Source organism: Enoplosus armatus, chromosome 18, assembly GCF_043641665.1.
Source record: "Enoplosus armatus isolate fEnoArm2 chromosome 18, fEnoArm2.hap1, whole genome shotgun sequence".
NCBI classification, from domain to species: Eukaryota; Metazoa; Chordata; class Actinopteri; order Centrarchiformes; family Enoplosidae; genus Enoplosus; species Enoplosus armatus.
Genome location: NC_092197.1, coordinates 2,673,798 through 2,816,383, shown reverse-complemented (window position 1 = coordinate 2,816,383; position 142,586 = coordinate 2,673,798). Strand labels below are relative to the sequence as shown.

The 142,586-nt window shown below is 42.7% G+C and overlaps 8 protein-coding genes across 10 annotated transcripts; 4 read left to right on the top strand and 4 right to left on the bottom strand.

The window, feature by feature from the left end:
• Positions 1-12,153: 12,153 nt before the first annotated feature.
• mzt2b (mitotic spindle organizing protein 2B) lies at positions 12,154-17,008 on the bottom strand. 2 transcript variants are annotated; one of them, XM_070924939.1, is made up of 5 exons: positions 16,939-17,008; positions 16,551-16,739; positions 16,026-16,192; positions 14,600-14,737; positions 12,154-13,384 (listed from the first exon to the last, which is right to left on the bottom strand). In XM_070924939.1, the coding sequence occupies exons 2-5, from the start codon at positions 16,724-16,726 to the stop codon at positions 13,239-13,241; spliced, it is 627 nt and encodes a 208-aa protein (XP_070781040.1). In that variant the 5' UTR covers positions 16,727-16,739; positions 16,939-17,008; the 3' UTR covers positions 12,154-13,238. The 2 variants fall into 2 exon arrangements, with proteins under 2 accessions (XP_070781040.1, XP_070781041.1); XM_070924940.1 differs by lacking the exon at positions 14,600-14,737.
• Positions 17,009-17,769: 761 nt separating this feature from the next.
• Positions 17,770-22,348, top strand: trim23 (tripartite motif containing 23). The gene is made up of 11 exons (XM_070924104.1): positions 17,770-17,868; positions 18,443-18,605; positions 19,273-19,394; positions 19,483-19,761; positions 19,843-20,025; positions 20,108-20,323; positions 20,405-20,539; positions 20,648-20,777; positions 20,901-21,011; positions 21,622-21,746; positions 21,859-22,348. Exons 1-11 carry the CDS (start codon positions 17,770-17,772, stop codon positions 22,036-22,038), a joined length of 1,743 nt encoding a protein of 580 aa, XP_070780205.1. The 3' UTR covers positions 22,039-22,348.
• A 1,402-nt stretch (positions 22,349-23,750) lies between these two features.
• Positions 23,751-28,018, bottom strand: ppwd1 (peptidylprolyl isomerase domain and WD repeat containing 1). Its single transcript, XM_070924464.1, has 11 exons — positions 27,880-28,018; positions 27,656-27,758; positions 27,077-27,180; positions 26,859-26,979; positions 26,318-26,765; positions 26,044-26,234; positions 25,223-25,412; positions 24,954-25,135; positions 24,783-24,864; positions 24,511-24,693; positions 23,751-23,973 (listed from the first exon to the last, which is right to left on the bottom strand). Exons 1-11 carry the CDS (start codon positions 28,016-28,018, stop codon positions 23,830-23,832), a joined length of 1,887 nt encoding a protein of 628 aa, XP_070780565.1. The 3' UTR covers positions 23,751-23,829.
• A 753-nt stretch (positions 28,019-28,771) lies between these two features.
• On the top strand, positions 28,772-54,732 carry cwc27 (CWC27 spliceosome associated cyclophilin). 2 transcript variants are annotated; one of them, XM_070924451.1, is made up of 14 exons: positions 28,772-28,862; positions 29,072-29,168; positions 29,989-30,101; positions 30,250-30,393; positions 30,557-30,655; positions 30,756-30,859; positions 31,290-31,359; positions 31,914-31,993; positions 32,082-32,118; positions 32,202-32,377; positions 41,338-41,441; positions 48,336-48,448; positions 48,575-48,678; positions 53,852-54,732. In XM_070924451.1, exons 1-14 carry the CDS (start codon positions 28,821-28,823, stop codon positions 54,012-54,014), a joined length of 1,446 nt encoding a protein of 481 aa, XP_070780552.1. In that variant the 5' UTR covers positions 28,772-28,820; the 3' UTR covers positions 54,015-54,732. The 2 variants fall into 2 exon arrangements, with proteins under 2 accessions (XP_070780552.1, XP_070780553.1); XM_070924452.1 differs by lacking the exon at positions 32,082-32,118 and adding an exon at positions 32,139-32,159 and having other exon boundaries at positions 31,914-31,997; positions 32,214-32,377.
• Positions 54,733-67,948: 13,216 nt separating this feature from the next.
• adamts6 (ADAM metallopeptidase with thrombospondin type 1 motif, 6) lies at positions 67,949-116,724 on the bottom strand. Its single transcript, XM_070924686.1, has 24 exons — positions 116,625-116,724; positions 116,130-116,518; positions 114,052-114,226; positions 113,230-113,453; positions 112,949-113,032; positions 111,662-111,807; positions 108,755-108,798; positions 105,800-105,905; positions 103,906-104,052; positions 99,100-99,241; positions 94,808-94,915; positions 91,904-92,049; positions 90,559-90,622; positions 87,511-87,613; positions 86,262-86,395; positions 82,961-83,084; positions 82,061-82,141; positions 80,123-80,286; positions 79,003-79,141; positions 76,616-76,745; positions 74,093-74,297; positions 73,833-74,009; positions 69,725-69,881; positions 67,949-68,058 (listed from the first exon to the last, which is right to left on the bottom strand). Exons 1-24 carry the CDS (start codon positions 116,722-116,724, stop codon positions 67,949-67,951), a joined length of 3,399 nt encoding a protein of 1,132 aa, XP_070780787.1.
• A 6,184-nt stretch (positions 116,725-122,908) lies between these two features.
• On the top strand, positions 122,909-124,583 carry plac8.2 (placenta associated 8, tandem duplicate 2). Its single transcript, XM_070925200.1, has 3 exons — positions 122,909-123,011; positions 123,130-123,254; positions 124,479-124,583. Exons 1-3 carry the CDS (start codon positions 122,927-122,929, stop codon positions 124,581-124,583), a joined length of 315 nt encoding a protein of 104 aa, XP_070781301.1. The 5' UTR covers positions 122,909-122,926.
• Positions 124,584-125,928: 1,345 nt separating this feature from the next.
• Positions 125,929-129,997, bottom strand: cops4 (COP9 constitutive photomorphogenic homolog subunit 4 (Arabidopsis)). The gene is made up of 10 exons (XM_070924511.1): positions 129,924-129,997; positions 129,177-129,256; positions 128,928-129,079; positions 128,702-128,805; positions 128,455-128,608; positions 128,139-128,289; positions 127,874-128,044; positions 127,308-127,423; positions 127,092-127,176; positions 125,929-126,589 (listed from the first exon to the last, which is right to left on the bottom strand). Exons 1-10 carry the CDS (start codon positions 129,995-129,997, stop codon positions 126,456-126,458), a joined length of 1,221 nt encoding a protein of 406 aa, XP_070780612.1. The 3' UTR covers positions 125,929-126,455.
• A 3,027-nt stretch (positions 129,998-133,024) lies between these two features.
• Positions 133,025-141,530, top strand: lin54 (lin-54 DREAM MuvB core complex component). Its single transcript, XM_070925065.1, has 12 exons — positions 133,025-133,780; positions 135,320-135,431; positions 135,595-135,725; positions 137,507-137,711; positions 137,821-137,894; positions 137,994-138,188; positions 138,279-138,370; positions 138,611-138,682; positions 138,840-138,942; positions 139,030-139,167; positions 139,270-139,472; positions 140,473-141,530. The coding sequence occupies exons 1-12, from the start codon at positions 133,025-133,027 to the stop codon at positions 140,672-140,674; spliced, it is 2,283 nt and encodes a 760-aa protein (XP_070781166.1). The 3' UTR covers positions 140,675-141,530.
• Positions 141,531-142,586: the final 1,056 nt, after the last annotated feature.

Here is a 142,586-nt window from a genome sequence, read left to right as displayed (position 1 = left end):
GAGATCTTCATCGTAATCCTGCGTAATTCATGGGGGAAGTTATTTGCTGTGAGTTTATTACAGTAAGATGGTTTCTTCAGCTGCACCCCCGCCCCCCCCCCCCCCCCCAAAAAAAAAAATCTTAACTTAAACGTAAATGTAGACTACTGAATATCCCACACAAACAATGTGATCAAAGGTACACTATTAAACATACAGAGGCTTACTGACTGTAAGTCGCTCCTTGCTGGCCTTTTGTAAACCAACTTTTTTCCCAGTGTGGGGGTCGACTCGAGGGTCTAAGGATAGAGGGTGTCGTGTGCTCTACAGGTTGTGAGGCCTCTCGAGGAAAATATGTGATATTGGGCTAAATAAATAAAATGGACTTGACCTGACTTACTCATCCTGAATGTTGCAGATCTCCAGCTTCCCTGAATTCTCCCATGTAGCCCCTGAACTCCCAGCAGCTGCTCACATCCAATTTAAAACACTCAGGACACGGCACCCCTACAACCCCTGACAGCTCCGGTCCTGTGTTGTTGGTCCACTGTCCCGTCCTTTCATGTGAGAACTCACCTCCACCTCCAGCCACCAACAAAGAAAAGAGGTCTAATTATTTAGTTTCTAATTTTAATTTTTGGGTAAATCTGCTGTAATACTTAAAGCTGCAATAACTGATTTTTTTTTGGCCACTTGGGGGCAGCAGAAACAAGCTGTGAAAACAACTCGGACTTTTAAGGCCTGACCTCGTGGCTACGTAGCATATAACGCCACACGCTAGCTTCTGTGGGGGAGTGGCAGCACATAGCCGTAGCCACGCTGATTATCGCTTATCGTTTAACATTGCTGTTCAACGGCCCTAAATATCTTAATCTCTGAATATAGCACAGTCATCTGCAGGCCCATGTGTTGTGTTTAATGCCACTGCAGAGAAATAAATCTTCATATACGACATCGTTTTTTTCCCCCTGGCACTTTTCGTAACGTAACTAGCAGTGAGAGGCACAAACTGGGGCTACGATCAGCTAGCGTTATGCCATTTGTACTTGGCGCAGAAGCGTATCATATCATATGCCAACAAAAATCATTACATATACATAAATCATGCACATAAATGCTATCCATCTCCATCTTACTCCTATTCCTCTCTGGTGCTTAAAATGTTGACAATTTCAAACGGATGAATAAATAGGTTCAAGGCAGAGAAAATACCATAAATGTCGGTATGAGCCAAAGTAGCGCAAAGCATTGTTGTTTAAGTATCACCAAACGTAATGAACAGGCGCTCCCCGGGTGGGTGCTTGAACGTGGTGAGGTGCTTCCACAAAGTGAGCACCGGTTCATAAAACAGTTATGTAAAGTGGAGTGTTTTTGAAGGTCTTAAGTGAACATTACCTGTGATCTCATTCTCATTAGAAACTGAGAACACTGTGAAGTGTTGATAGTCCCCGCGGTCTGAAGATGTGTGTGAATACGTGAGAACGCGTCTGATGTCAGAGAGAAGAAACCCGTCCCTCGGCTTGATGTCGGCTCCAAACATCAGGCGAAGGGAGGCGGGAACAGAGGAACGCTGGCTTTATGTCGGATGTGTGAACACCTGAAGCCACAAGTGAGAACACGCAGGAGATGTTTGTTGGATACCACACGGCGACACATCTATCAGCTATATTTACACATTCACAACTGGCTGAGTGATCTTTGTACTGTTCAGTATTCATCAGCTGACTCGCAGGTAAGAGTCTGAAGCTTCCAAAACTCGACATGTTTTCACCGGCCTTTGGTTGCTCCTCTGTTGTACGCTCGTGCACATGTCTCGTCGCTGCCTTGTGTTCTTCATTAGCATTTATTGTAGTCATTTAATTGCATTATTTACTTGCTATCGTTGTGCCGCTCACTTCATTTTGCACAGCACTTTGTTGCAACTCTGGCTGTTTGTAAACGTGCTTTATGAATAAACTTTCATTTGATTCGATTAAATATATCAGTGGAAGACTTGTATGGTTACTGAACAGCACAGAGAGAAATTAAAGACACGACTCTGCACTTCACATCATTCCTGGTAACTTATTCTCTTTGGGGGAAAGTGACTGAGTACATTTACTCAAGTACTTCCATTTTATGCTGCCTAGTACTTCTACTATACTACATTTCAGTGTCATTTATGGATAAAAAAATGAATTAAAAAGGAGGCACTCCACCAATTTTCCACTTAAAAGTCTGTTTATTTGTTACTGAGAGTACGACTTACCCTGTAAAAACAGTTAATATATATAAATGATTAAACAAATATTTTCTGTTGCCCTGACAGACGGCTTTACAAATGATGACGTCATAGTGATGTAATGAGCTCGGGCTCGGAGACTTCAAATTAATAACTTTAATTAAGACTGTGATACAAACTGGAGGTGTGGAGCTTGACAGATGTGGGCAGAAAAGGTCCGACACAAACATGCTGCATTATGGGAAACGTAGGATCCAGCGTTTTTCGGAGCTACAGCCAAACTGAGGAGTAAAAGTCAGGATGCCACGGCTTCTGCTGCTTCGATTCTGACCGTTGTTTTTTTGTTTTTTTCATCTGTCTCTTGTGAGTTCCCCAACTTTATGAAAACACAATATCAATATCCAGCCTCTAAAATGTTAGAATTGATTACTTTTCTCTGTCTTTCTGTTTCAACTGTTTGAACAATTTGAAGATGTCACTTTGCGCTCAGGAAGCTGGACGAGCCACTTATACACCAAACACTTAACAGTGGATCGGAAAAATAATCAACACACTAACCGACGACATAAATAATGCATTGGTTGCAGCCATAGTTACTATAGTTACTTTGCAATTAAGACTTTATAAGACATATGATCCTTGTATAAAATATGATGCATTATAGACTTAACTACCCAACTCCACATTAAGTATTTAAATAAGCTCCACCTCAACCAGCGGCATCAGTAAAAAAAAATCAGTAATCCAATAATATATATAGAATAATATAACTATTCTGCATAATGAGTACTTTCAATTAAATTATATAATTTGCTGATAATAATTCTGCATTTAAGTCAATTTTGAATGCAGGACTTTTAGTATTTTTACATTGTGGTATTGCTACTTTTACTTCCTGTAAGTAAAGGATCGGAGTACCTCTGAGACTAACCTGCTCCTGACACACACACTAAGTACCTGCTGCACCTTGAGGTAAACGTTGGGTAGGGATATCTGGGTTGGTACCACAGTAACGTCTCGATGTGAACTCTGTATTTCCTCTACGAGCTCAGCTCTGTTGCCCCGTTCAGGCCATCCAGCCTCCGGCGCAGGGCTGAGTCGTCCGGAGCCTCCCAGGACCAGGAAGGTTAATATTTGAAGGAAGGATGGCCCATAAATATGAGCAAAGGGACTTTTAATTAAATAAGCACTTCTTAAATATTCTCCTGGGCCTGCTGCTTTTGTTTAAAGATGATTGATTGACTACTACCTCTCCAGGCAGGACCATTAGTTTCGCCACTCCCTGCCATACTCCATCCCTCCCCATCTTCCCTCTATTTCTCCAGCTCTGCCAACATCTCTCCTCCCTTTCTCTCTCAATTACCCTCCTTCTCTAACCTCCTCCCTTCTTTTCTCTCATTCACCCGACCTCCTCCCTCCCATTTTTTTTTCTGTGTGTGTGTGTTCTCCATGCGTCTGCTGTCAGCTCCCCTTCCCTTTTCTCTTTTCATCAGTCCACGTCCCTGAGCCTCTCTCAGGAGGCCCATATTTCTCCAAACTCATGACAAGGTAATGAGGCCATGCTAAATCCTACCACGCCCTGGAGCAACATCAGAAGGTGGAGGGGCAGGTCGGCCCCTGCCTGGCCTGGCTGCCTCCACGTCTGTTCCAGCCACACTGTGAGGCATCTGTCGTCGCCTGTAGTCTAAATAAAACTTTCTGATGTGCAGAACTATGCAACCAAAGACAAACACTCAAAATGAATTCTGCCTCTTCGACCATCCTCCTCTCTTTCTATTTGTCTTCACCTCCTTCAGCTCTTTCTGTCACTCCCTTCCCTCCGTCCTCTGGAGCTGTGCTGTAGCAGCAGTCTGCCATGCTCTGCTGATTTCTAGCTGGAAGATGGGGATCGGCAGGGGAGCTCAGTCTGGCTGTGGGCAGCTGAGCCATGGACGACAACACACACACACACACACACAAAGAAACAGGTAGAAACTCTATGTGAGGCCCAGGTATGAGAGGAATTGTGAGTGTTAGGGGTCTGTGGACATTTGAACTTTGTCAAACTGCAATTATAGAACATCAGACCATTGAATGTTTAAATGTCTTTGAAATGTTATGTGTAATTATTATTTTTTTATTCTAGTTTTTCCAACACCTTGTTTTTCCTGCACTTTTTCTTTTCAATAGAGATGTCATGCGGCCCTTAAATTCGTCACCTTGAAGTGAAAGAATGGCTCGCTTTGGTTTTCTGTGTATTTTAATGCAACAGAATTTCACATTGATTATAAAGTTTTTATGAAAAGCAAATACAATCATTAGAAGTTAACACGCCCAAACAGAAACTGAACATTGAACTGAAACGAATTAGTATGAAATACAGTACTTTTTTTTTTTTTTTTCATTTCTTCCTACAGTTGCTTTTCCAAAGAAAGCAGAACATCAGAGAAACAAACAATGAACTCCAATTCACAAAATAACAAGCACAAGCAACTCGATGTAATGATAGAAATAAAATATGACAATTATGAGATGGAAACATGTCAGACAGGAAGGTGAAATCTTCCTGTAACAGCTCATGAACCACGGTGCGTTCATTAGCGCGTATCGATCATGTGAACTGAACAACATGTTTACCAAACACTTTAATGATACGACTGAAAACTGAAATGCAAACAAGAGAGATTGACGTGGATTGGTCCGTGTGTGGGATGGAGTGACACTCCACAGAGGAGGAGGAGGAGGAGGAGGAGGAGAGGTGATGGTGTGATAATGGAGGCGGTGGAGAGAAAACACTCGGAGGGTGCACGGGAGGATATAGAGACGATGGTTGCACTCCAAGTATTGGACAGAGAAGCAGGTAAAGTAGGCTGCAGGTGAATGGAAGAGGGGTGTAGAGTGTGTGTGTGTGTGTGTGAGAAGGAGAGATGGGGGGGGGGGTAGGCAGGCATATTAAAAATGCAGCAGTGGGGAGCAGGCCGGGGATTCACAGTAATTAGATGACAAAACGGCGGCGGGCTGGAGATGAGAGAGAGGGGTCACACACAATGCCACTGCCGCCGGGTAATTTGTAAGTGTCAATCACTAGCCTGCCAGGGGAAAAGCGAGAGGGAGAGAGGGAGTGGGAGGGTGAGGAGAGGAGAAGAGGGGAGGGGGGGGGGGGGGGGGTTAGTGTATAGAGGGAGGGAGGAGGGGGGGGGCAGAGATAGAGGCAGAGGGAGTGAGACAGAATATGAGGGTGCTAGCGGGCTGCAAGAGACAGGAGGTTTAAAAAAAAAAAAAAAAAGGAAAGTCAGAGGAGACAGGAAGAGAAAGCGAAAATTTAAAGATAGAGAGAACAGCGTGAGAGCCGCCGAGACGAAGAGGAGAGGTGACATCCGGTTGTTAATATCTGAGATTTGTTAATTCTGTCATTAGAAAATCAGATATACACTGATATACACGATCTAACCACGTATATATACACACTTTAAAAAAGGTGTCAGTTCACCAAAATTATAGAAAGAATACATAGTGCCATGCCAGTTTTCAAGGTTTCTGCCTCCACCCCAGCACAATGGAGGAGAATGGGATTGAATTTGCGGCCAGAAACATACAACAGATAATCCACCATCAACAATGCTCATATCAGGACTAGTCTTTTGGAAACTGTTGACTTTGAGGTGTGTGGATTATTTCTCACTCCTTCGACCAGCAAAAACAAAATTCCTTTCACGTCCGTTGTGCTGGAGTAGAAGCAGAAATCTCCAAACGTGGGCATCAGTTTAATGTTTTGACGAGGAGCCTGCAGAGACGAGAGGATGACTTGCATCAAAAAAGGTCCCAGGCCAGATTCGAAACCATAACACTGCAGTTACGTTGTTCATCCCTCAGCCTGCAGAGACGCCGGGATGTTCCTACCTTCATTAATAAACTGTCAAGTCTCAAATTAATTGCAAACTTCTAAATTCAGGTGCAACCGCATGGACACATTCAGATCAGTGAGGCACAAAAGGAAGTGAATGAAAACGGCATTAACCTTAACAGGATCAGCAGTGTATGTAAATATTCATCATGTTATAGGGTAATTGTATGGCTTTTGCCATGTGGTTTGACAGACAGGTGAATGTGTGTGTGTGTGTGTGTGGGAGACAGCGCTCTTTCTTTCTTTTCAGAGTGGGTACAATGGGGAGTAGTTGTTGGCATTATTCCAGCGAGCCAGTATGTAAGGAGCCAACACAATGGGCAAGCAGCACAGCAGTCTGTTGGGGTGCATGGCCAACACATGCACAGGACACTCGACAGTATAATCCTGTTCCTGTGCACGCACACATGCACGCACACATGCACACACACATGCACGCACACATGCACGCACACATGCACGCACAGACAAACCAGAGGAAAGCATGTGGAAAATACATCATTTGCCTTTACACATGCAAAACACTCATGCTGGTATCGTGTCAGCGAGTCGGGGGAGTGACATGACAGGACGCGACGCCACTGACATACTGTACAATGGAGTCCTCGGGGAGGGGGGGGGGGCGCTGTCCTGCGTGACCACTGGTGTCTTTAACTGCAGCCACGCACACACCTGGAGAGACATACACATGCATCCACTCAAGCTCCATCAGATAAATACATGGAGGTCAAATCTTTCAGAGACGGTTCTCAGTCAGCAAACAATGACATAAAAGAGAGCTACTATATAAAAAAAGAAAACGTATACATGGCTCTTAATTGCTGTTTGTTCTTCTTCTTCTTCTGAATCCCACAAGCAAACAAATGTACCACAAATAAAGTGAGGAAAAAAAAAAGAAAAGAAAGTGAGAAAACGATTCAAACTCAACAGGTTTAAAAGTCCCTAAACTGTAAACCAAAGGTGTATTAATTAAATACGCATAATTAAAGGCAATTAAAATCTTCACAGTTTAAATACACAGAATAGAAAATTCATGAAATACAACTGAGACAAAGATAGACTAGTAACCTTTGTCTCTACCCTAATTAAAAGGAATTTGGAGCAGTGTAACACACACATGCACACAAAAACACCTTTGGAAGTGTCTTAATTTGGAAATGATTAAATTCCTCTGTTCTTCCCTGTTTATTCTTTAGTCAACAATTAGCAGCTCGCAATCCATGCTTATCCTGCTTTTAACAGACACTTATTGTTCCCGGAGCAACATTACACTTCAAAAGGACTCACTCAAGTATGTCGAAAAACTCCTAAACAGCATGAGAAATCAAATGTTTACATATAATAATAATAATAATATTGTTTTTGTGTACGTGACCTCAATGTACGTGTTCAGGACGTGTCCTCGATGCTGGCTACGCCTACAAGTAATGTGACAATTACTTTTTCAATTAATTAATTGTTTAGTCTAGAAAATGACGTCGAGGTGTGAAGGAAGTATTCAGATCCTTCACTTGAGTACACTCTAACAATCCTGCATCAGTATGTTACATAAGCAAAAGTAATTAAGTTTATTAGCATTTAAGTATCAAGTAGTAGTAGTAGTAGTAGTAGTAGTGGTAGTAGTAGTAGTAGTAGTAGTAGTGAGGGCCAGCAGAGATCATACGACTTGTTAGGTGCCCATTCGGTGCTGGAATGGCCAAAAAAAGGCTCCCCAGCGGAGCCACTCAAGGTATCGTCAACATAAATGACTGAAACAAAGTCTGACAGTGGATGTTAAACAGCTGTGTCACACATTTCTACAGTAAGACTGAACTACAGCGATTTAAGAAAACAATTAAAAGACACAACTCGCAGGCGGCTGTGCGGAGCCACTTTTATATAAGAGTGTTTATGTGTGTGTGTGTGTGTGTGTGTGTAACCTGACAGCCTGCCACACAACGGGGGTCCAAGTGAGTGTTAACTCTATTCGTTCCCACAGCTGCCATTAACAGACGGAACGAACAGCCTCTCGCTAATAAAGTGAATAAATAAATAACGCTTAAGAGGCCATGTTTACCTCCTCTGTCTCTGTCGATAAGTGCTCCTTCACAAAAAGCAGGAAGAAGCTTTCGGTTTCTGGTTCTATACGTATGTGTGGATGAACTCAGTACAGTTAGTGTTGATACAGTCACTCTGACAGTCTGCTGTCTAGTGGATTGGAGACAGTTCTGGTTTATCTTTTACTAACTACTTCACTCCTCAACAGCACACAAAAAAACCCAACAAAATCTAAATAGTTTAGCTGGAGACTCGACTCAAACATGAGCAAATAGTGCGTTTGTTGGACTATTTTCAGCGGCGGATTAATACATATTGGTGAGTATTTACAGCAGCGGGTCGGTGTGTGTGTGTGTGTGTGTGTGTTCACGGTGATGAAGGTTCATTGATGTGTTTTTAATAGACAACAGTGGAGCTTTATGGCTCAGGGGAATAAGATATTAATACACACACAAATACAGAATATCATCAAACTTGACTTCAAGCTGTAGTTAGAAGTGATGTTAAGCAAATATCTTAGTAAGCGTCAGTCAGGTGATTGTAAGACGACCGCTTGGAGGCCATTTTGCTTAAACGATGTTACGTGGTCGCTTTTTTAAGGCTTTTTTAAAGCATGTTTATTGTTTGAAACCTCCTTTGTAACTGTGATTTAATCCCTTTCTGGATTTCTGTCCACCACTTTAAAGAGACAGTTGTGCACGAGAGTCCTTAAAAAGGACACTTCAGCCAAATTACAAAAATAACACTTATCACTTACGGTGGTTTCCATGCAGATCATTTTGTATTTGAGATGTCCATCACTGAGATTCCTCCCCCCACTGCAAAACAACAGAGGTGAATTTGTTTGTGGTGCACTGAGGTCACGTCCGCTGTATTATTTCTGGGATTTTATTTTATTTTTTTTACACTTTTCTTCCTTTGAAACAGCATTCAGGCTTCTATGCTGGGAAGTAAAACAGTAACACTTTGTGTGATAAAGCGTGATAGCTGATCATTTCCAGGAGAGTAGTATGTAATCTACTAATTAGACTAATTACAGTGAAAGCAGAGACGAAGCTATTCCTTATTTGAGTTAGAGTTAGCTTGGTTGTGTTGAGTTTACAGGAAGCTGAGGATTTTCTTGAAACACCTGCTTCATTTAAATAAAACCTGCAGGAAATATAACTGAACACCTCACTGAATAAATAAAACTATGAAAAAGACAAGTAGTTAAAACATTTTAGAGACTTTCTTTGTGGAGATTTTATTTCTAAAATGCCGGCGTCGGCCCCGCTCACGGCATTAAAAGCGTAGAACTTGAAAATTAAATGTTGCCAACAGTTTTAATAGGGACTATTTCTTCCAATTTAAAAGTGTTTACAGCGAGCTCCGTGGATTATCCAGAGTAACAGAGACAATTGTTGCAGGTGAAGTTTTCATTCGTCGAACAACAATGCAATTCAATTCACCTCCGTTAGTTCTGACTTGGCAGCAGAAATTTCAAACCTCAGAACATAAAAACCAAAAATATCTGCGTGGCTTGATGCCACGAACGGAAAGTCTGTTTGTAATTTGTTGTGAACTGACCCTTCGAGAATGTTAGCTCCATTACGGCTTACGGAAAGAAATAACAAATAAGAAATGAAGTGACGTTTACGGTGTTCAAGATGCTGATGCAGCTCGGAGAGGAAGAATGATGGAAGAGGAGGATCAGCGTGGAAGTGTTGTTGAAAGACTATAGCGCGTAGCAGAGAGTATAGAGAGCGAATGGGGATTGAGACAGAGGATGGAGGGAGGCGGGGATGGAGGGAGGCGGGGAGGCAACAAGATGGAGAGAGACTGCCTGCACATACTGTCAAGGCAGTTAATATAAGGTGTGGAGATAAGGCCCCACAGACAAACATTGACCAAATCAGGCATTTCAGCAGCGCAGCCCGAACTGTCAGTCAGCCTGAGAGACAGACCAACAATCAGCACTCTACCTCTGATAAGGGCTCTACTGGGCGCGTGCAGGAAATAGCCAATCTGCAGCCAGCCTGGCAAGGAGGGTGATGGGAGGAGAAGGGGAGGAGGGAGGGGGCGGCGTGATGATGGAGAGTGAAGGGGTTAGAGGAGGGAGTGAATGTAGAGAGACAACAAGTGAGGGAAAGCAGGCCTATAAATTTAGAGAGAAATGTGGACCAGGAGTTCACAGCAGAGGATAATACCCGAGAGAAAGAGGAAAGACGGAGGGAAGGGAAAGAAAACAGGATGATATTCCTGCACACCCCACCCAAGTGCTCTCACAGAGGAAGAGATTCAGGAGGGAATATAAGTGACGGGGATAAAAAATAAAATAAAAAGAGAGAGAGAGAGGTGTGATATCGGCTCCTAAAATAGTGTCTCTCCCCTGTTTTTTGTCACCTGGGAACAGCTTGCACAGAGACAGTGTGAGAACCAGGTTTAGACCAACACCTTACATTAATGATTTGCCAACAGCTTTGACTAGCTCATTATTCAATGTGCCGTTCGCCCTGCCTCACACACAATGGCATCATTTCATCGTCTCTATTGATTAATGGTGCATATAGTGTGTACACGCGCGCGCACACACTCGCATGCTTGAGTGTGTGCGGCGCACCCCCGAGTGAATGATAACACTCCCTATTTAATGGAGGAGTCTGCGCTGGCTTTGAAATTCCCTCATAACAAAATAAACACATCCAAAATGTTGGAGTGGATGCCTATGGAAATCCAAGGTAGCAGACGAGGCCTCGCCGGAAGCCTGGATCCACACTGGCCCCTAGAGGTCACGACGGGAACTACAGCCTGGCAGCAAGTTTGAGGAAATAAATTCCCAGCCGTTTACCTTTGTCAAACACATTTAGGTTCCTCCAAGCAAAACAGAGGAGAGCGCCAACAGCTGGCGAGTGTTTATTTTCAGAAGTGGAGTCAGAGGGGTGTCTGAGCATCCTTGATCATGAACCAAACCGCCATTACCAAGACTACTGATAACAGTAGGAATCATAAAACAAGCTAATAACAGAGGGCCTATTTGTATTCTCATGTGTGTTTGCATGCACTGGTGTGCGGGGGAGGGGGGGGGGGGGCAAGGACTAGGAAAACAGGCGAGGGTGGCGGTGGAGAACGGGGAGGGACACGGATGGAGGGTGGGTTTGTGTGCGAAAGGGTTAAGTTCCCTCCCTGGTTGCATGCTGCTTTCCCTTGCTCTGTCAAGCCCCATTAAACCTGCTACACCACAGCAATAAGGTGCCATCAATTACAGGCCCGCTGCCATCAATGCAGAGCACAGAGGAGCGGAGAGGAGAGGCAGGAACACATAAACAGGACAAACGGCCACATAAAAGACCTACGGCCACATAAAAGACCTGCAGCCACGTGAAGCCCTGCAGCCTGCCTCGTAGACAGCAACACACAGCGCATCACCTCGGAGGTGCACCATCAGTCCGTCTGTGTGTGTGTGAACGAGAGGACGCTTCAAATACACACGAAATGCATACGTTTCAGATTCACTTTCATTAATGATTTATAAAAAGGAGATCCGGGCGCGCTGGGCGACGACGGTAACGGCAGTGTGCTTCTACTGCCCCCATGTGACAGCAGAGAGACAATTCACAACAGCACAGGCATCAGCAACAAATTACAAACTCACAATCGTGGGACAGAAAAGAAAATAATTTGAGTTTGAGACGTGCAAGAGCAGGACTTTGTGACATCACAACTCTTTTAAAAGCCAATCATGGTTCAATATGCGTCATACAAGACGGGGAAACATGAAGCCTCCAGTGCACAGACGCTGAGAATGGAAGTAGGAGACATCATATTCATAGATTCTGGAGTTTTTTTAATGAGGGCTAGATGTTTAAAAATATCTAACTAGGTCTAATTTACCCTTTTTTTTTGGTGGTAAAGGAGAAGAGGTCTTAAACCACGAGTGGAGATCTTTAGAAGAGAGTACAGGTATCAGGAATTTGACGTGAGGTATCAGAGTTGGAATCAGGATATATTAAAGATTAATCATTTTATTTTTTTTTTTTTAAAAGTTGCACATTGAATACAGACAATTTCACTATTCGGTAGAAAAATATTTCAATTATTATTCATATTTCAGTCTTTTCTTTTCTGTCATTCTCATAAAAGTGACATGGCGACCAGACAAAGGGCTTTCCTCACTTACAGTAACACAATTCTTACATTATGTTTGAACCTTAAAAGGGTTGGTTTTCCCAAAATACAAAGAAAAGAAATAAAAAGGAAACACATATTTTCTCACTTAGCATCAGTGGTAGCTATGTAGTCATGCAGGTAGCTTATTAATTATTATTATTATTATTATTATTATTGTCCGTCTATCATACTCGACCTCTCTGTGAACAGTTTTCTTTGGAATTACTGTTTGGTGACAGACAGAAATAGTCCCTGTGACAACTGTTCCCAGTGAGGTCTGTGGATTACCCAGAGGGTAAGTTCTTAATAGGACGGGGGGGCGAATGGGGGGCGCAGGGAGACGGTGAAACAAAGGCACAGCATAAGGTGAAAGCGCATGATTACCACGATCTACGTCAACGCAACTTATACGTTCTTAGATAAAAGGTCCACGTCCATGTGCTTTGAAATCACACAAAAAAAGACGCTCCTTATAACTCCTGAACTTGCTTGAGAATCATCACGTTTTTATGTTTTCTTCAGTATCAAAGTATTCCAGTGACAGTAGTCTGAACATCCATGTGTACACTGCAAACAGGAACTGCTAATAGCTCATTCGGCACACTTTTAATCAGCAATTTTCCTAAATGTAAACAAGTGTAGGCTTTAAAAAAAAATAACAGGGCTCAAGCTGTACCACAGCATAACTCACTGACTCCATGGCAACATTATATCTCCTGTTTACATCTCCCAAAGCATTGTGGGGGGGCACGGTTGTCTCATTTTTGTCTGAAGAGGGGCTCCCAGTGTTAGACTTGTTATCTGGACATTGTTTCTAGAAAGACTGTTTTTTTAAGAACAAATACAACTGAACAAATAAAACCGAAACTCCAATAGTTTGCTTTTTTGTAAATTAGGTGAACCAACCCCAACAAGATAAATAAATGTAAAGGAAACAACATATTTACAAATGCTCTCATGTTGACCTGAGTCTTACGCTGAGTTTATCTGTGAGGAGGAACTGCTGCTGCCGGAGCTCTTAGTCTTCTGCCCTCTAGTGGCACTGGGCTGCCGCTGCACCCGCTGGCTGGACGCCTCTCGGCTCTTCTCACTGTGGCCCGCTGCAGCTTTACCGCGCACTGCTGACACAAAGTCAGAAAAAACACAGCGAGTCAAAGGAGCAGACGAGGGTTCAGTTATTATGATTGTTGCTTCACAAGATGGCACTTTGAAAAATGGAAAGGGGCGATGACAAGGACATGCTACAAATGAAACACTGCATTTCAAAAAAGGAAATGGTTCCAATTTCTAACCTCCTTTTAATTATGACGCGTAGCACTGCACATCAACACTGCACACAGCAAGAACAATAATAAGAATAAAGTGACTAGAAAGCGCTTTCAGCGACTATGAACTGTGATAATTCAGTGCGTCTCAAGAGACTTAAGACCAGATGTTACATCTGAAAGAAGAAGAAAAACATAAAACACCCAGATCAATACTCTGAGGAGTTTGCTTCTACAGCCTGACTCCATCTTCTATGACAGCTATGTAGCTTGTGGTGGCTAACGTTAGCTAACGTTCACAAACCTTAAATAGATACTAGATCAGCCAGTTTGCTGACTTGATGTTAAATTATGTTTCAAAGTTTCGCTCAGGAAATGACTTTGACCGGTTAGTTTAACTGCCAGTTATGTTTCATATGGCAGAAGACTAAAAACTAATGTTATAATACTGAGTAATAAAAGTTAAGTGTGCGGCGCCCTGCAGTAAGATCCTGATAATAATACCCCAACAGAAGCCATGTCAAGGGCCTTTTTCCCCAGGACATTTTAAGTACTACTATTAAGTAGTAATATTACTACTATTATATACTTTACAGCTACACATGACTGCGCTGCAGTTCTGTTGGCTCTGCATATTTGTCGAGGAGGAACCGAAACGCACAAGAAATAATTTTTTTAATCTGCGAATCGATTCAGAATCATAGAAAATGAAAATGTAATTTATTTCTTTACACGTATTCATGAAGCAAACTGCTACTGAATCAGACAAGTTCAAACACAACTTTAGGAGGAGGTTATAACTTTCCAGCCATTTTAAATGTGCAGTGAATATGTCCACTTAATGAACAACCAGGTGACAGGTTCTACTTTAGTCCACACACACATGCATGTAAACACACACACACATGCATACACACATTATTTCCACTCTGCATAACCATGAAATGAGGAAAGCACAGCATGTAGTTTTTGGCACGATCCTGGTCCATGTAGTAAACAGACAGAACACTTATAATGTCAGAAAGGCAAGCAGGCGGACAGACGGAGGTGTGGGACACCAGAGGGGACCTTGAGAGTGAGGAGAGCTAGCGTCTTGGGGGCCATAGACCACAATCTTAGTGTTGACCCTTGTGGCTCTGGGGCCAGATGCCGAGGGGGCAGCTGCAGGAGGCTTAGGGCTCTTTCCAGAGACCAAAGAGTCCTCTTCTTCAGGAAACAAGAGGCACAGGAGGGGTAAAAAAAAAAAGAAATCAGAAAGCACAGAGACATGCACACAGTGAAGATCAGCTTCTATTTTATGACTTATTGTGTATCCTTGGTCAGAGGGAAGTTAGTTAGTGAGGGGGGGCTAGGCAGCGCAGAGTGAAGGACCTCGAATACAGTATGTACAGTACTCGAGAGGAGGAATGTGAATATTTCACATGCTTGAAAAGGGAAGGAAGAAGCAAAGAGCACAGGAAGAATAACCAGAGCAAACTGAAAAGTAAAGAAAAAAAAAACATTTTAACATTCTGAAAGTTGTGGGCTTTTCTGTATTTTGTTATGAAAAGCCGGGGAGACCTTGAGCTCTTCACACTTTCACTTTGTAGAGAGGGATCCACACACACACACACACACACACACACACTCTGTGGTGTTTCAGCCGATTTGGCACCTCGTCAGACAAAGACCTTCAATAAACAGAGTGCTTCCGTTTGCCAGAGTTTGTCTTTTTCTAACCAAAACTTTTGGAGACAACAGGGATGATTTGACGGGTGTCTGACGGTGAGGGCTGATCAGCTTCTCTACGTGAAGGTGTTAGATGTCACGTCCCTAATATGATACAAGACTAGCAACCGCGACTAATGCCATTAATGATGGCTCCATTCCATTTAGGTGTACAAGTGATCAAGCAGGAACTCAACGTTATTAATTAACCTGTGTAATTAAGTCAAAATGTCTGGCTTCCTCATTCACTCGATCACAAGTCCAAATATAAACAGTTCACTCTGTATGAGCAGCAAATTGGGATGTTGGACACTTATGAATCATCATCATCATCATCATCATCATTTTGTGCCTTCACATATAGGTGTAGTGCCGAACAGGTGAGATTTTCACATCTATAAAATGGAACGCATTGCATTGTGGGATTGTTATCAGAATGTAGTGCATAGTACTCATGTGTCCCAGTTCCATACTACATACTAACTCTAACCAGCATGTAGTATATACTAATCTTAACACTGAGCCGTTTTGACCACCATCCACTGCTCGGCTCTGAGCAGCTCCTCCATTTCATTGTTAAAGTGTAAAGAAAAGTGTCGTTCAACAGCAGCACACGCAGGATTTCATCAGGATGCAGACTGACTTCTTTGCTTGTAAAGGCCTGTCAGACCGAACTGTGTGGGCACAAACGGAGCACCTCCCTCGCTGTCGTGTTGCATCATTTCTCTACGGAGGACCCTTAAAGCCACCTGCGATCATTGTCCTTGTTGACGCAGCTGACACTAACCTCTGGCCTCTGTGGGCGCCGTGGTGATGCTCGTGGCGTGGGAGGCTGTCGAAGACTCCCATGCGCCGCCGCAGCTCTCTGCGACCCTCTGGCCTGCACACATTGCCTTCAGAGTCTGGAAGACTGCTTGAGGAGCCACATTCATCTTTAGCAGGTCCACTATGATCCTGGGACGGCAAGAAGAGGAAGCGGAAGAAATCAGGGTCTCCTCCTGTTTATTACTTTATATAAAGTAAATGTACCAATACAACAATGTAAAGAAGTACTCCACTACAGGTGAAAGCCCTGCACTCAAGTAACTATTAGCTAAATGCTAATAATAATTACATACAACCTTTTTGAGGTAAACCATCTGAGACATCTCATGGTCATTAAACTCCTGCTTTAATCTTTCACAATTTATTGTATTTTAATGTCTATCATGTGTTTTTTATGAGAAAGGAAAACTCAAGCAAAGTATAAGTACCCCCAAAATTTGTACTTATGTACTTTGTTATTGCGTCTCTGTTGGTTATGGTGTCTTACTTGAAGACCTCCTGGTCCACAGTGACCCCTGCAGCCTGGGTCAGTTCAAACAGCTCCGTCTCTTCAGCACTCAGGACTTTCTTCTTCTTCATCGCATATTTCTGCACGTTACTGGTGACCACGAGCGCGGGGGAGTCCGGGGCCGAGGGCGCCGTTTGTTGCGGTTGTTGAGACATCAGTGGCGGGGACCTGAGTGGACGTGGACGGGAAGGATTCATGAGAATAAACAAGATCAATTAAATCGATGGATCAGCATCCGCACGGCTACACAGACTCAAACATGGAGCAACTTGTTTCGACCTCCTCTCCAAATGTTAGCAAACACGTGACCAACAAATAATAATAACACACCAAACGAATATTTCATCCAAATGAAAAAAATACCTGCCGTTAAATTATCTGTGAGGAACGTTTAGAGGGATCGTTAACCGCAACGGCCGCTCGAGCTTGAGCCAGGCGAGGCGCGTCAAAAACACGTCATCACCATAAGACAAACTTTACATATAAAGTATACATATATGTCTATGTTTGCTTATCTTTTTTTTAAACAATTAACAAAATATACCCATGTAATGACTTCCTGAATCTAACATCTGCATATTTTGTAAACCTTACCTTTTTATAGCTGATGTTTCATAGTCATTAGGAATCTATATGCAGGACAAAATAGTTGGATAGCTTCTAAACAATACAGTGTTGCTCGCAAAATATTATTTTCACAAATGTGGATATTATAGGTTACCTCCTTTTTACTTTTTTACTATCTTTATGAAATCTTTCAGATATTAGCAGTATGAAACGTATGCGATTCCTCAGAAATGTTTTTTTTTTAAGATTATTTAAATATATTTATTGGATAATTTGTCTTTTCGTGTAGATTTTCTGTCTGAATCTGTCTGGTGTCTATTTGATTTTGTAAATTTGATTTCGCTAAAAAGAAAAAAAAAAGACTTTTTGGCACTACGCATGCGCTTCAAAGTAGGAAGTAGATTACGTCGCAGTGTTTTCTCGCTATCTGCGGGAGGTGGAATGTATGTTAGACTGTCAGTGTGGTATCAAAACATGATAATAATGTTAAATGTATTTTTTACGGGAAAAAACACAGCACAAAAGACCAAAGTACGGCATTGTATCCTAACAGGGCTTAGCGAGCAAAACCGGAAGTACTGTGGGGATTGTCTTCTCGCACCTGCTCAGTCCTCTGCGCTGTCGTCCAAGAATGGCCGCTGCTGCAGCAGGAATAAACAAGCAGGGCGCCGTAGCGACGATGGAGCCCTGTATCCGACACGGGAGGGGAGCTCACGGAGGCACGGTCAAGGTTGTTATGTTGTCACTAAAATCCGCAGATAGATTAAATTCGCAGCGATCGTGCTGTTGGGTGAGTTTGCGCGAAGGACCGACAGCGGTCCTTTTCCGTCGTAGCTTCTGATTTTCGGTGAACGCTGCTGCGTTGGCGTCGGTGGCATCGGATGGCAAGCGGTCATCTAGATTCGATAAGCTAAGCTAGCTACGTGCGAAGTCGAGTTGCATCAGAAGAAGGTTACTGCGAACTTATATCATAACTAACTTAGCGAGATGAATGCTAAACCCGTGTGCCTGCAGCATGCTAACGGTGCTGGGTGCTTCACCGTCGCTCGGCGGCGTCTCCGCAGCTGCTCTGTGCGGTAGCGTAGCTCAGTAACGTGATCGGTTTTGCACAGCCTGCGTGTAAGTTAGTACCAGCTTCTCTTAATGTGGCGTTTAACAGATGTCAACAGAGCGTTTATATAAAGATCCCAGTTAGACAGAAGGAGGGTCAAGGTGGCTGCACCTCATTGACTCTCCTGAACTGTGGAGTCACTGCCAGCTACTCAGCTTTCTGGACGCTCACCAGGTTGTATATTCATTTACAGGTGCTGGAGTGTGGTGTGTGCGAGGACGTCTTCTCTCTCCAGGGGGACAAGGTCCCCCGTCTTTTGCTGTGCGGTCACACAGTGTGCCATGACTGTCTGACCCGGTTGCCCCTCCATGGTAGAGCTGTTCGCTGCCCCTTCGACAGACAGGTCACTGAGCTGGGTGAGTGAGAGGATTGCTCTTTCTTTCATTTTGAATTCATCTTGGCCAGTTGTTTCAATGCTTCGGTTAAAGGTCAACGTCGCTCGTTATAAATCAAACAAGCCAGGAGGCACAGAGGTGTGACAGGCGCATCTTACCACGAAGAAAAGGACTGAAGTCTGACACGAGTCTGTCCACCTGGAGAAAGGCTGGACATCTGTAGCGCATCTTCCCTTGACTTGTCCTCCGATCAGATGCAAGGCACAGAAATCCCAGAACCAACAGAGAACTTTACAACAACAACAACTTTGGACCTTGGAATCTTTTTCTTGCTTTGAATTCAAGGCAGAAAATGCAGTTATTTATAAAACATGAACCAAAGTTGATTAAAAAGCCCCGATTTGTACTGGAAAGATGTATCTAGATGTGGGGGGGGGGGAAAGGTAAATGCAGGCCTGGTTATTCCTGTTAAAAGTCACACTTCACAGTTAAGGCTTTATACCAGAAGTGAGTCGTGCTGATTCCAGTACAGTTTAGAACAAAAGTTTACCATCACTGTAGCACACAGTGAAGTGCTAATGTTGAATTCTTACAGTAAACAGATTTACTGCTACAGAAGTCTGTGTATCTGGTTTTCTCTGTATCATTTTGTCTTCAGGTGTTTCCTTATTTTTCCACCTCTCTTTAGGGGACTCTGGAGTTTGGGGTCTGAAGAAGAACTTTGCTCTGCTCGAACTCTTGGAGCGACTCCAGAATGGAGCGACTAACCAGTCGGGGATGGCGGAGGATGCTCTGAAAGGCATGGGAGAAGTAAGAAAACTGTGATTTTACTGTTTCTGCAAAGTCACCCTCTCACCTACTGCACCCTTTTTCATTCACAATACTTCTTTTTGACTAGTGTATAATTCGCTGCGACGAGGACGAGAGCCACACGGCCTCTATGTACTGCACCGTGTGTGCCACCCACCTGTGTGCCGAGTGCTCCCAGCTCACCCACTCCACCCGCACGCTGGCCAAACACCGTCGGGTGCCGCTTGCTGACAAGCCACACGAGAAGACCCTGTGCCCGCAGCATCAGGTCCACGCCATCGAGTTTGTCTGCCTGGAGGAGGCCTGCCAGTCTGGGCCCCTCATGTGCTGTGTGTGTAAGGAGTACGGCAAGCACCAGGGACATAAGGTAGCTCAAAACAAGTTACAGTCTCATGCTCCTCATCCAATGACACGTGCTCATCATGTTTCCCCTCTGCTTTCTTTTCAGCATGCTGTTCTTGAGACTGAAGCGAATCAGATCCGTGCGTCCATTCTGGACATGGCCCACTGCATCCGCACCTTCACAGACGAAGTGTCGGAGTACTCGAGGAAGCTGGTGGGCATCGTGCAGCAAATAGAAGGTGGAGAGCAGATAGTAGAGGACGGAGTCGGCATGGCACACACCGAACATGTAAGATGGGACTCTTTTCATCTAAAATGTGATCGACTGCTCTTGTCTTCTGGCATTAACGTCTCCTCCGTGTCCTCGTCAGGTCCCCGGCACGGCAGAGAGCGCTCGCTCCTGTGTCCGGGCTTACTTCGCAGACCTCCACGAGACCCTGTGTCGGCAGGAGGAGATGGCGCTGAGCGTGGTGGACGCCCACGTCAGGGAGAGGCTGATCTGGCTGAGGCAGCAGCAGGAGGACATGACCATCCTGCTGTCTCAGGTCTCCACCGCCTGCCTGCACTGTGAGAAAACGCTTCAGCAGGTAGGAGACACGACAAGTTCCGCGAATATACTGATGTTTTTAAAGGTGCGTCTGATGTACGTTGCTTCTCTCCTGCCGCAGGATGACTGCAGAGTTGTGCTGTCAAAGCAGGAGATCAACTGCTTGCTGGAGACTCTTCAGAAGCAGCAGCACCAGTTCACCGAGCTGGCAGATCACATTCAGCTGGATGCTGGCATCCCTGTCACCTTCACTAAGGTACACACTGTCCCCTCTCTCAGCTGTTCCTGGATCTGCATGGATCAGCCAAGAATGTCGTCACTAATAGTAAGCAGTCCAATATGTAACAATACGTTACGGTTTCAGGACAACCGGGTCCACATTGGTCCAAAGATGGAGATCCGTGTGGTAACTCTCGGGCTCGACGGAGCTGGAAAAACCACCATCCTCTTCAAGCTGAAACAAGACGAGTTCATGCAACCGATCCCGACCATCGGTAAATGCCTTTACAGTGTAATCAGCTGACTTATCCGGTGCTGACTCGCGATTTCATCCACAAGAATACAAATCTCTTTAGTTTTGTTCGAAATAACACTTGTTTCAATCTGTTTTTTTAAAGGTTTCAATGTGGAGACGGTTGAATACAAGAACCTGAAATTCACCATCTGGGACGTGGGTGGAAAACACAAGCTCAGACCCCTCTGGAAACACTATTATCTGAACACTCAAGGTATTATCTGTGCTCACATACTCTATAATATCCAGTTTTATATTGTCTAACTGTCACACTGACACGTTCAGCGTACTGAGCTGTGTTTTTGTGGACTATAAAATCCTCCATTCATTTAAACTTTTTGTGAGCTCGACACATTTTTACGTGGTGTTGTTTTAGCACATTGAACAAAACATGTCTGCACGCCTCACAGCAGCAGCTCTGGTCAGAGAGAAACATGTACTATTTATTATGGCAACGTATCAATTACACAACAATATAGAAATGCAATGAGTTATTATATTAACAGGTTTGTTCGGACGCATTTTCTGACCAATCAGGGAAACGCAGGTTCTGTATTCTGTGATTTTGTCGCTGCAGCTTCAAACTCAACCTTCACTGTCACGATGTAAATACAGCAGAGTTCCTGTAGGCAGATGTTTGACTCTGCGTTCATAGTGACAGAGTGATGGTGACACTGCACCACCTCAAGCTGTTTTCTGAGTATTTGTGTTTCTCTTTGGTTCTTGATGATTTTGCAGCATCATATTTGAAAGTGCTGAGTCTAACCTTCAAACGCTGATTGCATGTGACAAACAAGTTAAAGCTGCACCTCTCTTCCCTGAAGCGGTGGTGTTCGTGATTGACAGCTGCCACAGGGACAGACTGATGGAGGCTCACAGTGAGCTGGCCAAACTACTGACGGAGAAGGAGCTGAGAGACGCCTTGTTGCTCATCTTTGCAAACAAACAGGTACTGAAATGTAGACGGACACACGCTGTATTATCAGGCACGGTGAATTTCTGTAAATCATAAATCATCTTAAAGCTCCGACGCAGCGGATCATCAGTGTGCGTGTTTGCAGGACGTTCCTGGCGTTGTGTCTGTGGAGGAGATGACGGAGCTGCTGAGCCTTCACAAGCTGTGCTGCGGGAGGAGCTGGCACATTCAGGGCTGCGACGCCCGCAGCGGGATGGGTCTCCACGAGGGTCTGGATTGGCTCTCCAGACAGCTGGTGGCTGCTGGTGTCCTGGACGTAGCCTAAATGTCACCGCTCTCTCTACATCGCTACTCTCTCCGAACAGCTGAACCCAAACCCTGGCCTCTGAGCCCTGTTCCTCCACCCTGTTCCTCCGCCCTCCCACCACTTCCAAACATCCAACTTTCAACACGAGACTGCGGCTTTAAGCCCGCACTCCCCATCGTTCCTTCTTTGAGCGCCATTGTGGGCAAAGAAAACAAAGATGTAAATACTTTCTCTAGAGTCACTGAATCAGAACATGGAAACTACAAATCCATCTTAAAGTCAGTCCTGACCCCTCACCGGCCCTGAGATAAGACTACACACTCCCATCCTGCTCCGTTCCCAAGGCAGCTTACACAGTCTAACACGTCGCTGACTTTTAGTTTTTCTTTGTTCTAACCTTTTTTCAAGAGACGAGCTGTTTATCTGGCGTCTATAGCTAGTTGTCTTAGGTTCAGTAAATTGTTTAAAATGCTCCTCGTTCCCTGCCGAAGTGGACTCTACCTGTATTTTCTGTCTCATGCTATTCATCATAACCTCCACTATATGTGACAGTAATCTTAACTAAGACTGCAGAGTAGTCTGTGTTGTAATGATAGTCTAATTTCTGTACCTTTTTGTTGATTCAGTAGACAACACATCAGATAATCCTGAGAAATAACTACAATGACCTTCTTTTTTTTTTTATAGCTACGTTCAGTATGTTTGCAGGTAAGTGAGACGGGACAGAAGTGTTCACTCGGGTTTAAATGAACCCGAGGGCTTCCAGAGGCTTCAAACTGAGGGTCAAACCTTTAAGATTTTGGCTGTTTTCTCACGTTGCCTTGATTTCTAATGGAAGCAATAGCAGTGGATGTTTCATGGGGTCTTTAAGCTAAGTGTTAAGTTGTTGTTTTTTTTTAAGTGTACTGTATGAACCTATTTAACGCCACAGCTGGTCTTGAAATGGCGCGCCAGTGGAGTTTTTTTGGTTTGAATATAGTGTTTTCTGTTACAGAACAAACCGTTTACTGAACTTATTTATGAGCGGGAAGTCGGACGTTACTTTGATACGAGGCCATCGTGAGAAATTCAGAGTCTTTATGCACCGATTCTGCCTCCGTTTTGTGGAGCCTTTTGCACGCAGAATTTGTGGAATGCACTTGTTTGCTGCCTCACTACCAGTTTTCATTTGGAAGCAAATGAACTACGTGCCGTTTCTTGGTAGACTCTCACTGCAAAATGTCTTGTGAAAGTATTCCTATTTAAACATCTCACAAGTCCTGTGTGTGTGTCTGGAGGTGGTACACCTTTAATCAACAGCCTTCAGTAATAACGTAATGTGAAACTTAGTGCAACATTAAAACCGAACACTGACACCTGTCTTGTTATCTTGTTATTAAGGAACCATCGTTTGAGTTTGATTTAATCTTTATTCATTGCTATGTAATGTTAACTACATGTATCCATGTATAAAAATACAAATAAAAAAAACTGCACGTGTGAAAAGCTTTTCCACAGTTCGTGAAAACATCTATTTGTTTTTGAGACGTAGAAGCACAATGCGCATCGAAACCTTTGTTACCAGTGGACTTGATGATGGCTTTTGTAAATTATTCATAATGTGATGCTGTAAAATAAACTAATTGACCTTAATTGTCAGTTTGGTAGCTTTTTTTTTTTTTTTTTAAGTAACACCTTCTACATGTTCAGAATGATTATTAAAGTGAAAAGTAAAATAATTCTCACTACAGTCATACTCAAAGCATTCTTTAATGACTCATTCTGGTAAAAAAAAATTACAACTGTACAGGACATGATGAAGATGTGCGATCACTTTATGGTGATGTTGATGATGCTGATGTCTTCGTACGGTTTGTCGGTCTTGGGGTTAACTTTGACATTGGAGATCCTCTGGACCGCCTCCATGCCTTTCGTGCATCGTCCAAACACAGTGTGCTTGTTGTCGAGCCAAGGCTGCGGAGAGAAAGAGGCAATCAAACTATTCAAACCGTAACGAGAGAGTTTTAACCTCTTTTCAGACATGGAACCTGTAACACTGCTGGCTTCATCTCTTTGGTGTCAGTTACAGCTGCACTCAGACATGACCGGACCTTTATAGAGATATAATTATAGACACATTATAGATATATAATGGCCAGAGCCAGGCTAGCTGTTTTCCCACCGTCTTTATGCTAAGCTAAGCTAAGCTGCTGTTGGCTATAGCTTCATATTTACCTTACAGGCATGATAGTGGTATCAATCTTCTCATTTAACTCTCAGCGAGAAAGCAAATAATCATATTTCACAATATTTAAAAGGACATGCATTCAACCTCTCGTGCGTCTTTAGTATTTAATCTTGGGATGTTACGGCGTCCGACCTCGTCAGATTGTCTGTGACTTTGTGGCTGGAGAGCTTCTCTAAGCCTGAGACCGACCTGTGCCGTTGCCAGCATACGAATGAAGTGTGTGTGTCTGAAAGGGTTTGTGAACTACTGCTGAGGCCACTTACAGTCGGTACCACAGTGACGAAAAACTGTGAGCCGTTGGTGCCGGGGCCTCCGTTGGCCATGCTGAGCGTGTACGGGCGGTCGTGTCGCAGCGTGGCGTGGAACTCGTCCTCAAACTCTCCTCCCCAGATGCTCTCTCCACCCATGCCTGTTCCTGTGGGGTCTCCTGTCTGAATCATAAACCCCTGCACACAAGAAAGACAAAGATTCAGACAGCTTGCAGATAACTGACCATTGCCTGATGAAGTCTCACTAACCAGATAAGAAAACTCACCTTGATCACTCTGTGGAATATGTGGCCGTTGTAGTAGCCATTCCTGCTGTGAACACAGAAGTTCTCCACAGTTTTTGGGCATCTGAAAACAATAGAGAAAGTACTGTTTACATTACTTGTAAAGTGTAAACCAGACAACTGAATAAAGCCACAATGTTCTCAGGAACCTACTCTACGGGGAAGAGCTTGATGTGGATGTCCCCCATGGTGGTGTGGATGATGGCACTGTCAGACACTCTCTTGGGGCCCTCAGCCTGTGTGGCAGCCATCACCTCTTCCTTGGAGGGCTTCTCGTTAAAGATGTCTCTGTCCGAGTCTGCGCTCTTTGTGTCCTCCGGTTCTCTCTTTGAGAACTTAAGTTGGGAAACAATAAGGACGTATAAGACAGACAGCAGTAAAACAGAGAGCTGTATCATTTGAAAGAAGTCACGTGATCTCACCATGTAGAAGCGGTTCTTCTTAAATGCAGTGCAGAAGATGGTGGGGTCAGGCTCCACGTTATCTAAGGCGGGGTTGTCAGATGCCTTCATTTCTACAGTGGGGGCCACGTGCATGGCCTTCGCAATCCCCTGGAAGAGACTCAGCTGGACCACACGAATGTTCTCCAGCTTCCCGAGGATCCGCACACATCTGAGGGACAAGATCCAGAAATATGTATTTGACATTTAAACTCAACTTGGTACTTTACAGACAGATAATAGACATTAATGAATTCCTTTCCATCGTTTTTATTCCATGTATTCTTCTTGTCAAAACGTGGAGCCTTCATTACCCACAAAGCAATTTGACCGCCGACAGTTCGGTCGGAGATACAGCCGTGTGAACTAGCTAATGTAGCCTCGAGCCGTTACTTGAGTTGTCTTTTTATTTCTTTGACTTAACTTTATTTCATGTTTAATCTTGTCAAACGTTGTATCTTTAATATAAAGCACCTTGTTTTTAAATAGTACTTTATAAAAAAAATCATTATTTTCATTAGGATTTCACAGTGTGCCTTATTTAAGGCAATGTCATGAATCCTTACGTGTGTTTACTTATTTTGGCTTCTTGTTTTGACCGTATAATCTTTCATTTACAGATATTATCTGTTTGACTATTTCACTGAGATCTCCCTCTCAAAAGCACAATGTTTCCTTCAGTGTTTTATAGTGAAGGAGGTGGTCTCACCTGAAATAAAGACCACCTAACAGAGACACATATCTAATGAATGAGGTACGTCAGGATACGTTAACTTACTCCCGCCACCTTTATGTGAACGCACCTGTTGGTTTCCACGTTGATGACCTTGATGCCCAGCATGGTCCCATAGAGCACAAAGTGGCCGGTCTCATCAAAGATGATATTCGTCAGTCGGATACCGTCCACCTTCTCCAGTTCTCTCTCCACAGCCATTCGCCTCCCGAACTCCATGTCAGGCAGCTGCTGCCTCATCTGCTGCAACTCTGTGAACATCTAACATATACAGCAGGCGTGATGAGCGACGTGAATCAACCACATCAGTCAAGATCCAGGCTGAAAGATGTGCGAGAACTTACCGTTAATGATTCGTCGAACACTCTCATCAGTTTTCCAGTTAGGAAGCGGAAGATCCTGACTTTCCTGTCAGAAGCAATGGTGGCCATTTTCTTCCCATCAAAAGAAAATGCAAGACTGGTGGGATAGGTTTTGTGTTTTGCAAATTCATACAAGTCTGTGTCTGTTTTGTATTCCCAATGCACATGCTTGGGGAACTTGAATTCATTTGGGAGGCCAGTCCAGTATTCCAGCATTCCCGCTTTGTCAGCAGAGATGATGACTCTAAATTTGGGATTCAGGCGGATTTGGGAGAGCGGTGATGAGTGCATCTTGTCGAAGACGTGGAGGGGCTGGTTGCTTCCCCTTCCATCATAGATGAAGATCTTCCCTGTGGATTTTTCCGAGCAGGCCACCGTGGAGATGGCATCCCCGGGATTGTAGATCCACTCACTCTGGCCTGGGTGGAAGCTGCACAGAGGAGAGACGATTCATGTTACATGTCCTGCCCTTCATGTGTACACATTATACACAAAGTATAGTCACTTTCTCATTTAGACTCACCCCAACTTCAGCATATTGATCATGTCAAAGTTGACAACATCAAATACTTTCATGGCCTGATCATCACCAACTGAACAGAAAAGGGCTCCTTCAGCACTGACTGCAATGCTTTCCACCACACCTGCAGAGAACAAGAACAATGTCATCGTACAACACAATACACGTTGCCCCTCGCAATGTAACACGAATAAACAGAAGGATTGTGATCAATTGCATACCGAGATGACTTCGAAAGTGTTTGACAAACTCTATTCCCTCCTCCTCCTTCTTCTTCCAAAACTTGACGTGACCGTCTTGGCTGGCCGTGATAATGAAGTCTGTCCTGGAAAAAAAAGGAATATTTACTTTCATATGAAACAAAGAAAAGGGAGAATTAAAGTCATGCAAATATATATAAATATGTTAAAATGTAGTCATCATTGTGTAGAAGGAGCTTTTTTTAATACAAAGACAATGACGGGAGATTCCATAGTCATCACAGGTACATAAAAGGCATAAGACGTTTAGATTGATTGATCGATCACCAGTTTACAACGTATGAAACACTGGATCAGCACAGAAGAAATACTGGTACATACTGTATGTTGGTGATACTGATAAACAAGTCACCACTTTAAGTGTACCTGGAAAAGCTGGATCACGGTTATTCTGCAAACCTTAGCTGTCAATGAAGCATGATAATCCATCTTTGAATAAAGTGTAAGTGGCCACCATAAAGTAGGAAAGCTATCAGGGCTAGAGTAAACACAGTACACGGTGTCAGAGTCAATGGTCTCATATATTGGAAATCCACTTACTTGGAACAAACTATGTGAGTGATAACGTCTCTGTGCATGTAGCTCCGTTCATACATCGCAGCTGAAGGGAGGTTGTCCAGATAGACACGCTCATATTCGAGTACTGAGAAAAACAAAACAAAACCACCCAGGAGTTAGCGGGAGTTTGGTTAGCATGATTAGCATCGTTTAGCAGGAGTCGCAGATGAAGTGGCAGCAGAAGTATCCAACTGGCAGAAACGAACCTTTCCTTTTCTTGACCTTTGTGGCTTCGCTTGGCATGGGTCCGACCCACTCATCGCCTTCTCCGTCCCCGTCCCCATCTCCTTCATGATTATCTTCTGCTTTCCGCTTGAGTTCCACATTGTTTTCTGCCGCCGCCATTGCTACAAAGCTTCCCTGTTGTCCTGTCTGGGTTACGGTACTTCCGTTCGGCGCCTGGACTTCTGAATGATCTCGTACTGGTTTTAAGAATAGCTAACTCCTTAACATCTTGCTACGTTCTCGTGAAAACAGCTAATTATTTTAATGAAGATTGCATTTTATGCTGGATGTACTTTAATAAATAAAACTGGGCCGTTTACTCGCTATTGACGCAGATACATGAGCAACAACGTCCACCGCTTAAAATATTTTTTTACCGGTCCCACCATAAATCAGCGGTGCTGCACGGTGACAACTGTGTTTTTTAAGAATATCTGTGTCCAGTTCTAACCACCCAAACTGACGTATTTCAACCGGGTTAGCTGTAGTGGAACAAAGGTACTCTGTTGTTTCTAGGGGTTTGTTGTCATGGAACACATGGGTCAAACCAAAAGTCAAATGTAGGGGAGTCTACAATATTTCAGTGGTTTGTTTATGATCTGCACATTTGCAGGTTGATAATCATGTGAATTAATTATGTACTAAAAGTAATTCGATAACAAAATAACAGATTTAAATGTTAATATTCCAAGAAATAAAAAAAATAAACAATGTTTTTTTAGGAACCCCCCCACGTACTCGGAAGTAAACAATACGCTCACATGTATGGCCAAGATGGCTGTAGACAGAAAAGTATGATGTTTGTCACTTGTAAACCGAGCTAATATAACAAACATTATCTTCCCTATTGTATGTTCAAGTATCAGACGGTGGACAAACACGGTTTTCTCGCTTTGACGACAAACACAACCTCGGCGGCAAAATGAGCAATATTTACATTCAAGAGCCACCAACAAATGGAAAGGTAAGCACGACTTTTTGCAATTTTTACTTTAATTCAAGCAAGAGCCATAACGTTATACTTTACTTTGTGTAGAGTGTATAACGTGGAGGACGTTCAACTTCATTGTATGCCTTGTAGCTAATATTATTTGTGCCTGTGGCTGTACGTAAATGTGAAAATGTGGTTATAATTTCTTCTTTGAATAACCCCACTTTGTGATCTTTACTTAGGTCCTGCTGAAGACCTCAGCAGGTGACATTGACATCGAGTTGTGGTCCAAGGAGGCTCCTAAAGCATGCAGGAACTTTGTGCAACTGTGCATGGAAGGTAAAAAGTCATGTTACCTGCAGAACTTATAAAAACAAACCTGCAGAAGACCATTACAGCAGGATCAGTCACCCAAAGCCGTCCTCACAGTTTGAGAGGTCTGCGTTTGTACTTCAAAAATACACGTCAAAAATTGTGCAGGAACATTTCTGCATCCATGTTGAGATTTATAGCTCTTCGGATTGATCTGAAAGTCTGCCTCTATTGGCCAATTTGAAGCGATTGTTTAAAGCCAGAGTCATGTTTAATATGGACTAAAGTTAATCAAGTTGTCTGGTGTGATGGTGCTGGCAATGTTAAATAAATATATTGCCAGAATATCTTCTATATTTCTAAAATTACATTAGAATATACATTTCTCACCTGAATCTCACCACACAAAAATTTGATATGGATGAAATTATCAATTTCTTTTCTCACAAACCCAGCATTGGTTATTTCACTTTGACATTAATTGTCAATAATTCTTTATTTTAGGGGTCCGTAAGTTTCCTGGAAATAATCATGTAATTTACTACTAATCATAAGAGAAAGAAATTATGTTATTGGAAGAAAAGCTCAATTTAAACCCAATTAAATATGAATATAGTGCTGATTTATTATTAGAGGCTTTATTATCCGCCTATGTTGACTTTTATGCTTTCCTGCAGACAAATGACCAATTAATTGCAGCTAATTAATTTGAAATAAGTGTACCAATTGAATACAGGCTTTATTTTCCTTGTAATTACTATCAAATTACATAGTTATTTTAAGGAAACTCCATGGAAATTGTTCAGAAAAGTGTTGCCTCATTGTCTTATGTTTCTCTCTCCTCTAGGTTACTATGATGGCACAGTGTTTCACAGAGTGGTGCGTGACTTCATTGTTCAGGGGGGGGATCCCACTGGAACGGGAGAAGGAGGAGAGTCCGTCTATGGCCGGCCATTCAAGGTCAGACTGTCTCTCTACTTCTGTTTTGATCGTTCTGTATAATTAATGTTAAATCTAACAGAGCCATTAGTATGAATCATTCTTTGGACGTATTAACATTAACTACGTAATCATCTTTCTGTGTCTTTTTTTTTTTTTAAACTTTCAGGATGAATTTCACTCCAGATTGCGCTTCAATCGGAGAGGTTTGGTTGCCATGGCAAATGCTGGGACACATGATAATGGCAGTCAGTTTTTCTTCACCTTGGGACGTGCGGATGAGCTCAACAATAAACACACCATCTTCGCCAAGGTAACGGTGCCAATTTACATAAATATTTACTGGTGCATTCATGTCTGTCCTGGGCCAGATATCTGATGAACGACATTACTGTCTGCATGTAATGCCTCCCACATGCATGAACCCAGATCAGTGTGTGTTAGAGAGAGTCCATTTGTGCTTTTTGTCAACGCAGGTCACAGGAGACACGGTTTATAATATGCTCAGATTGGCAGAAGTTGAATGTGACGACGACGAAAGACCTTTGAATCCCCACAAGATAAAAGTTGCCGAGGTATTTTCTTCTTCTACTACTTTTTTGCTAGCTTAACAACATTTTGGTATTTAGTGTCTGTGATTTAAACATTGATGTAAAAACCTTTTGTCTCTTCCAGGTGCTTCATTCTCCTTTTGACGACATCATACCTCGTGAAATAAAGAAAGCCAAAAAGGAAAAAGATAAAGAGGAGGGAAAGAAGTCACAGTCGAAAGCCACAAAGTGAGTGTTCAGACTTCATCTGTCCTTCTGATGGAAACAGTGTAAAGTTTTTGCACTGCAGGTGCTGTTTTTTTTCCCTCTTTCATTCATTTTCCTTCATCATCATCTTTCCCTTTGTTGAAATGTTGTAACCACCCGCAGCCACATTTGCTATAACAACAATTAACGGATCATTTTGACCAAAAACTTTGTTGTCAGCAGCAAATATGTGTCAACAATAGCAATAAGAATAATAATAGATGGACCAAATGGCTATCTTCTTCTCTTTCTTTTGCTCCTGATTCTTCTTTCACTCTTGTTTTCCATCTTTTGCTGCAGGTCGTCTTCAGCCTCATCAGGTCATCGTGCTTGCTACACGGCTAAATGTGTTTTTAGTGTGACTATTGTTGTTATTGTTGCTTCAGTGCCAACAGTGTGTTGATTTCTATAGGAATTTCAGTCTGTTGTCATTTGGAGAGGAAGCCGAAGAGGAAGAGGAGATGGTGAATCAAGTCAGTCAGGTACTGAAGAATGGAAGTATGAAGTAAGCTTCGAGCTAGTTTAACAGTCTGCAGACTGCCAGTTAAACAGACAGACCATTAAAACTGACCACGTCTGCACATCTGACCCGTGTGTCAGTCAGTATCATTCCAGATCGAGTCCAAAGTCCAACATGAAACTAGAAGTCAGTGCAGTCAAAGCAAACAGGCTTTATCTATTTATAAAGGTTAGTCATATGATTTTAATTCTGATTCTTCCAGATAACAGCAAACAATACTGGTGGTGCCATCTGTAAATCTATGAACTATGTTCGATGGTTCTGACTGGACATTCATACTGTACAGCAGTCTTTTAGAGTGGAAAGTTTGTGGTTTGACAAACCTTTGTCCAAACTGGATTCTGAAAATGTAAATGTGTTTGTTGGTTAATAAAAGATATTTACAATATTGCTGATTTTAAATTTTCTATTAAAATGAAATGGAAGTTTCAGAAATTGAGGTTTGCATTGAAATTAAAAAACGTTGCAAAATGTGTAAAAACAAAATCAGTCGCTCACTATTGTTTGTTTCTTCAGACACTAAAGGGAAAAAGCAAAAGCAGCCATGACCTTCTGAAAGATGATCCCAGGCTGAGCTCTGTACCGGCAGTTGATAAGTTTGTACAATGACAAAAATCTCCTTCTCATACATTCATGATCTTCATCCTTTTCCAACAATAACTCATATTCCTTCTGCCTTAAAAGGAAAAAGAAGACGAGGGCATCAGGAGATACAGCTGAGGTACGTCGGACAAACTAAAGAAATCCTTCTCTCAGGATTTAGTTTGTTTTGCTCTGATTGTAAATTTCATCGTGTTCTTCCAGACGGACGACGAGGCTGACGATGATGTCGAAGATGACATGGATGCAGATGAAGAGTATGACTCGGATAAGAGAGAGAAGATGAGAGAGCTCGTCAGTAAAAAGCTACAGAGAGAAAAAGGCGCAGAGAAAACGACGGAGGCCAGTGAGGACGAGCGCGAGAAAAAGACCAGCCGCAGGTACGACTGCATGTCTCCCACAGGTAGAAATATAAACTGTAGTTTAATAAACATCTGCTGGCTTTTCGTGTTGGTCACTAACTGCTTCAGCAGTACAATAAAGTCCTCGTTCCACTTGTAATACAGCGTAGCGACCTGGTGGGGGAGCTGTTGCATTGTGTAAAACAGAGAAAGCGATGAAGCAGTGAGTGTGAACTCTCTCAGTCAGGTGAGAACAGACCTTCCAGACTTTATCTTTATGATAAGCGGAGCATTTCCACAAAGAGGGGGGCTTTAAATATTTTATTTACAGCATGATGAGGTCGTGGTTGGATTTCCAAAGCAGTTTGACCACAAATTAACGACTCTTTTACTGTTTAAAATAGGTGTTATTCAAAACGTGTGCATCACTCAAATCTAACACATTTTGCTCTTTAAAAGCAAAAAAAAAAACTGAGCTGATTTGGTACAAAAGTAGAGGTGGAAATATGTCTTCATCAGGCTTATGTTCACCCATCATATTCACCATATTTCTGATATGTTTCTAAATTAAAATCTTAATTATTTGAATTAAGATCTTTTTAATCCTTCTGTAAAATGATTATCTTCATTATTGATTAATTTACTGTTTCTCAGCTGATTGTTTGGCCTAAAATGTCAAAAAAAATTGAGAAATGTCCCAAAGATAATCAGATTTCTCACATTTTAGAGGCTTCAACCAGAGAATGTTTTGATGGACTTAAATCAATAAATCAATTACTAAAATAGTTGCTGATTAATGTTTTGTTGATCAACTAATCATTTCAGCTCTGCCCATAGCAGAATCTCATGTTTTTTCCCTAAATATAATTAACAGTATGTATGTGTGCTGTTTAGCACCGATTTAGCATCGCAGTTTTGGGACTCCCAAGAGACAACACTGTATCCTACATTTCCCATAATGCAACTCAATCGCATCTTTAATTATACGCCTTAAATGTCCGCTTCTTTCAAACCTCACACCGCCAGTTTGTAATGCAGGCTGTCTGTTTGAAAAGTCTCGAAGCCCAAGCTGAGGTGCACCCTGATGACGTCACTATGACATCATCAGGGTTGTTTTCTCAGACTGCACAGAAACTCCTCGGCAGACACAGCAGACATTAAACGACTGTTTTCACAGGCTTTGAGTTTGCGGTTTGTGTGACGTTAACTGAACTTTATGAGTGCCCCTTTCAAGAAGGATTTAGAAAATGTCGGTGTTGAGACGTGTGTCTGGAATAAGTCCTCATATTCAATTTTCCTTCTCGGTCCCAAAATATTATCGAATTAATAGCAGCACTTTAATTTTAGCAGCATTAACTGTAATGACGATAACGTATAGAATATGGTGCTCATGAACCAGTTCTCTCCTGTCGAAGCCTGGTGTCATATTCATCTTTATATCTTCCACACACACACACACATATCTCAGTTGTAGCTCACTGGACCAACATCAGTGGACCTGCTATTTGAAACAGGAATGTTGGCACTCAAACCAAATTACTTACTGTGCTGAAGTAGAAGCAAACAGTGCGTCTATCTGAGCCAACGGTGTGCGTGAACTGAAGGTGAGAGTTGAAGGTGACGGTGTGTGAGACAACATTAGTATTAAGACAGAAATGACCTGAGGACGAGGAGGAGGAGGACGAGGAGGAGGAGGAGAGAGTGATTTATCTTTCATCCCTCTTTGATGCTGCTGGTTGGCCAGTTGTCTCTCCTCCATATCCTCGTAACAGGTAGCCCTCAACACACACAATCAACATACCCTTCTCTCATTAGTGCTAATGGGATAAGGAGTGGGCCCCCAGTCAGTACTGTGTGTGTGTGTGTGTGTGTGTGTGGGTCCTGACTGACAGCCAGCCCAATGCAGGCAGACTGTAGTATATTAAACACAAGCGCAGATTGTTTTGCTACAAGAACTGTAACCCAACACAGTGGTTTGTCTTGGCAGGGGATCAAAGAGCAGGCTGGTAGGTACAGTGTTAGTCCGGGACAAAGGGGGCATTGTTGCAGGGTGAGCTCTGCTCTCCCACCGTTGCTTTGCTTTGAGCTTTCAGCTGCTCTGTGTGCAAGGAGGAACACCAACTGGTATCTAGTCACCTGGGGGTGGGGGGGGGGGGGGGGGGTCAGTCGGTCTCAGTTCTGTCTGACTTCACTGATTTGTTGTTTGCTCTTGCGTTGAACACTCAGATGTACAGTTTGTGATGTGTGTGTGTGTGTGTGTGTGTGAAGGACCGCTCTCTGGTCTCTGCAGTGGACTCGGGCCTCGGGTGGGGGGGGGGGGGGGGGATTTACAAAGCTGATTGTATCTTTTCTTTTTTCTTTTTTTTTTCCCCCCGCAAAGTCAAGGCTGCTGAGTCTCCCTGGAACCAAAATAGTTTTTACATCAGGTGAAAACTATCTTGCTCTCCAGCAGCCAGATGATATTCCACTGCAATATTCCAATGATTGCAAAATGCTTGAACTTGTTCACATTCATGAGCAAGTTGCCAAATAGTAGTGCACCGTACCTGAACCAAGAAAATGTTAAAGCCTGAGTCACAGTCGATCAACACAGATTCTATTTATACTCCGTTTGTCTCGACTTGCTGTGATGTTTTCTGTTGTGGGTGATGCTGGTTAAGCTTTTACGCTCACAGTTTGACACTTTTCTTTTTTTCTTGCTATTGATCAAGTCTGGTTTTGCTGTGTTTGAAGTAGGCCTCTTTAGGGGGGTTGCTTTATAAAAGACACTACTGAATTAAGTCCCAAAAGCAGTGTATGTGGTAGTCGCCACTTTTGTTAAACCCGACGGGGCATGACTGGGGAAGCAAAACGCTTCCATATGGCTGTGGGACACAGTGTGAGCTGCCTCTGCCAGCAGGGCCTGGCTCCCTCTGCTGTCTCTGGTAATCGCTTTTCAGTTACTGCAGCCTGCAGATAATGACAGAACTGCACTGAGACCGATCTTATGTGTAAAAACTAAACTTTAATTACTAATTATTATTGTCATTATTAATTCATGATTATTCTGCCAACTTCTCAAACGATTATTTGGCGTGTAAAATCTAAGAAAATTGTGAAAAATGTCCATCACAATTTCCTGAAGCCCCAGTTGAAATATTTAAATTGATTGTTATATTTAAACTTCAGTTTAATATCATAAAGACCAAGAAAATCAGCCAAAATTCACATTTGAGGAGGTGGAACCAGTGACTTTGTGGCATTTTGTCTAAAAGAATGACTGAAACAGTAAATCGTTTATCGAAATAGTTGCAGATTAATTTTCTGTCGACCAGCTAATCATTTAAGATGTATAAGTTTGTTAGTTTTTAATGACTCTGAACCAGTTATCAGCCAGCTTCATGTGTGAATAATGCATCATTACTGTGGGCAGGAATGTAAAATCTAGTCTTTGGTGTTAAAGGCCTGCAGCGCTTTGAAGAAATCAGTTTGGGTTCCTTCTGCCACTCTAAAGCTAGAGAAAAATGTCCAGCTCAATTTCCAGAACTGAGATGACATCTTTAAATGTTTTGTTTTGTCCGACCAACAGTCCAAAAACCAAAGAGATTCAGTCGACAGTGACATAAATCAGAGAAAAGCAGCAAGTCCTCACATTAGAGAACCTGCAACTAGAGAATGTTTACTTTAAAAATGACTTCATTATCAAAATAGTTGCCAAATCATTTATTGTGAAATGACTAATTGATTAATTGACCAATCGCTGCAGTTTTAGTCTTCCTCTTATTGTTTGTGGTTTTGGTCTTCTGTCACGTTACTCTTTAACAAAGCATTCTTCTAACCTTGTGGACGGCGTAACTTAAATGGGACATCAGACACTAATTATCCTGCCCAAGTGGCCGTGCCCCGGACGCTGCGTCACTCTCCATTAATTGGCTGCACCTGTCTCTTGTCATCGGTCATAACCCACCGCGTTCTCGGGGAAAGGTTGCAGAGATCAAGAAAGCATTCGCCGCTGCTTTTGTGCAGAAAACTGCTTGAGATAATCCAGTTCTTGGCAGCGGGATTGTGTATGTTTTGGAACTGCCAGGTTTACACATCTCTGGCCCACTGTAGCATGTCTGCCCCATATGGGGCACTGGGAAACAGTTCCAGACAGCGATGCATGTCTGGGACGAGGGGGTTAAGACTTTTTCAAAATGAATAAAAACCCAGCAGAACGCCACTTGGACTGTGATCAACGTCAACATTTATGCACATTTACCGCCTTTTACTCTCAAACAAGCGAAATATTTAAGAAGCGTACAAGATTCACGACCAAATGCGGCTGATATAAATGTCAGTATAGAAACACTCGATATTCTACCGCTCATTACTTTCCTCCGTCATGACTAACTCGCATAAGGCCAAAGGATCTAGTCAATGATTGCGAGGCAGATGAGGCGCTCTAAAAGAGGAACCTTGGTCCACTGCGTGGGTAATGTGTTGGTCTAGATCACTCTGCAAAGTCATGCAAATTCCTGTGTTGAGGTTGGATTCCTCCACTCCAGCTCACAGTTCTCCTTGGCTTCTGACCAAGCCATGGAGTGCCCCCTGAGGGGAGTTCACCCAGCCTTCTTGTTATTCTAGCACATTCATCCACATCACTTGCTCGGTCGTTAGACTGGTTTGAGTCCGCCGTAGCAGGGAGAAGCTGCTGCCATCCTTGTGGTGTACTTAGGTGTTAAATTGTACTTTTATATATGCATTTGACTGGTTGCAATCATACTGTGGCTAAACTTTAACTTAAAACAGTTTGACTTTATCAGTAATTACACTTCTTAAAGCCACTTGAAGGCTGGAAAATTAGAATACAGAGAGATCCTAAAAAGGCAAGTACGCCCGCTTGTACGTTTTGGAAAACGATTGAATCTTTGATGAACCATACAGTCATCACTGTACTATTTTTAAGGTTGTCGAATTCCTGTGTCAGCCTCAGACTCCTGCCAGACACCGGAGTATTAAACGCAAGGTTCTGAATCATGAGAGAGTTCTTGGTCTGCTGCCAATCACTTCATATGCTTTCTTTATGAAAAGTTAATCATCCACAGCTCTCTGGGTTTTGAATTTTCTGAAAGAGTGACAGTAACTGGCAGCCCCCGAGTAGACCCAGGCCACTGGGACTAGTAGGGATTCACAAGAAGGATTCATAATGTATCTAGCTTTGCCCATTTAGGTCTGTTTATCTGGAAACTAATCTGAGTGGCTTTTCTATCTTTAAATGACCGTCAGAGTCTCCTCTCCTGCTGGTAGGTGTCCTATTGAACGGATGGATGGATTCTTTTTCAATGTCCTGCTCAGTACGTATCTCGGTCACAATCGTAAATAACCAAATCGAGAGATAGATTAACCCTCAAAAAGCACTCTTGACATAGTTCAACAAATTGTGATTCATCCAGTCTAGTTCTCACATTAGTCTTAAGTGTGCAGAAACTAAATAATTTGCAGTGTTGTGATGTCAGGGTCTTGAGAGGAATTTGCTGAGCCCCAAGGTGTGTCTTAACAGGTGTTGTTGGGGCTTTTCCTGTCCTTTCTGGCCTCTTTCTCTTTATTGGCACCGGGGCCGTGGAGCCGATTGTTTGGCTGTTGCCTTGGATACGTCTCTTGTTTTCCGAGTGGCAGCGTGTCAAGGCAGGCAGAAAATGATCGCTCAGTCCAAAGTGCTCCTCACTGTAGAAAATATATGCGTGAAAGCCTCACCTCTCAGTCCCGGAGAAGAGGCTGGACTGGGTTCAAGAGAGAGCCTGGCGTCATACTTGGCTCGTAGTTAATTTTACTGAAACACATAGAAGTCATGTCAAGAGCTGGACATGTAGAGGACAAAATGTTGCATCAAACAATGTGTATATATAATAAAAGAAAAACAGTAAAATACAATAGCCCTGCAATAGATGCTACAGTCATCCAGCTTCTAATGTTCAGTATTCAGGTCATAGTTTGTGAGCATTAATCCAATGAGATCTCTACTCGTGACCACCGTTCTTCTTTGCTAATGCAGGTTTGTGCCTGTCTTTGCCAGCATGAGTTTTAAGATTTTTTTTCCCTCGTCACATTGCAACACTATGAGGTGTTTGCTACTGATAGAACAGTAATTCAGGCAGCAGGAATCTGGCGTTGCTGCACATCTGTAGTTGCTTTCCGTTGCCCTGAAAGCTTAAAAGGAGGAACTCCACTGGTTTTTACACAAAGATCAGTTTACTAGTTATAAGGTTTAATATACAGCCTGTGAAAACATTTGTATATTATCGCCTGTGGTTCTGGTGGAGCTTTGTCAAGTCTGAGAAGAAGATAACCCTGGAGACTAGGAGCTTGGACACTTCAAATCTTTACCAGAAAGTTGCATTTTGGGACATTAAGTCCTCAAAAAGGTCCAAAAAATCATGATGGCATATTCCAAATAGCGTTAAAGTAACTTGGCATGAAGCGGCAGTCTTTAAATGCAGACAATCACTGTCTTACTGCCCTCTTCCTGCAGTAATTACACGTTTTAAACAGAATATAATCTGGTATCCTAGCCAAACAACTGTATAAATGTTACCACATCTATGCTTTACCTGTGAAATGTCTTTAAAGTCTTTAAATTATTATATTAGTTTTCCCACTTCTGGCTTGTCCCATCTGAGGCACCATACTGTATATAAAGTGTGTGTCTCAGAAAAGAGGCTTGTTGTCATTGCTTCTAGGCAGAGCTGAGCAGGCAACTTCCTCACACAGGCCAAGTCTGATTCTGCCAACCAGTCCTGCTCTTGGCAACTCTGTCTGGATTCAGCTGCAACATTTCTTCTTCTGGGAAAAAGAGGACTAACAACTGCATGTCTGACTGATTCCTCATGTGTATCCTCAGGAGCAGCAGGGAAGCTAATGAGGAAGAGACATGACATCAAGTCACAGCTACAGCTCTTTAATATATCTGCCAAGGCACTTACAGTTAAAATATCTCTCAGTCTGATGCCTCGACGCTGTCAGAGGAGTAAACAAAGGTAACAGTTGAGTTTTGGAAAGCAAGAAACAGAAAGATGAAAGGATAAAAGGAAAAGAAAAGGATATAAATGAATGTCAGTCCGGAGAAGCAGATGTAAGAAACAAAGGCAGCCATTGTTTGGTCTGGAGATGCCTCACATGTTTCTAGGCCAGGGGCCCAGACTGTGCAGCTTACCTGTGCTTTGTGGCTCCGCAAGAGAATGGGACAAAAACAGAGCTGTCAGGCAGTACAAAAATATTATCATTTCCTAACATAACATATCTGCTCTGCAACTGGCAGTAGTCTCAATCATGTGAAAGGGAACAATAATCAGCATTGCTGGCCCTGGTTCAGACTTCTAGCAGTTAGCCTTGCATGAGCTGGGCTTCGGGCCACCTGCCAAAAAGGACGCTACCTCGAGTCAAGGAAGCAAGGATGTGCCTTGGCCTGCCTCTGTCATCCAGTTAAAAGTTTTATAAGGGTAGCTGGACACGAGCAGGGCCTGTAATACTTAATGCTGTGCCATTTGAGGAAAGGAAGTATAAAGTTTTTCATTACTTCTGCCACTGACAGCATTTGACAGTTGTGTATTTCATGTATCGCAGGACGTTTATGTAGTTTATTGCGCACAACGTGCAGTAATACATACTACAACATGGCTTCCATCCGAAGTGTTCTACTTTATATGCATATTCGCTGTGTGTACATGCTTCTGCAGAGGTGTGGACTCGAGTCAAACTCAAGTAATGAATCTGATGACTTTAGACTCGGCCTGAGAACATTCAAAAGATAATTGCGACTTGACTTTGACTTTAACGCCAGTGGTGTGAAGGCCACACCATGACTTGTTTAGGACTCAAAACACGTTTTGGACTTGACTTGGACTTTTTGGTCTTGACTAGGACTTTTTGGTCTTGACTTGGGACTTGTTGGTCTTGACTTGAGACTTGTTGGTCTTGACTTGGTACTTATTGGTCTTGACTTTTGACTTATGAGTCTTGACAAGGAACTTGTTGGCCTTGACCTGGCACTTGTTGGTTCTTGACTAGAGACATGTTAGTCTGGACTTTGGGCTTGTTGGTCTTGACTTTTGACTTGTGGGTCGTGACTAGAGACTTGTTGGTCTTGACTGGAGACCCGGCTTGGAACTTTTAGGTCTTGACTTGGGACTTTTGGTCTTGACTTGGGTCTTGACTTGGAACTAATTGGTCTTGATTTAGGACTTGATTTGGGATTTAATTGACACGATTAAATACTTACTTGTGGCTTGCAAAACAATAATATTTCCCCTCCTCCGTATTTATTTACAACTAATCCTCCTTAATATTTAAAAGCCTCAGACAGCAGCAAATAAGACTGGAAAACGTTGTACTTAGGTTGTGCCGTATACATAGATTTTAGTTGTATTTTCCTTCACGTGCATGTATTTTGAGAATATTTAGACCTGTACTCGTTACCACTGTCGAGTGTGGGCGTTTTAATAGGTTAAAAATTACATCTTTTAATAGTTACAACGACAGTTACTCATCTCAAAACAAGAAACACATTGACATGTTTCTCACTTGAGTCAACGCCCCCTCTAGTGCTTTCCAGGAGCCTGGAGGGGCGGAACAATTACTTTATTAAGGCTCCATCAAATTTATTGGTGAAACACAGGCTTTTAATGTACATTCTTCAATCTGACGCTTGCACGGAGTGTTTTATGTTTGTTTTATATACCCACATAATTAGCCATGAGCATTAAATATTGGGAGGCATAAACTTTCAGAACAATTGATGTTTATTTGCGAAGACCAGCAACCTTGAGGGTATTGATGTAATTCATTTAAAATGAAGTATATGCTTCTTTACAGCGGGAGCCAGTGGAGCCAAAAGTCTGCTATTAACTGCTCACTGTGTGTTTGTCAAGACTGACTTTTGTCTGTGAACCTGTTTCTCTGTCATTGTTTGTTACAGGTGTAATCCTTTACAACGGTTATATATGTTGAGTTTAAATTCTTTAACCTCATTTCTCCCCTCGCAGTGATGAATTGCGGAAAGAGGCGCGGCAGTTGAAGAAGGAACTACAGGCCATAAAGCAAAGGAAAGAAGACAGTTTAAAACCTGCTGTAGATGAAGTCAAGGAGGGTATGTGAGCAGATTTTATTCCCCTGTATTTACTGATGGATGTGTATCCCTGTTACCCATTATATTGTGGATTTATTGGTGGTTGATAATATACTCTACATGTATTTTACCACAACTAGGTGCTTTTTAAGGGTGTTTGAAAAAGAACTCTCTCACCACAGCGCTCTAAGTGTGAACAAAGTCTCTAAGAGGGTGGTCCGTGCTACATTCTCCGCTAATGGACACTAAGACAGGCAACCCTCTGATTTTGTCAATTAGTTGCAGACGTCTATTTTTTTCCCCCCCAAGGGTCTGCATTTTTGTGTTAAAGCTCACAGAAAATTGCGTGGGTGAAAATTGTTGAGTGGCCGCCATAGTTGCACATCAAACCCTTTTTTGTGTGTTTGTTAGTTTGCAGCCAATGAGAGTCTGTAAAGATCTGCCCCCCACCCCCCACCCCCCCAAATCTCCAGGGGGTCTTCACCACACTGCAGTCTGTCATAATGCCGTCAATCTTTGGGATTTTTGCTGATGCTGAAACACATTTTTGAAAATTACCAAAAACCGCTTAGGCTCAGAGGTTAGCTTGAGGTTGTGTGTATATTGTTGTGCAACAAAACAAAATAGTTTGCGGGGGGTTCTGCGGGGACCAGACTAACTCTGGGATTACCACCAGCCAAAACCTACCCCCCCCCCCCCCCCCCAAAAAAAAAAGTTTCTCAAACATTGTTTTTGTCTCCACAAACATTGATGGTTTCATGTTTTGAAGCACTTGCACTGAGCCCCCCCCTCTTGACTCGCTGCTTTTAGGTGAAAGAGCAGAAAATATACAATGACATTGTGCTTTGATGCGAAGATTAACTAAGATTCTGCCGTTGTTTCTGACTTAATGTGTTGCTCTTAGTGATATCTGCATAGAGTTAAGCCGTTTCTATAAACATCCTTAGCAGAAGGAGGCCTTCTCTTAATAGATCCAGTTATAAACTCAAGTGTTGAGTCAGTAACAGCCCCGCATTGTTACCCCGAGTGGCAACTGGCCTAAGCTCCTCCATTATCTTACAGGGTATTTAAAGTCTGCCAGGGACCTTTTGTTTTGTGCTTCCCTGGCAGCTTAGCCAGAGGCAGGAGTTTCTTTTAAGAGTTCCTCATTACATTTCTGTGTTGGAAGCAAAAGTTAATTCCATTAGATGGAATTCTTAGATGTCATGGGCCAATGGCCGCTGCAGGGGAGACGGATGTCTGCTCAAACGCTGTAAATCTTGGAGCTCAGCTCGGCCACAGACGAACACTGTGGCGAGGGCTCGTTTTATCTCATCCCGCTGGAGAAGCCGCACGCGCACATTAAGGCTCACGTTGACACTAGCGTCCCCTTTTTAAAGCTTAAATCTGTCTCCTGGAAGGTCAACCTCTGGTCTCGTTTCACTCACGAGCTCCTCAAACCGGTCAGTGTAGGTTCAGTGGGGGGTCCACGAGATGCAGGTTTGAGCTAAAAGGGCAGACAATTCTTTTTATTGTTGATTAGTTTATCAATCATTCGGTTTATAAAATGTCAGAAAATAGTATAAACTTCAGTCTAAAACCCAAAGATAGATTCGGTTTACTACTTCAGAAGACAAAGAAAACCAGCAAATCTTAGCAATTGAACCAGAGTACCTGAGTAATTTGATTTATTTTGTTTCGACTAATCGATTAATCAACACATTTCAGCTCTGAAAGATTTAGATTTAGATTTAAACGTCAGGATTTGCTGCTTTTCTTTGTCCCTCATGACAGTAAATGAAGAGTCTTCGGGTTTTGGACTTTTGACATTTTATAGACTAAATGATGTCCACCACGTGTACCCGGACCCGACTTGTATGCGCCAAACTGAACCGAATTTGGCGGCAATCTGCTGACTCCAGGACTGTTTTGTTTACTGGTGACAAGCCCAGATTAAGTCCCCGTGGGAGCATATACGACTAACAAGAAGTGAACATTAAGTTTTACTAAATCTTGTAAGAGTCTATGGATGTGAACAGACAATACATCGGCTCAAGTCGTATTGGTTTGCAGTAACTTTGTGAAGACAGCCCGTATATACACGCTGCGATGGTCAAAGCCAAAGGCGGCGCTTCTTTTTGCCCATAAATCTGCCAAAATGTGCTGTTTGGGAACAAATTTGACTTAATTTGGCGTGACTGGCAACTGTGTCACTGAGTATTTTGATGATCCCCTTCTTTAGTTGCAGAGGTAAAGTGAGAAAAAGCAGACAAACCAAAGCGTTGATATCTTTCATATTGGTCTTAATTATTTCTGGTAGGACGGCTCTATGAAACATACTGACAGACTCTAAAATCATTAGAAGTTATTGCTTTGTCCTACAATCTTAATATATTATAATTTGTTTCTGGTGCAACCAGCAGACCCACTTCGAGGCAGTTTGGAAAGGCTTGTTTAAACTGTGGTATTTTGTCTGGTGACTTGTGGTTGAGTGGTTGAGTTACCATATATCCCCCGGCCAGGGACCCTTGTGGCGTGTCATACCCCTCTCTGCCTGTTTCCTGTTGTGTGTCTGCACTGTCAGCTGTCCAGTAGAAGCAAAAAATGTTGATGACACTGTGACAAGTACCAATTTTGTGTTTCATGGCTCTTGAATAATATTTCTTCACAGCAAAACCGAACTAAAGACAACAAAACAAAAACAGCACATTTTTTGTCGTAATAGTTGCCAGTTTTGCTCTTTTTCATTCTGTGGTTTTAGATTAAGTTTAGACCTCAAGAGGATGTCTGGATATTTGTTTTTATCAGTGTCACGGTGAAGTGGCTGCTGTTTATATATTTAAGATCAATACATTCCCACAGTTTTGCCGTTATTCACGCTCCGGCACGACTGAAGCTACTGAAGCTAATGTGTGACCTCATCCATGGCTTTGGAGACTTATAAGTCTTAAATGTACTTATTGAGTAATACATTCATGCTAAAACAAATATTAAGGCGGCTACCTTCCTGTTATTTCCGTGTTAATTCAGTCGTTTATTGTACCCAGCCCCAAGGATGCATAAAATAAACACATAAAAGACACCAAATGGAGTAAAGATTTTTCACTGCGATGGTCTAATTTCCTGTAATGTGACTCTTGACCATGCCGTCACGGTTCTGCATGAAATCAGTCAGTGCCCCTTCCTCATCCTCCTCCTCCTCCTCCACCAGCAGCCGCCCATATGGCTGGCATGTGCATGACATTAAACTTGATTGGAGTAAAAAAGCGAAATTGTCTCTTCAGAATTCACCGTTTATTTATTTTCTTTACCTTTTTTTTTTTTTTTGAATGATTTTTTTTTTTTTCAGCAGTCATCACTTCAGTTTTCATCACATAAATTATAGCATGTTCCTGCAGTCTGGTTTTCTCTCTCTTGGCATGACTGCTGGGGTACCAGAGCCAAAAATAAGAGAGCCATTCTGAAACCACTGTCCATTCAATACCCACCCTAAATGATGTGGCAGCAGACTTCATCCCACGTGGATATTACAGGTTAAGTCTGTGTGCTCCTGGTGTTTTATTGCACCCGGTGCCTGTTGCATATTTAAAGAAACGTTGCAGCAGAGTGATATTTGAAACGGCAATTACCTGTGATCAAGATTAGCATGTTATTTTGCCTACTCGGTCTGCTATTTGACAAAGTTAGTTCTTTTCACAGGACACTTCTGAAATATTATGCAGTCGTTGTTGTTGCATAATCGAAGATGGATAGTCGGTGTTGACCTCGAGGCGCTAACTGACAAAATCATATTTGATGTGTTTTTGATTGATGATCATGGCAGTAATGTTGCCTCACAGCTCGGCGCCGTGCTGGTTTGACTTTTCTTTGAAAACGGTTGATTGTTTAACAGAGAGGGGCGACCTTTTATCCCACAGAAGAGGCATTTGTCGTCCACAACAGCCTTCGGTTGCTACAACATCGGCAGCTTGATTTGTAGCCCTCTTGAGCCCAGGTGACGGGAGAGGGGAGGAATGTAGTTAGAAAGGCCATCAAACTCAAAGATAGTAGTTAGTGACAACAGCTGGAGAAGGTGATGTGTGTTCCTCATGTAGGACCTCAGGGCATCATCAGTCAGCATCCAGCATGTCACAGGCTGCAGCGGGGAGGCAGAGCAGGAGAGGTGACTGGGGTGGGGGGCGTGGAGGATGGAGGGAGATCACTTGTTGGTCTCATAAATCAAGAGAAAAAGGTTTGCCCCTCCAGCAGCAGAGCAGAGCAGACTTCCATGTTGACACCGCGGGAAGTGGGGAAAGTGTGGCGCTGAGGTTTCCCAGGAGACTCCAGCGATTGCTTCGTATTTTCAGCCTAAAAGCTCAGAAACGAGAATGATTGCACGGTTTTCTTCAGTGATGGCCAAGAATACAACACTTTCTCCTCAAAGGAAGAACTTATTACATAAGTGAAATATCTTCAATACGTGGACGGCTATAAATTACTTTTATAAATTTATAAATTTATAAATTAGCACTTTATATTTAAATGTCTTTATTTATATTGATGCAAACAATACTTAAAATATTTAACTTGCTGAGAGTTAGACGAGAAGATCACTACTGCTCTCATTCTGTGTGCTTTATAAGGTTACAGCCGGCAACCAGTTAGCTTAGCTTAGCTTAGCTTAGCTTAACAGCTAGCCTGGCTCTGTCCAAAGGAACAAACATTCTCCTGACGGTAGCTTCATACGTAACAGACAAACATGAGAGTGGCATCGATCTTCTCTCTCGGAAAGAAATCAAAGAAGCATTTTTCCCAAAATGTGGAACTCTTCTTTTAATATCTGAGCGTTTGTACCTTTAAGATATTTTCCAGTGAGAGCAGAGACGTGCTTTCCTTTTAGAAAGACTGAGGCTGACCGTAGTTTCTTCACTGCAGCATAAAATAGTTTGATTATTAAAAGATACACAAATAGACTTTATGTTTATAATCAAATCTGTTTGTCAGTGCTTTTAATTCTTACCTTAAAATAACAGCTGCTCTGTATGAAACATGGCCTGTCCAAGGTGTCTTCCTTTTTTTATTTGTTAATTACCTAAATTAATATAATGTTTTGGGCAACTTCATTAGTAGATCTTGGTAAACACTTTATCTTTTCACAGTCAAGCCCTCTGAGACTTTACCGCTCACGATAAACGGCTGCATAAGTGAATAAATACACATTAACAGGAACTCTCACTAGATGACGAGCAGCGGGCTCGAGTGTTTTCTCTGTGGCGTCATTTGTTTGCTGCAGCTGAATGTGTCACAGCGTCCGGTCAGACGGTGCTCACCGTCTGCCACTCTGTGACTTCACGACCTGCAAGTCTGAGCCGGGAGGTTCACAGAACAACATTAACTGCATGAGACACCAACGTCAGCGTGCAGATCGTCTCTGCTTTCAGTCACGATGTGAGGCTCCTTCACACGTCCTGCAGAGATGGGAAAAGATTCCTCCAGCGCTGCCGTCAGCGCTGCGGCTGCATTAGATAACACACACAGGTCTTTATATGAAGCTGCTGTAGTGTCCAGTTTTACATTTTAGAGCTGCACCTAATGATTATGTTATTATCAATTAATCAGGTGATTGTTTTCTTGATTTATCGTTTATGTCAGAAAGTAGTGTGAATGTATCCGTCACAGTTTCCCCGAGATGTCCTGTTACAGTCTAAAACCACGTAGACATTCGGTTTACTATCACAGAAGATTAAGAAAAACTGAGAATAGTCACATTTGAGAAGCTGGAACCAGTGAATTTCTGCCACTTCAAGTGTGATTTTGTGCGATTAAATGTCCAAAAACCAAAAGTATTCAGATTTGAATGATATGAAGTGGAGAAAAGCAGGAAATCCTCACATTAAAGAGGCTGGAACCAGAGAAAGTTTCAGAGTTTTAGCTTAAAAAAAATGACTTAAATGATGAATTGGTTGTCAAAATAGTCACAGATTGATTCTCTTTCAGAAGTATGCCCATGTGTCCCCTCTCGGCTGAGGATTAAAGAGGTCTTTCCTCGCCCGGGAGCGATCAATTACATAAGGTTTGGGTATAAGGTAGCAGTCGGAATGTAGGTCACCTCTGAGATAAAGTGAGGGGTTACTAGGTTGGGGCGTTCGTCCACTACATCTTTGTGAAGGTTGGCAGTAGTATGGATTCATGCAGAGCATGTCAATCTGAGATGAGAGGACTCCCCTGTGTTGCCTCATCTTTTCACCTCTCTTATTATCATGTACGGCAGCAACTGTCACAGCTTGACAAGCTTTACTTCCTTTTATCTTTTCTCTCTGATCATGTTCTGCCCAGTTTTTTAGCTCCTCGTCTGTCAAAGTGCCGGAGAACATGTGAAGCGGTGGTATTTCTTCTCCCCAAATGTTCTCAACTTGCAGCATCAGGGAGCTTCTTATTGTTCTGATTCAGGATTTCTTCACACAGTTAGCTGTCGTATTTTAGTTGTTGTAGATTTCATTTCAAGATGCCTTATTTTTATTTTGGTATGTAACAAGAAATCTGAAAACAAAAAAACTGTGCATCTAAAAACTACATGGTTTTTTGTGATAAAACAATTAGAAAATATCATTATGTCTGGTTATGTTTCATAGAAGATACAATAGTGGTTACAGAAGATGTACTTAAAAAGTGACTTTTTTTGACTCATCAGTGTGAATGGCAGATTTTCTGTTACTATTATTATCTTCCTTTTTTGTATTATTATTATTAAATTCTGTACTTCTTTATGTCTCATGCAAAGCAGGTAGTTGGGGGTGGGTGGGGGTATTGGGTGTTAATGGGTGAAAATGTCACAACAAGCCAAAACAAAGCAATGAACATGAAATGACAGCCGTCTTTGTGTGTAGACATAAATGATAACATCTAGGATCTAGGAGTTAATGCTAATCAGTAGTGATGTCTCTCTTGTCTCTCCAGTGGATAAAAAGCCATCCAGTGAGGCCGTGGCCGAGTATCTGGAGGGACGGAAGAAGTACGAAGAGCTCAGGAAACAAAAACAGAAGAAGGGCTCAAAGATCAGGGAGGAGCAGGTAGAGGAACTCACTATGTGGTCATCACTTACTGAGCTCGAAGTACAAATCTTTTTAGGAGGCAGAGTTAGGAATTTGTCCCTTTTGTACCGTGTATATATGAATGAAGTCTGGTGTTTTTGGTAGACCCTGGCCCTCCTCAGTCGTTTCAAGTCCAAGCTGTCTTCGGCCATCACTGAAGCTCCGGAGGACGACGTGGAGGAGCTGGCAGAAGACGACGACAAAGGATGGTCAGTGAGCCCGATACCGTTTAGGACATTTTCTTTATGTCCCTGGTTTTGTGGTCATCTGTCCATTGTGCACTCTTGAGTTTATTTGAATTGGTTTGCCGTGGTCCAGCCTCACAGGACATTAACATTAACCATCTGGGGCTGAGAGAAGAATGCTGGTTATCCCCATCAGCATCATCACCATCATCACTGTTTCTAATAGTATTTGGAGTTGGATCCGTGGATCATTTCACAATCACAATCATCATCATTGCTGCTATGGCTACCGTCTAGCTAATATTTGCTAAACCGAGGCTTGTTGGGCTTGGAAGTCGTAGAAATAATACTCCACTGCTCTGTTGTCATTGGTCCCATTTTCAAACAAATTCAGGAAATGTCACTTTGTCCAAAACCAATCAAAACTAGCCTTAAAGTTGCAGAATCATGCTTTGTTTTACATCTATAACATCTATTGTTGTTCGCAGCGTTCGGGAGTCTGGCGGCGCATGGATTACACCATGACCTTAACGCTCCGCACAGTTTCATTGTTTTGGTTTTACGAACTGCGACTTAACTGTTTGGTTCATTCTCATCGACCTCAATTTCAGTAACAAGGCTCCAACAAACCCACTGTACGCCACCTGCTCAGCACCAAACAGCAGACAGACACAGTTAGCAGCTAGCTGGTCAACATGGCGCAGCACTCTGCAGCTAAAGAGCCAGATCTTTCCCTCAGGAGTCGGTGGAGACCAAACAAAAGCTGAAAGGAGAGAGAAAATTAGAGTAGAAACACGACTCCAAAATGAATGCTAACATTGCTTTCTGTCTGCAGGTGTAAATAGGTAGTTGTTTGCCATAATAACTTAAAAGTCGCATCTATTAGCGTAGCTTTACTTCTGTTCTACTTGTGTCACAGCAACTGACAGTGGCAAGAAAAAAAAGCTTAATATAATGTGTAAATATTGCAGTAGAAAGAACAAGAAGTTCTTTTGGTAGTTATTAATAGTCCATGAAAGGACACCAAGTTGAACCGCACACAGATAAATAAACGACTGGATTATTGTACCGTGCTGCCTTCACTTGCTTAGTTAAATGAATGTAAGACGGTTAAACAGTTCGTTTTTCATAATTACTTCGTAAGCGTAGATGCCTCTGGAAAGGGAATCCTGGATAAGACGGAATGAAATAGCTGCCATGTTAGCAGTCTCGCTAAGCTTTAAATCACTGACACTATTCACTCGAGTAAATATTAGTGGCAGCACTGAGCAGCATGTGAGCACACCAGAGTCCTGAGTCTTCCTGGAGAGTTCAAGAAGCAGTTTGGCAAACAAACTGTTTTTGTGGACGGCGAAATTCAAGCGTGACAAGTTGGCACGAAAAAGGCCTTTTTCATCAGCCTCTGCTGGGTTTACACCGTGTCGTTCCTATCGATACCCTCCTGGTGAACACTGGATCGTAAGAGGTTGTGAAAGAAACCTTTTATTATAATAGTAAGAGCTGCCTGAACGAGATGCAGAAAATCATTCCTTGTGCCTGAAATGACGAAACTGACCTTTGTCGGATCCGAAGCTTGCTTCAGGTTCTGATAAATGTGTGTGAAAGTTCAAGTTGTGTGCATGTGTGTCTGTGTGTGTGTGTGTGTGTCAAGTCGGGATTTCAACCCGCAGCCACCAGATTGGCCATCAGGAAATCAGCCCTGACGCTGTGTTTTCCTCTCATATTCTGTTTTTCACCAAAGATCTCAAAGTCTAACTACACAGAGTCGGGGTTTGAAATGAATACCATGTGTTTGAATTTGAGCAAAGTGTCTGTGTGTGAGAGATTTAGAATAACAAAATCTGTAGTTGCTATTAGTCTCGAGAAGCCCCCTTGAAGTGTAGCCTGTCTGTGTGTGTGGGGGCCCTAATGAATTTGAGAGAAGCCTTGGCTGGCTTTTGGAGCCTCTCCCAGGCTGTAGACACCTCACTGTGCCGCCCCCGCCAGGTATGGCGAGGAGGGAGGGACAGCGGCACTAGCATAGCAGTCCTAGAAAAACACCAGTGGGAAGTCTGTGCCACTCGAGGAGCGCTGCGAACAGAATGTGGGTTACAACAGGTCAGACATTGGAAGTCAAGTCTGGGCCAGAGGAGGTAAACTATTCCATCTGTGTCTGTGCCCCCCCCACTCCTCCTCCTCCTCCTCCTCCTCCTCCTGGTCTCCGCTAACACACACACAAGCTCACAGAGTCCACACTCTCAATGCAAAGACCCCGCCGTTGCTCTCACCTTCCCTCCTGTACTCCTTAATTCCCACCCCCCCTACTCGAGCAAAAAAAAAAAAAAGCAAGAAAAATAAATTGAGGAAAGGCTTCTGTTGCCTCCCATCACGGCAGCACAGAGTGGTTTTGATAAGTCCTGGACGCCGGGTTTCCACATCACCTCTCGGAGCTGCGAGGCCGTACGGCCGGCGGGCTGTCATCACTGAGACTGCTAGACAAATTATCAGAGGCGGCCCGCTCACACTGCAGGAGTCCTCAGGGTCCGCCAGAGTCTAGCCATGACATTCTAGATGAGCTGCCACAACTCCTGCCGATTTCAAATGAACACCGGAGAGAGCGCAGAGTGCACAAACACACAGGCTGACACACTAACGCGCCCAAACTGTGCACTCACCCGGAGAGCCGAGCAGACACGTACCACATGCTACACGCGGCAGACAAGGCATCAAAATACTTTAGAATATACGCAAGAGAATATGCAGTTTCTTTATTCAGTACAGTAACACACACTGGTGCGCACGCCCAGACGTGTACAGCACAAGGTCACGTAAATATTTCCCTCTCCAGCAGATAAGAAAGACCTGCCGCTCGTCAACTTTAAAGCTTAGTCTGCGGACGTGACGCAGATGTCCGATTCAGACGAACATGAACAGCAGCAGATGGAGCCGGTGAACGACTCGTGATCAGCGTTGTAGACCGCAGAACTCGGTCTAAAACAGAAACCACGTAATGTCCCCGATTTGAGTCCCAGGCGGAGACCTTTGTTCCATGTCACACCCCCTCATTTCCTGTATCACCTCTTCTGTCTACTATCTAATAAAAAGTGCCCAGAAAAATACTTAAAGAGCAACTTAACATCTCGTTTAGCTTAACCACATCCCCTTAATGTGTTCAAACAAGACTAAGGGTTTACTCAGAGTTTACTTGCAGCTCAACAGCCTGCAACCAAGCTAGCAACTCTGTGAGGCTGTAGCTAAGCTAAATGCTAACATGCTCGCAGTGACAATGCTAACATGTGCAATACAGTATAATTCCTTTACCTTTATTTCTTTCATTTCGTGAATTTGTACATTTATAAATTATAGTTGTTTTTTACTTTTAGTAGCTTTTTTAGCTTTATTGCTTTTATTTATTATATCTTGATTTTTCTATTGTTCTATCCTGTATGCTGCTGTAACAAAGCACATTTCCTTGCTGAGGGATTAATAATTAATTAATAAAGGATTAGCTTATCATTTTAACATGAACATAAACATTTTAGTTTAGCATGTTAGCATGCTAATATTTTTTCCATTTAGCACTAAACACAAAGTACAGCTGAGGCTGCTGAATGTCAGTAGTTTTGCAGCTATTTGGTCATAAACCAAGTTTGGACATTTGGGCAATTTGACATAATGTTGGCGCTCAATGAAAAGTCAGAAGATCACCAAAGTCATTAGGATTCATCCTCTGGGGACCATGAATGAAAAACCTTCATGGCAAACCATCTAATAATTGTTGAGATATTTCCGTGTGGACCAAAGTGGGGGACCAGCTGACGGACTTGCTATCCAGTGAGCCACGCTGCTAGCATGACTAAAACGTTTCCCCTGTCCTCAACGGTTACTTCTGATGCGTGATTCTGCTCTCAGACGTGAGCGTAAGCGGACGCGGCTGGTTGACAACATGGCAGGTTCTTTTAGCCTCTAGCGTGGCTAAAAATGGATCCTTGTAATTGATTAGTCACTCCTGCTTTGTTGTGTAGATTTACTGATAGCATTCATACAGCAGCTGAAGAAATCCTGTCAGTGGGAGGAAAAGTGTTTTATGTGTGAAGTGGCCGACACTGATATCTCCTGTGAGGAATGTCCTGATTCTTTAATCTGTCTTTGGGGGAAGAGAAACTGACTGGGGAAATGAAAGACACATGAGCGTCTGTTCTCTGGGGACCGGGGCTTTCCTTCAGGATGTTTGAACTGCTAAGATGTCTAAAGAATATAAGCCTAATACTGTACCTATACTACTAATAACCTACTGAGAGAAACCTTCAAATACCTGCTTAATGGTCCTCTGTCAAAGGAAGTGTTACGCTTTGAATACCAGCATTAATATGGTCGTATATTCCCCAACCAGACTCATCACATGTTTTAACCATTTTGTTTTCTTCCAACAAGACTTAAAATGTGTGTTCAGAACAGTTTGTTTGGCCTTGGCTTCGAATATTTCGGGTTCAGCCAGTCACTTGGATAAAGTTGTGAACTGTTAATCGATCGTTATCGATCACCAGTCAATATTTTTACATTCACAATGGATCGTTCCAGCTCTGATAAACCTGCCGTACGCTACCTGACCGACTGGTGAACATAGCGGAGCATTTAACAGCTGAAGAGGCAGATATTTATCTCAGGAGTTGGTGGAGAACAAAACAGACCCAAAAGGGAGAGTCAGTATTTGACTTGCACTCATCTAATGCTAATGCTAATGCTAATGTCTCCCTGTGTCTGCTGGACGTGTAAATCAACACGTTTAAAACAACTTTATAAGGTAAAAATATAATAATGTCAGATGTCGAGTTTACACCAAAGTGGCCCCCCCCAAAAAAATGCTGACAGTAATGACTAGCATTACTCAAAATCACAATCACAAATAATTTAGTGCTAATTAATAGTAGAAGTCATTTATCTCCATTTATCCATATTCCATTCATGTGCTAATACAGGACTGCACTTCGGGCCTCTACAGTATTTTTATTGCTTCGTGTTTTGTATTCAGTACAAATTAAGTTTATTATTATGATATTCATGATTAGCAGCTGCTTGTTTTGATACAGATATTGTAATCAAACTGCCTGAAGCAGAGAGAGACTTTCCTCTCGGCAGAAGTTCCACAGAGCTGTGATTTAGTGGATTCTCTGCTGCCGTTCTTTGAACTCTCTCCGCCTCTCTCCGTCTGATTTAGGATGGCCCATGTTCTGCAGTTTGATGAGCAAACCAGAAAAGTCAAGGATGCCAACATGCAGGACGAGGACACTTTCGAGATCTACGACCCTCGCAACCCCGTCAATAAACGAAGGAGAGAGGAGAGCAAGAAGATCATGAAGGAGAAGAAGGCCAAGAGGTGAGGTCACGAGGTCGAGGGTCAGGTCCTGCCCGAGCCATGTGACTGAAAAACCTGGTCATACAGCATCCCGCCTGTCCGGTTTTCCGGCACTTCAAACCCCGCTTTGTTGAACGCTCTCCTGGCTCGAACATCTGGATTGAGGACGCTGACCCGAGCGCACTCGGTCCCTGTAATCTGTTATGGAAAGGCTTCTTCGCTCGGAGCAGCTGCACCCGGACGACGCGGTGATCGTCGAGGTCGTGATGTGATTACCTGTGATGTTGTTAATCTTTTCTATCCCATTCGCTTTCTGTTCATGTAGTCTAGGGCTTGAATGTGAGCGTTAGACCAGAAAAAATAAATTACATTTGTAAGCAGTCTGTATTGATTCTCTTTGTTCTATTTGATTATAAATACGTCTGTCAGTGGCCACTTTATTAAGTACACCCGATCAATCAATACAACAGCTCTGCCATAACATCCTTACCATAATGTTCCTGTCAGAAACGTGTAAATGTTTATTATTGAGGTTGTAGTTTAGTGTTTCTATGACCTCGATGCTAAAATATAGAATTAAATCAACACTTCTACGACTGTTTAAGATAAACTGAACATCATAGCATCATAACAGTAAACGCTACAGTTGTATTGGATTGCATTAGATTACACAGAACATAACTTCTGACATATAAGATTATATTGCAAAGAACTTTGTCTCTTGTCCTGGACTCTACAAATAAAATCCACCTCAAAAAAAGGTTCCCTTCCTAAAACGCAGAGTTTTGGGTTGTTTTATTTTTTTACAATCATCCAACCAGTGCAGCCCTAAATCATCACACACTGAGCAATAAAATATGGACATCGTCTTCAATCTCACTGAACGTCTTTGACTTTCAGTTGAGTTTCTGCTTCACACAAGGCTCTACACTGCAGCTGTTGTTCATGAGACAATATGTTATGTAGTAATTCTGCAATTTCATATGTATATCAACTGTAAAGCGCTGCATGTTGGAATTAATAGAAAAGGTAATGTACAAACTATGGACACTACAATACCCCCCACCCCCCCGGTGTATTTCCTGTCTGTATTTCTACTGTCACTATCAAACAAAGACCAGAGAAAGAGAAGAGGAACTTGAAGACTCAAATAAAATGGCAGAAGAAGTAAAGAAAGTGCAGTAGGAAGTAACGGGAGTGATTTCAGACGCAGCCTTCATTTCACAGAAAGACATCTGCTGTATTGAGCGTTCCTGTTCTGTCCCCACCTTTATAAACTCTTATAAACTCTGATTACTGGGCTCATTCATCAGCGGGTGGGAAGCAGTGACTTATACTGCTACCTGTACACAGCTGGAATCATGAAAACACAGCCAAGTGGTATTAAACTGATTATAGACAACAGGAGGTTAACGAATATCCTGGTTCATCCTCTCGTCTCTCGCTGATTCGGCTGATTCTCGCCAGATTAAAGGAGTCGTTTGACGTTTGGGGAAAAACGCGTATTCTTTCAGAGATGGACGAGAAGATCAGCGCCACCCTCAGGTCTGTCAAATACGAAGAGGAGGGCTAGCCCTTTCCCTTTGTTTACAGTCTCTATGCTAAGCTAAGCTAACCGTGTCCTGGTTGACGGATGTGACAGTGGTATCAATCTTCTCATCTGATTCTCTGCAAGAAAGCCAATAAGCGTATTTCCCAAAATGTCAAAACTATTCCTTTAACGCTGAGGCGGAAACCAGCGATGGCCGACCCACCCTGTTGCTTTTTTTTTTTTTTTTAACAATATCTGGCAGACGGTCCGGCTCAGGTCACCAGTGGAGCAGTCAGAGCTTGTAAAAAGGAACTGTTTAAACCAAAGACTTTACCTCACTGTGGTGGTTTTGGGGTAAATGATCTGCCGCTGCCATGTGTGTGACCAGGAGCTGCGTTTGGCTAGTTGCTAGCACACTATATTTTACTGCCCTTCTGGGATTATGCTTAAATTTTCATATGGAACAGGAAGGAGAGTTAATGTTACATTATGAGCCCGGCTCGGCCCGAGCTCCCGCAAATCTAAAACAGGTGATACGGTGATCTAACTGACTGTATGTGCTTCTGAGTCCAGGTCAGGTTGAAATGTGCCGCTGATGTATTACTGAGAGAAATGCTGCAACAACAAAAAAAAGAAGCATCAAATATTTCTTCTCATGAAGATGCACAGAAAGACTCAGACTGCGCAGATAAATTAGCTTTTTATAAGGACACTGCAGTAATAAATCAGTAATTTATGTTTAAAGGGGAGACCAGAGGGAAGGACAAGACAAGTGTAATTCCTCTGCAGCACCACCAGGAGAATACCTAACGTTCCCCCGGTGTCACGGTGCCCAGCTCGGAGCAGGAAATACCGCTCTTTGCTGCTGATCACGTGACTGCCGGGGATGAGATGGAACGGTAATAGCATTATCATGCTATTCCACAACCACTATCTCCCTCTGCCCTTGTGAGTAAGGGCTAAATATAGCCAGATAATCCTCAGAAATTCAACTAACACTTCTTTTGCGACAGGGATTATTCCCTCCTCTCCTCTTTCTGTCCATATTTCCTCTCGTTGTTAGATGACAAACAACAGCGTGGATATTTGCATTAAACTTTTAACCCTTCGTTTGCACACTGCAGGTTTAACCGGCCCTTTGTTGTTGTGGCTCACGTGTTGTATGGGTGTGTATGTGTGTGTGAGCAGCAGAGATGGCCCACGTGCCTGACCCCCTGAACTGTGACCATGAGCCCCCCCCACCCCCCACCCCCCTCTCCACGGCTAATTCCCCGGGGTGTGATGGACAGAATGTGCAGAAGAAGAGAGCTCTCGGTAAGTTAGCGTGCGTTCGTAGGAGGGATATTGATGAGTTCGCGAGATCAAAGAGGAGACGGTTTGGACAGGCACGGCAGGTTTTCGTGGTTAATGGTTGGACGCTCGCAGACATCCAAGGACAGAGCAGAGAGTTCATTTGTCTCGGCTGCAGGTGTCCTCGGTGCCTACCAGCTTTTTGTCTCAACTTTAAGAGTTAAAGGAATGTTTCGAGTCTTAAAACAACACTCACAAGCCCACGTGCACATGAGAGAGAGAGCTGTTGATTGGTGAAGTAGTTCCTCCTGTGTTTAAGGAAAACATCGAAATGCATTTAAGTTCAACTAAGTTAGTTAAATCAAGTGTGTTATCTTCCAAACTTACAATCCCACGTCCTGCTGAGCTGCAACACCAAGAGGACATTTTCTACTAAATAGACAGTAACTTCGGACGCCTCATATCAACTTCATGTGTACTTTAAAGCATTTTTAGACGGAATGAGGACTATAGATTTTGTTCCCCGTCAGTTAGTGGGCCTTCAGACCAAAATCAGCTCTGCGTTGGTTTGAGGTGTGTTGTTTCAGGTACGGGTGAGACATGAAATATGATTCAGGAAGTCCAGTTTGAGTAACAGATCCCTGAGTTTGAAGGCGTATCGGGGGCCCAAACAGGGTTACAACAGTATGAAACAGGATTTTACAACTGTGGAAAGTTATCACGCCGATTATTATTATCAACACGGCTTTGTCTTTAAACAGTAATCCACCTGGAACGTGTACTTGCACTTGCAGTGCCTTGCCGGATGATGTTGCACTGTGGCAACAGCTGATCCAGGTTCACCTTTTTTGTTTTTGTGCCGGGAACCAGAGCTCAAGTGGGTCTGAACGCAGCATTGTATTGAAATCAGGAGGAAGACAGTAACCAAAAACCCCTCTCAACGGACATATGGGCATGTAGGTATTGTTTTAAGACTCTAAGAAAGAGCTGAATCAGGACCCCCTTCTCCTTTAATATGCTTTATGTTGATAAATGTCCTCATTGTACTGATCACATTGAACAGCTACTTTATAAGATTAATATTCATACTTCGCAGTCTTTCCCCTCTGTGAACAATATTCTCCAAAAGAGCAGAATGAGCGTGCACACTAAGATGATAAAGTAATACAAAGCAAAGTCTTTGTGGATCATAGTTAAGGCTACTCGGAGGACACACCTTGAACATGAGGTGTCGGTGCAGAGGAACGTGTCAGGAGCCAGAGAGATGCCGATGGGGGGGCCGTGCTGTGTGGTGCAGAGAGCTGCCCGTGGTGTTGGGACATTAACAATAACATATTCATTCCTCTGCATCGTGCCAGACGTGAGGTCCAAGAAAAGGCCTGCCCGTGAAATTTCCAGTGCCACCGCAGTTGGACAGGACTGATCAGGAATGAATGTTATTTCTCAGAAACTGAACACACAGAAAGGAAACTAGTGTAAACAATAAATTAAGCCCAGGACAACAACTAAGACCAAGGTTAAACTCAAAAGAGCAAACCTCAGAAATACTTTACCTCAAACTGAAAGAATATTTAGCATTGAGTTACATGGAAGGCAGTTGTTATCTAACCTCCTGGTTTTTAAAATATTTCCATTAAAGGTCTGGCTGAATTTATTCCATATTGTGAGAGATTATTAGAGAAAGAGGTAAGTACAATATTGAATTTTGAGGGGGGGGCCACAATGTGGTTTGGCTTTAATGTGGACGCTAATGCCAAGCAGTCATAGTACACATGCAGTAATATTAATAAAAATAATGTCTTAATCATTAGCACTGAATCACTGAAGTGTAACAGTTAAGAATTTGATCAATACCATGTTTTTAGCCACTGTAGAGATGTTAATGTGGGTCTGTCGGCTGAAATATCTTAACAACTGTTGCACGGATTACTACAACATCTGTTACAGACATTCATGGTGCCAAGAGGATGAATCCTAACGACTCTTAATATAGTGCCACTAAATTATCAAATGAAATCTATGTCTGCATCCGTAAAATGGATTAGCACAACATTTTGTGCCTTCATTGTTCCCAGAGGATGAATCTTAATTACTTTGTTTATCCTCCGACTTTTCCTCTAGCGCCACCATGAGGATGACAGTTGAATGATTACGGTAATGGATGGATTGTCATGACATTTGGTGCAGACATTCAGGTTGAATTGCGACTTCATCTAACTTGATCATCAGGTTTTAATACTTTAGTTTTATGATCAAATACCTGCAAAATGTTAGTGTTTAGTGTTTTAGTGTTGTTCTTTATAGGCTTTAATTCTCGGGCGTGCATGTCTAATTGTTGGAAAAGTCATAAAGATGCCCAAATTTGCAGAGTTTCAAGCATACTGAGGCCTTAACTCCTCAGGCTCCGTATGTGTTGTGGTTCAGCAGGTAGCTGGGTCACCTTTAAGGGATGCGGCTTTGTTCCTATACCGTCCTCTGTCAGCAGGAAAGACAGCAGGTAAATGGATTAAGTGTATAAAGAATCAATAGCCAATCACTTAGACCAATGGAGGAAAGCCAAGAGCTTCTGCTTGGTTGTGGATGAGACTGAATAATATTGTGTGTGTGTGTGTGTGTGTGTGTGTGTCGTCGTTCGGGTAGATGGTGCTCTTGAACAGAGCGCTCCATGTACAACATACTTAAGGACATCCTCTCTCCCTCTCGAGAACATTATGAAATCCATCAAGAATGAATTATGTCGTGATTTAGCCTCTTCTGCTCCAATTGCCCGCAACTAATAAATGACAGGAGGCTAATGAGGACGAATGATAATGGGGCTGTAGCCACAGTACAGAAAGCTGCAAGGCTCACGGTTATTACTCCGTTCAGCTACACTGTAATGCTGCTTCTGTCTCCGTTTCATAGCCCACATGTCCTTCACTCTCGACAGGGAAAAGGTGAATCTTTGTATGATAGGCGGACATGCCGAGGACATCCAGAGGAGGCACAGTGAAGGTTCGACAGCAGCCTTGATGGTCGGCTGTAATGTGAACCCTCTTTAAGATCTATTCTTTTAGTAGCTTGTAACTGTAATTATGTTCTGCGGTAACAATATGTTTTATGGAGGAATAAGTCATCCTGTTTTTATAGTGTGTGTTAGTTGTCCTTAATGGAATCTCTCTGCGCTCTCATTACTATGAAAAAGTGTGGCTGCGAAGACAAAACGATCTGCTTGCAAGCAATTTTATTAATTGACTAGAGATTCATCAATCAATTGTACTCCGGAGAGAACGAACAAAGTCCCGTTTCAAGTGTAGGTCCGTTGATAGAGTCGTCCTTGTCTTTAAGATATTAAAATAGCACAGTCACGCAAGAGTTTGTCGAGGCAACAAATACGCGATACCACTCTGACTCAAAGTCACATTGACATTTTGTAAGCCAATATCATGTGTCTCTGAGAATTCACCATAACACTGTTTATTTTTATGCCAACATACGAGATATCAACACAATATACAATATACAGTTTATTTAAAGCTGCATTATTAGATTTCTGGCCACTAGGGGGAAGAAAAACACAACACACATCCACCACATGTCATCAGCCTATAAAGTTGCTATGGCTAATGTGCTAGCAAACACTTGCTTATTCACACATCCAGCAGATGCAGAGAAATATTATGTGTCTGGCCATCTGACGAATATAAGTCCACTTTTCACTCTTTGTAGCTCTGGTTTGATCTTCAGCAACTCCTGAGAAAAATATCTGGGTCTTTAGCTTGCTAGATGTTCGACTTTCTTCACCAGCTAGTCGCTAACTTTGTCTTTCACTGTAAGGATGGACAGTGGGTTTATCAGAGGTTTTTTTTTTTGCAGCCTTCGGGAGCTGGAGAGACGTCAGTAAATATGGTGTAAAACCAATACAAAGAGCTAGAAGAGGCTGAAAAGTTTGAGTTGGGTGTTTATTCTCAATGATGGCAGCATTATGAGTGAACCTGTTGCACACTCTTGATAAAATGTTAGTATCAAAACTATTGGTAGGTTTAAAGAAGCCTTTGATCTGCAGAGTATTTGGGGAAATTCTACTGATGTTTCCAAAGTGATGCACCAACAGCCGAATATCAGAAAAGCATTCAAAGAAGGTAACAAGATGGAGACCTACATCGACTCAAAACATCAGGAGGTGAAGACAGAAACTCACTTCAGTGAACATGATTATGCAGCAACGCCTGCTAACGAACGAATGTGGCCTAAGTTTGTGTCTGGACACCCAGTGATGGAGAGCTAGCCACTTGTTTCCTGGCTACGAATCCCTTTGATCCTCTTTACCTGGGGCTCTGAGGTTACATACCTCAGATCCTACTGTGGACTGGACAGCAGTCCAAATAATGACTCCATGCCCTTTGCACTCACAAAAGTCTACAGTTCACTGAAAGCTCATTTGCATTTTGGAGGAACATGTTGATCCACAAACAGAGTAGAAGGATTTGTCCATTTGTGTTGACACATGGAAACAGTGATTCTTATATATCCTCTGGAACAACTTGAGGATTTGAATTCATCTTTCAGGAAAGAAAGATGGGAACGTTTTACACTTTTTCAAGCAATCATTTTTCACATAAAAGTGATTAAACCTGCTCAACTAAGACGTCATCAAATAGAAAGAATGGTCTTAATGAAAACCCTTAAACCAACAGAGCAAGATGTTTCTGCAGAAGTGACAGCGGTATGATCTGGTTTCTGTTAGGACAAAACCTGCATCCATCACATACAGCATCCCTACACAGCAGAGGATTGTCACGCGCCCTTGGGTGATGTCTTTGAAGGTCATTGTCGTGATTCGGATCCTGTCTGAACTGGTTAGAATTGCCTATGGATCAGGTCAGTTCTTTGGTAAAGACCTTAAGTGTTGTCCATTTCTAGAAAGCAGACTCTGTAGGCACTTAACTAGGTCAACTTACTGAACTGAAGTTGACGTGTAATGTCCTCACGAGAGACTTCGTTGACTAATCTTCTGTCCAACCTGCAAGCAGCAGCTCTGTCACAGGCGTCCAGTATCACCTGTTTCGCAAGAACACACAACTTTTTAGAGCGCTCACTAGAAAAACACAGTGTGTATGTTTGCACAGTAGTGTGTTTGGTTCACAGCTGATAAGGAAAGTGCAGAACTGTAGACACTGAAAGAAAACAGCCTTGAAAGAGGCCGTGGTGCACAGCTGAAGCATTTCTCTTCACATCTTTGAAGGTGTGAAGGAAAAACCACATCCTCCTGGTAAATGTGATGGGGTGGCTGTTGCCCTCTCCTCTGCAGCCAGTGCCCTTCAGGGCTTTGATCTTGTCCATGGCAGTTCAATCTGGGCCTCAGCTGTGGGAAAGAGCAGCAGGGCTTAACAGGACAGAGCCCAAACAGAGCCCAGTAGATAGCAGGTGCTGGAGCCGTGACCTTCCCATCCCAGGCCAGCATTCCTGCCTGTCAGACCCCCCGAGTTCGTACATGCGCTGTCTCCAAACACACCATCTGGAGCTGTTTGTCCTGCTGCACTGTGTTCAAACGGAAGAGTGTCCGAAACGCTTCAAGCACTCATCGACGACACCGCGGTACCACAGCAGCTTTGATTAAGAATGATAAACCCTTCGCTATGTTGCTCGTCGTCATGCTAATCCTCACACCTCCCAGATGGAGAATAAACACACAAACTGTCTGCCACTGTCTTTAAGTTTAGAGCTATGATATGTCTTCAGGACTCCAGCCAAGAGTAAAGCCACGGGTCTTTGGGGTTTCAACCTCCAAGGGGAGGCAGATGATTACCAGCCGAGAGACTCAATCTTAAGCGGCTGAAAAGAATCTTTTGACAGACTGTAGGATGCTGAAGAATGCGTGTGAGCATGATTGCATTTTGTGCATGTTTTGTCGCTGCTGTATCTTGCACACATTTGTTTTGCCATGCAGCTTGTGAGGGATATTTAAATACTGATAAGCAACAGCAGTGGCTTCTCTCACTGTCAGTAGTTTCCATTTGAAGTGCAGAATCCTGGAGAAGAGGAGAAATCTGGTCCCTGTCCTCTCTACACCTCTTATTATAAGCAGCCCGTGAGCTCCACGTCTCAATGACCCAATGTGCTGGGAAATCACCTTGTCACTTATTCAGTCAAATACATGCGGTACATGTCAGGGAGACTAATATTACCCCCCCCACTAATAAAGTCAACATGCTGGAATAAGAGAGTTAAACAGTGCTTTTCTGTAGTCTTCATGGCCGTGATTCGTGCATTTGTTTACAGAGACGAAGTGAATCCATGCTCCGTTGACCAATAGCAACCCGTCTTGACAGTGCTGATCTTTGAGACTACGGAGAGCCGAAGAGTCCAAAATAAAGGCAGAGAAACAAAACTGTTTCACCAGAGGAATGGTTTGCAGACAGTTATGAGAGAGTTGATCGTACAAATACGTCTTTTGAATAAACTGTGAACATATTGTCCCGTTAGCAACTGAGCTAACTAGCTAACAAGTTTGCTAACTGAACGTTAGTAAGGTCATTAACTTGGAGATCTTTATTTTCCCTGACTAGCGCTGGCCCGTCTGGCTAGTGAGTTAGCAATTAGCTTGCTACAGCAATTCACCAGCTAGCCCTGGGAGTATAGTCACTACATCACCAAACTTCTAGGATTCAGATTAATTCCTCTGTACCTGTCCCTGATGTGAACCGGCCTTACGACTGACAGTGCTGAAACCAAAAAAATACTTGGCAAGATGAATCCCAATGAATCTGCGTGACAACACTTTCATTGCCTCATCATCTGGAGGCCTCTTGGCCATGCGTACCCGCACGGTATCCAGTGAACGGCTTACGTTTCTCAAGAAAAGCCCTCTGTTTGTGTGTTTAATCTACAATGAGCCATCGTCGACGTATGTGCGCACGTAATCGTGTGCAAATGTTTCGTGTGGAGTATCCACCTCAGGGCTGTCGGGTCAGAATCTCTCGGCCTGAACTCCATCACCTTCCCTTTTTTTCTCTCCTTGTCGCCCTCAGCTTTGCAGGTTAGGACTAATGTAATCACAGACCCCTGCAGACGGGCCAGTGCGGGAGACAGAAGCTGGGCCCAGACGTACAGGTATTCTAAACTGGTTACATTAGACCAAACAGGCCATCTGTCTCCCTCTGTAATTGGACACTGTGGATTAGACGGAGACGGCGGCGTTTCCCAGCCAAGTGGGCTAGTTACTGTTTATTTGGAATTAATTACCAAGGAGAGTGGAAACCTCACAGCTCCCAAAGACTGAATCCAGACACTTGAGGCCAGGATGAGAGGAAGAAGAGTGCCGTACCAAAGCTGCGGCAACAGAGCTGGGAGCAGTTCAGATTGACGCCGCTCGCTTAGAAAAGTTTGAATCTCAGATGATGGTGCGGCTGGTGTGTCAGAGTTAGGTGGATGAGGACAAAAGCTTTTACAAACGTTGCCCTCCTTCTCCAATTCGGTCACCCTAAACTGAGGCGGCGAATGAATGGATTTCTTCAGCGGTGGTAACGGGTATCCGGGTGTGATGCCATTAGCTTTTCTCATGCCGTGGGTGCTTTCCAAGAGTTGAGTGAAAGGACAAGAGTATATATCTCTTAAAGCCTGTGAGAACGGAGCATCCACCCTGGCACCATCACCTCTCATTGGATCCTCACTGTATGTTGAGCTTTTTCCTCTCACATGGATCACCGTGTAGGAATTCATGTTTTGATGTTTTTTGACAAGCGGCGGGGGGGGGGGGGGGGGGGTAAAATGAGTCCACTAACACAGAGTCTCTTTAAAAGCTGCTCTTTTTATTGTATCTACTTTTAAAAAAAAGGGCTGGTGAAGGGCTGTATCACTGCATTTTTTTCACTATGCTAAATTTCAGTTTGCATGCAGTGAAATAAATGTACAAGTGAGACAACGCAATAAATTAGCATATAATTTACATTTGAAAAAAAAAAATTAGTAACAGTGTACCAACATTAATACTGAATATAAAATATAAGCAAATAATCACATGATGCTTTTCATTTCTCTTGCACTTTAGGTACAGGTATAAGCAATGTGACATTCAAACATCCAAGTTCACAGCAATGAGTACCAGTTTGATTGATTTCACTTCTCTTTTTCTGGAGGCTCCGTATCCCAGTGGATGAATTAGTCCAAGCAGTTTGAATTCGAGTGATTTCAAATGCTTCTCAGTATCCGCTGTCCTTTCCCGACTGCCTCATTCAAGGTTTGGTAACCGATAAAATCTGCTCGACATACTGAAGGTGGCTACAAAAAAGTAGCAGCAGCAAAATTAGAAATTAGTTGTTAACAGCTTCGATGAGATTCTTGCACACTCCTACATTGTCTCTCAAATTCCTCAGACTCCGACTGTACCTCCATAACAGAGTGTGTGATGGAGACGCTGACACGTTGTTCCCTTTCACAACCCCCTACACCAGCAGAAATGTCACCTGGGTGAAGGGATCAGTTCCAACCGGGGTGAGTATCCATTTTGTTGGTAGCACAAACAACAATACACGGTTAACAATGAAAATTCCCAGTGTGAGGTATAAACAGATACAAACAAAACAATAACATGACCAGCATTTACCAACAGAGATATTGACAAGGATATTATTTCATATTGTTTGGATCCAGCCTCACTTTTAAGCACACTGGAGGGTTGAATGGAAGCACCCACTTGATAGCACCAGAAGCCTGGGAAGGCTGTAACCCTCGGAGCAGAGCAGGAGGAAAAGAAGAGGTAAACACAGTACTCCATGGAAATAAAAAATAAAATAAAAGAAGGGAAAAGCACCATTGAGTTGGCTGTTTTCACTGAGGGACAAAGATGATGAGAGGAAAGGGAAAGAGGACGAGAGGCTAACTTTATCTGGAGGGGATGTCTGACGCCCGGATACGTGCTCTGGCAACGTGTCCATAATGAATGTGATGTGTGTGTGTGTGTGTGTGTGTGTGTATTTAGCACTGGATCCTTACTTAACGGAAAAGTTAGACATTTTGGGAAATACGTGTGTTCACTTTCTTGCTGAGACTCAGATAAGAAGATCAGAAGATACCCCACTCTCAGGTCTGTACGCTAGATATAACAGAGATGGTTAGCTTAGCTTAGCTTAGCGTAAAGACTGGAAACAGGGGGAAACTGCTAGCCTGGCAGCAACTCTAAAGCTTACTAATGAACTTGTTTCATCTTGTTAGTTTACTCCGTACAAAAAAGTGTAAAACATTTCACGGGGGGTGTGGGGGGGGGGGGGGGGGGGGTCATGTGTCGGACCAATCTTGCCCAGACCAAGCCTTCAGAACGGAGCTGGTATTGATGAGTTAATGCAACTTCTGGAGCATCACAAACCCCCTGAAACGACTCTTTTTATTATCAGAATTTTGATCTTTTCTGTCCAATAACATTTGGAAAAGTCTAGAAGAGCTTTATGATTAAATGATTTTATCCCATTCGTCTGTGCAGGAAAGTCTCGGCCCCCCCATGCTCTCAAACGGCTTAGCTGGAGAAGAACTTTACTGAGCATGCTCTATGGGCCCAAAAAACGTGGAAGTGTGAGGCGTATGCACCTAGTGAGCAACTTCCATAGGAAAGAATGGGGCAACATCTTTGAACGCGGTATCCAGTTCTACTTAATACATCCACCGGCATCCATTACTGATGATTAGTGAGCTTTAGAAGTGCTGGTAGGTGGATGTTTTTACGTTTGGACAGAGCCAGGCGAGCTGAATCCCCCTGTTTCCAGTCTTTATGCTAAGCTAAGCTAAGCTAACCGACTACTGGCTAAAGCTTCATATTTACAGTACAGACATGAGAGTGAATGGTATCAATCTTCTCAGCTAGTTCTCGGCAAGAAAGCAAAAATGTCGAACTACTCCTTTAACTCTTGTCAGCGCTGAAACCACGACAGCCTGAAATACAGAAACACGACCGCTGACCAACATTCGATTAAATAATCGTCCAGCTTAAAGGAGTAAGAAATAGTGACTGCACTGTGATTCCAATGAACAAGCTGCTTCACAGAATGTGCTCCTTCAAAATGAATCCTTCAATAGTGAACTGAAAGCTCCTCACTGGGATGTTTAGTAAAGGCCAGTTTGGTGATAGTGTTTCATGTGACCCAGGCACAGTCTGACAACATCTTCACACTACTCTCAACTACTGACTGACTCTGGGGTGAACTTTTCTTTGAGTGTTAGGAACTAAGGCACCCGTCTGGGGAAAGAAAAAGTGATTTTAAAAAGTCCTCCTATAACCACGTGGTATTTTCTGGTCCTGGATTAACATCATATATAATATACAAATCCTTACAGTATATAAGGGTTTAACGTATGTTTCAGTATGTAATATTTTCATTCCAGCACAGAGACGTTGAATATGAATTCAATCACATTACATTCCCTTCCATGACAGTAGGCTACTATCTGACACAAACATGATCAGAGGACAATATCTCAGCTCTGTTTGGAGTTGTACAATAAATATACAGTACACTGATGGGGTTTCTCTGTCGTATTTGAGCGGTAAATTGGCAAAGTATTTACACGAAAAAGTGCACCGAAGCCAAAAGTCTGCCTGCCAATAGCACCATCACAGTCATCCCAAAGACAGGAGTCCGACACTTTCAACTCCCACCCCCTCTTCAAGTGAGGAGTCCTCCCCTCCGTCTGTCCATCTCCGGGGGGGGGGGGTACATCCTCTGCGAGCGATGTGTCCAGCACTTTGGATTCATAAAACAACAAACACGAAGGAAGACTAACAATGATATTAATAATTATTATTATAATAAAAATAACATCACCAACAAATAATCTTCCAAGTTCCACTTCACAGAAGTGAACATTTAAAAACAAAAAAGAAAAGAAATAAAAAGGTTTGTGTCAGCGTTGTGGGCTGAGCAGTGGTTTGGATTCCACCACGATGGAGGGCAGGAGGACCAGGTGGTAAACAGGGACATCTCTTCCTCTCTCTTCCACTGGTCCAGAGGTTTGGTTTCTTTTTCTCAGTCCGCCCTGTTTTCTTCTTCTCTCCCTTTCAGTGCCGTATCAGCCTCCCTCCATCTTTCGTGCCGTTCTCTCTCTCTCTCTCTCTCTCTCTCTCTCTCGCTCGCGCGTGCTCTACGTCTGGCTCTCAAGCTGACCCAGGGTCAGTGCCCCTGGCAGGTCTTGCAGCACATCTGTCTGAAGTACGCACGGCTGCAGAACTTGAACTTCAGCACCAGCGGGCAGTAGGCCACTTTGTTTACATCTTTGCATTCTGGAGAGAGGAAGAAGAGAACGTTAACGACTTTTTAAACTTTAATGTTTTTAATGATGTATGTCTCCAGCCCCAGTTTGTGCCTCTCGTGTATTAACGTTACATTTTTTCATCCAATGGTCTGGAGATATTTAAAAAGCCCAGAAGGTCTTCTTCTACTCATTTTCGGTCTGTTTTTAACCCATTTAACCCAACACTTTTTCCTAATCCAAACAAAGATGGTAGCTGGAAAGGTGGACGTGTTTACCCAAAACTAAACATTTTATTATCAGTCATCAGTACAGAGACTTTTTATGGCCCATAAAACCACATAGAATGCAATGTAATACCTGTTTCACAATAAAAACATCCAGGATATGGCCAAGAATTATTCATTATTTATCAGTAAATTACATTATTCCCAGCGGTAACTCCTAATGATATAATTCATTCAATTAACTCGTCCTGCACTCTGATAAGCGGCCTAAAATGGATGTACGGATTAACCAATTAAATGTGATTAATTCATTGAACTTCCTTGCTGATGTAGCTAGCAGTGGTGTTTGCTACAGGTGTGACTGAAACTCCACAAAGTAAGGATCAAACAGCCTCCTGCAGCAGAGTGTTGCTGTCACTTTTACATTTTTAGATGTATAACTTCACCTGACGGCCCGCAATGTGAAACAATAACATTTCATAATTAAGATTTACAGCAAATTTGTAACAAATGGAATATTATTTCATCCAGATGGTTAGAAGAGTCTTTAAGGAGCATACCTTCATACAGTTGTAAGTGTTTTCTATCAGATGTAATGTTACTACACGAGAGGCACAAACTGGGGCTAACCTGCTACATGAGGGCTGGTGCATCTCCCCCAGGCCTCAACAGAATAAAACTCTGCAACTATACTTGGACGCAGAGGCTGAGACTGAGACATATCCTGGCCTCGTTCACTAACTGGGCTATCTGCCATGCACACACACACACACACACACACACACACACACACTGCTTGCTGGATGCCAGACAGGCAGTGCTCTAAATGCCTTATCACGATCAGAGTGTCTTCCCTTATTAGGCTTTGGCCCCTGCCTCCGCAGAGCCAAATGAAACGAGACATTGCCTCACTGCTGTCCGTAAAGGAACAATTAGCCTACAGCTAATCCCATTAGCCAGCCTGTAAACGCTGCTCACGTTTTCCATTCAGGCTAATCGAAAGGCCCTTCTCTATGCATCTGAATAGCCATCCATCATGTGTAAGTGTATATGGAGGGCTGAGCCGTTTCGCTTTGACCAGGAGCCAACCTCACTGGAAAGATTAATGTAGCTGGCAAAGTGTAGAGGAGTGTGTCATCCAAGCGTGTTTAGGTCATAGTAGAACAGTGAAGATGAAGATGAAGACAGTTTATAACCTTTTCAATCGGGGCTTTGTGTGAAAGCAGTGCACATACAGTACAATAGGTATTCACATAAACCATCTGCCTTTGCATTTGAGGGAGCTGCAGTTTTAAATAGAAAGCCGCGACCGTCTGGTGACCACACATTTTCTTTGTGAGCGCGATGAAAAGTGCAAGCAGACAACTCGTCACACAGACGAGTCGAGCCAGCGCTATTAAAACTGTGATGGCAGAGTCAGATGTGTGTGTGTGTGTGTGTGTGTGTGTGTCGTACGTCTCGTCATCTTACCGTCGCCGTTGGAGATAGGGGTGGCGTCGCACTTGCTCTCACACTGCTGCATGGTGGTGGGTCGGAGGGACTCTGCGCACTCGTTAGACGGCTGCCCGGTGTACGACAGACACTGCACCGTCCTCATCTGCTGGCCCAGGCCGCACTGGGCCGAGCACTGGAACAGAAAACATCACAGTCAAACTGGTTGTCTGATGAAGAGGTTTCCTCAGCTGAAGTCTAACGAGGTAAATGAGGACCATCTTTCCTCTGTGACCCTGAGCGCTGCGCTGTACGTCTGTATTCCCTCATGCTGGCAGACGCACAGTAATCCCTGCACATACACTGCACGACTTGATCCAATCAACCAATCATCTGCGGGCACGGAGGCAGCGAGCGCAGCCAGAGCCAGCCAGAGTCACCTTCCCTTTGGTCTGATTCAACTGGCTGTCTGTCAGCGACTGTGTTTCCCAACTCGGGAGTAACCAGGTCACAACTGTTGCTCACAAGGTTTTTTCTCAAACACATTTTGGAGTTTGTGTAAGAAGAGAACGAGAAACAGACAGACAGAAAATTGCCTTTTGTTTCCTGAGGAATTCCACTCTAATTCTTTTCAGACTAAGAGCTACGAGCAGCGAGCACAGCTGAGGGAGACGAGGGTGAATCACTTCAGATGAATTCATTAGATTTATTTTTTTAGGGCCACATCTATTAAGTGCAGAAATACCTTCAATTCACGATTGGATTGACATTATTTACGATATCTTTTAGGATGGAAAGAATAACTTTCTCCGTGAGACTGCAGCAGGAAGAGCTTTTCAAAATACGGAAACAACTGTACGTCAACTGTTAGTTTAAACCTGCAATAACTGATATTTTTGGCTATTTCGTCAACTTTTAAGTTGACATGGCAAACAGTTCATGCTTTTGGCCACCTGATGAATGTAAGTCCAGTGTTCTCTCTCTTTCAGCTCTGTTTTTGGTCTCCACCAACTCCTGAGGGAACTATCTGGATCTTTAGCTGCTAAATGCTCCACTGTGTTCAGTGTGACAGACGTATAGACGACTACGGTATCATACGTTATAACTTTTTTTGTGATTTCCAAGCAGATGCATGGATGTTTGCTCTTAATGGACATCGAAAAGAGATTTTGACCCAATTTGCAGCAATGGGGCCTTAATATCCTCCGTGAGCTGTGTGTCACAGCCACTGCTGACCGTGTTGGTGGAGCAGCCAAATCAGCAGCCAAACTAACTTACCGCTGTTTTCAGAACACCAGTTTACTCACTGTTTTAAAACCTCTGGTACAGCCACATAAAAAGATTGTTTAAAAGAAAAAAGAAAAAAAAAAAGAAGACGTTATAAGGCCAGGCCACTTGTTTCTGCCAAGATGTGTCTTCTGGATGGATGCTTTTCCAGCCTGGCTCATGTTGTTATATACAAACATAAATAAACTAAAACAGCTGCAGCTCCAGAAGCAGAATATACCGAGCGCAGGTGCAGTGAGGACTCGTCTGCTGACTAAGAGCTTTTGATCGGGAGCAGAGGAAGCGTTGGGGTCCACTGCCTGTTTGTGTGTCACAGCTCAAAGGTCTGCAGTCACTGAAGGAACCACATGACGTTACGTCCGCCGCTTCTTTATCCAGCTCAAGGCCAAATGGTTTGGATGGAGTACGAACATCCTCTTGATGAGTCACAATACGGGACTCAAGACTCAACAAGGCAGTCCATTTAATACTGGCCTTCAACGGTGCTGATATGTGAAAGGGTTCAAAAGGTCTCATGGACCAAAAAGTGACCTCAATATAGACCTAACGGTTTGCTAGTTGACTCTAGAACAGCCTCCAAAATCTCAGAGAAGCCAAACCCATCTGTTTTCTTTGGCTTCCTCTTGGATTTCATTTTGTCTGTTATATTCTTAATTTGGTTGCTTTTACATATTGTCTTCTTTTTATCTTTTATTTACCTATTTTGCCATTTCTTCTTCCTGTAAAGCACTCAGTAACCTCTGTTTTAAAAAATACTTTTACAAATTACATGCAGGTATATTGAAGACTGTATTTAAGTCATTTTGATCATTCTCACAAAGAGCAATGTAGATGTAGGTGTGGCTCTCATCCTGTTTCTGCATCCTGGCTGAAAAATGTATTTGTGTATCACAAGTCTGGAGTATTAAATCTTTTTTAGTGTATTTCTTTTTAAATGCTAACAGCAGTTTGTAAGTGACCTTACAAAGACAGCTGCAGAAGTAAAATCATTGTTTCTAATTCTCCTTCCTTCAATCTGCTTGTCATTCTCCGGTGGAAGGTGCATCCTCGCTGAGCCAATGTCCAGTTATACTATTTCCTCGCCATAACCAAAAGAATATTTAGCATGAATGTCTACTATCTTCAGGGATTACTCCCAGTACTGCAGTCTTATTTATTTACAAGGAAATCTCCAAAACATTGGAGTATTAAATGTTGATGGATCTTAATAAGAGTAACCAAAAGCATATGCTCCGTACTGGCTTGAGTTTCTAAGAGAAGAAGCAAAAACGTAATGAAAAATGACTCTATTCTCTGGACTCGCCTCGACCAAATTTTGTTGACACATGAAAAAGGTTGTTGTACTGAGCCCAAAATGTGCACCTGCATTTCTTTTTGACTTCTATCGGTGTGCCAGCTGTAATAAAAACTGAGATTTGTTCTATGGGTGGCCAAAAAACAAAAAAAGAAAGACTACAAAAACAATTGCAGTAACTGCCAACACGCCTTTGGCAAAACACAGGCCTCAAATGAAGTGGATATCTTCATAATTAATCACTGAAAGCAACACACCTGTCAGCCATCACTATGCGCGTGTGCCCGTGTGCGAGTGTGTGATGTGAACCCAGCCTTCAACAAATGGCCGCTCCCCCCCCCTGCTGACGAGAGGACTACCAGGCTTTCTGTCACCTTCAATGATCCTCTCGGGCTGCTTCAGATCAGTGAGTCCGCATGTCATCCCTTCCCAATTAGAGAGTCTTTATTAGGACCCGCTGCCGGCCATGACAGATGGTGTACGTCAGTGGTGAGACTTAAATGGGATTTGAACCGGTGACCTTTTGGCCTGGGAGACCAGGCGCTCGGTAGCTGGCAACAATCTCCCCTTTCTGACGCTTCGAGGGACCGGAGCATCGAGGGCAAAGCTTGTAATTACAGCCCAAAAAAAGAAGAGGTGGAGCCTGATGCACACACACACACACAGAAAGTGCTGTGTAAGAGTCCAGCTGTTGCTCTACGAGGTATTAACCTCAGCTCGGCATGACGAGGAGCCGGCTCTCTGATGGACCTCGCTGAGGTTATCAGCCGGGTCTGCTTTGTTTACGACTGTTATTGGCACTGATTGAATTGTAAACGTGTGTTATTGATGTTTGTGTGTGTGTGTGAACGCACATGTTGCCTGTTATGAGGAGAAGCCAAGGGAGAGCTATGACCTAGACTGCCTGACTCTTGACCTTTGACCTCTAACCTGAACAACACAGAGTTAAAACCACGACATCGCGTCCACCAGAGCAACGAGCGACCCGCAAAAAAAACCCCATCTTCTAAACATCACTTTTACATTAAATTCTTAACAAATCCTACAAAATAACAAGCCATACTTTCTGTAGACACAACTCTCTCTGACGCACGTTTTTTGGCGTCCTCTCACCAACATGAGTCAGCTGTGTTGTAAAGTGTTCAACAGCTTCGCGGAGCGCACTAAGTCATGTCAGGGTGAGCCCGGGAACGCTACTCCTCTGTCTTCCTCTAAATCGTGTTCCTGGAAGTGATAGAGAGGCCTGGTCTGAGGCAGAGATAAACTTCAAACAGCCGGGGGGATATTACTGCCACTGATCACACACTCCAGGCCCGCTGGACACACACAAACACAACCTGTACGCACACACACACACGTCACAGGCCGGCTTAGAAACCCCCTGCATGTCATCCAGGTGTAAATTACATTAACCATTCACCAACACATGGAATCTATCTGTGCATCTTTTAAACATTCAAGCTATCCTTTCAAAGGATTAAGCAGCGTACTCTCGCTTGGGAAGCTCACTAAAATCATGAGTAAGTTAAAGAAAGAGGCTGTGAGGTGAAGGAGGCGCTGTCCTACCTGTCCCCATTCACCAGGGATCCAGCGAGGAGGAGGACAGCGTCCTAAGCTGCAGCGGATTCGGACCGGAGGTTTGTTGTGGCTCGGGCAGTGGGCGGGCGGGAAGGTCTTGGTCAGGTCGCTGCTCTTACACAAGGCGATGCGGTGCTTGAAGCCGGGGCCACATTTAGGTGTGCACTACAGAGGGAGGAAGAGGAAGAAGTAAGAAGAACATCTCGACGGCACCAGGAGATGAAGTTAGTGCCAGAGCATTGTCTTACCTCTGACCAGTCCAGAGTGACCCACTTTGGCGGGCAGGACTGGTTGTTGCACGACTCTCGTTCGATGGGTCGGTGAGTCAGACAGTGGGTGTCCTCCAGTGTCTCCTCCTCAGCAGGGCCAATCTTCCTGATACACAGGACTGTCCTCGTCCTTATCCCGCCGTCACATGTCTTCCCACACTCCGACCAGTCGCCAATAAACCACCTGGAGGAGAGGAACGTGAGTTAAAACAGAAGAACCACAGTGAGCTCTCCTGTGTGTTATACTCCCTGTGGTTACTTCATTACAAACATGCTTCTGGTGATTAGTTAAGGTGTAAAATCACATTATGGTACTCTACATCTGAGTGACTTTATCAAGGTTGGATTACCAAAAGGGCAAAGCAGGAAAATGCCCTGAATGCTTTGTTGGTACCAGGCTAAATATGTCCACAGCACTGAGTATGAAAAACTGTCATAAACTGTCTCTGAATGTCAAATTAATAATCTTGTTTACCTCTCATTTAATCAGACAGTTCCTGATTTAAATCAAGAAACTTTTTTAGACTCATTTATTGTGGCAAAGTTCTTGTACAGCTGCTTGTGTTTAGACATGTTAAGTATGGAGCAAGAGCCAGGAGACAGTTAGCTTAGCTTAGCATAACGGGGGGGAAAGGGGGAAACAGCGAGTTAAAAATCACCAACACATTATAGTTAATTAGTTTGTGGTTTTAGAGGAAGTTACATGGTGTAACTTAGCTAGGCTAGCTAGGCTATCTAATGTAAGCTAGGCTAAACGCCAACCGGATCTATCATCGTACATTACACACAAACATGAGAGTGATATCGATCTTTTCATTTAACTCCCGGAAAGATAGGAGAAGTGAATTTCCCAAAATGTCAAACTATTGCTTTAATAGAATTGAAACTGTGTAGAGAAACCTCAGTTTAGTGCTGTTGTAACATCTACAGTTACCCACGTAGACAAAAAGGTGAAAATGATATTGGACACGAGACAACACCTGGACGAAATGTCTTGATTTGAACATTTTAACATTCATTAAAACAGGGAAACCCCTGGCACACAGGTCACCACCATGTTGTTGAGCGTGCCGTGCCGTGCCGTGCCAGGCCGCCGAGCTTTTGACCTCCAGAAACTTAGACGCAGTCTTATTCAAGCCTCCATCTACAGACTTCAGAATTAATATCATAAAACTGCCCAGACAACAGCCCTCCAAACACATCCAGCCTGTGAGATATTACATCATGTGAAGGAATGTATACAGAATTAACGACGTGTTCAAACATCTGCGTTAGCTTTCATTACTCGAGCCCATAAAACCCTGGCGATTCTAAAACAATCGTGTTTACATGGTCTCCTTTAGTCGGCCTTTCCTGAGGCTGCAGGAGGAGTGTTTGCCTTCCTAACAGACACAAATGTCATGTGTGTGCACTGTAACTCAATACACACACATAACGCTGCAACAGCCTTCAAGTACTAATCAAAATAAATGAGATACCACAAGTCTGCGTCCACCGAATACAGACGTGAAAATAAATAACCCAAGACTGTAGTCTGAATGTATGAAAACAAATTACCACTTATACAGTAGATTTACGATACTATCAGTTCTTTTGGCTGAAACTCAGCCGAAAGACACCAACACTCACTCTCATACACAAATAATTGTCAGATAGTCTGAAACTAATTAACCCAATACATTTAATCCCTCTTTTTCCAGACATGATTGAAGTGAGTCTGGCCATGCTTCCAGCTACAGTGTGGGGTTTACAGACATTTGGCCACCAAACACAAGTTCATATTCCACCTGTATACGTGTATATTACCCCTCGAGGATCGGCGAAGACGCCAAAACAATCAAACACAGGTGGTCATTTTCAGGGCTCTAATTTTTGGCACGAGGCGAACACTGAAAATAGTTAACATATGAAGTTATAAATCACTGCTGTTTTATTTTATTATTTTCTTCCAAACACATTTCACAAACTAGGGCTCATTGAAGGCGGATTAATATCATGAGTCAGTCTCATTTTTATGGAGGGTTTTTCTTTGGAGCATTAACTTAAAGCTGCAATACTCAATATTTTTATATTAACAATGGATCAGATGTCTGTGTGTCATGTGAAAGGGGGTGGCTCGTAGTGACAAAGCTACAGAGAACTATCACCTGACAGTTTTGGTTCAGTCTCTCTGCTGTCATCAGACTCGGGATATGAAGTTAGCGACTAGCTGGTGAACATAGCATTTAGCAACTAAACGTTTAAATATGTCCCTCAGGAGTTGGTGGAGACCAAACACAGAGCTAAAAGGAAAGCGAATATATGCTAATGTTGCTCCATATCTGCTGGATGTGTAAATGTTTTGTTTACAGCTTGTTTCCAAGAACAAAAATCAATTAATGCAAGTTTAAGATGATGGTAAATACTCTCTTTTGCATTTTTTTTTTTTACTGATTTCTCAAATTTCACAGACTAAACAATTGATCAAAAACCCAATCAGCTGATAATGAAAGCATTACGTACTCTGGAGGACACGGCTCAGTGTTGCAGTCTCTCTGGTTCTCTGGAGGTTTGCTGTCTGGGTCACAGTAGCTGTTCTGGACCACCGAGTTGTCATCCAACCTTTTACACACCACCTCCTGCTTCTGGGAACCTGCGAGGGGGAAAAAGACGGATCAATAAGGCGGCACGGAGCTCAGCTGATCTCGCACATTAAACCCCTTCAGAAACATGGAAGCCGGGCCGTCGTGTCGAGCGCCGTGTTTGAGCGGAGATGGTATCACTTTCAGTCTGTAGTAAATCCAGACATGTAAATTCCTGATTCTTTGCAGGATATCTTGGCAAATCACTTTTACAGAGCAGAGAGCTCTTTACTTTGGCTTCTAATGGAGAGAGTGAGGGCTACCGTATCGGTGTCACACCTCCCACTGTGTGTGTGAGCATGCATGTGTTTTCTGTGTGTGTGTGTGTGTGTGTGAGCATGCATGTGTTTTCTATGTGTGTGTGTGTGTGTGTGTATGTATGCCATACCAACTTAGAAAGGGTCTGTTTGGGCCCTCGTGGGACAAATCCCACAGCAGACTTGTCTGGCAGATGTAATGAGATATGGATGTGTGTGTGTGTGTGTGTGTGTGTGTGTGTGTGTGTGTGTGTATGAAGTATAGAAAATCTACCCATCTGTGCTTGAAGTGAAATACAGTTTGGAGGAATAGTGCGAAGCATGGTGTAAAAGAGTTTCAGTTGTACGGCTGTCAAAAGGTGTTTTTCATGGGTTTTATTACTGCAGTGATTTATTAAACAACACTTCATGATTAGCTGAGCTAGCTGTATCGAATGGGTGCGTGATTAAATAGCATTTCACTGATTTAAAGCTCAGCACCGTCAGAGACACAAATTAGATCATTTGGATCAACAATGCAAAGGCATGTTTACAGCACCATGTGTGCTTCCCCCATCTAAGGAACTCTGCTCCGGACTTGGAAATCCTTCCTCAGAAAAACCCACATGCTTATTCAGTCATGCTTTTACAAAATATTACAAACCCGTCCAGGCCACACTTGACAACTGGGAAGAAACACTATTTATTGTTACATGAAACCCATTGCTTTTGGGCTAAAAGGTTTGGTTTAGTCATTCTTGAGGCCATGGTCAACATTTCACTGCGGTTTCAGATTTTGAATGTTTGACTTTGTAGGACGAGCGCTCTAGAAGAGCGGTCGTATCTGTGTGCAGCACTGGTAAACCAGAAGCTATGCAGAGCAGCTCATTCACAGAAATTACACCATATTCATTACTCTGGCTAAAATATGGAAAATATACATATTGAATTTATTAGAGGGCTGAATCTCCAGCTATAAAGTAATGATTTTGGAAACCCATCGCAAATTATGATACTGGGTTTCCACACACTGCTCTTCAGCATTTGCGTAATTACTGGTTTGGGGAAGATTTACAGAATGACATACACACACAAGTATTAAATACTTGAGTAGGTTAGAAATATTCAAAAAGAATTTAAACACCCACATGGTGTTATGGTATTCAACACCAAAATGCTTGGAGGGCTCTTTTTCAGGAGGAGCTCAGCAGAAGGTCGACACGGAGAAGACAGTACTCTTCTCTCAAAGAAAAATAAACTTTAATAATGAAAACTTACAGCAGTTTTATAAAAATCAGTGTTTGAGAAGCACTTTACACACACAAAAGAAAAGAATGTTGTTTCTGTATTTGGCCCCTGACAGACACCTGACAGGAGTGAAGAAAGTAGCTGTGGTTTAATCAAGAGTACACAAATGCATGAACAAACTTTTCTAAAGTGAGCTGACAATTGGGCCATTTTGACACTTTCAATTTGTGCATAAAAAAACTGATTGGAAACGCCGGTTTTTATTCGGCTGAGATGGAAGAGTCGGTGTATCGAGAAAAGCCACATGCAACAAAATGTAACGGAAAACAAGCAAATACACAATGCTGTACACGAAGCACGCGACCTAAACGTCCGCTGAAGAGACGAAACCATCATATCTGTGAGGAGCAACGAGGAAACTTTAACCTTCCTGACATTAATACATGAAACAAACATAAATGCCATATTTCCATCTTGTTTTCGTTCGTTTGAGGCCTGGAGCTCTTCCCTGCAGCGCCACCAACACCTAATATTTGCGTTATAGTAGTGGATGGAAATGGACAATACTTTCCCTTTTTTTTGGCTGATTTTTTCTGGAAATCCAGTTACATTTGGATGGAGACTTGACTATAGTTGCCAGCTGGGGAAAACATGACTGCATAAGCATTTTAACCTTTGTGTCAAAAGATTAAACTGGACACCATGAGGTCCTTTGCTACAGGTTTCACATTGGAAAGTCTGCAGCTATGTTAAGATACTGATACTGCAGTCAAGGCTGATTTACCTCCAGCGCAGGTAGCTGAGCATTCAGACCAGGGCAGGTGGTGCCAGGAGAAGCCCACCTCGTTGTCTCCACTTCCTGTGCGCTGGATGGGCACATTGAACTTGTAGCGTATTCCCAGGTTCTGTTCCTGAAGGAGGACCTGCAGAGGAAGCAGCAAACAAAAGGTGAGGACAGAAAAAGAGAAGAAGTATTAGGAAGAAGAAGGAGGTACGATCAGCAAATATTCCTGTGTTCAGTACAAAAACAAACAAAACAACTTTAGTGCTAAAACAGCTGATGAAGGTTGCAAGGTCGTAAAAAACAAAACAATGAGCTGAAAGACGCTAAAAAGTTCTATAGAGCTGAGAGGAATCATAGCAGCTGTAAATGCAGTCCGGATCAGGGAGGCCCTGGTGGGTTTATATTAGTCTGCTGGATGCAGAGGGAGACTGAGGAAGTCAGGCTTTGCAAGCCGCAAAGAAATGGCTAGTGGTCGAGTGGCCAGTTGCTTGTCTATTCCAGTGGTGCTGTGTGGTCTGGTATTTTCAGCATTCATGTCAAGGCAGAAACCACCGAGTATTACGACAAGAAAGTGCTCAGTTTCCTCATAGTAACACACGAACACACGGAGCAACGCACAAACATGCAGAGAAACCTTTTTTAAAAGTGCATTCACACTACTTAACATGCACAACCAAACAACAACAACAACACAAACGCTCACTGAATCAACTGTGTTTGCACTCAGCCAAAACCCTTTTTTAAATCCACATATAAAAAGCTTTTAGCCTCAAACCACCGGCTGAGGGTCACCTAAGGTTAGCACCCAGATGTTGAGCTTAAGTGGACTCAGACAGACCAACAGTATAAAATAATGCACAGGACTACCAACAAGGCACAACTATAGTGAGATGAGTTACTTCAGGTGTTTCCTGGCCAAAAGAAATCAGTTATTGCAGCTTTAAATTGTCCAGGAGACTCTGTGAAGCACGCATGTTTGTAAGAAAGCTGCTATATAAATAAAGTTGAGTTGAGGATATCGTTCAAATAGGAATACAGTAGGGAGAAGTACTTCTCAGACCAGCTGCTCCTCCCACTGTTTTTTACAGTGCGTGGTGTACAATGAAATATTATCTACTACCATGACAATCAGGTTTTCAGTGGTAGCTCCCAGCGCCTCTAAAGACTCCGGTTCATCAGAGGGTCTCTTGTAGTGGAAGGCCGTCCCCGCGATGTCAAACTTCCTGGGCCAGTCGATGGTCCACGCTCCGTTGATGTAATAATCGTCCACTTCGGATTTCAAAGCTACGTAACGACAGAAAACAAGAAATCAAAAGCAGGCAGGAACGGTAGCTGAGACGACAGGCGAAGACAATCATTTTGGTGTTCAGTGCCGTCGTTCATCTTCATCATCATCATTTTCAGCCTTCCTGACATCACTGACAACTTTCTATCCGCTGACACACTGAGCAGAAACACACACACACACACACACACACACACACACACACACACTGCCTTTAAATGAAGAAACTCCCGTGCACCGACACGAACATACGTCAACTTTAGGAAGAGAAAGAAAACACACCTCAGGTGAAAGCCTGGACGAACCTCATGAATACCACTCTGTCTGGTTGTCAAAACAAAAGTTGGTCTCCAAGCACAACAGATCTGAAAATATCCTCTTTCTCTGGTTGAAATGGGGCCAAATTGAGGAGAAACGATCCAACCGCTCGCTATTCTGTCTCTCTGGCTCGCGCTCTGCAGATTCCCCTCTGCAGCGTTTACGCAGATTAGATGAACAATAGTTTACTCCTCTTTAACGTATCACAATCCCCTTCTCAATAAATCCACTTTCAGCACATCTGGCACTGATTGTGAGCATTGTGATTTTGTTATTTTGAACAGTGAAGTTTAAACAAGTCTCCACGAGCGTCCCAAACTCAATTTTTATATTGTCTCACTTAGTCTTTGCTTTAAAATGCAAACTTTGCTGACCTAAATAGCGAGGACTCAGACAATGCTACAAAAGAAAAATATTATCTTTATCACTGGGGTCACAGATGAAATTCATAACAAAGTTACAAATTGCTTGGAAGGGAAAATCTAGTCCAACGCAACAGCCAAAATTGCACTCTTTAAACTTTGATATATAGACATCATATCCCCCATAATCCTGGTGGACCAGGCAGCTGTCACCACGGCCCTATAAATCTGATGCAGCTCTCCGGTTCAAAGTGTAACTTAAGCCCTCCATCAACACCATCCGCTATAAATTCAACACGCTGTCACATGTCTCTCTCTCGCTAATGAAAAGACACAGAACGTGGCTTAATTGAATCCGGTTGTTTGATTGTTTTGGGTCTGACGCTGCCAGTGTAGCAAATAGTTTTTGTTTAGTCTGGAACGGAGCGGATGAGTCTGAGGCCAAGACAGCCATCACATGTGTTAAGATTCAGGGAGGTTTTTTTTTTCTTTTTTACGGCTTTAAATTAGGCAACCGGAGATTAAACGATGGCATCGTCTAATTTGCTCTTGACAAAGACGCAACGAAATCCCTGGAAATGTGGTCGACGCAGAGCTGAACAGATAATATGAAACAGCTTGATGTCCCAAATTGCCAATTCATCACACTGTAGTGAACTACAGGGTCTACTGAGATTGATGGACTGATAGTGAAACAAGACTGAGAGTCTACAGTCACACCATAACCTCTGTGAGACTACATGCTATAGTCGCCATGCTAACATGCTCACAGTCATACGTTTAGCATGTAATGTTTACCATGCTCACACACTTAGTTTAAGGTGTTAGCGTGCTAAAAATTGCTAATTAGCCCGTGCTAATTAAAGTTATTAAGATTCATCATCCTGGAACCATGAATGTACAAAACTGTGTGCCAATCCTAATCCAGTAGATGTTGATCTTTCTGATGGAGATCACCAAAGTCAGTGAGCTTCATCCTCCGGGGATCATGAACGTTTGCCATCCCTAGAGCCATGCCGCTAGCATGGCTAATGAAAATAAAGGTCACAGAGGTGCATAAATGTGACTTGATCATTTTGAGGCCGTCACTCACCGATATAATTCTTTGACATGGCGATTTCTTTGATCTCGATGTGAACCGATCCTTTTGGGATCTGAACCACCTCCATGTAGCCTGGAAGATAAGGACAGGGATCGTTAAGGTGGTATTCCTCCCACTCAACGCCCCCCCCCCCCCCCCCCCCCCCCCCCCACACACACACACACACACACACCACCACCATCACCACCAAATCTCATTTCTCAGAAGATGTTTTTTACTACACAGAGAAGACAGAAGGTCACATATCATGTTAGGTAGGAGTACGTATAGAATAAATTCCAAATCACCCAAAAAGGACAAAGCAGGAGGACAAAACAATCCCCTCCTTTTTTTTTTTACCGTCACACACACATGCACACACAGTATTTTTAGATGGTTTACTAGCCATACCATAGAAGGAGAAATATGTTTTCTCTCTCTCCTGCTCTATAGACGACCTCAGGCTAAAGCCAACACCACGTCCCTATCTCCACTCCTGATTTCTTCACTGCATGATGTAATTAATGGGAAAAATATTATGTTTTGATCTATATTCTGACAACATCTTTCTAAACAGCCAAAAACATATGCTCTGTCTGTGGGTGACAAAGGAGACAAAAAGGCACATTTCCGTGAAAGCTTATCTTCCTGGCTTCGGTGATGTGTTGGCTTTCAGACGAACGCTGCTTTGCCAAATGGACGACGAGTAACTTTGTTTTCTTCACAGTCATCTCCGGTGACGTTAAGTTTGTCACATGTGGTCGTCAAACCAAAACACACTATCTCTGCTCCTCCTCCTCACACTGAGTGAAGCAAAGAGGCCTGAAAGCTGCTGTCCGATATATCAAAGGAGATGTAATAGAAACACGAGGTGACAGAATATCTCTCGTCCCGGAGTGGGATATGTTTTACCTCCTCTGGGTAGAGACTCGTTGAAGAGTCCCTCCGACGCCTCGCAGGTGCTGCCGTCTCCTCCGCACACACGACATCGATCTTCTTTAGCATCGGAGCTCAGGATGTTGTCGCAGCCCACATGCTTTGAAGCCAACAAACAAAGTCAGAGAATGAGAGCGAGCGTTGTTTTGATTGAATGCTCAAGGTGCAACAAGCCTCCAGTTTCTATAGCGATTAAACAAACAACGAGATATAACCTGTTCATTAGTGGCCTTTAGAGGTGCTGGTAGATGGATTTTGTTGCCTGTTTACAGTTTTAATGCTAAGCTAAGCAAACCGGTTGTTGGCTGTAGCTTCATATTTATTGTACAGATGAGAGAGTATCAATCTTATCATGTATGTCTTAGCAAAAAAGTGAATTAAAAGGCTGTTCCTTAAAATAAAAAACCTTGACTGGCAGGATTGTGGGGATTTTTTTGGAGGGATTTGTCTCGTTTGTTTTGGAGGAAGTCACCAGAATACAATACCTTCCTTTTCTATTTATACAGCACTCAGCCACAGTCCTCTGCTGTTGGGGCAGCTTCAGCTGACAGACTTCATAGAAGAGTTTGACGTTTGATATTTTTCTTATTGTTAACAAATCCAATGAAAAGAGTAAGAATTCTTTCTTGCCCCAGACCTCCATTGTTGTCCCCAAACTATTAAAATCACATCAATGAGCCACATCGCTGCCCTCGGTGACATGACCACTGTATCTTGACTCAATGACTCCTGCTGCCACGAATACTCACTACAGCAAAAAATGTGTATTAATCTGCTGCAGAAAATAGTCCCCAACAAATGCACTATTTACGTCTTTTCATGGGAGTTGTTGACAATAAGAAAAATAAAGAACACAGCTATACTGATTGAATTCCAGCTGTAATTGTTAACAACTTGGCAGGTTTTTACATGTAAAACATACGAGAGCTCATTAAACATGATGGACTCTGAGTCCATCATGTTTTGTTGGCTTCAAATAAATTTTAATATGGAGGCCACATGGAGCGCATTAAATCTTTATCTGTGCTCAATTTAGAGTGATTGCTTCATCGTTACTTGATTGGTAATGCCTTGAAGCGTCAAAGGTGGATCAGCAGATTTTAATTAAAGGTAAGATCTGTGTTTTCATTATATCATTATTGTTCCCCTTTAAGGGCAACAACACCAGCAGTATGTGCACTCATTAGAGCATCTGCAATATGAACACATTTGTTCATTTTCACAGTTCACTTTGGATATTTCTACTACATTTTACATGAAAACTTCTATAAATGTGTGAATGCAGAACGTATAATGGAGTTCTCTGTTTAATCCCCACGCACAGTGTTTTTATAGTGTGCAGTTCTTAAATTACTGTATGTTTTTTGCACAATTTCTGTCTGTATTTACTATGTTTATAGTGGAAACAGCAATGTACACACACTCATTATCCTGCCTCTTAAAATAGTTTTGCACAAAACTTCTACTGTTATTTATCACGTTTTTTTTAATTATTTGTTCTTGTATGTTGTACGTAAGAATAACAACAACAAAGCTGAACTGAACTGCAGTATTAAATATGTTAAAAATATATAACAGACACTCAGTAGGTCACTTCACTTAACGTATTGCATTTTGGGATTGTTAGCAGAAGGTGCTTTTTTTCTTGGATTATGGGAACTATATTAAAGCAGCAACGATTAGTTGATTAATCGATTAGTCGTTCGACAGAAGATTCTCTGGAAGCAGCTTCTCCAATGTGAGGATTCGCTGGTTTTATATCACTGCAAACTGAATGTATTTGGGTTAAACGCGACGGTGGAACAGCAGACGGGATGGGCATTTTCACAATTTTATGGACCAAACAATTAACCGAGAAAATTATCTGAAGGCTGATGGATAATGAAAACGATTGTTAGTTGCAGCCGTACATTACACAGAGCAAACATTTCAGTAAAATGGCAAACAGAAATAGTTTCAGTCTCTAAACTGTGTGATAGCAGCTTTATCTGTGTGACAGTACAACTGGGGGGGGGGTTACTGTTATCACCGACACTTCCACTACTCCTCTGGATCTTTCTACTCTCCATCACTATCTCTCTCTCTCTCCAGCACCTGTAAACAGCAGAGCAGTTTTGAGTGTTTTTGAAAGCTCTCCAAGCAGACAGCGTTCTTATTGATTTATCACAGTGTGACAGCGAACCCAGAGAGCCAGCCTCTGAAATACAACGACACGCCGGACTCAGACTGGAAATAAACCTGCAATGCTCCTCTGGTAGGGAATATTCCACCTCTTGGACTTTTCTTGCCATTAAAACACACACCGTGTTGTGTTTTTATATTAGAATCAGAGTAATGTTGTTGGCACAGATGCTGCGTTTTCATGCCAAACAGGAATCGAATTGTACGGTCAGGTGGAAGTCAAAACAAACACTTAAAGCGAGGAACCAAAAAGTTATTTCAGCTGCATCGCAGAAAATACACAAAAACCTCTCTTCTCCACACACACACACACACACACACACACACACACACACACACACACACACACAGTTGTACAACATGATTTATGCTCATGAAAACAAAGACAGCACCAACTGCCAACTCCTTTCCATAAAATGTTATTTTGCCTTGTTATTAAATCAGCCTTTTCAAATATATATGAAATCATTATTCAATCAAAACAATGATTTTTGTGTTTTATTTATCACAAAACAATCCCGGTCGAGGCTGCAGAGCCCTGATAAGAGTCAATGCCAGTCATTCGATCACAATCAGCCACGAGCAGCAACTCCTGATTGTTCCTCACTGGAGAACGGTGCAGTCGTGTTTACGCTGTCACGGAGGATGAGGAGGCTTTTGGCAGGTCTTTGACAATATATATATATTTTCTTTTCACTATCACTGATTTTCAAGTCATACTTTATAAACCAAAACATCATCATCGAGTTTATAGCTTTCTAGACTACTGGTCAAAGGAAAACTGCAGTTTATTACAGTAAAACTTGGGTTTTTCGTACCAGTTGTATCTGATATGATAACATTTGTACGATGTATGAAAAAACCTCAGATTTGGGAATGTGGCTGCGTCACTTATAATAGGTCCAATGAGGCAGGATACTGTTATTATAACCGATCCAAACAGATGGAAACTGAGCTAAGAAAATAAGACCCAACCTTTCTTTTAAGACCTCAATAAAAGAGAATAAAACAGAGCATCCAAAACGTTTCGTCGTGTGGATTTGGGCTCTTGAATGACCAGAAAGACCATATATACGACAAAGCGCCGCTGCCTTACCTTACACTCTCCATTGATGCAAATGTCAAGAGAGTCAGCCTGACATCGGGTGCCATCTATGACTGCAGGAGAGCGCTCTGTGTAGAAGTTATAGCCCTCTGCCAAGCAGTTCAGCGCACAGGGCTTAACACCACCTGGGTTACAAAGAGTGCACACAGACAGAGCACATCGTTATCACACAGAAAACAGACAACATGACCTGGACGCTAATAGAACAACTCAGAGATAAATGGTAAACAACACATAAAGACCAGCAAACGCTAGACTTGCAGCCAGCTCTGGGATCTCCTTTTGACTTGTTGACAATAATAATCACGGGGAGGAAAGTCAGCGGCGCTCAGATCTAAAACCCCGAGCCTGACGTCACTGCAACACTGACACCAGCAGAGACAGCGCCGGCTGCCAACAACAATTACACTAACGCAGGTTATCTGCTGTTTTTGCATGAGGAACGCTGTAAGTCAGGAGGTGATGGATTTGACAAAACAGACCCCTGTGATAAAAGAGATCGAACTTAAGCTCCTCCATCTCCAAAAGAAAAATAAAAGCCGTGTTTACATGCTTCGAACCTTTATCACTTTGTCTTGTGTTTTGAGTTAAGTGGATATTTTTCACGATCTGCAGACATCAAGGAGAGAACTTAGTGGGAGAACGACACAAAGCCTGTACTCCTAAACTCCTGCCAATAACTGTGATAGTACGAGAGCACTTCCAACCACTCTGGCTCAGTCAGATATATGTGTTGCTCCAGAAGAGACTGAAGAATGAGCCCCGGTTCTTCTTCTGGGAGATTTCTGACTAGAAAAAAAAGAATGTAAAGTCTCCCACATGCAGCAGATCCAGAAAACCAGCGTGGGTCTTCGAGTCTAGGGTACAGGAATCTGAAGAATTCTCTGCCCATCAAAGAGACCTTCCCACTGTTGGTGTTAACTGGGTACACAAGACAGGCCGGCCTGCAGCCTGTCATTTGTGACAGGAAGATTTGACAGCTCAGCACTTGAAAAAGGTAAAGACTGGATGTATGAAATGGAGCCGGTTGCATCGGCAAGTTTAGCCTGGTTATAACACACATGTTTCTTACTTAAAGATTAGTTGTTTCTAAATATTTACACCCACTAACCAGGTAACTGTTGCATAGCTACCTGAACTAGCTGACTGAAAGAAGAACATTAGCTTGCTACCTTACGACCTGTTTTCAGGGGCTTTAATGGATTTATGAATAGCTGGTGCAACCCAGTCCTGAACTCACCACCGGTGTAGGGCTTCCAGTTGTAGTACTTCCCTCGGAAAGGCATGCTGTCAAAATCGGCGCACTGCTTCTCTCGGAAATCACGAGATCCAACAGGGCAGGCCTGCAAACACCAGACAGTAAATATTTTAGAATTTGTGATGCTTAAATGACCATTTAATACGACTCAAATATACTTGACATGACGCTTTCATTCATTTCCACACAATATGAAAATCTATTAAAAGACTCCTGGAGTTCAGCTTGAAATCATCAATGAGATCCATGAGATTAAAGACTGATTAGATGATTGGAAGATGGATAAAATGGATAATATAGCTGTTGGTTTACTCCTTTCTATTTCACTCGTGCTTTTCTTTTTGCTGCATGCTTTACCAATCATGGATAATCATACACGAATTATGTGGCGCTGCATAAAGACTTGCTGTCCATAATGTGATAATCTAATATGATATAGGTGCCTGGAAACTGTTGTTCTTTTGTGGTTATTGACGAATAGTTTTAATAAAAATGTAAGTATCAAGTTTCGAATCGAGTTTTGAATTCCAACACAGTGAATATAAATTTCAAATCAATGTGCGAATAAACTGCATTACCAAACAATTTATTATGTAACATAATGCAGACTTGATGGTTACTCTGTGATGGACTGGAAAGTTTGAGGAGTCTGTCAATTGATTTTCTTGTCATACGTAAATGAATGGAAATCGATGGAAAACTGGAACAAAATCGGTGGGATTCATTCAAAAATGGTCAGAAAAAAATGTAGTGAAGTTTTGTGGTAGAAGAGCTAAAACTTGCAAGCACTCCGGTATGGATCCTTTAACATCTTGAGATGCAGGCTTAATCATCTGCAACGACTATTTCTTTATTCTGGAAACTTTTTATTTGCATCGACAACATCATCATTAACAACTGGACAAAGTCTGCTGAAGATGTCACGTTTCATTTTCCGACACTGAAACAGACCTGTTTCTTCTAATTCCTAATTGAGAACAGTGTGTTTTGTCTTCCTGTGTGGATGCTGCTCCAGTAAGAGGAGGTAAAAAAACAAAAAAGTGGAAAGAAAGACTTTATTGGTGTGAAAAGGTCCTTAGAAACCCCAAAACACTCTCCCCCGGGACAAATAAAAGCTCTTAGGTCAAAGCTGTATTTCACATGCTGAAAGTGTTCCACGTCGGGCCATAGGGAAGGCAGAGCCACTTTTAATTACCACTCAAGTGTTTTGCCAATATGGCAACTTTAAAGTTGCACATCAAACATGCAGATTGAGTCAGAAGAGACAGAATAATATTATTACAAGTGTGTGTGTGTGTGTTGAAATGACAGCACAGGGCCAAATGAGATTTACATGTGCCAACAGAAGAAATAACTTCTGAGGTCACAGTAACAGAGCTGCTGTAAGGATTATTTTCATTATTGATCAACAACCCCAGAGCCCGAAGTGACATCTTACCCCAAAGAGAAAAGCGGCAAGTCTTCACATTTAACCAACTGGAACCAGATTATGTTTGTTGTTTCTTCTTGATAAACGATTTAAACGACTAATAGATAGATAGAAATTGCTGTCAATTAGTTTTCTGCTGATTGAGTAATCAATTAATCAACTTAGCAGCATTACACATTACTGTATATGTATGTGAAACACATCCTCAGAGTTAAAGGGGAACTCCACTGATGTTACATGTCAGAGTCAATTTACTAATAATGAGGAGCATTACACAACCTGCGTGAACAGCTGTATGATGTCTGAGGAACTTATCATAACGTCACTGCAGTAATCTTGGTTTGGGCTTAGAGACAACTCATATCCCTGCATGCTGGGAGCATGGCTGTCGCCCCTCCACTTTGGTCCAGACTGAAATATCTCAACAACTATTAGATGCATTGGTGTTTAATGCTATTCAGCAAATGTTAGCATGCTTACAAGCTAAACTCAGATGTTCAACATGTTAGCATTGTCATTGTGCGCATGTAGCTAGCTGACGTTAGCATTTAGCTCAGTAAGTACTCTTAGTCTCTCACAAGTCCCTCAACTTTATGGGAGTATAATATTACATTGCTGGAGTGCCCCTTTAATGTCAACTATAACCTGCATATCTGACTGTGTCCGAGCCCAACAGGCATGAAGCATTATGCTAACAGACCGGCCTTATAATATAAAGTAACCTCCCACAGGACAGACGTAGTAGCAACAGGAAGGGAGGGGGGCGGCATTAACATATAATATCTGACCACTCATCAATGTAAAAATAGCCGTGATATAAACATCAATTTATGCATGTAAGTGTGTGAGTATTTGTCATTGTATCTCCATCTGGTCCTCACACACACACACACACACTCACATTTCCCTGGACAAGGTGTGGTCAGTGTGATGAAATAGCGGTTAGGGATGTTGTTTGTTGTCCAAAGAAAACACTCAGTGCTTGCTCTCAGCTGTTATTTTTAAGACTTGTGGTTAAATGTCCACCAGGGCCCTAACTATTTCAATTTTCACCTTGTGAAAAAAAAGCCCACCTAGAAATAGTTGAACAGAGATCTCAACTTGCAGCCATGATAAATATTTGTTTAAAGCTTTGCTCCAGACCAGCTCTGTGAACTGCTTTTCATGGAATACACTCTGAAACTGTCATCATCGTTGACTCAAGTGAAATGTCACAAACAATATACGAAGTACTAAGTGACAAAGAGGCGAATAAACCCAAATTCACCGGGGGAATATTGAATCACAGCCTGTCCAGTTTTATCATCGTCTGCCCTGCGTTCCAGGAAGAAAACATGTCAGAAAGCTTAAAGGCGGCGTGATGCTGCTAGCTAACATGCTCCTTATAAAGCGTGGAGCAGCAAAGAGGAGCTTCAGCCGTGACAGGCCGAATCCATCCCGGGTCAGAATGCTTCAACACACCAACTATCTCAGTCCCTTTACAAACCAGAGCAGAGCATCCATCAAGAGGACAGTTTGGTTTCCAAGTCGCTTGTACACTTTGTTCCAAACACCACGCAGACAGAGTAATAACAGGGAGGCAAAGAAATGAAGGAACTCACGTCGGTGTTACAAGATCTGTAACGCTTCCTCTCTCCGAGACAGTACTTGCCTCCTCCAGACGGGCTGAGAGACACAAGAGAATTGAATGAGTGGGGAACTGAGAGGTGAGAGGAGATCTTCAACACATCACAATCACAAACTCCTCAAAGAGACTCTCCTCTTTGGTGACATTAGGACGGGTTTGGTGAATGCAGGCCATGAAAAAAACCCTGAAGACAAAGTGTGTTTGTGTGTCTGCGTTTGCCGCTTTGCTGCGAATGTGTGCCAATGATTCATTCATGAAATCCAAGCTGCTCTAAGAGCTCTTTAGCGTGACATGCCATTTAGTTGTCGGAGAGAGACTTTAAGTTCTGTAACCTCAGAACGATCCTCTACTCGCCCCTTTTTTTTCCCCCGTCTACTCTTCACTACGCTCATCTACTACATCTGTGAAAGGGTTTGTTTTTCTTGTCTTATCGTCTCTTTCCTTCTTCTCACCTTCATTAGCCTCCCTTTCCTCCACGACTATTTCCACTTCATCACAGAAAGACCATGAGACGGGCTCTGTAATGAATGTGTTAGAGGCTCGTCTGGCTGTGTTTTCTCTGCCTCCCTCCTCTTTGCACTGATGCCTGAGCGGCAGCGATCACCTTTCACAGGTGTTCCACATTATCCCGGTGCCTTCTCCTCTTCCCCCTCTTCCCTCCTTAGCCCCCTTTTTTTCCTTCCCTCTGGTTCACCCTGGCTCTTTCTCGTGTCTTCCCATGACGTGTTTGACGTAATATCTAGCTTCCAAAACAAAGGAATGCAACGCTGGAAGAAGGATCCCCAATGTGTACGTGCCAGACGAAGATGCACGGGACGATGATTTGTCTAGTGAGGCCTTAAAACAAAACTACACGGCGGAGTGAGCTGTGTCTTAACTGATTGCACATGCTACATCAGTCCATCTCAAACAGCATGAGGACATACTTCTGTGCTTAGTGTCATTAGGAGATAGTGCTGTCCAGGACAACCTTAAAGAACCTTCTTCTGGCGATTGTCTGTCTTGTTCCAGCGAGATTAAGTCTCTGGAATGAAGAAGTAAAACAAGCTTCCTCTCGCAAATGAAATGTTGAATTCGTAAGCAATTAAACAAACTCTTGCTAGAAAGGAAGAGCCTGTACGGCTGTTTATTTCCCAAAGAAGGAGGCATTTACCCCCTGAAATATTGTTGTAATATAAAATTTGCTTCATCTAATTAGCTCTACTCCTATTCGGATATAACATACATCCACACAGCATACACATGTGCACATACACACACCTGTAGGCAGGACCTGGATGTGTGTGTTCAGCTTGCTGTGGCTTACTTTGCCTACTTACGCTGGGCTGTCACAGTGCCTCATGGAGGAGGATACACCGCCCCCACAGGTCCTGCTGCACTCCCCCCACGTCGACCAGGGCCCCCAGCCTCCGTCCACGCTCTGAGGCCAGGTACCGAACGCGACACACTCCCCCTGGTAGCACCACTGGCCGGGGAGGAGCAGAAACACACACAGAAAGGGAGGGAAACTTTGGTTATTACGCAGAAGAGCTGAATCATTCCTTTGAAACAAAAACACTGAGACACAACGACTCAGCGAGTGTTTGAGAGTCTCGAGCTGAGGCGAGACTCACAATAACAAGCAACTTATCACAACACAGAATACTTCAGTGTCAGTTTTACAGTTTTACAACCATTATTAGCTCACTATAAGTTTATGTGCATCTGTGCATAGTGAAATGTAGACTATACAGAAGCTGACTGATGAAGTTTTCCTTCAATAACACATTCTCTGTCCCTCTGTCTCGCTTTAAAACACACACACACACAAACACACAGGGTAACTTGTGATTATGCTATTACTCACCCTATAATTTCATTTCCGCATTAGTCCTGTTATTTCTCCTCTCCTACCTGCCATTTTACATTTTGTTATTACTGTCCTGGTTTCCTCCCCGTTCAGGTTTACTGTTGTGTCGTTCATGTGACTAAAGTCATGTTGTGTCCTTTTCATCGTTAAAGGAATAGTTCAACATTTGGGGATCTATGCTCATTTGCTTGCTTTCCGAAAGTGTAATGAGATTACTGAAATCAAAATCAATGTCTGTCTCATTACAGCGAGACTAAGAAATAACACAATGCAAATGAAATGTTGAATTCATAAGCAATGAATGTGGCCACTTAGCTTACAGCGGCTAATGTTAGCTAACGTTAGCAAAGTGACAAATGACATTTCCCGATATATTGTACTATTCTTTTAATTTGTGCATTTTCTTAGTTAATTAACTTCTTATACTGACTTGGCATGTTTTTGTATTTTGGTTTAATGTGTCCAGAGGAGTGTGTGGTGTTTTTAGAGGCAGGTGAGGGATGGAAAGCTCCGCGTGGTGTTTCAGGAGTGTTTTAAGCCTCGTGCTAAGCTGTTCAGAGCTCCAGAGGGAAGAGGGGATCAGAGACGGCCCTTTGTCTCTCCAACTGTGTCAGTAGGTTAAGAACCCAGAGAGGCTGGGACAGTCAAGGTGAGGGCTACGTTGGGCCACTGTCCTCTTTCTCTGACTTACTCATTCACGTCCTGAGACGCTGTCTAAACAAGATTAGCAGTGGGAGAGAGGAGAGGGGGAAAGGAGAGATTGGGAGAAGGACGGAGGGATCAAGACACAGAAGAGAAACTGACTGGTAGAGACACAGAGGGGAGGAAGATGAAGTCTGCTTTCCACCTCGGAGCTATGAGTCCATTTGAACACACAGTAAAAAATCTCCTCTCTGTTGGTCAGTTTCTGTCTCTCTCCCACCTCCCTCTGCCCTCTCCCCCAGTCCCTCTCTCCCTCTCTCCCTGCTCCTGTTGGAAGGGCCTCTCTCCATTACACGCTGGGTGAGAAATGGCTGACATTCATATTCCTTTGAAGCTGTCCCCGGCAGGGGCAGACAGGGTATGCCACTGGCTCTCCTAAAGCTGCTCCAAAAGCTGTTCCAAAGCCCCCCAGGCTCAACCTGGGGCCCCCTGTGTTGTCCAGGACCCTGTCCGTGGGCCCCGGTCCTCAAAGGCTCCACTGAGCTAATGGTAATCACGGGTGACAGCTCGTGACACTCTCCTATTCTTCCCTTTTAGACCTCGGACCATCCGGTGACAATGGCTGCCGTAATCCGTGTTAAAACTGTCTCCCCTAACCTGGCTGGCATCACCAGAGGGCTGATGACCTAAACCCTGGCCTGCTTGCATGTGTGTGTGTGTGTGTGTGTGTGTGTGTGAGAGAGAGTGTGTGGCAGCACCCTTTGCATGAGTGCACACTCAGGGAATGGTGCCCCTTCCCAGAGTGGAACAGATGCAAGTCGAGGCAGTGAGGTACCACTAGCTGAGGCTAACTCCTGCACACAGAGGACCAGGTACTGTGATGGTTAAAGGGCCAGTTTTGGTCAATTTTTCTTTGAGAAATTCGTCTTTAAGATTTCTGCCTCAGCAACTTGTCTTTCCTGAAACACAGTCCCAGTCGCTCTGGATAATGCACAGAGGGAGCTCTCAGGAGACACTATTACTTCGATGGAAAGTCGTGCCGCTGAAAAGAGTTCACAGTGAGGTCTGTGGCTTATCCAGGCCCAATCAAGGCTCCCTAAAATCAATTAATTTAAATGGGAATGCTATCAGTGGATTAGCTCACAGAGGCCAAGCTAAGGTTTCACATAGAGTTAAATATTAGCCATGTTAGCAGTGTCAGACCTTAGTGACCAAACAGGCCAGTTAGCTTGGCAGCCAAATGTATGAGCCAAAAATTCACTTTTGAGTATTTTTATATCAAAATCTCTCTCGTTTCTCCTGCATCTCCTTACAATATTTCTGATGACTCATCTTGAACTCGGGGGCGTGTAGAGAAATTTATCCAATCAAATGGGACCCCAGGGGACTAGCTAACCCCGTCCATCATATAAAAGACAACTTGAATGTTAGCTCCTGGGTCGTAGTAGCTGGCAGAGATATCACGGGTAAGAGGCGTGTAATCGGATGTCAGTAGGCAAAAAGTTGTTCACATTTCCAAAGACTGTGGTTGAGGTCTAATTTTTTGCATTTCTCCCTCCTCCTCCTCCTCCTCCTCCTCCTCCTGACGTGGGTGATGGATGCAGAAAACTCACAGGATATCTTAAAACCTCAGTTATCCCTAGATACCACTTGGAGGAAGTGAGAAAATATGTTTTTTGTTTTGGTAAATTGGGTGAACCTTTAAATGTACGAGAAACATTCGATGACTTACCCCTTTCTCAATGCTGCCAGTCTGGCACAGAGTCCCCTCTGCAGCAGGGATACTGTTTGTTACACAGCGATTGCTTTTGCTAAGGCACCAGAGCTCTCTACACACTTCCTAGGAAAGAAGGCAAAAGCAAGTTGGTCAGAATAAATCAATTCAGCAGACTGGGGGGTGGATTGCAGAATAAGGGTGAGAATGATTTATCAGTTGCCTTCAGTGGTTTTCCTCTTAGTGTTTTTCTTCACTCTGTGAGAGGAAAAACACACAAACTGCATGGAGGTTCATCTATAAATCTACGCGATTACAGATCAAATCAGAGGATGAGAGGAGTTGATGAGACCACATCAGGACCGCTGAGAGGCATCTAACGTCAAGGGCCCATATGCTTTGGATCATAGTGCATCTTGTGCAATACGCCAAAGGTCACCGGGTACTCTTAATGTTCTCTTATGAGAAATGAAGAGTCAGCTGGATCAACACCATGACTAACGTTTGTTCACGTTCACCTCAGGACCACACGGGACCGTGACATCAGTTGAAGAAATCCAATTTCTGCTTCTTAGGGGAAATCAAGAGTGAGCAATAGGCCTCCCAAGTCTTAGATAAAGACGACTCGTAGGCCTAACAAATATCTTTAGTATTACTGAGTGCTCTGAATAAACACCATATCTCCGTCCTCTCCTCCTCACTCTTCAGTCTAGAGCAGGAGGAGAATCCATTTAGATTACTAAAGGAAGGGAGTGTGTGTGAGAGAGCGATAGTGGGTAGACAGCACTAAGTTGCCACCAAATAAATAAAACCATAAAGTGAACACATGTTACAAGGACAGCTCTGCACAACCTTGCATTAGATTTCCCATTAAAGCTAACTGGGTCGCCTCGCGTCTCAACTTCAAAGGCTTTTACAGGACAATTGTGTACGGCAGAAGAGCAGGCCCATGAAAAAGAGTTATGATCCCGCGCACAGATTCTGACCCCCGGGGTCAGTAAATATGCCACAGCCCTGCAGCTCCCTGAGCCTATCCAGATTAAATAAAGCGGCAAACTGCCACTCTCTGGTTGCAGCGACTCCCCTCTGCCAGCTGGTTTCAATAAGCCGCCCCGCTGCTCCATTCACTATCTCGGCCCCGCTGAAAGGTCAGTGGCCCGGGCCTTAACGAACATGGATGTGGGCCTGATGGATTTACGCTAAGAGAGAACAAGCCGGCGATAAAAAGGGCAGGGGCGCTCGTTGAGGGCCTCGCTAATATAGCCATCAAAGGTTGTTTGTTTTTTATACCTTCTGGTTCCAGTGTCGCTCAGGTCTGGAAAACACTCACATGGCCAGTCTGCGTGTGTCGGTATGTTGGCATGACTGACTGAGGAGTGCGAAGCAGTCACTAAAACCAAATCATTGCTGTAAATTACCCGAACTTCCTCTCTTGACATCTGTATTACTTTTCCCACCTCTGACACAGTCTCGTGCTGTGATTTAAAGTCCGTGATACCCCCCGCGGTTCTGAAGGTGTCGTCGGCCATGTTCAGTGAAATATTGCTGTTGTATTGCTCTACATCAGTGGCTCCCAACCCCTTTTGGTAATGACACCTAAATACAAAGCACGATAGACTTTGGTTTGATTTGTGAGCAGCGCTTAGATTGTTAGAATTGATTTGACAGATTTGACTGACACTAAATAGCCCACTCAGTGCCTCAAATGTGGCCAATCATCATGAAAACAGCCCAATTATCTCCACCAGGCTTTTGGACAAAAAACGTCATCACTTAGATAAATAGTTTTCACACAGCTTTTATGTCATGGTACGACAAAATAATAAACAGGAAAAACAAAACTAAGTCTACAGCCATGCTAGCAGCTCTATGAGACTGTCCTTAGCTAGATGCTAACGTCATCATGCTCACCACAGCAATGTTAACTCGTTGATGTTTCGCATGTTCACCAGCTTAGCTTAGTGTGTTAGCATGCTAACATACGCTAATTAGGGCTAAACACAAAACACAGAATTTAGTCTACCTAAATAATGATCTCGAGACCCTTTGAAGGGTCCGGACCCCCTGCTTGGGAACCGCTGCTCTACATTGCCGCCCCCAGTTGAACAGGACACACCAGGTCATGTGACGTGGTAAATCTCCATCCTGGCCTGAAGATGAATATGATGTAGATTTGTGGCCAAAATTTTAAGAGTTTTCTGTGGTTGAAAAAATAACAAATCATTTTGTTATCTTCCAGTCTCAGCCAAACATGTTCTGCCAGTGACATATTAAAACTACAATATGAGAGTATGACATTATTTATAGTAATATTAGAGATAAACCTCGATGTGCTCTGGCTAAACTTCCCTTCCTTTCCCATCACTGTTCTTCTGTATCCTTTTGCGGAACAAAATGATACGAAAACACAAAGAACATTCATCCAAATGTGGAAAAGTTCAATAAGTTATGGCTGAGCTTTAGCTTCAGAAACCAGACTCTTCCATTCATTAGAGCTTTTATCCATTTCTGTGGTCACGTCTGTCCTGTGAGCAGTCGCAGAGGGCATCTCTTTCACAGATGGCCGTATGAAATAGATCTGATTGTCAGATGAAAAACTCCAATCTAGCTCTGTTGAATCAGCGCTGGAATCCAATCCGCTCATAAATGTGTGTCTTTCATGTTGATCTAAAACCACAATTATGAGCTTAGGAGCCAAAATAACAGGGCTTGATTTGGGGCCTGTTATAATCTGCTGTCAGATATTTCTTTCAATGAAACGAAATAACTCAGCTAATCTCTGTCCCCCTTTTTTCCCCATTGTGAGCCCAAATATTTATGTAACTCAAAACAATATCACGTTATTGTTCATTAAGTCTTTGAGGATTCTTTCAACCGCTCATTTTACCGCCTGGTCGTTCCTTGTCTTTCACTGCCTGTGTCACTTTATGTGCTGAGGTTTTCTCATTACTCGGGCAGGGTGGGCCAGTCATTATCATTACAGATGAGGGGAGTGTTGACTTCAATCCTTCATCTCTTTGTCTGGGAAGTTTATAGATTAGAAAGAAGAATAAGAAAACGTGTGGAAAGACACCTCCAAACCAGCTCTAGTTGTCAGACAACAATAAAACAATTATCTTCCTTGCATGTTTACCCCCCCTTTAATCTCAACTGGGAAATATAAACTTGAAGAAAACTGTTATTATCCATGTAAGGACTCAACATGCCACATCAACACCCCTTATTAAACACGTGAAGAATAGAACTGTAACTGAAATTAAAATGGTGACTGCATTTATGTAGTACTTTTATACAAAAATGTACACTTAAATTTCTTGAAGTACTAAGAATTAGCCACACGCGGAGTGAAAAGCCGGCCGTCAGAGAGAGGGGGAAGACTTTGTTTGAATACGGTTCATTTAAACACTATGTCTCCCCAAACTGACGTTAGAAAGGTGTGTGTGTGTGTGGGGTGGGGGGTGGGGGGGGGGGGGTCGGGGGGGGGTCCGAGGGCAGCAGACATACAGTTCTGATGGAGTACACTGTTCAGATGAAAATAACATTTGTTTGAAGAAAATATGATTTTAAAAAAATGAGAGCGCTATTAGCAAAAATCTGACAAGCTCTTTTGGCCGTTTTGCACGCACTTTTTGAGACGGCCCTTAAGTTCAGCGCACTCAGTGTTGCATCATGAAGTAATAAAGAAATAAACAAATCTGATGAGACCTGACGAGAGGTTGGTGAGGATGGACCTCGCTGAATGTCAGAATACGGATTTGACGTTAACTTTACATCGTCATGGCAAGTCGTGCTGCTTTGGCTACTGGCAGTTACTGTTCTCACCGTTGCCATGGAAACAGCCAGCAATCACCTTTTAGTTATAAGGAGTGCCTTTTTTTCTGTGATTTCTACTTTCAACTCATCTAAAAATCACCAAAATAGCAACCGATCAACCAATCCTTTAAGTTCTCATGACTTCTGAACAGATTTATGGACGTTTCCCGACACCACTGTGAAGAGGGAGTTCAGCTGACTGTAGCAGTGTGTGCATGATGTTTGTGTTTTTTGGCGGGGATATTACTGCAGAAATGTGAATTCTGTTCATATCTGAATAATAAGTTTGTTTACGTCCCGACTATCCGCTCCGCTTTCCAACTAAAGTCCAGTCCTGTGAGATGTCTTTGACTACACAGTCCCACGTTACAATCTGAAAATGTGGCATTGTGAACTAGAAAATGAGGAAGTAATGAGCTCCGGTTAAAACATATGTCGACAGTGAGAAGAGGACAGGTGAGCCGGAGAGAGCGACGTGAAAGATGCTGGTTTCTTACCCCATACTTGCACTGGCGTGAGGAGGCTCCGTACTGGAAGCGACACTGCTCGTCTGCATCGTACACCTGCCCCGGGGCCACTGTTGGGTACAGGAAGTCTCGTTTCAGAGGTTCATTGTCCAGACACGTCCCCCGACCTGAGCTGTCAAAAAAACAAACCTACAATAGGATTGTTTCTTACACAAAGAAACCTTTCTACACTTGGCTGATGGCAGAGTTAGAAATGCCAAGATAGGACGATTAAAGCCCGCCCCCTTCCCTTTAAGACCTTGGCTGCTGTTGTTTGACTCATTTAATTTTACCACCAAACTGCCATTGTAGGAAGCTTGTCAAAGATCTCAAATGACATGTAGTTAATGTTGATATCACACATCAACACCTCCTCATCAAAGGGAGTGTTGAAGCACAAGGAGAGACATTTTACCAGAGGCAAAGGGGGCCGGCCGAGAGAGCAGCCCTCTCTGATTATATGGCTCTGCGCTCCACGACTCTGTATGTCACCGCTTACACTGAGTCCACAGAGGAGCCAATAAAACAACAGAGCAGGGGAAAGGAAGAGAAAAATCTGGAGTGAGCTATGGGTCATACGTCCAGGTCTAGGATTATGTTTAGTCTGTTTTGTCAGATAGAAATATGTGCACTCGCAAAGAACTCGCATGAAAAAAAAACACACACGGCTGTTTTGTATTGTAGTAGCTAAAAAATAAATCTCACGGAGTTTCTTTTGTTGGTGTGTCTGTTTATTCTGGGTTGAGATGCTGTGCTTGTTTAATGGTCTGTGTTGCTGGCTATTAAATTTACTATTATTCTTTTGACCCTTTGCCAACGCGTGAGACAATAACATCATACTGAAGACAAGCGCCAGTAAACAAACAGAGACGTATTTCATTTTGATCTCTACCTCCGCTGCGTCTCCCTGAGTCAGAGGTTTCTCTCAAGGCAAAATATTACTACGACTATTTACTATAACGCTGCGTTCTCTCCAGCTGTGGCAGCTGCAACATGCAGTGGAGTGCTTCCCATCCCTCGAAAGGAAAAGTGGGCCTGGTGACAACAATAATGTAGAGCTGAGCTTTATGATTGAGCAGACTGGCCCTGAATACAGGAGAGAAGAAGACTGACACGAAGAGAACTTTTCGTGGCATCTAGCCATGCAGATAGTTTTGGTGTCCAGGGTCTGAGATTATCTGCCTGCACCTCAATACAATGAAGGTGAATGGAAATTCATTTGTGGTGCTCACAGCGTTGAAAATGTACATTTAGAAAGTTCCTGGATACTTTCTAGATAAGCCATGTCCTAGAAACCCTTGGACCAGGGACTACTTCTGCAGTCGCCAAAATAGAACTACTTTCTAACGAACAAATAGTCCCAACAAAAGAAATGTTGATAACGTGTTCTGTGGATTATTTTAATGTATTTTTTCATTGCTGTGAGCACCACGAACACATGAGATATGAGATAATGAGTTTATGAGATAATATGATTTTTCGTGATTTGTCTGAACCGACCCTTTAATGTCATGTCCCGAACTAGCAGGAATAGTTTTACATTTTGTGGGAAATACGCATATTTGCTTTCTTGCCGACAGTCAGCTGAGAAGATAAACACCTCTCTCGTGTCTGCGTGTTGAATATGAACCTACAGCCAGCAGCCAGTTAGCTTAGCTTAGCATAAAGCCTAGAAGCAAGGGTAAAGGGGCAAAGCCCAGAGATCAGGGAATGAAACAAGACATCTAATACATGCTGTTTGTTTAAGTTGAACTTAAATGCTCGAGACAGAGAGAAGAAAAACTCTCTCTTCCTCCCTTTTTTCCCCCTCTCTTCCCTCTTTCTTTCGTCTTTCTTCCTCTCTCCATCCCCTGCTCTCAGTTACTGAATGGAATAATCCTATTTCTTGGCTCTTGCTCCTCGGAGGACCCTCTCATCATGCAGAGAGAGAGAGAACCCAGCCTCTGAGGCCCCCAGACTCCCGGTGCACCAAGGGCAAGCCTCACTATTTATTGTTTTGGAGAGAGACAAAATAGTCAAAGTTTAAACATAGAGGCTATTATTTGACATCGTCGCAATGGCTTCCTGTCCAGTGGATTCAGCCAAATTCATTATGCGGAGCGGAAATATCCTCTAATAAGCGGGAACATCAGCGATCTCTGAACTCTGACACCAGTCGTTCATGTAGATGTTAACCATAGTGACTGGATCCAACCAGTGTTGAGACAGCAGCGTGATTAAATCAGACTAACAATTATCATAAGGCACAAGTCACACAAGTCTAAAATTCAATAGAGTATGTGGTCTCTGGGAGTTTAATAAACCCAAACCGCCTGCCTTTTAACATTTATAACAAACTGGCACGCAGACTTGGGAGAATAAACTATGACTGAACTGTGAGTGCATTCATAAACCATTCCTAAAAAACCCAAACAAAGCACCACATATTGCTTTAGCAAGACGGTGAATCTAGGCCAACACCACAGCCAAAGTTGTTTACTTGGCTAGGAGAAGCATGTGCGATATCCAAAACTCTGATTGAGGGAGAGAAAGGGAGGATAATTGGGAGTTTACAGACAGAAACCCTTTTGTAAGAAACATAAAAGCTAAAGGCAATAAAAACCAAAATGAAAAGAAAAGAAAACTCAAGCAACAGACTGATACACACAGGGGTATAATATAGGAGAAGCAACAGTTGATTCTGCTTAGAAAACAAGCAAAAACAACTTTGTCTCGTCTTTGTCGGAGCACAGCTTTGGCCATTCTCAGACACTTGAGCCAGAAATGGACGGGAACCCGCCGGAGCAGCACAGAAGCAGCTCTTTGTGTCCCAGTTGGAAGCTGGCATATAATACTGTCATCTCTGTCACAAGTGCTGTTCACTAACCCTCCTCTAACAGCTTTCAGCCGGAAACATCATCTGACAACCACGGCCGCTATTACCGGCTTTCTTGGAGGGCCTCGCTAACTAAACATGAATACACAAACAGAGACACACAAAGACACACCGCAGACTCGCAAACGCATCCAACCGATGCTTCACCACAAGGCTGTATATTAGGATTTACAAGCAGCACTCAGGTCTTAGTGATGGGCGATCAAGCTGAACTGTAGAGAGAAAAGGCCTCTACAGGAAGAAGGAAAAGAGGATTCTTTTGTCTGTGACTAAACTGAGAGATTTGCAATCCCCTCTGCTTCTTCTTAAGCAAGCTTAAATAAACAGGCTCTATTGGACAATAAAAGATAGCACTTTGAATGAGAATAATGGGTTCTTTATGTTCCTGTTGCACGAACCCGTGCTTTTCCGCCACACTCGAACTGTCATACACGGATACATGCACATTATTATGCACAAGCATGTACAGCAGCACAGCAGGGCAGTGAGTGTAGAGGACCATACTGGTTCAAGCTCCCTTAGCGAGCCTGTTACTGAAGAGTCCGTCAGCTGAAAGGCAGGTAACAGCCCAGAAAATAAGACTTCCCTGTCTGGATCTGTTAACATTTACACTTCTCTCCATGTCCGGTGCAGTCAGGGAACCAAGGCTGTTGTAGTGTTTCAGAGATGAGGGACTGTTGACCTCTTTCTGTGATGGTTAAAGGAGGATAGAAGAAGAATGGCAGCATGTTTCTCATCTGAGGGAACAATCGTGGCCACTTTCTGATTGTTATTCCTACACAATGAAGCTGTTTCCCAGAAGTGGAGCAGCCCGCCCAGCGCTCAGTCTGTGGAGAAATGTCTTCACTGTCTTCAACCCACAGCTACCAGCAAGTCAAATCTATCTTAGTTTCAGACCAGGGTGACTCTTACGTTCATTGTTTAAAGGGGAACTCCACCGATTATACACATCAAAGTCTGCTTACAGCCTCTTGGGGAGACCAGACCTCTGTAGCCTACTCCTCATCTCTATGAGGCTAGCAGCTCGAGGCTACATTAGCATAACAAACCCAAATCTCTGACCAAACTGTCTACAGTTGAGTTGCGTTGTGGGTAATGTGGAGCGGTTTCAAGGTTTTGACAAAAAAGATGATTTCATGGAATAAAAACGAATACATCTCTGGTTCTGCTGCGTAAGTTTTTATCCTTTTTTTTTGAGTCATAATATCATAAGAGTCCTCCTTTAATGATCAGATTCAGGTATATTGTCCTGGATAGAACGGAAGTAAAGCTGCTCATTCAGACACCTCCTCTGAAAGCAGCTTCAACTCAATGTACCGACGACGTGCAGCGATCAGGGCAGTCCTGTCATGAGCACAAGATTCACTGCCAGGCTCCAGATGTTTTGTCTGGCCTTCCCCAACTCGGGACTAGAAACCTGTGTAAGTTTCTTACCATGCCAGGCTGGCAGGACATGACTCAGCCAGCAATCCTTCATTCTGCCAAAATGTCACTGCTTTACTCCTTGGTTTATTTGTGCACTTTAAGTTTTTTATCTTCTTTGCAGTGGAGCAGCGGTTGAAGGCAGCTGGCCGACTCACCACCGCTGAGCACCACATGAGCTCTAACATCACCCGCCTTGTGGTGCAAGGATGCGAGGGTGGAAGGCACCCGGTTATCATACACAGCCACAAGGAGGTCTGGCAGGAGTCTTAGCGATGAAATGGATGTGAATAAGTGGGGAAGGACTCGCGTATGAGACAGCCTAGCGGGTCACCACAAGGGCCAGCGGGTAGTAAAGCGAGGTGGCTGCAAGTGAGCTGGAAAACAGGCATGCACCTTTTTCTCTACTGCACACACACACACACACACACACACAACACATGCTGGCAAAGCCAAACCCACTCAGACAGTCCCACAGGGAACAACCCTCATCCACTTACTCGAGAAAGCTGGTGATGTAGTCTTTGCTGCAGGCAGACCAGGAGAACGGGTTGGTGTTGGCGGTTATATGAGCGGCCATCAGTTTGGCCGTCTCGTGGCCTTTGGTGCCGCAGGAATTCCCGATGCCATCATGGTTCATCCCAAAACTGAAACACACAAAATATAAACTGGAATTAGGCCAGCTGGGTGTGACGATGATCAGTAAACCAGTGGTCTAAAAGTGACCCTCTCTTTAACTACACAGTTCAGATGGGATGACGGTGGACAGTCCAGGTTGCTGGCTGGAGGAGGTGTCCCTCAGTGGCCCTGGCTGTAAAAACCGAGCTCTGTGGCTCTGAAACAGCTGTGTGTCAGGAGAACCGGGGGTCAAGGGTCAAACCCTGTCTGGAGCTCGGCAGGAACGAAAAAAGTTCTAATCACCACTCTGATGCCTGCCTGTCAATCAGCGCCTGCAGGTCTGAGCAGGCCGTGAGGGAGAGTCACCGCCGACTGAGGCGAGGATGGGGGGGGGGGGGGGGGGGGGGGTGTCCTTCAGATCCATCGCTGCACCAGAGAACAGAGAGAGACCCAAAACCCCAAACAGCTCCCGACCTTGTGGTCTGTTATGAAAGCTGCTCAAGATTTCACACTGAGGGCTGAAAATAAATCATTTTAACAATTAACTTTTTAAAAAACCTTATCTGTCTGGATATCATTTGGGAGAAAATCTCACATTACAGCAGGATGTCAAAGCTTACTTTTCCTTACAGTCCAGGAGCACAAATCAGGTCTAATGTATATAACAAGCCCGACCACATCGCACAGCCTGAACCTGTTTTTCTAAGGCGGGCGTTTATGACATTTTACCCTACTCTGGAAATAAATCAGCCCGGTTGAAACCCTGCTGCAGTGTGTTTTTTTTATACATCCTCTTGAAGCAGAGACTATTTTTACAACTGCCCCACAACAGAAGCAGACATGAGACATAATAAAGGAAATCGCCATCTTGCTGAGCTCTCTCGAGAGGGATACGTAGACTAATACATCATCATTATTTTGCTTTATATTCGGGAAGAAAGGGCCAGAGGTATGTGGACACTGACATTTGCATGAGGAAATATGTGGAGATACAGTTCAAGACGTCTGCAGGGGGAAGAAAGGTCTACATGCTGGTCTGGCCAACTCAAGGAGTAAGAAATGTTTGTTTAAGAGCAATTATTAGAGCGCACGGCCGTGATGAAAGGTTTTAAGATGATCTGACGCAAAAGAAGGAATTTCTTTTGCAACAACTACGAACGTCTTCCAGGAGAGACGCTCTGAAGACGTGCATCGTCCCCAAATGTAAACAATATCTACGACAGCCAGCTTTTCATCACTGTGACCGTTCAGAACAACTATCAACATGAACCAGTTTTTTTCTAGAATAACCCGGCCCTTACGTTGTCAGATATCATAACGTCGGAGTGAGGTAACTTTCCGAGCACCGGCTGAACTGTCTTAGTTGCCGTGCCAAAATATGTCAAATCTAAAATAACTTCTATGCAAATTGGCAAACAGTGATGATGATGATGATGACACGGTGAGCAGAGCATTAATTTAGCATTAAGTTTATTATAGCTATTTATGTTTATTTGAGTTGAGAGAGGCAGACTAACTGTACAAGGCTTTTATGACGGGTCTCGTGACTTTTGTTTGTACCAAAGAGAAAAAGTTTGAACGTGACAAATTCATTAAAGTCCCCCTCCCCTAAAAAATGTGTTTTCTCCTTGTTGGATGTTTGAGCTTCACCGTGCAGGGGAGGGGATCTTTAAGAATGCATCTGTGGTTCTTGCGTGAGGCCCATTAACTTTGTCCCGCCAGTGCCATTTGCATCATAGTGTGATGTCAAATTTTATATTTTATATAAAAACTCACTTGTGGCCGATCTCGTGCGCAATGGTGAAAGCTGAACCGAGGCCGATGTCTTCGTTGATGCTGCAACTCCTCTCCGGCTCGCACATTCCAGCCACTGAGGCCAGGCCTAGACACACACACACACACACACACACATGCCAGACAAACATACAAACACAGGGTCAAGACGTAGCATTCTTAGGAGTCATGGTCATAAAAGCGGGATTCCACACATATGATCTCCTGTTCGGCAGAGGGAGTTGAGTTTAGCATCACCAGCTAGACTTCTTTTTCGGTTTTTTATTTCTTGCAAACTACACTGACTGCTGGAAAATGTCTAGACAAGGTTTAGATTTATACATTTCAATTCATGTAACAAGGGATTGCCTAAAACGCGAGCCAAGGAAGGGAATATAAGAGCCCCCCTCGCCAACACGGTACCCCACACCAGAAATCTGTCAGAAAATATAGATGTTTTCCTCATTTCACAACTAGAGTCGGAGAACGAGGGCGAGAGGGGAGAGAGAAAGGGAGAGGAGAGGGTGTTTAAAGTTAAAACCTCTCCACAATCCAGGTGTCGCAGGTCCTTTTTTCCTAAAGCCTGACAGGTCAGATCGGGAGACAGGAGGCAATTCTTCACAGATTACATCTACAGGTGACTGGAGAGTGGATCATATGACAGCGCAAAGCAGGTGTGTGTGTGTTGGGGGATGTGTATTAATGTGTGTGAAGGAAAGAGCATTTTAATTATGTTGTCATAGCAGTAGCAGTACTGATAGACTTTTTAATGTTTTCAGGGTAAAGGTGAGGAGAAAGCACTATAAAATAAATCTTTGGAAAACTTCTCACCTCTTCTTCTAGAGATATTCTAAGACTTCTGCCTCCTTTCCAGTACATTTGAGGTGCGTGGGATTTCATTTTTTGTGCTTACATCGTTATAAAATTACATCTGGATGATCCCCAGACCTCGCTAGTCAAGTTTCCATCCAAATATTAAATATTAATTAATGTGTGTTTCCATCCATTAGGAGTTGGGTGCATTGGGGTGGCAGATGTCTCTTTACTGAATGACTAAACACAACAGTGGGTGAGAAGTGAGAAAATGTGTTTCGTTGTAATTTGGGTGGACTGACCCTTTAAATTGATCTCAAGAAATTCAAACTCTCAATTTGTTTTGCATGAACAGACGCAGCTTTGTTGATGGTCAAACATGCTTTCAGAGGTGTGATTTTGATAAGCGCGACACACCTGCATTTAGACTTGTGAGTAACCTGGTGGTCAGTGCCGCGTCAGAGTTTTCTGTGTAGCTTGCATGAACTCCCTGCCTCCCCCTGCTAAGAGTGGCATGGCTTTTGTATCCTCTTTACTAAGAGGCTAAACAAGAATAGACTCGCAAATCAGGAGGCCACTGAAACCATTACTGCAGGGAGAGAGGGAGCCTGAAGGTGAAGAAAGAAGGAGGAGAGGGAGGGAAAGGAAGGAGGGTGGCTACTCTACGATTAGTTTAAGAATGTGTGAGTGTGTGTGAGAGAGAGTAAAGTGTGTGTGTGTGTGTGTGTGTGTGTGTGTGTGTGTGTGTGGGTCGTGGGTGAGAGCAAACACACACACTGCACTGCAAGTTGTTTTCTTAGCACCGGGGTGGACTGTGTATTATCTCCAGCCCCGTGATTACTCTGCGACCCTAAAGGCCAGCGATCTGACCCGGGAGCATGATCCCCGAAGAGGAGAGGGAGGGGAGGGAGGGGAGGAGATGAGGGGAGGGTGGGGGTGGGGGTTGAGACAACGAGGAAGCCAAGCAGATGCCAGGGCAATTAAAGCGTCCGGGGAATGTGACGAATGCGGTCAATCTGTCAAACCACCCCTGAAGTCACAATATTACCTCCAAGATATACTGTGGTGCCTGCGGGGCCTTTACAAAGATAAGATGGGGAGAGAAGGGCTGGGTGGGTAGGAGGTTTGGGGTGGGATGAAGGGTTGAAGAGGAGAGAAACACCAGTCGGAGTAAAACCAAATTATAACGCAACGTAAAGAAACCTGTTTGGAACATTGGAAATAAGAAGCTGAAAGTAGATTCGAAAGTTGTCTCGCCCTCTAAAGAGATTGTGAATTGGCCGAACATCTCTCTGCCGTCAGAGATGGAAAGCAGAGACGGATCCTGACCAAGTGCCGGCTCGGTGACCACAAACTGGGCAAATGAGGAAGGAAGACACAAAAAACTCACGGCAACCATAAAGAAAACAGAAACTGTGTTGGACAGGTGAGGCAGAGGCTTTACTTCTTTCATGCCAATAAAGCTTTGAATTGAATTGAGAGGAGGAGGGGGGGTCCTTTTTCCACCCCCAGTACCACCACAACCAGCATATCAGCCACTCTATCTCCCTCCTGCATACTCTAACACTCCCTGTAATTGTCCTTTTCCCCTTCCATTTTCCTTTCAACTCCTCCTCCTCTTCTCCATCTCCTCCCTCTGTCACTGCTCTGCCCCCCCCCCTCCTCAAAGTCTCCCTCCTCGGCTTCCCATCACATACCTTTTCCTTTCTCTCTCAACCCCCGGTGGAAGTGTAAACACCTTAGACAAACTGAGGTTGGAGGCGGAGGAGAGAGACAGAGCACTTTTATAAACTGGAGGCCGTGTGAGGAGGTGACCACGGCTGTCCAGGTTTCAGGGCTCGTGGCCTCAACAAACAGAGGGGAGTCACTGAGGAGCTATAATAACACAAGTGAAAACATCCTTCTCATTATGTCTCACAGGAGCCGTCTGGTGTTCCTCTAAAGGAGGCTTGCGAAGGTTGCTAAATAAGGTTTGTCTGAGGACAGGTTGAAGGCCAAAACGTGAAAACGAAAACCTCTCCAGAGGGAAAAAGAGAAGAATGAACTCCTTAACTAGAGAATCGTATAGTCAACATCAGCTAAGATTACCAATTTGGCAAGAAAACACATGTTAACATACATAAAACTCTGCTTTCGTCCACTCACCTAAGGTACCACAGGGTTTGTTCTTGTAGGTGCAGATGTCATACCTAAGGACGGGCGAAAAACAGGGAAAGAACACAAACAATTAAATTAACTCTAACATGTACTGTATTTTCTTCCACTGGATCTTTGCCATTCCATTCTTTCCATCTTTAATCACACAGTCTGGCGAGATATTATCTCAACCTTTAGCATAACAATAGCGTATAATGAAGTCATGACAGGTTGGCTTCTAGAAAACACCTGGTTCACTCCTCCCTCTGCAGCACCAGCCTTTTGCAAAATGTCACTTGGCTAACACACAGCGCTCAGACGTGAATGAGAATGAAGTGAAAGGCTTCGCTCATGCTGTGTCTCCCCCCTGTTAACCCCCGTAACTCACATACAGGTAATCCAATAGAGCAGAAGGGGGGAAAAGGCCAGGACACTCTGAAGCACAGTGCTTTAAGAACACATCATACATTTCAAATGAATGATCCAATCATTCCTAAAGCTTTTAATCTATTAAAACCAAGGGCACAGCAAATTTAATTTCATTCTCCTTCCCCTCTCTCCCTCCCTCCCTCACTCTCCCCATAAACTCCTCTTCCTCTCCCAACCTTCGCTCTCCCTCTCTTCCAGCTCCAAACCAGTGAGGTACAATTGTGACCTCGTTGAGGACGTCTGTTTGTTTTGACTGATTTCCCTAATTTCCCTCAGCGTCTTTTTTTGAACGTGACAGGCCACATTCCAAACAAAGCGGCCTCAAAACGGTATCCGACGCAGAGACTGACGAAGAAGCAACAGCGCTACGGAGGTCACTTTAATGATGACGAGGAGGGAGATGAGAAGGATGAATCTTCTCAGGATTTGTGTGTCCTGCCGGTGCATCTCTGAAGGAGATCTACATTGATCAGTGATGGCGAAGACGTAGTGGATGAAGGCCTCAGTCCCTGTGATACTATATGTGTCATATACTAATTATATTCAGTGTTGAGTGTGTTAGCTTCATGCGTGCAGTGAGGACTTCAGACTGCATATACATTATACTAACTGTAGGCTCACTTTAAGAAAGATAGATATCATGAACTATTAAGCAAACAAAAAGGCCCACGTCTTAAAATGTCTTGTTTTGTCCGACCAACACGCCAAAACCAATAGATATTCCGTTTACAATTACATAAACCAGAGAAAAGCAGCAAATCCTCACATTAGAGAAGCTGGAACCAGAGAATATGTTTTTGATTTTCTGTCAATTAATGGAATAATTGTCTCAGCTCTACTTTGATCACTGATCCAAGATGAAATACTCCAAAAGTACAAATCAAATAAGTGTCCTCTGTGCTGAGCGCTGAACCTTTTTAGGTGCATTCCACCATTGCAAGGAATGTCTGACTGCTCCTCCAGACGTGGTGGTTAATGAGGGCTTCCTGGTGACCATCAGCTATTTATACTATCTCCAATGTTAGCATCTCTGAGCTCGGCTGGTGCCTCCTCCCCACAGCTTATTATCTCATTATCTCTACTGCGCCTACTTTTGCCTCAGTATTCACCGATATTATATTTATTCCACGTTCACCAATATTTCATCATATGGAACTAACTCCGAGCACTGCACTGAGGTATATCATGGGCATCAGCAGTGTTGGAGTGCGCCATCTACAGGCATTAACAGCTTCTACAAAACTGACACGTGCGCCACCTGCAGGCAATGAGGAAAACTGCAGTTTTTACCTTTATATAGCTGCTGTTTGTGTGTGTTAAAATAAAATATCTACAGCCATGCTAACATGCTCACAATGACAAAGATAACATACTGCTGTTTAACAGGTATAAGGTTTATCATGTTCCCCATCTTAGTTTAGCATGTTAGCATGCTAACATTCACTAATTAGCACTACACAAAAAGTACAGCTGAGGCTGATGGGAATGTCATTAGTTTTGACCAGATTTCTGTTTTTTTTTTTACTGTTTTACGGTTTTGCTTGGTCCTTCCTGCATCCAGCAAAGTCTTTAAGCCAGGTGGACACCTTAATCTTTGAAAAGTTTTGGTTTTACAGCACATTTACTTAGCAGGCGGCTAGCAAACTACCTCTAATAAACCGCTACCTGCCCAGCACCAAACCAAACCTATCATATTTATCGTCTTACCAGCAAAAAAAGTATAGCCACTGAGATAAACCCCATGACCGTTGCATCTAGACTCTACTAAGCAGCTTTGGTGCTGGTGCTTAGTGAAGCTAAAACTAACAATAAAAACAGGAGCCAATGGAGCTGGAGAACATCAACTGACAGACAACAAGCAAGAGCACACTAATGATAGAAAGGCTGTTTTGTACAGAGCCCAGAGAGTCAAGAAGCTTGGCTTTAGCCCATGTCAATCACGGAACGCCATCCTCTCTCTAGACAAAACCAGTGGGGGAATATATACTTTAGTTGCTAGGTTATGTGGCCAAAACAGTTCTGGCAACAATGAAGCCTATTCCAGGTAATGACAGAGGTTTGCTGTTTTATGGTAACACCCTCGACATAAATTGCAGTGTGACAGGTACAGTACGTCTGAAGCAGCACATTTTATTTTCAGAACTGAGGTCTTTATTCCCATCAGCTCCAACAGTTACAGGTAAGGTTTGTGCACAAGAACTGGACATTTTGAGGTTTCAGTACTGAAGCTGCGGGCCACCTCCATTAGCAAACACACACACACAACTACAGTCTGAAGCTGCACCGTAACTGCACAACTTTTAAGCGCCAACAGCACAGAAAATAACCTGCAACCTATTTGCTCAAAATTACAAAATTAGCGCTACTTACAATGAAATTAACAACTGAAAGAAACAACTCTTTGAAGTACATGAATCCATGCTGGATCATTATACTGGTGTGTGAGCAAAATGCGGTCCATACCCGAAGATGTGAGCCTACACTTACCGGGTGATTAGGACAGCGTTGTCATGATGAGCCATCCCATTTTCCGGAATGCTGTTGCCATCGCCGTGATGAGACAGGATGGACTTCTGCCACTTACAGAAACTGTCCAGAGACTTGTCAGCATGATGGTTAATCTCCAGGTTGGGCTGCAAAACACAACACACATGCAAACGAGTGTAACATGATCCAGTATTACGAAACAAAACCACATGATGCAGCACAAAACTATTTGTTTTAGTACATTACTGTATGGTATTGTATCATGTCATATCGTGCCAACTATCTACGGTCCAATCGAGGCAAAGATGCCAAAAAAAATGTGACCTGAACTTAATGTCATGTGTTGACGGATGAATTATTTAGAGGAGGACTGTACTGGGATCAGAGGGAGGTTAGAGGACAAGTTGTTGGAACAGCAAAAAGCTTTTCTATTTGATTTAAGAGAAGATGCAGTCGTAGTAAAAGTAAAACCATTTATAGCGGAATGAGTTAGAAGGAGTCGAAGAACGAGTAGAACAAGGACTCACATTATTAGAAAAAGCAGGCGACATGGAAAGAAGACTAGCAGGACAAGAAGGATTTGGGGATGTTTTAGCAGAGTCTGCGAAATGCATCTACTTCCATGAATGAAAAGGGTTCAGTACAGGTACAGTAAACCATTGCATTACCCGCCAATGATGCAGTGCTGATTTCAGCTTGCCCTCTGATTAATGACAACGCAATACTGAACAACCCAACAGAACGCCAGTGATTCACTTTCACCATAAAATGTTGATGTCATTTTCTATTTAGTTTGTCCAAAACAAGGACTGACAGACTTCCTTCCTTTTGGATCAAAGGGCGGCTCCACTTCACATGAAAACTTGTTTTTTGGATCTGATGCTACGTAAAGAGCCGCTATGACCCCCTTTAGAAAAAAAACAAAACAGATGCTAGGAAGGCACTCTGTTTCTCCCATCACACATACATACACATGTACAGCGCATGTAAAAACCCTCAATCGAGGCTCCCTGAGGGAAAAAAGACTGAGCACATCTTTCATCTGAAGTGGTGGCCATATGGTGAATAGTCTCTCTTCTCTGTCTCCTTCAACCACGGCAATCACATAAAATACTGCAGCTCACTCGCACCAAGCGTATCAGTTATACACTGACCGCAGGTGAGAGCACAGACGCTATAAAAAGGTGCTCACGGTAATAATATTTAACATGATAAAACTGTTCAAAGTTAGTGAAATTAATGGAAACAACAGTAAAACAGACAAGGAAGAAAGATAATGTTTCTTACCTGATCTTCTGTCAGAACAATCAGCCGGGTCACAATAATGTTCACAACATTTCCTAGACTGGCATCACGGTAAAGTTTGGCAACCTGACCTCCAGAAAAGAAGAAAAGACACAAAGTCAGACAAATTGTGTCCATATGTCACAACAGCTAATCTTCAACCAGTAGGAGCTGTAGATATCTGCAGATATAGGCAACGTAGAGGACGGAGAACATGTACGTTCAACGGTGTGGCAGACAACAACAACAACAACAACACGAGCAAAAAGTAGGATCAAACTTACAATATTCATTACAGACAAGATGTAGTGCTCAATGTCTTTGCGTCCGTGGTAACCGACCATCATTTTATCAGCCACCACAAGCGTCTCCACGAAGCGCTCGCTGCTGACGGAGCGCCTCTGTCTGTGGGTGCTGTTCGACTGTTCGCTGTCGTTTTGGGGTACAGGGGACGGGTGGACAGGGGAAGGTGTGCTGGACTGGCAAGGTGCACTGCTTTTAATGAGGTCTGTGAACGACGGGGAGAGAAAGGTTGAAGTGAGAAGAGAGAACCGGCTTGTGTATACTGGATGCACATAGGGAATCTGCCCCTTTGAACCTTGCAGCTACAGCCTTTGCTTTATGACCCAGATGCTCTGGGAAAAAGCTATAAGATGGTACATGTTAGGGCATGCTAGCTTCCTGGCGATGACAGCCTTTGCTGTTTCTTATAAGACCTTGGCCCAAATACCTCAATATCCACCTGGTTCTTTTTCCAATTCGTCATATCTCAGCAGACACAGTATTTGGTGGAACTGAGTAGTTTGAATTTCAAAATCTGAACATGATTGTTGGTTCTATAAATAGGATTTGTGCTTCTATAAAAGTCAGAGCCAAGTACTCTTTATGCACTGAGGGGCCTTTTATGAAAGCTGGAGCGAGACTTTTTCTTACAGGTTGAAAGGTGTCCAGGCCAGGAGCAACTATAGCACACAAGAGGCCTGGTCATGTCTACCAAAACCTGGGCCTAGAACCAAACCAGCACTTCCTCTAACCTGCTATGTATAGTTATTCCTTTACGTCAGTTCCACCCACACAGAGTCCAACCCAGATGGAGGTTCACCAACCTGAAATGCCACAGCTGAACTCCTGGCTATGCTCTTGCGGTGAGGGAATGGCAGACATTTTATAAATAACATGTTGCTGTGCTTCTTCCAGGTTCCATTCACTGGAGGTGGTGGAGGATGTGTTCTTTAATGGCTCTATCAAATACTGTTCTTCCTCTGTTGTTATAACACCATGCTTGTTGGGGGAGAAAATCAACGAAAGAAACAGGTTACAAACACAAACACACATTGTTGCTAAATACATAAATCTTTACAAAAACGCATGTTTCGAATGTCTGACTATTCTGTATATTTTCTTTCTGTTAAAAGTGCCCCCCCCCCTCAGTTTACTGTACGCTCAGACAGAACGCAAAGAGAATTTTAGCGTGTCCACGACTGGAGGACAACAACAGAAAGAACTGGAGATTCTGGTGAGTTCAAACAACATAGACACACTCACACTAGCTCACAGCTAGCTAACGTCTGTACAATTGGTAAATTGGCACAAATGGTCTAATTTGCACAAATGAAGAGGCAAAAATCTGCTTTGCTTTCTGTCTGAACACACCTCCGACTGTTGTAGAATTTCCTCTGTGGCTCTGAAGGAAGTTCTTTTAAGTCCGAAGACTTTCTGCCGAGAAAACCCTGATGACGTCATCAGGGTTATCTTAGCTTGGGCCTGGAAACTTTACATTTCTACAGAAAGACGGCGTTACAAACTGGGGACGTGGAGTTTGAAATACGTGGCAAAGAAAGTCTGATGAAAGATGCTATTGAGTTGCATTGTGGGTAATGTAAGATCCAGCATTTTTGGACTGAAAGTCAGGATATCTCAGTCTTTGCTAACTCTTGCAAGCCTTCCAACTTGTGGAAGTGCAACACTTGATAGCTGGAGTGCCCCTTTAAATAACTAATATATTCCCTCATGTAATCTCCTCTCCCTCACGGGGTCATGTTTAAGCACATACAATACTTTAGCTACTTGCCTGCAGTCAAATTTAACAACCCCTAACAATCAATTACACCAAGTCCAACATTAAAAACATGGTTCTCTGCCCTCCAACACCCGTTATGGAGCATAAACAGAGAGACGTTCTTCAAAATGAGTTTGTAGAAAACACCGGTCTGGCTCTGTAAAACCTACAATGAAAGCAATTAACCGCACATCACACTAGCACACGGAAACATATTCGATTCAGGGTTTTAATAGTGTGTGATGTCAAGATCTCAAACTGTCCAGACAGCTGATTACATTAAAGTGCAGACACAGTTTTGTCCATTTTTGGTGCTGTTAGAAAAAAGGGCAAACACTAATTCAATTTATGATACACCGTGTAGGTCTTGCCAACACATTTGGCTTCATGTTGTCTCCACATGATTACATTTGCCAATAAGAAGCAGGGCCTTTTTTCCCCATCTTTAGAGTTATTCTGAACCAAGGAGGGATAACAGCTATTAAAACATCTTCCAATTTCTTGATTAGCACAGAGAAGCTGGACAGTCACACAGTCTGAGGATAAAAGCCTGAGGACTAAACTCTTAGACAGGATAATTAGATGCCTTGTTAGTGCTGTTCAGTTTTATTTTGGGAGAGAGCACTTTAAACTACACATGCGGTAATATCTATGATTTAGACACATTATTTTACAGATCAACTAAAAGAAATGTGATCTCAACTACTGAGGCTTCTAAAATCTGAGGATGAAGCGTGATTTTTTTTAACGCACAAATGGAAAGAAAAGCCCCCCGACGCTTATCACTAACAGATCACTGAGATGATGTGATTTTTCTCCATGAGCGTCACCTCACTCCAAGCTGCCTGCAGACTCGGCGTGCCAAGTGGAATGAAGCCAAGATTCTGTTAAGCAAACTACAATTGGTCTAATCCTTTGGCGCTGCGTCTGAAAGATTGGCTGACATGAGAGCAGCACAAGCTAGGCATATATTAGTTATCTGACATTAGTATCAGGGGGCGGGGGGCAGGGGGGGGGGGGGTTGTTTGAGGTAAGCCGTGTGAATTCTCAGCAGCTCAAAAGGCAGTTAGACAGTGTGAATCGGTCACTTGGAATAACAACAAAAAAGTCACCCTTTGTACTCACCAGGCCCTTGCAGTTGCTGAGTGCCACTCTGGTCGTGCTGTGCTGATTTTGCAAGAATCCAACATAGTGACAGTTATCTACCACGTTATGACGCCACTCCAGCCCTCCTTTGCCCCAATACTCCACTGTAAAATGTTTTGACACCAGGTGGGGGTTGAGTGTCAGGTTTAAGTGAAAGTGCTTTCCGTAGGCTGACAGTCTGTAGAACAGCCGGGACTCCGGGGGGTCCGGGTCTAACGCAGGCAGCTGTCCCATGGTGGGGTCCGCCGCCCCCCGTCTCCGTCGGCCTGGCCGGTGGTGCTTCACAGTGTAGCTCAGGAACTCTCCGTTCTCATCCACCCGCATCGGGACAGTCAACTGGTAGTGCTGCAGGTAGGACAGGAACTCCTCTTTTACAGGAGAAAGAAGAGAAGAAGAGAGAAGAAGAGATAATGAACACACTGTTGGTTACAATAGAAGTGATAAGAGCTTCCCATCCACCTGTCCACATCATACCTTGAGAGTTGTGTGAAAGTCTGTTGATGCTTTGAAATTCAGAAGTAGCCATCACCACCAGGCTCAGAGTCCAAGTCAGCGTCTTCCACAAAATTTCCATAATTCAGGGAAAGATGTGACATGGGGTGAGGGGGGTAGAGGGTGCTACAAACGGGTTAAAAGCACACGATCGGTCCGATGCCACACCATAACAAGTCCGTGGTTTGTCTCCTTCACTTAAACGTTGTCGTCGTGCTCGGAGGCTCATCCAGGTCTCAGATTTCTCCTGAAGGCGAGCACTTCCACATCTCACTGGCCTCTGAATTCATGTCAGCAGCTCGTAGAAAACACCGTAATCCATCAGACGCAGTCACTCTCAGGTGTAACTCCAAACAGGAAGCTCTATATTGGAAACTTGTCTTGACCGATCCATCTGCATTCCTGTGAAGGGAATCAGTCAGAGGTTAAATGGCCTTTTATCTCTTTGAATTATTTCAGACTGCTGGTTAGCAGTTAGAAGTTGTCACCTTGGGCTCTAGAGGGCATTTTCTACTATTTTCTGACGTTTTACAAACCAAGCGATTGATTGATTAACCAGCAGATGAAAGAGTAATGAAAATGTTCAGTAACGATGAATCCGCAGATGATTTTCTCAATTAACTGATTGATCATTTTGTCTACACAATAGTGAAAAGATGCCCAAAGTGACGACTGACCAACAGTCCAACACCCAAAGATTTACAGGGATATAAACCCACAAGCTGATTCATTTTCTGCTGATGGACAAATCCATGAATTTATTAATAGCTGCAGCTTTAATGAAAGCAATCACTACTTGAAGGCCTAGTCTGTGGCGAATGAATGAACATTTAATACAAAGTTCAATATCATTTAGGTTTTACAGGTTGATTATGTTGCTCTCATTTCACCTGAACGTGCAGTTTAACACTGAGCAACACTGATTTCTGATTCACTGGATATGCATCTGCTGCAGTGACAGTTTAATGACCTTAAATTCAGAATGACAAAAACGAGGCTATGCAGTGAAATAACAACACGCATAAATCTCCACAGCGCCGACGGTGCTGACTGGCCGGCTTGGTATGATTTCTGCAGACAGTGGTTTTACTCACTGACGCGCTCCACGGCAGCATGTGCAAACTATAAACAAACGTCAGCGGATCCAGGTGATAGACGGATGATGTCCAATAAAAGTGACCGGATGACAGCCTCTAGAAAACGAGGATTTTGTGCGTATTTCTTCAGCTCCGGTGCTCCAGACAGACAGCGCTACTTACTTGGCCACTCTGACCCAGACAGTTGGCAGCCGGCCCGTGTGCATTACACCGGTACCTCAAACACAACCCTCACGGAGCGTCTGCAAATCAAAATAAACCACCTGACGTCGCTTTCAAGCGGTTTTGTTTTTTGGTGTTGTTGCAAAAGGCGTGCTCTGTCAAGAAGTTTTGTTGGTTAGTTTGACCTGTAACGCTGCAATACAGACACCCTGCAAATCCAAAATGCAGTGCGTAAATGTTTCCTAAAGTACAAATTTTTCCACGCAAATGCCCCCAAAAGCTCCGTCTGAACTCGCAGAGCCAAAAGTGAGCAGCACAACTGGCTAAATGCTGGTTTGTGAACACAGTCTGCTTCCCTGAGAGGATTGAAATGCTCACACGAATCTTGCTCCGACAAAAGCTACCTGATAAAGATATCGTCCGGTTCTCAACGGACGGGAGTGTGAACACATAGTTACCGTGCTCATCTTCATTGTCAGCTCCGGTCCAACTGTGCAGGGAGAGCTCAGGACAAAAGACTTCTGCAGCTCTGAAGTTCCGCACACAAACCTCTGCTGCTCTCCTCTTTTCATCTCCTTTTGGACTCTGCCATCCTCTAAAACTGCAATGTGAGTCCCCCCCCCCCCCCCCACCCACCCCCCCTTCAGACCAGACACCCGGAGCAGCAGTATCTCAGACCAAGCACTGTCACAAAACAAAAAGAAAAGCAGATATTCAGCTTTTCAGAGTCTTGGGTTTCCTCCAGCAGAAGGGTCTATTTTCAGCCTATCTGCCGCCTTTATAATCTACACTGTGTGTTCTTGGTGGGGGCTCAGAGTGGCTTAAAAAGTGAGTTGAGGTCGCAGAGGGTATTCTGCCACCTCATGAACCGCTGCAGCAGACTGCTCCTCACAGAAGTGCATGCAAACACCAGCAAGAGTTGGCCTGGAGCCGCTCCTCCTCACTACATTGCAGAGACCGGGTGTCCCAGTTCAGGACAGCTTCAAATTGGCAGCTTTTTCAGGGGGGGGGGGGGGGCGGGGGGGGGGCGGTGACGTCAGTGCAGATGTGATTCTCTTCCATCAGCTGTGCGCATGTCTATCAGTGCTGCCCTGAAATAACACTAACTCACATAAACTTCAGCTCTTTTACCCCCATAACAGAGTAGGTGGCGGGGTTTCACCTTCACATCATTTACTTTGAGTCAAACTATATAAATACTGCATTTCATGTAAAAGTCAAAGTGGAAAGTACATTTACACAATGCCACTTTATACTTCTACTGCACGACATATATATACAGGGAAATATTGTACTTACTTTACTCCGCTACATTTATTTTACAGCTCTAGCATAGTTATTTACTTTACAAGTAAAAAGTCAAAGTACTCAGAGCAGAATAATGCTACCTGTGAGTGTTATTAGATTATATAATTAGATTATTATTACTGAATATCTCCTCCTCATGTATCAGATGTCTATGAATTGTTTTCAGTTCCACCAAAGAGACATTCCCCCTCCAAACTTCTCAGATGGTTTCATTTAAATAACTGTTTGATACCTAAAGAGCTAACTCTCCAATATTTCACAAAAAAAGCAAATATTAGGGGAAAAAAAGCCCAAAGAATTAAAACACATTTGTGTGTCAGAAATTCTTTTTTCTTCATTCCTCTCTTATTAATCATGTCCCGACCCCTCGGATTTATTTTGTGACCCTTTGGAGGGGCCTGACCCCTAGATTGGGAACCACTGGACCAAACTAGCTAACTGTATATAACGTAGTTAAACTAGTTAACAGTATATAATGCAGTTAAGTTAAAGTATATTATATAAAACAAGTGAACTGTATATAAAGTAGTTAAAACTTGCTAACAGTACAAAGCAGTTAAAATTAGCTAACTGAATACAAAGCAGTTAAAACTTGCTAACTGTACATAAAGTAGTTAAAACTAGCTAACTGTATATAAAGCAGTTAAAACTAGCTAACAGTATATAAAGTAGTTAAAACTAGCTAACTGTATATAAAGCAGTTAAAACTAGCTAACTGTATATAAAGCAGTTAAAACTAGCTAACTGTATATAAAGTAGTTAAAACTAGCTAACTGTATATAAAGCAGTTAAAACTAGCTAACAGTATATAAAGTAGTTAAAACTAGCTAACTGTATATAAAGCGGTTAAAACTAGCTAACTGTATATAAAGTAGTTAAAACTAGCTAACAATAAAGTAATTAAAACTAGCTAACTGTATATAAAGCAGTTAAAACTAGCTGACAGTATATAAAGCGGTTAAAACTAGCTAACTGTATATAAAGCGGTTAAAACTAGCTAACTGTATATAAAGTAGTTAAAACTAGCTAACTGTATATAAAGTAGTTAAAACTAGCTAACTGTATATAAAGCAGTTAAAACTAGCTAACTGTATATAAAGAAGTTAAAACTAGCTAACTGTATATAAAGTAGTTAAAACTAGCTAACAATAAAGTAATTAAAACTAGCTAACTGTATATAAAGCAGTTAAAACTAGCTAACTGTATATAAAGTAGTTAAAACTAGCTAACAGTATAGAAGTTAAAACTAGCTAACTGTATATAAAGTAGTTAAAACTAGCTAACTGTGTATAAAGTAGTTAAAAGTAGCTAACTGTATATATAGCAGTTAAAACTAGCTAACTGTATATAAAGTAGTTAAAACTAGCTAACTGTATATAAAGTAGTTAAAACTAGCTAACTGTATATAAAGTAGTTAATCAAAAGTACTCATCATGCAGAATGGCCCCTGTCAGTGTTACATAATCATATTATTGAATTATTATGTATTATGAAGTACTTAAATGTTGTTGTCGGTGGTGGAGGAGTTCATTTGAACTACTTCTGGGTAGTTTATCTATAGTAATGCATCATATTTTGTAAACTTTTTTAAGGTAAAATCAGGTAAATATAGTGGAGTAAAAAGTACAATAATTCCCTCTGAACTGTAGTGGAGTAGTATTCAAGTATTCAAGTAAGTCCACTTACTGTAGGTGTGCAGAAGATGGTGATGTGCTCCACAGCAGATGATCACCCAGCAACCACACATATCAACAAGGAACAATATCAGAAAGAAAACAAAACATATTCTGACATTTGTTTGGCACTAACTTTGAATTTAACTAATGAAAACTGCTGTCAGGCTAAAAAAAAAAAAAAAAAACCATATACAAATACAAGTGTCTGATTGTATCTCTAACCCTGTAGAATACACTTACTTACAATAAGCAATTAGGTTGAAAGGTTTGATGTCTAACTCGTTGGATCTGCTCTGTCTGGTGAAAGTATTTCTGTGGGGTCTGCTGTGGAGTGTAGGCTAATGGCAGCCTCGTGTATTTTGCTGTAATTTAGCCCACGTCTATCTTTAGTCTGTAGGAAATTGAAAATCATGCCTATTCCTGAGTTCCAGTTACAGCTGCTCATTATGTAGGAGCCTATATCATTACAGTCAGCTCGTCATCACATGCTGTCCTACACAGCCTGAGTAGGTGTCTGCTAGTTTGTGGAAAGCAGCGCCGCCGTGTGTCCGAAAGGAGCGTAGCAAGGTGTTGAAGTGCATGAAGATTGATGAGTGTTTTCAATTGATATCTTAACCTTTAGACTGTTCTTTCAGAAGTGATTTCAGTTCAGATTACTGCAGTTATTTATTCTCTATTCTCTGAATCAGGACGAGATGTGTCAGCTGTATAACCTTTATACTCAAGATAGTATGTATAGTATGTTTAGTGGTCCTTTACTCAAGTGAAAGTAGCAATGCCACTCTGTCAAAATACTCTGCTGCAAGTAAAAGTACTGCATTCAAAAGTAGGAAGTAGTTCAAAAGGGGTTATACTGTTTTATATTATGCCACATAATAAATATTACTTATGCTTTAATATGTAAGCAGCATTATAATGTTGTAGTTTTTTAATTTACTGTATAACGCATATATATTTCATATGCTTATTATAGGTTTTAAAAATCTGAATCGGCAAAGTAACCAGTTAAATAAATGTAGTGGAATAAAAAGTACAATATTTAGGAGGAGATGTAGAAAGTAGCATAAAATGTGAATACTACAAGTACTTCAGAATTGTACTTATTAAGTGCAGTACTTGAGTAAATGTATTTAGTTACTTTCCACTGCCTTTGTTCTTCTCTTTAGTTGGTGTGAATGAACTGGATTAACTTTAAATCGCCCAAATAAATCACAGAAGAAAAGAGCTTCTTTGTTCCTGCAGATCTTTGCGATACAGGCTACGAAATATCATTAAACATTTCTTTTTTTTTTTAATAACATTTCATTCTCAATAGCTTAATATATTTTGTTTGTTTATTTCGTGGCGTAATTTGGGTGGAAAATCAGCCGAAACGTGAAAGAATTCAACTCCTGATGCTCTGAAAACAGTAGTTCATAAATAATAAAATCCTTATTGGGTTATAAATATGAATTTGATGCACAAATAATTCAAAACCCAATATTAATATAATTTCACATGCAATGGATTTAAATAATTGAGATTTATTTGTAAGTTTGAGTGCCTAACACATGGTGTGTGTGTGTGTGTGTTCCCTAAATGACAAAGAGCAAAGAACAAAGAAGAATGTAATATACAGTTGAGGTTTATTGCAGTATTACTGGTGTAGGTGTGTTTAGTGACCTCTTTGCTGGGAGGACGTGTACAATAAAACTGATAAAGTCTATAAACACGTCACCTGCCTTGATCTGTTATAAAGACTAAAGCTGCAACCGCTCTTACTCTGTCGTCCAGGAGCCTCCTTTGTCAGTTTCACCGTCCTTCAACTCTCCCACCATCTGGTAAGATTTACCTCCAAACCGCTGCTTGACTCCCAAACGGATAACTTACATCCATGTTGTTTGATGTTCAAAAGAGGTGTAATTTATAGTTATCTCTGCTGGGGATAAATACAGGAGTAATGGGGCTTGGCTACTCAGTGTGAGGCTCAAGACCAGCGATAAGAACAAACAAACATCAGTGACAACAAACCCTTTTCATCCCACAGTGAATTATCCTGATCATGGCTGTGACCAACCAACCAGGCCGATACGAGCCCTCTGACTTCCAGACCGGCCTGTGTGATTTCTGCGATGACTGTGGAACTTGTGAGCACTCCTCCTTACTGGGAAATCTCATTAAAATATGCACAGAGTTAAGGTACATTTCCATGCACGATTTAGAGTCTGTGTTTTTCTTAATACACGTGTTTTCTCTCTGAATCAGGCTGCTATGGTCTGTGCTGCTACACCTGCCTCGGCTGCTCCATTGCCAGCGACATGGACGAGTGCTGCCTGTGTGGTCTGGGCATCCCCATCCGCAGCGTCTACAGGACCAGATACAACATCAATGTAAGTTTACAAAGGATACGTGGAGCTGGACTCCATTTGGACTGTGTAGTAAAACAGCAATATTATTGTCAGGTACTCCAGAGTATGATAGTACTAGTTTTAGCTGTGGCAATAACACTAATATATAGTATATACCAGTTTAGTATATACCTGAATATAACTGTTAAACAGTGGTACCAGGCTGTAGTGGAAGAAGTACCCAGATCCTTTACTTAAGCAAAAGTATCAAAAGTAAAAGTACTCATTCTGCCTCTGTGAGTGATTTTTATATCTCATATATATCTTATATATGTTAGTGCAGTATTTTACTGTTGTAGCTGCTGGAGGTGGAGCCAGTTTTAACTACTTATTATACATATATTATATATACAGTTATCTGGTTTAGCCCAGTGGTTCCCAACTTAGGGGTCGGCCCCTTTCAAAGGGTCACAAGATAAATCTGAGGGGTCGTGAGATGATTAATGGGAAATTTGTATCAGCTTATTGTGCTTTTCTCTCATCTTTGCTTTTATGTGAAATATTGGATCATTATTAAACTGTTAACGTGAGAAGGAGCCTCAACTAGACACAGCTGCTTTTTTGTAACCCAAGAGAGGCTGGGAGCCACTGGTTTAATCTTTAACAATGCATTTTTTTTTAAATGTAAAACCTTAATCTGAAAGGTCATTCGTGACTCCAGCTGTCAACAAATGTAGCATAAAGAAATACTTCCCTCTGGAATGGACTGGGGTAAAAACGTAAAGCAGGACATGGAAATAATCAAGTAAAGTACAACTACCTCAACATTGTACTTGACTGTTTTATTTCAATAGTTTTTAGAGGCCTGAGGAGGTGCAGCAATACAGTATCAAACTCTATAGTCAGGAAAAGGCAAAGAACTGAAAAGTCCAAAAAATAAATGTAGTTCTATGTAGCAGCATTTTGTTGTTAGCCATGCTAGCAGTGTCACTGTTGCCACAACGCCTGATTTGGTGTGAATCCAGTGAATTAGGTTTTGTTTCTTGCTTCCTACATCAGTAATGATCTTGGAACCCATTAGACTGACCTCACAACTCCTTGTGGGGACCCCTGACCCCCAGGTTTGGGAACCACAGCTGTAAAATGGAAAAACATAGACAGAAAAACTGGTAAATTTTAGAGATGCTGATATAAAGCTCTCACAGTGACTCAACTGATTCATGAAATGTGCATCCGGGCTGTGAGAGTGTCTGTCTGTGTTTCCAGGGCTCACTGTGTGATGACTTCATGGTGGCCATGTGCTGTCCACTCTGTTCCACCTGCCAGCTGAAGAGAGACATTGACCGCAGGAAGGAGCAAGGCATTTTCTGAATGGGTAAGCGTCTTGTAACGGCCGTGAAACACACCCTCATTTAAAAATACCTCATACACCACATCGTGGTTTGTTATGTTACCTTTATGTTTATGGAGCTGTCGAAATGATGGAAAATCACGTCTGCTTTATACCTTCTAGATGCTGTCACGACACCAGACAAGTCGCATATCTGCTGGATTGCTGAAGCATTCTCTCTGTAATGCAGATGTTAAATCGTTTATGAAGTAGTATAATTCTTCTATAAATTTGATGGCAATAAAATGATTTTTCTACAATAACTATAATCCTCTGAGGAAGAGGAGTTTCATCTCATCCAGTCAGTTAAACATTAGTCAGCTGGGACGCACCTTGAGGGCGGAGAACATCGTGACTAACTGTTATAAATCTATTTTTATCGGTGATGTCCTGAGCTGCTGCAGGACGTAGACAGATTTTTGTTGACTTAAATTGTAAAACACTGTCAGACGTGAACACAGCATGTACCGATCCTTCAACGGGTTTTTGAACTGTTTTTTGTTTCCTCTGGTAACACCGGTTCACTACAGGTATCAACAGGCTTATATCTACTGAGGAAATCACTTGGGGGGTGGAAAAAGTATATCAAATGGACTCTGATGAACTTCTGATCTGGATACTAAATGTTTGGAATGTTTTTAAAGGTGCTCTTTTAATAAAACATTTTAATTTGAATTAGTATTTCCTTTTTTCCTCTACTTGATTGTGCATCTGTTTGTGCACTTTTGGACATTTCACTACATGCATTGTGTATTGCTGGTTGAGTAAACCGGTTTTTTACTATGAAATATTGGACGGATTGGCACAAACATTTGTACAGATATATATTGTCTCCAGATGATGAATCCTACGGACTTCGGGGATTCCCCTGATCTTACTAATCACCAAGGCACTTATAAATGTTGACATTCCCATCAGTCTCAGGTGTACTTTGTGTTTAGCGCTAATTAGCAAACGTTAGCATGCTAACACTCCAAACACACGTTTTACCTGATACACATCAGTACGTTAGCGTTGTAATTGTGAGTATATTAGCGTACCGCCGTTAGCATTTAGCTCAAAGAACCACCGTGGCTAAGTACAAAAAAACAAAACATACTTTTAACTAAACTCTCCGACTACTTTAACTTACATTAACATGTTCTGTCTTTATCATGCAGTACTCTGACCTACTCTAAAGAAAACGCACAGTTATTTTCAGTAGAACCAACAGCAGTAGCTAAAAGAGGACCTTGCAGAGAAAGCAGCTGGAAAACAAACTCAGAAAGTACATTTCTTGTATGTCACCAAAGCAGAAAACAAACTTAAATGGCACGACCAAGATGCTGAATTTCTCTCAGCTTTGAATTTAATTCTCTTTGCTGAAATTTCACAAGTGTGGACCGAGAAGTTTTACATGACACCATAAATCAAGAACCACTTGACAGACAGCTGTGTAATTATGTTAAATTAAAAACAGGAGAATGTGTTGGAACACAAAAGCTTAAATAGACCAGTTGTTCGCATCTTCTCGACCCTATCACATGTCAACTATCTGAATAATCATATCCAAATTCTTAACATGACGAGTAAATAATATGAAGTCACACCTAAATGTCACATGACACCCCTCCTGTGATTACATCTATGCCAGACACAGATCTGAAGTATTGAGAAACTATTTCCCCTGTGGGGAAATGTAATAAAAGAGTGTTCTCTGAAAATTCAAACAAGTGATGGTGATACCAGAGGCTTCTGCTTGGGCGTTTCCATTACTGGGACAGAAGTGGTGACGTTTTTGACAAGGAAGACAACACTTTAGGACAGGCCAAGGGAGCAGTTTAGGGGATTTTTTGGGGGAGGGGTGGGGATGTTTACTGGGTCATCTGGGTTTCCATAGCCTGCGCAGCCCATTCTGGAGCAGCCTGACGGATCTTTTCTAAGAGGTTGTTGACTTGGAAACACAGAGACTGGATCTGTTTGTCCCAGGTAGGAAGGGGTTCACGGGCTGGAAGAGATTGAAAATAAAGGGCATCAAACAGTTTTCCATTTCATGACATGAGAACAACAAATGTACATGTTCAAAGTGTGTGTGTGACTTTTAATGGCTGCTGTGCCTGCTCCATCACCGCACTGCCCCTTTCGATGAGCAGGGACGGTGCTTTATGTGTTTTCTTGTCATTCCTATTTGAAGAGGCTGCCCCCTACTGGCCACAGATAGTTTATTGACTCAAACGTCACAATATAAATAACTTCAGTCAGTACTGTTATAATCTGTCACTTCCATCACTTGCACCCGGAGTGAGTTCATGTTTCATATGAACCCAACGTATAATAATGCATATCAAACTGATGTTTCATCTTACGAAGGAACATGGCCTGTTTTTCTCCAACTAAAGCCTGTATTGGTGGCTTCCCTTGTCTCTAATAAACAGGTCAGGTTGGGTGTGGAGATCCAGAGACATTTTTCTTACATCAAATGTAAAACCACACCGGCTGTCGTTACTCACTCTCAAAGTGTACAATGCTGTCTATCTGGTCGATGAAGCCATTCATGCGTCCTTCAGTGATCATCTGAGAAGCAATTTTCTCGGCCTAAAGACAAACAAAGGAAGTTAACATCTCAGCATACATTATGAGAAACACTACACAAATAACATTTCCCTCATTAGGAAAAAAGCTAAAAATGAAAAACATATAAATTATTTATCTAATCAATGTCTGACCTTTGCTGGGGGGATTTCCAACAGTGCTCCTAGTTCTTCAAAAGTGATGTTGTTGTAGAGTTTGCTAGCAGACAGGAGGTTGTGTTCAATTACAGCTCTGTCAAGGATGCTAGAGCCTGCGAGAGAACACGCAACATAAATTACATTCACGCTTCATGAGCTTCATATCATGAGCCTCACAGGCTGAGAGTCAGATTCATTTTACGCCTTGTTTCAGACACAGATTTTCATGTCATTTCATTTTCATGTCTGAAATACCAGCTTGGAAGCACAGTTTGTTTGTGTGTGCTGCTCTCTTTCATGCTTATTATGGAGGATTACACAAATACTGGAAAGAACTGTCTTCTCGGAAAGAGACCAGATACATGGGCCTTCATTCACTGAAAGCATATACCTCTTACAGTGGCCACACATTGCATGGCGGCAGGGCTCCGGCAGCCGACCCAGCAATTTGATCAGCTACCACCAGCTGAAGAAGTGATGGTGGGAATAGGAAAATTTTGCACCATCTCCAAACACAACAACTTAGCAACTTAGGCTCTAATTATCTAATTATCTGGACTCACCATCGGCGGTGGTGGCTTTCTGATGGGGCATCAGCATGGCAGCAAATTCCTGCAGCTGGTTTCCTCTGATAATACGGTCCAGGTACATCTTCTCCAGAATACCATAGGTAGCCAGCTGCTGACAGCGCTCATCCTTAAAGAGAGTGGCCAACATACGGGAGCGCTGCTGGCCTGAAACAAATGAGAATATTTTTGGTATGAGACACGTCTCAATTATTTATAAGTCTGTCATTTATAAACCTAAACACATTAGTCTTGGTGGTACCTGCAGAGGCCAGTATGGTGCAGTTCAGGGCATGTTTCAGTGCCTCCAGACGTTCAGTCTCATGGACAATTGACTTATAAGACAGCTCGTTGTATCTTTGTGCAGCTTCAATGAACTTCCTCCTGAAGTCTAGTACTCTGGCATAGCACACCTAAGAAGGAAAACGGCATGAAACACTGATCCAAGCAACTGCAGACATCGTTTATTGCAAAGTCCCCATAATGTTTAATTTAAGCACTCTGTTTGCATTCAGTTGCAAAAATAACAGTAACACAGACACAAACTGTGGGGGTGAAATCACTAAGGGATTGTGCACCTTATAGTGTATCTGCAGCTGTTCATTAGAGGACTCATTCTGAAGCAGTGAGGCTCTGTTGATGTAGGCCTCTGCCTGCACTGGATCATCATCTTCTAAGTAGAGACGGGCAATTTTCAGGTATGTATCCAACTTATAGTCAACATTGTATTGCCTAAGGGAGGAAATAAAAAGGTAATTAAAGACCAGGAAATATCATTGACATTAAAGGTCACAAAATACATCTGCCAGTAGGAAGCTTACTTACTTCTGTCCTGTTTCCAGGGGAATACCAACTAAAACCTGGGCAGCATTTCTCCAGTCTCCCTCCTTTTCATAAATGGTTGCTAAGTGCTGTCTGATTGAGGCTACCTGAGGACGTGTGAGGACATTATCTAATTATGCATTTCAATAAGAATGCTGTTTAACCGACCAATTGATCAACAACAAATACCCATTAGGGCTATGACAGAGCATAAAGAATAGACATTTACTTGTTCCTCAAAGGAGATGACCCTCGGCTGAATCTTTTCCAAGGTGAAGTGATACACTGCTTTAGCTGTGGCGTCAGGCAGGTTGGGCAGATGTGTGCAGAAGTCAGTGAGCAGTTGTCTCGATATGACAAGACTGACATTTTCATTGACCACTGTAAAAGAAAGAGAGAAATATCATGGTAAGATATCCGAACGTACTACGCCTGTAGAAAATGGTGATCATGTAAAAAAAATGCAGGCACAGCATACTTGCTTCAACGAAGGCCTTCAAGGATTCCAGTTGATCTGCATCTGTATACTGAATGGCTTTGTCCAAAATTTGTCGATATCTACAAAAGATGTTACAGGTTAGAAACCGCACCGTGTTCTGGTGGCGGCCTGTTAAATGTGACTGTAAAAATGTGATATGCAGACACACTATGTACCACACACTCTTCGGTCTAAGCAATACAAATATAAAGCTTAAAAGCACATTCAAACTTTGTTGGACTGTAATTAAAATGGAAAGAGAAAGAAAATAACAAAGATAAGACAGACGATGCTGAGAAGCAGCAGCAGAAGTGCTGAGTTAACGTTTGTAAATGTACTGTTTCTTCTCAAATAGCCCTATGAGCCATGAAGCTTTTTAACGAGGTATATGGTGACAAACCAGCACCAAACTGTGTAGCTAGCCTAGTGAACACTAACTTAGCTGTTAGACACTAATATGACAAAATACAATAAGCAACGTTAATGTTAGCTTGAACGTGGCGTTACAGCTTAAAGGAAAATCTGTACAATTAAGTGCTTTTGTAGACAAATGCGTTGTTTTGTTTTTAAACAACTATGGTTTACCTAGCTGGATTATTTGGCTAATGTAGCTAAGTGGCTAACGCTAGCTTAGCTTGGTCATCACAGGTATCTCGTTGCTAGATAACGGTTACTTTAGCGTTTACTTTCGAAATTTGGAAAAGCTGCTGTTAGCAAGTGATGCTTTTTATAAGTAGCATTACATACTTGGCAGCAAGATCTTTATGAGATCCAGTTGAATTCATCAGCTGTGCAAGCTCCTGCCTCACTTCGGTCGCCATTGTCGCTTGTCAAAGTGTCAACAACAGCGGCTTCCTCCGCCAAGAGGGGAGCGAGCGAGCCGAGCTTCCGGTCTGTGTCACCCCGCGAGCTCGGAGCTCGATCGGTCCTCCAGCAGAGACGAAGCGAAGTGAAGCGAAACGTGTTCTGCCTGCGGCCGCGAACTACGTGTAGCGCATGACCATCGCGGGAGAGCGCACGGCGAAAGCGAAACATATCGGGCATGTTCATAATTCCAGGCGAATTAGTGTTTGACAAAGATAATATTCAATTTCCACTTCATCAATACGATAATGATAAAGTATCTATATAGTCAATAACTTATTAATATTAAGAGTTATGCTGTGATTAGCACTTTACTCAATAATACCGATATTATTTCAGTGGATATTATGCTTATACAATGCAATATATATTTGTGTTTAATCAAATAAAAAAAATGGTTTGTGGGGCTGCAGGCAAAATATAATATTCTTGTAGTCTGCCATGTACTTGATGGGTACTTAAACATACTTAAAGGTAACAGTATAGACAATATACACAAACACACATGTATTATTATTATTATTATTATTATTATTAGTAGTAGTAGTATGTATGTATTAGTAATAATTTGTTTGGGTATAATTTTTTTTTTTTCCTTTTGTTATTTTTGTAGAATTTACTGCATCTCTTAAGCCACTGAACTCTTCATTTACTTATTTATCTTAGTAGATTTTGTCATCAGATTTGATCCATTGATACAGTGATCTTCAGAAAGTAAAATAGTCTTTGTATGATATTGGTGGTTGTAGTTGTAATTTTTGTAGAGCTTTGTTTGTTTTTCTCATGGGCTTAGTTTGCTATGTAAATAAATTGAAAACATATAATTTTTTTACCTAAACATGCATGTACAAATGAGCAAATTTGCGATTTTTAATTGCTTTCATCAAAACAACTGTAACATTGTTGGCGAAGTTGTGCTGTACCTTTAAGGAATACGTAGTGGTGACGTGAGACGCGGAAGGCGTGGTTAACTTGTGAAATGTCAGGGAGGAATGGCGCTCGGCGCGGTATTTTGAACAATCGCCCTTTCCTTTCCTCGTTTTATCTGGAAACGTTGCCCGGCGTAAATATCTCGGGTAAGCGTGACTATGTGTTGGCCCATTCTGGGGTTCGCTACACTACATCCAGTAGAAAGCTGCACACTTAAGAATGTGTTCAATGTTGAGATATGTTGTGCTAGCTAGCTTGGGTTAGCAAGCTCAGCAAGTTTGCTAGTACAGTTGTCCTGCCCGCTGGGCTGGCTTGATGAGGCTGATGATGATAACGATGGTTAAGGATAGACCTCAGTGAAGAGGTCCAAGACCAGGATATTCCCTGAATATGATCAATAACAGTGCTGTGTGTGCTTAGACAAAGTTTGGTTTGTACTAACAGACAATGTAATAACATATGGTGCAAATATCATGTGTACCGTTAAGTTACTGCGTCCCCAAAAGGAAAGTATAAGCTAACTTAAGTTAGCTGACTACCGAGACGAGTTGTTTTGATGGGATGGTATATCGACTTCTGCATTAAGTGAACTGTTACTTTTGCGTTTGTAATTGTAATGGCTTAAGTAAACGTTACCAGTTGCCTTTGCTATTAGTTTTTTTCCATATTACTTAGCTATAAAGCTGTGTTTTGAATCTGACGTTTTTCTGGTTAAGAAACGGATCGTATGTGTATCTTGAATGTGTCAAAATAGGACTTACATGACGTTTAATTAAAATATGTAATTTATGACTAATTAGGCCACGCTAACTGGAATCATAGCCACAAAGCACAGGCTATACATGCCGTCAGCCAAATCTATAGGTGCAATGGTATTAAGTGCATTGTCGGGCAGAAATGTTCCTATCCAGATGGATGTCTCAAGTGACAGGAGGAATTATTGAAAGCTAGCATTGTTTACGTTATGAGTCTGCTAAAAGAGTTTGTTACTTGCTAGTAGCACACAGTTGCCAGGAAGTATTATCTTCAGGTCTCATGTAGCTGTTCTGTTTTTGGGGGGATTGTTGCGGGTAAGTGTCCTACCTTAATGTAAATAATAGTAAATGCGTTCCCTCATTCTCAATAGCTCAGTGTTAGCCGGAGAGCTAACAGAGTTGATGACGAGGTAAAAATGGCGGATCTTTCGAAATCCAACCCCGGCCTGAAATAGTAACGCAGCCAGCAAATAGCTTGTCGCTTTTTCTCAGTCTTTGCCCCAACCGGGAACACTTCTGTGGATGTTTTTACACAAATGAGTTCAACCCAGCATAGTCTGGTCTGGGGGGCGTGAAAACAACCAGTGCAGTTAGCTGTGTGTGTGTGTGTGTGTGTGTGTGTGTGTGTGTGTGTGGTATGGGGGTGGACAGGGTTCATATGTGCGTTTCGGTGGATTAATGTTGAGCAGGACAAAGATACGCCAGAGATGATCGGTGCGGCCTAGTTTACCCAGCATCAGCTGTCAGGCTGTGTCAAAAGTAGTAGTGAGCTCAAATGTCACTCGTGCACAACCCTCCATTGATTCAATCTCACGTGATTACTGATAACTACAGGTACCTGCATAAAGTTGTCAAACCGGGCATTTTTGCTGAAAATAAGGCTAACTCGCTAGCTTTAACTGCCATGCTCGTTTGTTTATCTTTCTTGCAAAGCCTTTTGCAAGCAGACTGTATTATTGTCCAATTATGCATATCCGTATGTATGTAGAGCAATACATCAGAAATGAATAATATATGTTTTTGAATTGTAAGTCTCGTTGTTACAGTACAACAACTATGTGTAAAGTGGTCAACATGTTCTCTGAAGTTTGTCTGTGATGCGTTTAGTGCAGTAAATGCATACTTCTGATTAAATCTGATTAAAATAATGAAAATATTTCTTAAATGCTTCCAGTGTAGTTAACTACAGTTTGTATGTATTCAGTTTATGTGCATATTTTTTTTACACATTTTACAGAGACAATGAAAACTTATTGCTTTGTTCTTTTAGGATTAACAGAGAGCTGATACTTTGCAAACATGGATGTGGTGTCACCAGAGGTCAACAGCCTACTTCCTGATGAGATCATGGATACTGAGGCCATAGAGGACATCCCTCAAGCCCAACCTGACGGCTCCACGGTCCAGTCAGAGCCCAGTGATGACACATCGGTCCCGATGGAAACGGATACACCCATGGCTTCAGAAAATTTGGTGCTCTGTTCAGATGCCACTTCAACAGAACACACTCAGGCTCTGACCACCTCCACGGCCACAGACTCCACATTCAGCATCAGCTCCGGAAGTCAGCTTCCTATCGCGATTTCCAGTACATCGTCACCCCTTCTTACCCTTAAACCATCCATGGCTACTTCCACAGCCACTACAAAAACCACAGATAGTTTGACTGGGACTACTGTTTCTACAAGTGGGTTACAGAAGCTCACAGCTCCATTTACCATCTCTGCTGCAAACCATCAGATCATTCTCAACAAGGTGGCCTCATCTCAAGCCACAGAAGCAGCAAAGTCTGCATGTACTCAACCCCAGGTCATCAAGCAGGAAGGACAAAAACTTTTGGTAACAGCAATAGGAAAGTCGGGGCAACCTATAGTGCTGCAGTTACCCCACACAGGCAGCAAGCCTGGCGTTTCACAGACTTCAGGAGACACCAAATCTCAAGCGCCACAGTTTAAAGTGGTGACTATTGGTGGGAGGTCAGAGCTGAAGCCAGTGATTGGGACTGCTGGCAACCAGTTGGCCACATTACAGGCCCAGCAGCTGAAGACTGTACAGGTAACATTGATTTGTGTTCTAGTGAAATTTAAACAAATTGATGTTGACATTATTTGACAATTTAATACCATAGCTATTCAATAATTTTCCTATCTAATAAGACTGCACAGACTGTTAACAAACTATTTATTAGCTATAAATCATTGTATTGAAAATATGTCTGGCTTTGTTAGATTGGATTTCAGTATCCATGGATGAGTGTTCAATGGTCTGTCCAACAAGTAAACCTTAATGTGGGCTTTGATGCTCTAAGCTGACATCAAACAGCATCAGTTGAGAACAGCTGATTGTTAAACATGACTACTGTCTCAGCAGTACAGAACACATGTAGCTTTGCTGCGTTGAGCAGGTAGATAAGAAGGTCAAATTGTTTGTTTGCGTCTGACTTTTTTTTCTCAAAGTACTGTTTGTTGTCTGGAGGAGAGGTTAGGGACGAGAAAGACGAGACGCTATTGTAGTGTGTCTCTGTAACCTCTGTGAGGAAACTAAACCAGATACGACTAATTGTACAGTGTTAACATGCCTGTTTTTTAGTCTGTGTGTACTAAAAGGTGAGGGTGAAGCTACCTTTTTGTTTACATGTTTTGTATTGTGGCATAACAGTATGACCGGCAGAGCTGAAGAGTTTTTCAAAAGACGATGAGCATGCTGAAGCAAAAGACAAACATATACAGTTTGATACACACATGCACGGCAAGGCAAGGCAGCTTTATTTGGATAGCGCATTTTAAACACGGAGGCAATTCAAAGTACCATTTGTACACAAAGCTGTACAAGTGGTAAAAGACAGTGTGATTTCACTCCAGGGATCAATATATATATATATATATATATATATATATCAAGTATTTATGATTCTGAAGTTCAGAATTATTTAAATAAAGCAGTAAGGCAGATTTTGTCAGAACATAAAATCAAAGTTACGTTAGATAATTTTGTGGGCACAAGTACACTCCTGTGCTTGGTGATATCTTAATATAAAAAGATGGGGTATTTGGGACTTATACATTTGCTTAAATATCATAAATCTTCAGTGACCATCAGGCAGTCGTTGCTGTGTTACCCGAATTATGGCGGCCGTCACCAGACCCTGAATATTCATTAATCTCCGCCAAATTAAAGTACTTGTCAGACAGAGAAACTGTTGATGTACAGATTTGATACACTGGTGCTGATACAATCAGTGTATTATGGGTCAGTTATTGGGCAGATGTGACCGATCTTCATTAAATACTATGTCTTAGTCACTGTCGTCTTATCATTAAAATCTTAAAAAGAATGTTTGAGTATAAACGTCTCCCTTCATAGTTGAGAAGTGAAGTGTAGTTACCACCTCGTGTTACCTTACACGTTGAAGACTCATCACAATAATTTCCCCTCTGAGTTATACAGATTTTAAATCAACAAGATGAGATGAAAACGCAACAAAACAAGCTAGAGCATGCTAGTGGCAGTGAAGATTCATGTTGAGAAGGTTTTGATTAAAAATGTCCACTGATGTTAAATTGTGAATGTGGATCTGACTGAATATCTCCACAGATTGCTAAGAAAACACCGACATCCTCCGCTGCACCAATCAAGTTCATAATCACAAAAACTGTTAACAGCAAAGGCCTAAGTCCTCAGACATCAGTATCTCCTGTTATTGCAGGTAAGTTTAATTGCATTATTGTCGTGTGATTATCTTACAGCAGTTACGTCAAGACTATGTAGTTGTTGCTTTTTTAAACCTGTAAGTTCAAATGTCAGCTTTTCGCCTGTATTCTGCTGTAATTAAACCACGTTTTCTCTAATCTTGTGCCATGTGTTCATAGGACGGGTCCTGACACAGAGTTCCCCAGTGATGCCCCAGAGGACCATTTCTCTCTCTGAGCCCCACAACACTAGTATACAAAGTATATCCGGCAAAAAGATTGCTATTTCACCCCTTAAGACTCCCAGCAAGGTAAACCCTACACACGATTCCTCATTTACTAAATAAAGGATTCATTTCCTCTTTTTTTTCTGTTTTGTTGTTGCTGTAGTATTTCAGTGTAGACGAGCTGCAGGTGCCAGTTTTCAAGTGGTCGAGTTTAAGATGGTCTCAACATTTTGACTTGTGTTAGCAGGAAAAGCACAGGTGTCATTAATAACCTTAACGATGTTCCATTTAAGCGTGTCTGTAAGTCTTGTCAGTATGCACAATACCAGAGCCCTGGAACTGACACACCTACATGGAATGCAGCAATCATTAATGTTATTATACACACCTGTGTTTGACAAATCAAAATATCCCCTGTGAGAAAGGTCTGTTATACTTCAGACTACATTTCAGCACATGCAGCATTCATTCTCTATTGGCAGTAAACTACAGCTGCAGGCATTACAACACAATATAAGCAGGTTAATATTTGATATGTGTGGGGCAAATGTAATATTATGTGAGATTATTAATATGACATCATATCTACGAAGTGTTTGACCACACCGCTCTTTCCTTTCCTTTGTCTCTGCCAGGTGACCGTGGTGTCTGTGGCTTCCCCGACCTCCAATGCCTCTCAGAAGTCAGTGGCGCTGCCTGTCAATGTAGCACTTGGCCAGCAGATCCTCACAGTCCAACAGTCCACATCTGCATCTCCAGTCAAGGTGGCCACCAACCAAACCACGACGCAGGTGAGATCACAGTTCATGCTCAGCTGGAGTGTGAAAAACATGATTTGTTATATAACAACAATGAAGTGCGTGTGGATACTTTTTTGACGACTTCTCCTGCTGCTGCACCGCTGAAGTCACAGTCGCCTCTAATGTAGAGAAGACGGCACGCAGTGTGTCATGATTCTGTACATAAATCTGTACATATTTATATCCCCTGTGTATATATCATATTTTTTATATCTGTATTTATTATATGTATATTGTTTTTTAAAAAATACTAGTTTTTTATTGAACACAGTGCTTGTCTGCTGTGTGTTTCTGCACCTTTCTGTCTTTGCTGCTGTGACTTGTAAATTTCCCCGCTGTGGGATGAATAAAGTCTAAGTCTGACAGGAGTGCCTTGTTTACCTTGACAATAAGTTGGAAGTGGATTTCTGAAAATGCATTTCTGATTATAAATAATTAATTAATTATTGGTCTAAAAAAAAAAATGTTTGTCTGACGAATCTTCCAAAACCTAAAGAGATTCAGTTTACCATCAAATGAGGCAAATAAGAGGCTGGATCCAGAGAATGTTTGCCTTTTTAAAACAGAAAGTGAACTGACTAATTGTTTCAGCTCTACTTGGAAGTTTGAGACTCGTCTTAATAGCCGTAAACAGCCTTTGTACTGTGGATCAGCAGCCGATAGCGTAACGTGCCACGCCATGGCTAATGCATTAAATGATGGAGCATGCAGAGTAAAGCAGCGTAATGAAACAGCAAGTGGAAAAACAACAGATTCATCGGTTTGTTTGTAGCCATAAAATTAGATTTCACTTGAGTCTTCTCACAGTGACACACAGTATAATGTGTTGGGAAACTGGTTGTATTACTTTTGTTTATATTTGTTAACAAGACAACCAAACTGAGATTGTCTCTGTACCGTGACAGTTTGGACATTTTTTTGGACTTTCTTTGTTGCTGAGCTCACTGAGCCAGGATCAACAACAAAAAGCTTTCTGCTTACGAGAGCAGTTAGGCTCGATTTTTAAAGTGTAAATCTCATTTTAACTCGTTGAATTATCCCTCTGTCATTTGTCCTCATTTTCAGAATATTAAACCAGTGCAGTCTGTGGCCGTGGGAGGAGTGGGCGGCTCCCAGTTCAAGACCATCATCCCTCTGGCCACCCAGCCGAATGTGCAGCAGATTCAGGTGCCAGGTAGCAGGTTCCACTACGTCCGCCTTGTCACGGCAACCACAGCTAGCAGCACGGGACAGCCCCCGAGTGGCCCCAGCACCAGCTCCATACAGACAGGTAAACAGACCTCTTGATGGTTATTTTCTGGTGACAAACCCACATGGCACTTAATGTTATTTAGCAAGGACACATGTGGAAGCAACTTAAAATGTTTAACGTCCCACAGCTAAACCTATGGTGGTCAGTACAGGAGCGGTCAGGATGTCTGTCCCGATCGTCCCAGCACAGACCATCAAACAGGTAACTTTGGTTTTCTGTAAATGCTGTTTGTTTATTCAGACTTTTCTTTCTGTGAAATGTCTCTTGAGCTGCTGCATTCATGGGTTGTATTCCCTGTAGGTGGCTCCTAAGCCCTTGACGTCAGCAGCAGTAGTAACCACCACTCAGACCCAGCAACGCCTGATCATGCCTGCAACCCCACTCCCCCAGATCCAGCCCAACTTCACCAACCTCCCTCCAGGCACCGTTCTGGCACCAGCTCCAGGAGGCGGCAACGTGGGCTATGCAGTCGTTCCAGCACAATATGTCACACAGGTTGGTGGTGTTTTTGGTGGTTATGTTAAAGAATAATTCACTACTCTTTAATATTGACATGTTCTGTTGTGTTATCTGCCTCTCTTGTAGCTCCAGCAGTCCCCATTTGTGACTCTCGCCAGCAGCACTGGTTTCCCTGCGGCCACTGCTATCCAGACTCAGGCCAGATTGCCACTCAATGGGTGAGGAGGGACATGAAAGCAGTTCTTGTTTCATGTGGGACAGATCAACTAAACCATTCATCTGTTTAAAACAGTGTTTACCAGACAAGAAAAGAAACAGTGTCAACTAAAATAGAAATTGGGCATCATGGAAAAACTGGCATAATATTGTTTTTAAATAAAGTGTGTATTTATACTAATTAACTGGTTGAATGTGCTTTGATTTCATTTTTAATCTAAGTGATATTCTTTGGCGCACAGCTTGTCAACAGCAGAAACGACCTCAAGACCAAGGAAGCCGTGCAACTGCACCAAGTCACAGTGTCTCAAACTGTAAGTGTGACCGAAGCATTTGTCTGGCCTGACCCTGTACTCAGTGTCAGTCCACTTCTGTTTGTGTTGGGGTTGTCTTGTGCATGAAGATAGAGGCTGCTAACTCTGTCTGATTCAGGCAGTTTTATTAAGCAGAGCTCTGTTTTTCTTCCTCTAGATACTGTGACTGCTTTGCAAATGGAGAATTCTGCAATAATTGTAACTGCAATAACTGCTTCAATAACCTGGAACACGAAACGGAACGTCTCAAAGCTATAAAGGTACGGTGGCGGTTTCTGAGTTGCATTGTCAGACTGACTTACGTTCCTGTCAGACAGATGGATCAAGGTGAAAATGTGTTTTCACAGACGTGTCTGGACCGGAACCCAGAAGCCTTCAAACCTAAAATCGGTAAAGGCAAAGAGGGAGAGTCGGACCGGCGACACAGCAAAGGCTGCAACTGCAAGCGATCAGGCTGCCTGAAGAACTACTGCGAGTGCTACGAGGTGGGTTTTTTCTTGCTGCGTTTGTTTGCAGGAGCTGTTTTAATGTAACTTTGTCAGCCACTGTTGTTCACGTTCATATATTTTATTCCTCTCACCTCGAAGGCGAAGATCATGTGCTCGTCTATTTGTAAATGCATCGGCTGCAAGAACTTCGAGGAGAGCCCAGAGAGGAAGACACTGATGCACCTGGCTGATGCAGCAGAAGTGCGAGTCCAACAGCAGACCGCAGCTAAGACCAAGCTGTCCTCACAGATCTCAGACCTGCTCATGCGGACGACACCTGTTATTTCAAGTGGAAGTGGGAGGTACTCTTAACACCTTTTTTCTCTACAACAACAATAAGTTTCAGGAGCACTCTTGAGGAATAATCAAGTGTGACAAACAAGCACAAACAAATGAGTGCCAATGATAACAACAACAACAACGCCGTCAGACATCAGATAGAGAAACGTGTATATTCAGTCATATAGTCTGCTTCAAGTGTACGCACTTTTTTATTCCCTAATTCTGTTTATATATGTTTTCAGCGCTGGACATAAGTGTATGTTAAAAGGTCAGTCTTGGGTCTGAGGATAATGAGTTGGTGTTTATCCCCATACAGAGTGGAATATGTATGTGTTTGACCTCCAATAGAGCTGAAAAAATGAATGCCTTTAATGTGCAGCAGCAGGAAATGGGTTAGCATTAGCAGTAAGTTAATACAGCTCTCATACTGCTGTGGCAGAGTGAACAGAAAACAGTGAGGCTGATTGCAATAGGATAAAATTACATGCAGCGTTGTTTCATCTGAATCCCTCCGACATGTAAAGACAATTTTAAATACTTAAAGCCCCTGAAAACTTCTTCTTCTTCTCTTGCAATTCTTTCTCTCATGACTAAAAAAAGCAACAAAGGAAATACATCTTTAGTTTAGATCTTTAAATATTTTAGTCATGTTGAGGCAATCTGAATTCAGTGTGGGAATGGCGGACCCCGCCACTATAATTTGCAATATTATGGCAGCTAACTGTAAAAAAGGCACTGATGACCTGCAGCTCTGTGATTTTAAATGACTGGCTCGATTAAGGATTCATTTTTATCCCTTCGTTTTTCCTAAATGTAAATCCTTTTTAATGGCTAATGCTGGAAAAAAAATGCCCACCATGAATGGAATCAAAAATAGTGTGATTTAAAGAAAATCTTAAGGATTATAACTCTGTGTCTAACATGGCTGTAACTCACCACCTCTGCTAACAGATAATGATAGCTTATGAAATGGAGGATGATGCATTTCCTCGCTAAGGCCTGGTTTTCTTTTCCCCACAGGCTGCCGTACACGTTTGTAACAAAGGAGGTGCTTGAGGCGACGTGCGAGTGTCTGCTGGAACAGGCCAAAAAGGCAGAACAGACTCATCAGCCTCAGGCCGAAGCGGAGAGGATGATCCTGGAGGAGTTCGGACACTGCCTCATGAGGATAATCAACTCTGCGGGGAAAGCCAAAGCAGACTGTGCCTCCATAAACTGCTAGGCCGAACACTCTGGCTCTCCCCGCCCTCCGACCCGCCCCAGCTGTGGGGGCCGAGAGGCATGGATCACTCGACACTCCGTCTCGGACCCCCTGGGGGGTTTCTCTCCTGCAGGGAAACAGGTCGTCTCCCTCATCAAAAGGCAGAACAATGACCTGAAAGTAGATTCCCCTGCCTTGGGCAAGCTGAGGCCAGCTGGGATAATAAACACGGAACAGACGTTTGCACTGTTCATCTATCTGAAGGACAAATGGACGGAGCAAAGCGCCTCTGATGGACCTAAAACTGTTCTCACACCTGTTCAGCTGGCTGTGATGGACTGAAAAGACTGAGCGAGGTCGTGCTGAACAGGAATTACATTCTTTCTTCACCTTATTTTCCCTATGAGACCCTCTCAGATCTGTTTTCTCCCTTTTTGTTCTTCCATTTTATTCTATTTTCTTTTTATTCTTTCCCTTTTTTGAGGTTTTTCGGAAAAAGAAATGCTTGTAATTTTTATGTAATCACTTGTGCTTACAGTAGACGAACAGAAACATGTATCTTTTGATATTTATTTTGACAAGTATTTGTAATCATTGTGAGCGCTAATATTGTGTGGCTTATAGTGCTGCAAACTGTTAAATATTAACCAAGGCTAGGCTAAATTGTTTCAATGAAAATTAATAGAGGCAATCTTAGGTTTTACCCTAAAGGCAGTTGTAAGATGAGTGCACACACATAATAAATTATGCACACACACACACACACACTGCTCATAATAGTTGGAACATGGCTCGATTGGCGGCGGTTCACTCTTCTTCTGGTGCTGTTTCCTGTTTTGTTAGTCACATGCTTACTGTACATTAAAAACACCATGAATGGGGAAAAATAACTGAGACCTATATGACTTGTTAAATGATGTTCTGTGCTGGAGGCGAGCAGGTTCAAGGAACACGTGAACAAAGAGCAGATTAGTTACCTGATCTGTCCGAGGCTGGTCCCATGTCACTGATGAGGGAGCTGACATCCAGTTTGACATTTCATAGCAGGAAAAGCACAGGAATAATTAAAAAAGGCTGCATATCATTCACTTTTACATGTTCCAAGGTCTGTGTGATCGGTCGAAAGGAGCCACAGTTTGAACTCTTTCTTCTTTACACAACTAATTCTGTCACTTTTCACGGGAACAATATAATTAAACAATATCACGTCTCCCTCTGAAGGCTGGCTTTTCACTCCGCCTTCCAGTGTGGCCATTATAACCAGCATCAAGTCTGTACGGGGAAACTCAAAAGGTCCCACGTGAACGCGTCATTTTTTTGCCAAAGTTTCAGCGGTTTCAGTTTCACACGAGAGATTTCTGTAAAAAGTGAAACTCTAAATAACTCTAAATATTTGCTTTATTCCAACTCTAACTTTGATTGTTGCTTATTAAGTTGAGAATATTGAATATTCTACAAAAGCAACAAAATTTTAGAAAACAATCTTAAGTTTTTAGAGTGAAGATATTTTACTCTGCATCAATAAAGAACCAATCTACTCGATCGGCAGAAAGTTTAATTTCTAAAATCAATCGTTTCTTTTTTTTTTTTCTCAAGCAAAAGTTCCAAACATTTGGTGGTTAAAGCTGAATTAATACAAAAATAAAGTGAATATTTTGGACTGTTGATCGAATAAAACAAGCAATTTGAAAACATCTTACTTTGATTATTGTTCGTTAAGAGTTAAGTTTAACTCTCAAAATCTCAACTAATCTGCTTCATGTGGTTCGATCACATCGATGGACCAAAGAGCCCTCCGACTGAATGGAACGGAGCCGTCCTGTATGTTATTCCTGTCATCTGTGCTTTTCCTCCTATGACGAGTCAGAAAACCTGCTGTGAAAAGTCTATTCAGAGTTGACAAATATTGTAAACTCATACTTTGACTTTCCAG

Coding starts and splice junctions, on each gene's coding strand:
- mzt2b (XM_070924939.1), bottom strand. CDS start 16,726: ATGTCTCAACAACCGCAACAAACGGCGCCCTCGGCCCCGGACTCCCCC. Junction 16,193..16,550: donor GTGGACCAGGAGGTCTTCAA/GTAAGACACCAT, acceptor TTGCCGTCCCAG/GATCATAGTGGACCTGCTAA. Junction 13,385..14,599: donor TAGCTCTCCTCACTCTCAAG/GTCCCCTCTGGT, acceptor TTGTGTCAGCAG/TGCGCGGTAAAGCTGCAGCG.
- adamts6 (XM_070924686.1), bottom strand. CDS start 116,724: ATGGAAATTTTGTGGAAGACGCTGACTTGGACTCTGAGCCTGGTGGTG. Junction 105,906..108,754: donor CAAACCCTGTGGTACCTTAG/GTGAGTGGACGA, acceptor GTGTGTGTCTAG/GCCTGGCCTCAGTGGCTGGA. Junction 83,085..86,261: donor GCATCAATGGAGAGTGTAAG/GTAAGGCAGCGG, acceptor TTGGCTTCAAAG/CATGTGGGCTGCGACAACAT.
- cwc27 (XM_070924451.1), top strand. CDS start 28,821: ATGAGCAATATTTACATTCAAGAGCCACCAACAAATGGAAAG. Junction 28,863..29,071: donor AGCCACCAACAAATGGAAAG/GTAAGCACGACT, acceptor ATCTTTACTTAG/GTCCTGCTGAAGACCTCAGC. Junction 30,394..30,556: donor AACACACCATCTTCGCCAAG/GTAACGGTGCCA, acceptor TTGTCAACGCAG/GTCACAGGAGACACGGTTTA.
- plac8.2 (XM_070925200.1), top strand. CDS start 122,927: ATGGCTGTGACCAACCAACCAGGCCGATACGAGCCCTCTGACTTCCAG. Junction 123,012..123,129: donor CTGCGATGACTGTGGAACTT/GTGAGCACTCCT, acceptor TCTCTGAATCAG/GCTGCTATGGTCTGTGCTGC. Junction 123,255..124,478: donor GGACCAGATACAACATCAAT/GTAAGTTTACAA, acceptor CTGTGTTTCCAG/GGCTCACTGTGTGATGACTT.
- lin54 (XM_070925065.1), top strand. CDS start 133,025: ATGGATGTGGTGTCACCAGAGGTCAACAGCCTACTTCCTGATGAGATC. Junction 138,371..138,610: donor GCCAGATTGCCACTCAATGG/GTGAGGAGGGAC, acceptor TTTGGCGCACAG/CTTGTCAACAGCAGAAACGA. Junction 139,168..139,269: donor ACTACTGCGAGTGCTACGAG/GTGGGTTTTTTC, acceptor CTCACCTCGAAG/GCGAAGATCATGTGCTCGTC.
- ppwd1 (XM_070924464.1), bottom strand. CDS start 28,018: ATGGCGGCGGCAGAAAACAATGTGGAACTCAAGCGGAAAGCAGAAGAT. Junction 27,181..27,655: donor ACTCACATAGTTTGTTCCAA/GTAAGTGGATTT, acceptor TTTTTTTTCCAG/GACAGACTTCATTATCACGG. Junction 25,136..25,222: donor AGAAGAACCGCTTCTACATG/GTGAGATCACGT, acceptor TCCCAACTTAAG/TTCTCAAAGAGAGAACCGGA.
- trim23 (XM_070924104.1), top strand. CDS start 17,770: ATGGCCGCTGCTGCAGCAGGAATAAACAAGCAGGGCGCCGTAGCGACG. Junction 19,395..19,482: donor CTCTGAAAGGCATGGGAGAA/GTAAGAAAACTG, acceptor CTTTTTGACTAG/TGTATAATTCGCTGCGACGA. Junction 21,012..21,621: donor CTATTATCTGAACACTCAAG/GTATTATCTGTG, acceptor TCTTCCCTGAAG/CGGTGGTGTTCGTGATTGAC.
- cops4 (XM_070924511.1), bottom strand. CDS start 129,997: ATGGCGACCGAAGTGAGGCAGGAGCTTGCACAGCTGATGAATTCAACT. Junction 129,257..129,923: donor CATAAAGATCTTGCTGCCAA/GTATGTAATGCT, acceptor CATCTTTTGTAG/ATATCGACAAATTTTGGACA. Junction 127,424..127,873: donor GAAAGCCACCACCGCCGATG/GTGAGTCCAGAT, acceptor GTTCTCTCGCAG/GCTCTAGCATCCTTGACAGA.